Source organism: Dasypus novemcinctus, chromosome 12, assembly GCF_030445035.2.
Source record: "Dasypus novemcinctus isolate mDasNov1 chromosome 12, mDasNov1.1.hap2, whole genome shotgun sequence".
Lineage (NCBI taxonomy): Eukaryota > Metazoa > Chordata > Mammalia > Cingulata > Dasypodidae > Dasypus > Dasypus novemcinctus.
In genome coordinates, this window is record NC_080684.1 from 76,082,440 (window position 1) to 76,226,618 (window position 144,179).

The following is a 144,179-nucleotide window of genomic DNA, read 5'->3' on the forward strand; positions in this document are numbered from 1 at the left end:
TTTTCTGGTTGCCTGAAATGCTAGCTTGCAGTGTTGACTGAAAAGACACTTTGGCAGATAGGCCTTCCAGGACCACCTAATCTAAATTTTAAAACACCCATCACTTCCCATTCCTTCTCAGAGTGTTGCATTTGCCATTCCCTCTGCCTGAAACTGCCTTTTTTTAAACAGGGCTCACTTCCTTACTTCTAAATGTCACTTATCTACCCCTCCCTGAAAATCCCATTTAAACTACAACCATCCACTCCCCCTAACCCTGCAACACGCCCATCCCCTTCCAGCTTGATTTTCCTCCACAGAATTTGTCACTGCATAGAAAGCTCTAAAATTATTTGTTGAATAAACATACATTTTTATGTCCACCTTAATACATTTTTAGTATTAGAGATATTAATTGACCATTCTTTAATAAAACTATGAATCAACAATAAGATGACTCCTCAAAAGTTAAATACTTGGATACTAAGAACTAGTCTTCTAGGGAAGTGGACTTGGCCCAATGGATAGGGTGTCTGCTTACCACATGGGAGGTCCGCGATTCAAAACCCCAGGCCTCCTTGACCCGTGTGGAGCTGGCCCATGCACAGTGCTGATGTGCGCCAGGAATGCCATGCCACGAGGGGGTGTCCCCTATGTAAGGGAGGCCCACGCATAAGGAGTGCGCCCCGTAAGGAGAGTTGCCCAGCGCGAAAGAAAGTCCAGCCTGCCCAAGAATGGCGCTGCACACACAGAGAGCTGACATAGCAAGATGACCCAACAAAAAGAAACACATATTCCCAGTGCCACTGATAAGGATAGAAGCGGTCACAGAAGAACACACAGTAAATGGACACAGAGAGCAGACAACTGGAGGGGGGGGAGAAAAGGGGAGAGAAATAAAGAAAAAATAAATCTTTAAAAAAAAAAAAAAGAACTAGTCTTCTAAAGAGCCTTTGTCCCAGAAATGAAATAAAAATTGAAATTATAAATTATCTAGAAAAACTAGTAGAATTGTAAAGTTGTGTAAGAAGAAATTAATAGCCTTAAATGCTTTTATTATTATTTATTTTTAATTCATAAAGTATATACTTAATTAGAAAAATAACTCTAATTGAAAAATATTTTTTAAAGGTATTAGGAGGAAATTAATCAAGGCTGAAATTAATGAAATAGTGAGCAACCAATTGTAGTAAAAATAGTAAATAACTAACACTTGGATCCTTGAAAAAACAATTAATAAACCCCTAACCACCCTGATACTTTTAGATGAGAAAAAGATAGCTAGAGATAAGGAGAGAAATAATAATATACAACATCGGAATAGACGAAAGGACATGAATTTATTCAGAGAATTGTAACAGATTCTTTGGTTTCTGAACTCTTGTTTCTCACTGCCCAAGCATCAGAAACCAAATACCATCAAATATAGTGTATTTCCTCCATCTGCACTTTTGCTTTTGTAACTCAGGCACCAAATGGGTTTAAATGGTGAGGGAATATTTATAATTCTTAGTTTATCTATCTTGTTCAAAATATTCTGGACTCCCAAAGATAATTAAAACCTACCAAAACAGTCTTATTAAAGGAACTCTGAATTGACCCTCAGGCCCTGGGTTACGAAATGGCTCCTGGCAAAGTAGGAGCAGGAGGTGGACACCCTGTGCTGCTGATGCAATCAGCCTTGAGAAATGTCCCTTGGATTCACAGGAAATAGGACAAGAAAAGGGGCCTAAGGTCTGACCAATCAGTGTCCTTCTGCCCAGATGTTCCATTAAGTCCTAGAAAAGAACAGGCCTGGCAACACCCATTTCCTTTTATTTTTGGACTCTAAATTCCCAAGGCTCCCCAAATGCTTTGAAACTTCTACTTTAATTGGTGTTGTCCAATTTGCAAATTGCTATACTACTAAGAATGTGCTCCTCCATTTGTAGTAGTGGTTCTTTTGACAGTCAATTAAGCTAACACAAGAATATCCAAACTTAACAACAAAAAGTGTTGACTTATGAATATAAATGCAAATGTTCTAAATATTAGTATATTGAATACATCCATGCATTGAGTACTACAACATGACCAGTTAGATATATTTCAGAAAACCGTAATTATTATATTTCTTTGAAGAAATCTAATTAAATATGTTGAAGAGCTTTTACTGAAAACAATTATTTTATATATGAAATATATTTGAATATATATTTGAAAGTCATTATCATTGAAATCAGAATAAAATCAGGAATTCCTTTTATCACCACTATTTTTCAAAGTTATTTTGGAGGAGCTTAATAACACAATAAGATAACTAAACAGTATACATACAAAAAAGAATAAATTATGATTATTTGAATGCTTTATAAGCACACAGAGGAAAGAGAAGCAAGCCCTAAGAAGGGAGGAACCCAGGAGGCCTGAACTCTCACAGACATTGGCAGACATCTTGCTCCAACCATGAAAACAGACTTTGATGGAGGAAGTAACTTATGCTTTATGGCCTGGTATCTGTAAGCTCCTACCCCAAATAAATACCCTTTATAAAAACCAACCAATTTCTAATAATTTGCCTCAGCATCCCTTTGGTTAACTAATATAGAACTTAGTACAGAGAAGTGGGAAAGTGCTTTTGCAATTACCAAAATGCTGGAATGGTTTTATAAATGGGTAAGTGGTATTTTTTGGAGAAATTGTGAGATGCCTGGAAGAAAAGACCTACAGTACTTTCAAGAGACTGTTGATAACAATATGGATGCTAAAGAGACTTTTTATGATGCCTTAGAAGTAAAAGATGAAACTATTATTGGAAACTGGAGCAAAGGCAATCCGTGTTTTAAAGTTGCAGAGAACTTAGCAAGATTAACTCCTGGTGTTTTATGGAAGGCAGAATTTTTAAATGGTGAGCCTGGGCATTTAGCTGAAGAAATTTCCAAAGTAAACCTGGAGAATGCAGCTTGGGTTCTGCTTGCAGCTTATAGCAAAATGCTAGATGAGAGAGATATGCTGAGGACTGAACTATCCATCACAAAGAAAACAGAAACTGATTCTGGAAATTCCAAGCTTCGGAAAATCAAGCACCCAGATGAAAGTGCCCCATTGGAGGACTTAACTAAACTTGGAACTAGTAAATCAAGATTGAAAATGCAGCTATCTAGGAAAGACTTATGGAAAGTCTTACTGTATGATGGCTTGGACCCCTACTTCCTACATGCTAAATCAACAAGGTTTATGGAAGAGAGAGCTGTATGAACAAAACCACTGTCAGCCAGGAATAAAAAGGATATGGAAAGGAGAGATTAAAGGAGAAAGAGCTTTAAGAGGAAAACCACGGAAGTTGAGCTCTGGAATTAGGACATCACCTTGGGCCAAGAGAGGAACCCTACCCATGTGTATAGAGAGGGTGAGTTTGCCCAAGCAGTTGAAGAGGATGGATGTTCCTATCTGATGTTCTGGGAGAGTTTGCTGCCCCAGGGTACGGAGAGGGTGGAGCACATTCACCAAGGATTAGGGCGGTTAAGGTCAGCACCCCACAGGTCTGAGAGGGGTGGACCTGTCCCCCAAATGTTAGGGAAGGCCAGGTGGTCAACTCATTGCTCTAAGAGGATTGAGCCTGTATGCCAAAGGTTAGGGAGAATGTTGTCTTCACATCATTGTGCTAGGGGGGGTTAAGACTCTAACCCAAAGATTGGGTAAGGTGTGGCAATCACCCCAACACTCTTGGAGGGTGAGGTCTGGATCTTGACACCTAGATGCTTGATGAGGGTAGAACCAAGAAAACGGCTATTAGGCAAGCTGGTAGAAAGGGTGGGTCCCCATATGGCCCCAAGGAGAAAATACCATCTTCTTAAGAATGACTTTCAGACTTTTAAATCAAACAAAGGATTCCCTGCAGGTCTACTGAACTGTAGAAAAACCGAGACTCATGTTTCCCTCCCAGTTTCTCCTTATTGTAATGAAATGCTTATCCTTTTTCTGTCCATTTGTGTATTGAAAGCAGATGAATTGTTTTGTAAGTTTCAAAGGTCTATAGCAGATGGGTTTTGCCCTAAGACAAGCTGTATTTCTTTAAATTGATTGTGATATGATTTAGGACTTGCATTGTAACTTATTTAAAGTTTTTTTTTAACATTGTAATGTATTTTTGGAATTCAGAGGGTGGAGTGTAGCAGTTTGATATTATTGAATTCCAGAAAAAAATATTGGATTAGGTTTGTAAACTGATCTTTTCCTCAGGACATATTAGATTATATTGGATTCATAGGTTTACTTGATTAAGTAATTATGTAAACCTCTTGTATCAGTAGGGCACAAGGCACAAAAGGGTGGGGACTCACAGATAAAAGGCAAGGCAAAGGACAGAGGTAGGGGTTTTGATGTTGTTTTTCTGTTGGAGTTTGATGTTGAAGCCTTAAACTGGAGCCCCAGGAAGTAAGCTCACAGAGGAAAGAGAAGCAAGTCCCAGGAAGGGAGGAACCCAGAAAGCCTGAACCCTTGCAGACATGGGCAACCATCTTGCTCCAACACGTGAAAATAGACTTTGGTGAGTGAAGTAACTTATGTTTTATGGCCTGGTATCTGTAGGCTCCTACCCCAAATAAATATCCTTTATAAAAACCAATCAATTCCTGGTATTTTGCGTCAGCACCCCTTGGGCTGACTAATACAAACTGAAACTCCCATCTTTGAAGTATGAAAAGGTCTGCTCTCCCACATCCTCACCGGCACAAAATAAAGAGCTATAAATAATAATACAAGGAGCACCCAAGCTCCCACTACCCTGCCTAAAAAAAATAAAACATAACCAATGGAATTCAAGTCCACAGGGCACATTTCAGATCTCATTCCCCAAACCCTGGAAGTCGCCACTTTCCTGAATTTGGAGTTTATCGTTCTCTTCCACATCTTTATATTCTTATAACATATTATGTATTCCACATTGTTTTACAGGTTTTTAATTGATAACCTGTATACCTTCTTCTTCAGCTTGCTTGTTTTATTTTGGTTAGGATTATGTTTATAAGATGTTGCTACCATATTAAACCTTAGCTCGTTCTTTTCATCATTTCATCTTCAGGTACACAAATCCTCTCCCATTAGAACTCCTAATTTCTTTCATGACCTTCTTTTTCACTGCCTTCTGATGCCTACACCTCATTCTCTTACCCTTTTTCAGCATTGATTCTGCTCCTCTCTACTTCTAACACTGTTTTCATTTCAAAACTGATAATTTCCCTTTAGTTCCTCTCGTAAGCATGCCATTTCTCCTTTCCATTCACCATGACTTTAATTCCTTTGAGATATTAAAGCAAGTTAAGTACACTTTTATTTCTGGAAGCAATTGTTTTTCTAATGTGTGTTTCTCATCTTTTTACATCTATTTTACATATCACATTATACTTTTCATTAATTTTATATGATTTATAAGAAAGCCCCTTTTTTCCCGCTTCTGATTCATCTTTTATCAGGCACAGTTTCATCTGGTTCTGCTATTTGCCCAAGAAAAGCATTGGTGGACATCCTATCTGTTCGGTGTTTAACTGGGTCCCCTTGAATTGGCCCTTATAATTCAAGCTAGAGAGCTGGACATTAATGGATTATAATTACTATTTCAGTCATTCAGATAACGGAGGAGGGAACAGAAGATAGAGGTCAGTGGTGAGTAGCTAAAGCCTACAGGTATGGTTATGTTGCCTATAAGCACTTTCCCAACAAACTCTCTGATCCTTCACTCCAGGCAATCCCAGAACCCCTCCTAAATCTGGCCATTCTCTCTCTTCCTGGTGAAAAGGTAATTACAAGAAGCCAGGTCAGTGTGAGAGCTCTTGGCTCAAAGGCCTTTGTTGGTAGTTAGTTCTCACTTATCTCTGTTTAGTCAGCTTTTCTCTGTAGATGTTTGACTCCCAGGTATTCCCCCCACCCCATCCCCACCATTTTCTCCTAGGCTGCCTTTTTTAGGGGGTAGGCAAGGGAGTAGAATTTATTAAGAAACAAGAAAATGAGAAAAGTACTCAGTCTGAGGCATGGAGCAGGGGCATGCTGCAGAGATGCCCCTTTGTTTTTTTCTTAAGCAGGGTAATTAAAAATGGTCCTGGTTACGAAGGCTCTCCTCTCCTTCACCTTGTGGAAGTTGCTCAGAGCAGGAATCCTCCCTCCAGTTCCAACTCTTAAGAGTTATTGGATAGGCCTTTAAAACCGTATCATTCATTTCCCAATAGCCGCACCATTTGAAACGGGTCTAGACCTATGTTCACTCTGCATCTGTGCTGGAATTTTCACTGTTCAACTGGCAGATGTTCTTCTTCAGAATCTATTGTACAAAGCTGTGGCTGTTCCTTAGTTGATGGAGCATTAATATAAACATGAAGTGAGTTTTCATGGGGAAAATGGGAATCGTGTGCTCTAATGTGCACACAAATCATCCAGGGATCTTATTAAAATTGCAGGGTGGGGCCCGAGAATCCACATTCCTAATAAGCTCCCAGATGATGCCCATGCTGCTGACTGCAGAGCACAGAGTAGAAAGGCTCTAGTCATGCAAGCAGGAAGGTGCTAAACGGCTGGCCAAAATGAAAAACTACCAACAGTCCTGTGAGGAAAGCACTACTATTATTTCCATCCTCCAGAGGAGGAAATTGAGTCAAAGAGGGATTGGGTAACTTGTTTGAAATGAAACATCTAGCAAGTGGCATAACTGAGCAATCTGACTTCAGAGCCTCAATTTGAAGCACGATCTCCGGGTACAAGGCCAAGGACTTCTGTTATTCTGCTGTAGTATAGAGAGCAGGCGCCCCATCCATGTTTGCGTAACAGCTAGGTTTCTGCTTAAAGAATCTGAAGAGATGTTGGAGAAGACAAAGACTAGAGTTTTCTCTGAAATGTAAGACAGCATTGGTGCAGCTTACAAGGTCCAGGTTGAAAGAGAAGCCAAGGGAAACTGATGAATATCAATGAGAAGAGGTGGGAGAAAAAACCCAGAGATATCAATAAGAAAAGAAAATGCAGAACTTGCCTCCTTACCCTTCCATTTAGAGAGGGGAGAACTACTGCCTAGCAGAATCTTGAAATTAACTTGCTTAGAAAGCCCCAGAAAGGCTGTGTGTTTGTTATAAGTCCAAAGGACTATGGGAACTTGTATATTCTTTTTCTTTATTCCCATTGGACAAAGTACAGCATCTTCATGATTTGGACCCATGAAGCTTTCTAACCAATCCCTGATCACCACTCCAGTTAGGATTACTTGTTCAGTGTTAAGTACTTTGTGCTTAACTCAGAGCTCTGATCAAAATGAACTCAATCATTTACTTTATTTACATTAATTCCTCACTAGGCTGTGCAATTTTTTTAGAGCAAGGCTCTAGTTTGTACACATCCCTTGGACCCTCGGGGGACTAATACTCGCCATACACTTAGCAGGTTCTTGGCTTTACATTTCCTTCTCACCTTCAACCCCTCAGGGTTCTTCTAAATGACACTTTTCTTAGGAAACCTTCCCTGATCCCTTCTCCTTCTCTAAATTTATTTCACTGTGTACCTTTTTCATGACACAAAATATTCTGTCTTGTTTTTATATTTTGTAAACCTTTTTTCCTCATTTTCTGGTGGTTTTGACTATGTCTTCAACATGTTTGAATTCTCATTAGGGCTTAGGCAAGTCCTGCACATTGTTTGCCATTCATAAAAGAAGATTATCTATCTATCTATCTATCTATCTATCTATCTATCTATCTATCTATCTATCTACTTATATTTTTTTTAAGGAAGTACCTGGACCTCGTACATGGGAAGTGGGTACTCAATCACTTGAGCTACATCTGCTCCCTATAAAATAAGATATTGAATGCATATTTTAAAAGAAAGGAAAGGAAAAAGGTTTAGTCACAATGGATGTGTTAGATTGGCTAAAATGATCCACAATGGCTTAAAACCTTCAAAGGTCCCTCTCAAGAGATCTTCCAAATTAATTTCATATCTAGAATCTTTCCAGATCCTAACTTCTCCGTCTACAGAACAAGTCACTCAAGAATGAGCCCATTTCTCCTTGTTCTTTAGAAATGTATTATGCAAATGTTTTTCTTCTTTTGTCTTTAGGCAATTCGATTAATAGGGAAAAACTTTGCTACATAGAACCCAGAAAGCCATGACAATTAAGGAGGAAAAAAGTGTATTCTATAAAGAATTCATAGCAATTGTGGGCAAGACAAATTTGTTTCTTCGACCTTGACAGTAACTGTCAGCAAGAAATAACTTGTGGCTGAGTTTACAAAGTAAACAGAAAATTTTACTAAAACTTCAGGTCTTGGTATTCTGTTTGCGTCTCCTTTTCACTTAGAATGATTTATTTCACCCACTGTTACGATGTTTTAATGAAGACAACACAGAAATTCCAGCTGTAGACTAGGTTCTGAGGCTCCAAAAGCTCATCAGCAAAACAACACAACAAAACAAAAACAAAACAAAAAACTACCTAGAACAACTCAAAATATTTAATGGTATGCATACTCAGAAAATAAAGTCTACATTCAGCCATTTTGGGGGAACTGAAATGAATCCACTTTTGCTGCCAAATTTTTGTTTCATTTTTACTGGACATTAAACTGTCTTACAAGAGAAGGATGGATATTTTGATTTTATTATTAGCATGGGACAAAAGGTTTTGGATTTTTAATTTTCACCAGTCAAAGTCTTCCAGCCCAGTCCCATTTAGTCTTCCTCATACTCAGCCTCCTAAGTTTACATGCAGGAAAAAGAATTTTACCTCCCTCAGCCAATAGACCTTAGAATGGAAAAACACCAAACAAAATACCACTTTCCCCTGAAATGACCTCATATTTATAACCAGTTTTACGTCATGTGTGTTCATTTTCTATTTCGCCCACTTAGTTGTTCCTGTTGAGAAGTGCTTAGTACCTGGCCCCTGAGAAAATGTCCTGAGAGCTTTACTGAATTACTTTTTCACATTTAGCATCTTTTGACCATTAATCATCACTCTCAAAGAAAGCCTGTTACAAAAGCAAGGCTGGTCCTGTAGCCTCCAGAGGAATCAGCTCTCTGGTTCCCTGCATTAATGGGGGAAAGGGCATTTAATTGCGTTAGGGGGACATTTAGGGAGAAAGTGAGAAAAGACAGAGAGAGGAGAAAAAGAATGTTATTTTCCTATTTGGAAGACATCCAAAAAAGAAAATCAGAAACATCTTCAACACTCAAGACAGATACATCTAATCAGCAGCTATAAAATAAGCTGCACTGTAAACACATGCCCTATGTACTTCCTACAATGAAAAAAATTACAAAGTTTTGTAGCTCTTCCTGGAGATAGACACATACCAAACACATACTCATCCAAGACTCCAACATGCTGGTGGTAATAGCAGCCAACCATTTATTAAGTGGTTATTCAATGCCAGACTTTTCATTAATCCCCATACAGGTATTACCCCATTTAAGGCTCCCAAATACCCATGGAAGTGGATATCCTTATAAAAAAAAAAAAAATGAAAACAACAACACATGGGTCCACCAATTGGAATGACTATTTTAAAAAATACATAAAATGAATAAAATAACAAGGGTTGGCAACCATGCAGAGAAATAGCAACCCTGATACACTGTTGGTGGGAATGTTATAAAATGATGCATCTGTCTTGGAAAACAAGTTGGCAGTTCCTCAGAAAGTTAAATATAGAATTACTAAGTGGCCCCACAATCCCACTTCTAAGTATATACCCAGAAAAATTGAAAGTATAGACACAGATAAACATATACCAATATTCACAGCAGCATTATTCACAATAGCCAAGAGCAAAAGCATCCTAAGATGAATGGATAAACAAAATGTGGTATACAAATACACTATAGACTACTCAACCTCGAAGAAGGAAGTTCAGATACATGTTACAGCACGAGTGAAGCCTGAAGACATCATGTTGAATGAAATAAACCAGACAAAAAGGCCAGCTATTGTATGATTCCACTTACAGGAGATAACTAGAATATGCAAATTAATTGAGACAAAAAAATAGATTCCAGGGTGCCAGGGGAGGGGATGGGGGTGGGGAAAGGGGAGTTAATGCTTAATGGGTACACTGTTCCTGTGTGGGGTGATAGAAACATTTTGGAAATGGAGGTGGTAATGGTAGCATAACAATTACACTGTCAACGTAATAAACACCAATGAGTTATATACTTGAAAGTGGTTAAAATGGGAAATGTTTATGTTGTGTGTGTATATATATATATATAAAACCACGATTTTAAAAATTAAAAAACAAAACTGCTTGGGAGCAGTTGTGCTTCAGAATTCAGAAATTTTCTGATTTTATAAAGACAGTCTAGGGTATATACTATGTAGAATTAACCTCTTCACTGGGAGCCGGGTCCCAAACATGTTAACATTCCAACAGCAAAATATAAGTATAGACTATTAATAGTGTCATTCAGGGAAGGGGATTTGACCCAACGGATAGGGCGTCCACCTACCACATGGGAGGTCCAAGGTTCAAACCCCAGCCTCCTGACCCATGCGGTGAGCTGGCCCACCTGCAGTGCTGATGTGCGCAAGGAGTGCTCTGCCTTGCGGGGGTGTTCCCCGCGTAGGGGAGTCCCACGCACAAGGAGTGCGCCCCATAAGGAGAGCCACCCAGCCCGAAAAAAGTGCAGCCTGCCCAGGAATGGCGCCACACGGACGGAGAGCTGACACAACAAGATGATGCAAGAAAAAGAGACACAGATTCCAGGTGCCACTGACAAAAATATAAGCGGACACATAAGACCACACAGCTAATGGACACAGAGAGCAGACAATTGGGGGGGGGGGGGCAGGAAGGGGAGAGAAAATAAATTTAAAAAAAAAGAAATACTGTCTGCTGTAACAGTGTCTTAAAAAAAAAAAGTGTCATTCAGGACAGTCAGGTTTCACTGCCAAACGTGTTTTTGTCAAACCTAAATTTAAAAAAAAAATCTTTTTCCAGAGATTGAATTTCAGAAATGAGGATTGGAGGTTGTAAACATGTATCATTGACTCCATTTCACAGGCAAAGAAACTGGAACTCGAAAAAGAGGTGTGGCTTGCCTCTTGGCACTAGCAGTGTTGGGGAGCTGGGATTCAACCAGGAAATCTGATTAAAAGCTAAGAAGAAAGGGAAAGGGAGAGAAAGAGAGGGAAGAGGGAAGGAGGAAGGAAGAAAGAGGTAGGATGGGAAAGGGGCGGATAGAGGGAAATGGAAAGGGAGGGAGTGAGAGAGAGGAAAAGGGAGAGGGGGAGAAGATGGTAAGGGAGAGGAAAGGTAAAGGAGAGAGGAAGGACCTGGAACAGTAATGACGAAAGCGTTAAAGGATTCCCAGCAGTTCAAGGCGTCAGTCTTGCAGTGTACTTCTCTGTCTCTTACATCTTCGGTAAAGTAGGCTACTCAAAGAGATGCTTGGAGGAGTAGCATAATAAGGTGTTAAAACAGGGTAGGATCAAGGACAGTTCCCGAAGGCGGATGAGATGGTCACCAAGCAGAACAAATCCAGCAGAAGCAGGGAGAGGTTCCTGGCCAGAGTTCACCGGAAACCTCTGGCAATCTGCAAAAACGTGAGGATGACCTTGGACTTCAAGCCACAAGGATGGGGGTTTGTGGTCAATGTAGATCTCAAGGTACGAGTTGACCCTGTCTGAAATTGGGTCTACATTACGTATGGTTCACTTTTTACACACGGGCACAGAAATTAGACACTTCAGCACTGTTACTCTTACCCTCCTACATGCTAATCTGTTTTCTCCAGGAAGGAGCATAGTCACAGAGAAGGTACCAGGAATTATATATAACCTTGAAATGCCCTTCATTCGTGTGACTTTTAAATGTTTTTGTTGCCCCCTCAAAGCAGGAAAGGTGATGAGATGCATTGTTGGCGTTTTAAAATTAGAAATCCTAAGGGCTAAACTTGGGTATTGAGAGTCAAACTAAGGCTAGAAAACAAGCCCACATGAATCAGAATCCTGCGTGGGTTCCACCCACTACCCCAGATGCTGCTGTCATCTACCTATTGATCTTTTTTTTCTATCTTCTAAACATTTGAAAGAAGGTTGCACACACCATACTCTTGAACACGTAATAATTCCATTTACATGTCCTCAATACAAGGATAACCACTTATATCATCACCTAAAGTGTGGTTATCAAGTTCAAGAAATTTAACATTGATATAAAGTTTGCCTTACATATTCTAATTTTTTTTGTCACTATAATGTCTTTTGAGCCATTTCTCTTCCATCCTTAGAGTCCATTCAGTATTATCTATTTGTTTAGTTGCCATTTTCTCATTAATTTATCTTTGTGGGAACATATATACAATTTACATCTTCCATCCCAACCCTTCTTCAGTGGGATTAACCACATTCCCAGTTTTGCAGGACCCTCACTACGATCACATTACTAGAACTTCCGCTTTACTCTAAACAGGGATGCGACACTCATTTCACCTTAACTCCTGCTACCCTTGTGCCTGACCCATGGTAACCTGTGAGCTCCATGACTCCATCTCCATGAGCTTGCATACTGTCTGATATTTTCTTTGTGGTTACCTGGGACTTAAATTTAACATCCTAAATCTACAACAATTTCATTTGCTTTGATACCAACTTAACTTCCAGCTACTGTATGACAGAGCTTTCCTTGATTGCCAAGAGCTAACAAAAAAGGAGAAGAGAGAGGGAGGGACGGGAAGAGAGAGAGAAAGAGAGAGAGAGAAGAGGGAGGGAGGAAAGGAGGGAGGAAGGAAAGTAGCACCTTTCACAGTCTTAGCAAAATAGACCCACTCGGGGTGCTGTCTTTCAGGTAAAGAATTTAGAGAATAGCTCCAGGCCAAAGCTAGGGACCACGAAGGTCTTTTCTGTGCACGCTCTGGTTTGAGCCCTTAGAATTTCCCTTTACTAGGATATGAATGTCCCCTCTTCCCTAGGAAGCAGGTCCTCTCATTGTCTGTCCTACAGCAGCAATCCCCTGCCCCGGGCCGCACAACTAGACTGCTCTCCCACAGCGTTCAGTAGGAAAGCTCGGTGGGCTGCCTTCTACATTCAGGGCAAGTTCTGGGACAGCTAATCCCTCAGGCCACCACCAGACGGATGGGGCCAGACATAACATTTTCCTAGTATGTGCAGGAGGGTTACTCTGCTTCCTCTGCAACTGGGACCAGGGGTCACTGAGAGTGACGTGAGCGGTGGGGGAGAGGCCAGCCAGGGCGCTGGAGCTCCTACCACTCTTAAGTAGCCTTTTTCTTCATTAGGTGCACGCCCTGTTATTGCATTCCTTTAATGGTTTTCTGGAGCTTTGAGAAAGATGTTTTTGCCAGGTTTTGCTGGTTGTTCAAAGCTTCTGTGTGGGAACAGAGTCCTGAAGTTTCTTATTCTGTCATCTTGATGAGAAACAATTCTTTTTTTATTTCAGGACGGTATGGGGGATTGAACCCAGGACTTCATACATGGGAGGCAGTTGCTCAAACCTGAGCTACAAGAATTCCTTTTAAAAGGTGGATTTGGGGACTTGGTGCCACATTAAAACAGATTTGGGAGCGGATGTGGCTCAAGTAGGTGAGTTTCTGCTTCCCACATGGGAGATCCTGGGTTCGGTTCCTGGTGCCTCCTAAAATTAAATTTAAAAAAATTTTAAAGCCATGAAAAAATCAACTCAGGGGAGCTGGTGTTGCTCAGTGGTTGAGCTCCAGCTTCCCACATATGAGGTTCCGGGTCCAATCCCTAGACCAGGGTACCTCAAAACAAAACAAATAAACAAACAAATTTGAAATTCACCAGGCTGGGTGATAGGAGGGAAAGACAAGTCAGTTTTAGAAATTTGTTTGTTTCGATATAAATTCTTTTAATTAGAGAAGCTATAGGGTTATGGGTTTACTTTAATACTCCTAAATGAAGACTGGTTCAGTCTAGACAGAGCATTGGTTTTTAAATTTCTTTGCACCTTGGAATCTCCAATGGAGCTTTGAAAATTACCTATGCCTGAGTCCCATCTCCATAGTTTAATTTAATTGGTCTGAAATATGGCCTGGACACAGGATATCATGGATGCTAAATTTATACATGCATTTACTCCAGAACTAAATTTAAAGGCAGGATTTTAACCTCACCTCTTCTTTCCAGAATGTGAAGCTCACTTTGCAACTTCATCCTTTTTTTAACTTTGTAGCTTTTAGTACTTCACCAGGAAGTGCACCTGATACCTTGTTAACCACTTGGCTCACTTGTATTTGAGTCCAAAAGGAAGAGAACTTAATTCCAAAGAGAATCCCTGCACACAGTAGGCACTCCCTAAAGTTTGGTGATTTTAAAAAGCTAATGAAAAATCTACTCTAGTGGTTCATAAATTGTCATGTGTGTTAGTCTAAACCAAAAAGGATAAGGCTTTGCACTTAATGCACACAGGGGTATAATTTTCTGGTATGATGATGGAGAGTAATGCAGGAAATATTTTCTTTCCTCTCTTTCATCAAAACCAGTGGCCAGGTATCAGAAGAAACCACAGACCACCACCACCACCCCCTAAAAAAAAACAAAAACCAGAAAGTAACACCCCAAAGCAAAAACAAAAGCTTATCAGCACATTTCTTTCCCTGCACTACTTTAAGATGGGCCTATGGATACACGTGTGACCTAAATGGATATAGAGATCTTCCTTTTGCATCATTTCTTGAAGAATTTACTTACCCTCTCTTCTTCCCAATGCTAACCTTCTACCTGCTCTGATCAGCAGCAAACGCAGATCTAACAGATCCACACACACCAAGTCTGTGCTTTGTTCCCTTGGAATAAATTTCTAGTGAATGAATGTTTCCACACACACACACAATATACTATTCGCATTAGTCAGCCAAAGAGGTGCAGATGCAAAATGCCGGATATTGGTTGGTTTTTATAAAGGGTATTTATTTGGGGTAGGAGCTTACAGATACCAGGCCATAAAGAAAGATGGCTGCCAACATCTGTGAGGGTTCAGGCTTCCTGGGTTCCTCTGGACTCAGCTCCTCTGTTTTCTCCACAAGGTCAGCTATAGACTATGAGGCTTTCTAGGTTTTGCCTCTCTCCACAAGGTCAGCTGTAGATTATCAGGTGAATGGCTCTGTCGCTCTCCCAGGACTTCTGCCTAAGGAGCCGTCTCTATCCCTCTGTGTTCTTCTCCTGGGCTCAGAGCTCCTCTCTTCCTGGAGGTGGCTCTCCTTATGGGGTGCACTCCTTGCACATGGGGCTCCTCTACCCAGGGGACACCCCTGTGTGGCAGGGCACTCCTTGCGCGCATCAGCACTAAGCATGGGCCAGCTCACCATATGGGTCAGGAGGCCCTGGGTTTGAACCCTGGACCTCCCATGTGGTAGGCGGACACTCCATCAGTTGGGCCAAATCCACTTCCCCTTACCAATCTTTTTGCAGGCAGTTATCCACTGCACTCAGAACATGCTACATCAGAATAAAAATCATACTAAGTACACACTACACTGTATTTTATTTAATAAATATATCACACACACACCAACACATCCCCACAACAATAATGTTTTTTTTGAATTTTCAATTTAAGCTCACAGGCCCCCTGAAATACTTTTGGGGTCCATGGAATTAGTTCCCTAAGGGCAGGTACCACTCATGTTTGCATCCTCTGTGGCAGTGTGTATTAGGCAGCCAAAGTGGTGCTGATGCAAAATATCAGAAATTGGTTGGCTTTTATAAAGGGTATTTATTTGGGGTAGGAGCTTACAGATACCAGACCATAGAGCATAAGTTACTTCCCTCACCAAAGTCTATTTGCACATGTTGGAGCAAGATGGCTGCCAACATCTGCGAGGGTTCGGGCTTCCTGGGTTCCTCTCTTCCCAGGGCTTGCTTCTTTCCAGGCTTCGGGTTCCTCTCTTCCTGGGGCTCCAGCTTAAGACTTCAGCATCAAACTCCAACATCAAAACTCCAACATCAGAAACCCTCAAGTCTGTCCTTTGCCATGCCTTTTATCTGTTCCTACCCACCAAGGGGTGGGGACTCAAGACCCTAATGACGTGGCCCAGTCAAAGCCCCGATCATAACTTAATCATGCCCAGGTACAGACCAGTTTACAAACATAATCCAATACCTAATTTTGGAATTCATAACCATATGAAACTGCAACACTATCTTAGACCAAAGATTTGCACTCAGGAAGCTGAAATACAGATTTTCACTCTACTAATACCCTAGAACCTTTTAACTCTAAAATAGTAAACTAACTCCATTTCAATCAGCTTTATCATAACTTTATTGCCTAACACAAAGTGTTATACAAAATGACTATGTTTAAATATGTTTGTTCAACCATACATTTAGAGGTTTTTATTTTATTCTAAATAGCAGAATGTTTCCCTATCTAAGTTGATGAGTTCAGTGTGAGTAGGTGGAAGGGGAAAAAACAAAAACATAAACAAAGGGACACTCACTAAGAAATGAAGGCAGGACTTTTCTCATGAAAACAGAAGGGCAAAACATACCTTTCTTAGCTAGAGAATCAGAGCCAATATTTTGATAAGAGAATGCACTTTGATCCATACTGATGAATCTGAGAAATATTCTGGGAGAGATGCCATAGATGACTGCAACAAATATTACTAGCAGACTCACAAGGCTTTATTCAATATCGGTATCCATGGTACTGAGTTACAAATTAACAGTTACTTTGGTTGCATTCCCAAATTTAACATTGGGGAATTTTTGTTGTGGGCCTGTCGTCATAAGGCAAATACATATGTTGGTGTTAAAAAGCACTTTGAGATAATTAGACAATGCTGGATTAGTCAGCATTTACAAGAACAAGTTTGCGGAGCGGAGGTGGCCCAAGTGATTAGGTGCCTCCTTCCCACATGGAAATCCCTGGGTTGTGTTCCTAGTACCTCCTGAAAAAAATAGATGAACACACAACAGACACAGAGAGCGGACAGCAAGCACAAATAACGAGGAGGAGAAAAATAAATAAAAAATTAATTAATTAAAAAAAGAAAAGAACAAGTTTGGGGTTTTCAAAACAGTTCACTTAAATGACCCACTAGGTCTCCTGACACCTTTGGCAAAATTTTTAGTTCTGCATGAAATTCTACATAATGTAATGATTGCTTTTCAGAGTGTAGTTTCCTTTTTTTTTTTTTTCATTCCCTTCCCCTTTCCCCACAACCCCATCCTTTATCTATACCATTTTTAGCCAAATGACCAGAATTAACTAATTAATATTTATTTGGCAGTTGTGAGAGGAGGACTTTCTCAAAATCAGAAAGAGATTTCTACCCCTTATTTAGCTTTGCTTTCAGGCTATCAGAGTGGAGGAGAATCATATCTGATAGTGATTTGAATTCAGTAGGGAAATGCCAAAAGTGCTCTTTCAATTATTATACAGTCAAAGGAAGACAACCTAGTCTTGGATATAACAATTTATCTCATGGACTGAGGAGCATGGATGGAGTAGAATTCATGGTGACATATAGCTAAGAAAGTATATTTTCATCCGTCTTTGTAAGAAATGTAGACACAGAGAAATATCCATTTCAACATCTTAAACACCAGAGACTTTCTATAACTCAAGAATAGGCCAGATACATGTCAGCCCCTTGAAAAGAGCAAGAGTCTCATGATTTTTTGAATGAGTGTATAACAAAGGCAATGGACCTATTATTTATAACCAGTTTTATTATACACAAAAGGCCAAGGGCTCTAAATGATAACAGGTCTTTGTACTGAGATCACAGATTTTTTAAGGAACAGGTATATGGATAACTGAATTTTCCAGTTATTTAAATATCAGCAAGAAAACCCTTTTTTTGTTTTAAACGCTTATCTGTTACCTTGCCCAGCTATAGCGCCTAACAAAATATTGAGCATCTTGCTGAGTCTCTATCATTATAGTTATTAAATGTTAATTCTCATTTTTTATTTTAGATGCAAAGCTAAAAGAAATTGGACTGGTTTTCTTTCTTTCTTCCTTCCTCCCCCCTCCCTCCCCCCCCCTTCCCTCTCTCTCTCTCTCTCTCTCTCTCTCTCTCTCTCTCTCTCTCTCTCTCTCTCTCTCTCTTTCTTTCTTTCTTTCTTTCTTGTCTTCTTATCAGCCTGTTTAGGATTTGCCATTCTTTCTAAAGTAGAGGTGAGGAGAAAAAAATCCACCTGGATTTTCCAGTAATCAAAATTGTACTGATTTCTGAGAAGTGGATTTGGCTCAATGGATAGAGCATCCGCCTACCACATGGGAGGTTGAGGGTTCAAACCCAGGGTCTCCTGACCCATGTGGTGAGCTGGCCCACGCGCAATGCTGATGCACGCAAGGAGTGCAGTGCCATGCAGGGGTGTCCCCCGTGTAGGAGAGTGCCACACGCAAGGAGTGCGCCCCATAAGGAGAGCAGCCCAGCGTGAAAAAAAAGCACAGCCTGACCAGGAGTGGCACCACATCAAGATGACTCAACAAAAAGAGACACAGATTCTGGGTGCCGCTGACAAGAATACAAGCAGACACAGAAGAACACATGGCAAATGGACACAGAGAGCAGACCCCTTGGGGGGGGGGGATAAATAAATAACATAAATAAAAAATAAATTGTACTGATTTCTGAGGCATGCAATAACCAGAAACAAGTAAAATGCATTTGGGGAAAACAACTGCTGTAAACCAGATTAGCTGACATTCTACTAAAGAGTGTCAGAAATGCCAAATTAAAATCATCTATTTGGGGAAGGATGAGACTGGATTTTGGAATTCAGTTATTGGAATGGAATGTCCTTTCCCCAGATATCTCTTAAGCTTGTTCCCTCATCTCCTAAGTTTCTACTCAAGAGTTACTTTATCAGTGTGACCCTTCCTAAATATTTTTCTTAAAATAACAAGCTTGCCCTACCCCAGTACTCCTTATCTCCCTTTTCTGCTGGAGCACCAGGCTGTGTTGAACAATAGCTAGGGGCAATATTCACAGAACTAACACAGTCACCTGCTCCTTTGCACTTATCACCATCTGATACACCATACATTTTAACTGCTTGTTTACCTCCTTCCTAGGAGTAGGGACTTTTGTCTGTTTACTATTTTTCCATCTCTCCAACAGGCACATAGTAGGTGCTCAATAAATGTTTATGAAAGAACAGATTAATCGAAGCATCTTCTAAAGTTCTGATCTAAAAGCCCTGACTTTAATTTATCTCTAACAGGAAAATCAGACATTACCCAAACAATTATAATACAAAGATGTAAGAAATCAGTGGGAAGGCTGTATTGGTTAAGAGCTGGTGTCTGACCACAGACAAATGTGGGATTCTTCCCAAATTGGCCGTTATTGGTTGGCTGTTATGACTTTGGGTAAATTATCTAATGCCTCTATGCCTCAATTTTCTCAGGTAAAAGACAACTATAAAAACAAAGGTCTACTCTTAGAGGACAGGATGAGTCAGTGAGGGGGGCGGCATCGGTGCAAAGCACAGCCCTGCAGTCAATGCCTGCAGCTTCAGGACAATGTTACAGTGGGAGAGCAGCGGATGGAAAGCTGTTTGTGGCCCTGGGAAGGTTTGCCAGTGAGTTGACCCACCCAGGAAGGAAAAACAGTCCTCAGCATGCACGCAAGGAAAAGCCACATTGGCTTTTCCTGTGCTTTAAACACAAAACTCCTTTTTAAAAACGAGAAATGGATCTATAAGTAATATGAATATGTAATCAGAATAGGGGCTTCTCCAACTGGAAATAGGTTATTGAAAAGTTTTTCCACTGAACAAGTCTGGCTTTAACCCTCCTTACGTCTTCACTGATTTGCAATTATTTCTAAAATGGAGTGTAGACAAAAAAAGTACAGCTGATACTGAAATGAGGGATTACTGCATTGAGGGGCAAGAAATGTCCTCCATAAACCACCCACCATTACCGCCCTGATGCGGAACTACTGTTGCTGTGTTGTTTTGGCTGCAGAGCAGTTGCTAAGCAGAACCCCTTGTCCTTATCAAGAAAAAGGCCTAATTTAAGACCTGGACTGGAGGTTTTCAGGATTCAAATCAGAATCCTAAACCTAAATTTAAAAAGAAGCAAACCCTCTTCTTCAATCATGGTGAATTGCCTCCATTTCCATCTCTCTGCCGGTCCCAAACTCATTAAAAATAGTTTCTTTAGGACAAGTCTTTCCCTCTCTGCATTCAAGAGTCTTTAAAGAAAGTGACACATAGCTCTTGAGTTCAATCAATTTCACCACTAATTGTGCTGTGACTTAGGTCAATATTCTAACAGCTCTTTGGCAACTGGAGTTGAGAATTTTGCTCCAGGCTAGAACTCAGCTATACATGCAGGCCTGACAGTTGTCCCCTCCTATATGCAACACCTATTATAGTGACATAATCATTATGGCTAAAAGGTTAAAAAAAGGGAGGGGGAGGGGGAGTGGTAGTATGTAAATTTCCCATTATCACAATCTTTTTGGATTGATCGAGATTCTGAAGTTTAGACCTACTAATAAATACCAGGCAATTTTTGTATTTATGTTGTGAATCAGTAATGGGGATATGACTCATATTTTACTACTCACTTTAAGGAACGAGAAAGCCATAGCAAATTAGGTAGGGATGTTAGTAACCACTAAATCATAACTAGTTGAAAGGCAATGGTTTCTTCTGGAGACAATTTGTTTCATGTTTCAAGTAACCACTGCCGCATGTTTAGGAAGCAAATATAAGTTATAAAAAGAGAGGGAAAAAACAACTCAACTCTAATTTGAAGCCTAGCTCCACAACCATACTTCTTAGTCAAATTTTAAGTGCCCCAAAAGAAAATTTTCTGGAGTGGTAGAAATGGTCTATTTCTTTATTGGGGTGTGGATGGCATGGTGCGCAAAGTTCACCGAACTCTATGCATTTTCCTGTCTACAATTTTTACTGCAATTTAAAGAAGAAAAAATGTAAATGGCCCTCACCTGAAATTATGTTCAAGAGGAACTTACATTCAAAATGTAAGCCTAGAAGGAAACAATTTTTTAAACATATACTTAAATAAAAACTTTTCAAAAATGACAACTGCTAAAACAAAGAAAAATGTGGAAAATACTCAAAATATTTCAATTGTGCTATTTCATACATAATGAAAGTGATTCTAATCCAGTAGCATACTTTTTAAATTTATTTTTTAATTGTTTTTTTAAAATATACATAGATCACAAAAAATGTTACATTAAAAAATGAGGCTCCCATATACCCCACCCCTCACCCCCAGTAGCATATCTTAAAACCCAACTCTCCATACCAAACCTTTCAAACATCAAATGTTCATCAACAAGAGAAAAAGTTCTCCCCAGTCAAAAGAAGAAAAAAGAATACCCTAGTTCCATTTTTTTAAAAAAAGTCATTCATAACTATACAAGAACCTACAGTGTTCAGTTTATCTTTAAAAAAACATACCCTGAGTTGTTTGGGTTCGTTTTGGACTGGATAAGCTTCTAACTCCTTTACACAATCACTACGAAATTGACTCAATGCTGGTTACCAAATCCCTATTCACAGAGATAATACTCTTGACATGTCCTGTAAATGGGGTGACCATATGTCCTGTAAATGGGGTGACCATATGTCCTGGCTTATGCTTATAGTCTGGGTTTAATTATTAATAGCACCCACTTACTTTCAAGCATCAGTTTGGCTAATTCTTCAAATGATATGGCATTCTACCTATAAGGCCCAATGAAGTTTGGTCTCACTCCCACAATTCCTTCACTCCAGTCATATTGGGCTTCTTTCAATACCTCCCACTCAACCATGCACCCTCCAGCCAGATCTTGTTTTTACTGTTTCCTCTTTCTTGCTCTCTTCTTCCTGTAAACCCCTACTCGTCCTTCAGCAGTCAGCAAGTGACCCTTCCTCAAGGCAGCCTTTCTGTGGTAGTCATAACCCCCTACTGAAGCACTCACAGCACCACTTCACTTTTTTTCCCTTCATAGTATGTCTCAGGTCCATTTTTTTGCATGTTTGGCAACTCTCTCACTAAGCTCTAAGCCCTTTGAATGCAGAGACAGATTATTTTTGCCTGCCTTGCTATTAGCACAGTACTTGGTACATAAAGGGACTCATCATGTATTTGCTAAAATGAATGTTATCTGATACAGGATAAAACATCATTTGTATTTAACCATGTGAAATGAACCCAGGAGGCTTAAAGAGGAGGGTAGTAGGGAAAATGCAAGAATCAGGGAGATTTCTGGAAAAAAAAAAAGCTTGTATCCAATGTTCCATTACATCAACACTACATCTCTAACTCTGTAACCGTAACTACTGTCTCTAGGAATAAGGGTTCTGACAACACTGGCCACCTAAACCTGATTAGTTCCAATCTCTTATTCTTACACCACAAACTTAGAAATTAGAAGAGCAAAGTGAGAGATTTAAGGCTACACACAACTCCAAGCAGGGCCTGAAACACACAGGGGCTTTAAGACTTGTGAAAGGGTCAAAGGGAATTCTGCCAATAAGTCTCTTGAAGTTCATTTAAGAATGGGGCCCACTGTTTCTCATAATATTGCAAAATAAATTAGCATGAAGCTTCGCAGGCCTACTTCATTGACCTTTGTGGTAATGCTATATAACCCCATAGCAAGCTACTCAATGAGGATACCTTCACACAGGCTCGAATCTAAACCAAAAGAACCTGTGGTCACTGATTCACTGATTCATTTATGACTGACTAGAGGAAATTAATGACATCAGTGATTCTAGCAAGCATTGCATCAGATTACATCACAAGAAGGAACCAAAACCCAAACTGGTTCTAAAAAGACTGCTTTTCTTTGCAATAAAGTATCCACACCACTATAGATTGAGAAGAGCTTGAGAACCGCTAAATTGTAAACCAGTGTTTGACAATCTCTTGCAAACCCATGGCCAAATACAAATAGCTTGAAGGCCTGTAAACCCAGGGAGAAGTCAACCTACTTTATATAACAAGAAAGCTCTTGGGAGGATTAAAAAATGGATGCAAATATGTTTTGAACTGGACTACTTTGTTATACATGGTCAGTAGTAGCAGTAATACTCCATCTCTCAATTTAAAGTTTCTTCAGTATACACAAAGGATCTGAAGGATTACTTCTAGTTTGTCCCTTAAGGAGAAAATAGCTCTAAAAATCACAATCTTTTAAGGACGCAACTCAGGAAACTCTAAAAATAAAAATGAAAGGCTGGGTTATCAGTACCCTTAAAAAGGTGGCTGGGTAGGGGGATAGTTCATTTTCCTCCTACGTTTTTTAAAAAACACAAGCACATTCCAGGCTAAAGCAGACTTTGAAGAAACTCAAAATCAGGCATCAGATTTTCGAAAAACCAAGAAAACAATTCTGCTATATTTAGGAGGCTTCCATGATAGTGTCCAAATTCCAAAAATCCCACCATTCATTGCTAGATGTTTTCTTAGTTTTATTTGATCTTGACAGCAGACTTATACCCAACGTCAAAAGTACAGATCCGGATTCTAACTCATTCTTCTTTTGAGTCCAAACTTAGTATTATTTACACTAAATTCCAACTGTCTCTTAAAGAATAAGGTCTAGTTTTAAGAAAGCATGTTCTTTCTGGGAATGGAGAATGAAAAGGTTTCCAGGCTGAAAATAACCAGATGACCAACTAGCAATGAAAAATTAAAACATTCATGTTCTAATAATGTGAAACAAGGTAAAATCATATACTACAATATACCAACAGTTAAGAGTTTGGGTTCTAGGGGTAGAAAGGCTTGAGTTTGAATTATGGAATTAGCTATTACTAGTTGTTTAGTTTTGGGAGAAATTACTTAAAGCTATCTAAACCTCGGTGTTTTATCCATAAAATGAAGATTAGAAAATGCCTACCTGCAACCTCACTCAGTGGTTGGGAAACCAAATAAGGTATATTGTTAATCTGAAGGCTCATGTGCAATTTATAGGAAATACATCTCCATTTAGTCTATTGACTTGAAGGAACAAAGCTGTTATAAATAAAGACTAGAAAATGCATTCAATCCTGTTTTTAGTTCAATTGCGAAGTCTACTCATTTCAGGCCCATGTCCACTTACATAACCTTCTCAAATGAAGTCCAATTTATTAGTTAACCTTCCCTTCGAAAAATTAAGGTATGGCTCAGAACAAAGATGGGGAGAAGACACAGGTAACTTCTGGTTTAATTAATCTTACAAATGTTAACTCAGTTTCTTGGACAACCATCCATAATAAAATGAATTTCAACACATAGCAATACATAATTGAATATATAGGTGCATAGAGATTTCAAATTGCTATACTAAATTTCGGATATCTTTTGCTGCAAAAGATGCCCTTATTTTACAAATAGGGACTTATGCAGAAAAATTAAAATTAGACATGACAACCTTCTTTGGATTATTACAGTAGTTTCAAGATTTATCACCTAAAGAACATAAAATATCATTAGTTATTTTTGGGATAATGTAAAAGTCTTTATTTCTGATCATGCACTCTTATCAATAAACTTTTGAGTGTATCCTGTATTTATACATATAATTTATAAATTGTACTACATGCTCTCGCGTATTAACGTGAAAATGTATGTGAAAATATTTAAAGATAATGTAACCTCGGAGATGACCCATCTAGAGAATTATTAAAAAGTAAATCCACCCATGGAAGAATGTTTTCTAATCATTTGGAAATGGTAGTGTTTGATATAATATTCTCCAAATCCAGGAATCCAGTTGACTCAGCTGTTTTTCCTGCCTTGTGGTCCCCATTGTGATGTTAAGTGTTTGGCCAGTACTTATTCATCCTTCTACCACCAGGAATGGAGTCACGTAAGGCCTTCACCACTTAAAAGTAAGAGGAAAGAAACACTATTAATTGTCAACTGGTTTATAACAGACAGCGTAAAAAAAAAACCTTTTATAAAAAAATACCGCGACAAAACATAACCACTATTATTTGAACTTCTTTAAAAACATCTTCAGGAGTATGCTTTATTTATGCTTCCCATCCACTCTTCCCCCAAGTCCAGTTTCCACTTAGTCCATTAACCTGTACTACCACTCTGACCCGCATATTCATTGAAACAAATTGATTGCAGACTTTGTCCCAGATTCATGGAAGTGCAGAATCCCTAACTGGAGTGATTACCACTCTCTCTGCCAAAAAGTTGTGCTGGCAGAAATACCTTTTGGTTTACACCTATTATCACAGCGAAACAGTTTTTCTTTATCATCAGACCTTTCCCACTTTTCATTTACCCCATCCTTTCTTTTTTTAATCCAACCTTAGTTGAATTATTTCATCCTTTAGCATCAGTAACTCTCTATAGTTACACAAAATTCCCAGAACACTGCATTTTTCAACATTAAATTAAGTATGATGAAAAGGCTCGTATAAAAGCCAATAGTTATACTCCAAAATGTTCCTTGTATGATTATTCAACCATCAGTGACAAGCACTAAAAAAAAAGTAATTTTATAATTTTACGAATGGAAACCTTATCATTTTGCCATTTGACACAATATATAATGCCAAAAGAAATTGGTAACTAGTAAAATTGCAGTTAATTTGGCTAGATTGTATGGTATGTGAATACATCTCAATAAAACTGCTTTAAAAAACTGCAGTCAACAAAACTCGTGTCAATTATACTACATAAACTGTTGAGGAAATGGTGTCAGTGCTTATTAATGCAATTTAAAGCTTACTTGCTCAGATGGCATTGCAAAGCTGCCAAATTTAACATCCTGCTTAACTATGTTCCTTTTACCTTATGCTATTCTCAGATGAAAATGCTATAGAATAACATACAAATATAAATTCCTCTGTTCTACCTGCAGCCCCATTTATTCATGTGAATGATTTAAGTATGCAGCTAAAAGGTTGGTTTGGTTAGTAGTACAAACTACTTTACTACAAAACACTTTTTTCACGCTGTTATGTTACCTATTGTTCCAAACACCAAAAAGAAATTGTTATATTGTGACAGCAGCCATCCACTAAAAGGTTCAATTGCAGAGACTGAGGTGAGCCAAACTAGTGTAGTCTGTACACCTTCAGTTAAAGACAGTTCAGTTAAAGATTTAGACAATCCGAAGTGCACTTTTTGAAGTCTCCTGTGCATATACACAACTATTCAGTTTCTCCCCCCATTTTGTCAATAGCAGCTTATTTCAACAACTAAAATAGGGATGAAAAGGGGAGAGGAAATATTTATAAATTTCAATATGCAAAATACCTTTTCATACCTTTCGTAAAGGGGAAGGTGAGGGAGTATTGGAAATATTAAAATTCAGAGGGAAGTGTCTAAGGGCAGATTTGTTCCCAACATTAAAGGAAGCCTGAAAAACTTTGCAACACTAGGTATCAGGAATACTAACTATTCTCTTATTTGAAGGTTAATTCCAAGATCTGTAACACCCACACAAAATAAAATTACTTGTAACTTAAGGGTGTTAACAGTGATTTAAAAAAACCATTTGTGCAAATGTACCAAAAAGCAATCATCTTGCTGCCTTTCCAGTTTACAGTTGCAGAAATATTGCAAATTAAGGTAAGGCCCTACGACTCCAATTCCAGATATGAGAGGGAAACAGCTATATTATCCCATACGAAGTCCAATTAACTCCTTCTATGCAACCCACTTTAAGCCTTAAAGTAAGAGACTCTACTTACATTTGGCAAAAACGGAAATAATTTGAGCTTTCTGAAATTAACATTCCTCGGAAACTTATTGCCAATAACTATGATTACTGATGCCCATGGCAGCTAATAATTTTTAAATGATTAAGAAACTATTTTTTAACGCAGACTTTTCAAATCACCTATTAAAATAAAAATATACAATTGGCGTAAATGAACACATGGCACACATCTGCATGTGCAGACAACAGACACTCCAATGTTTTTGTTGAAATAGCAAAGCAAAACATTCCTCAAAAGCAATGAACAAGAAATATCGAACAGCTACTGTACTGCAGTCTTAAGCTCAGCTCTATTGTCTGGGGGACCGAAAGGTTAGTCACAGGAAACAGCTGGATGCTAGGTCTGAGATTTCATGTTTGCAAGCCCTTTAAAGAGGAACTTAGCAAGCATCTCCTCACATACCAGACATCACCTGAATTCTAAAATAAACCTTTTCAATTAAGAGTTCTCTTCCTACTGAATTTGTAAAAGTAACAGACTGATGTCAAATCTTCAAAAACAATTCTCCATTTGATAACAGGTTTTATGACAAAATTTTTATTAACTAAAATATAATACTTAACTGTCTGGAAATTATTCTCACTTTGCCTTAGATCTGCAAAACTTCTTTACCAACCTAGCTTCAAAGGAATTACTAGAAAACAGTTGGCAAACAACAGCACCTGAGTAAGTCCACATAGAGACTAGAATACCAGGATGTATTTACTGCAAATTCAAGTTTCAAAGTCTGGGAGTGGGGTGCTTTTCAAAAATGGATTGAAAACTGAAACTAATATTTTGCAAGGCTAGTCCATGTGTTGTATGCAGTTAAGAGAAATTCACCCCAGGATGGCCTGCCAATAGAGTGTACAGATACCATTTGTAATCTAAATACTTTTTTGTGTTACTGTGTATTCCTGTGTAGTCTACAAAACTAGAACATAATCTTAAATGTTTGAAGTAATTTAGATTGTACAATACTTCCAGTGTGAACCTATTTACATGTATTAAAATTTAAAAAGCCAAGATACAGTAAGTTATTTAACTGTGTAGGCAGCAAAATTCCAATATTCCACTGGAAAACCATTTGTAATCTTGTACAACCAGAGAATTACCAAAATGTCTTTATCATAGGGGTAGCGGAGTAAGAGACCCCATCAGCATTCCCAGTGTTCATGTTTTCAGAATCTTTCTGATATAAAAGTCTGAAAATGATTCAAGTCAGCATTTCAATTTTTGAGAATAAAAAGTTCATAAACATACCTTTTGTTGAATTCCAGCTTAGTGATTTTTATGTTTATCTTGCAGTTGATGAAAAGCAACAACCAACCAATCTCCCTCTGCAGTGATTTGCCTGTTCATTAAGACTATGGGTCATCTGCCCCAGGACTTTCTAATTGAACAAGGAATCCATCAGGGCAAAAGAATTGGTTTTCAAAGGAGAATGGAATAGACATTTATATCTTCACTTCAACAGGGAAGCAATAAAATGTAATCCTTTTGAGTATCTTTTTTGGTAGATGTTACCTTTGTCTCTTATCCTCATTTCATGAGATTAGCCTGTGCATGTGTCCATGTTTTGACATTACTTTTAAAAAATGTTACCCTTTTGTTTCCTTTAACACCTAAATACACACAAATCTTGTTTTTCCAGCATGACCAGTGTGCAACTGACATGTTCACATAGCTTATAGAACCTATCTTAAGTATTTCAGCTGAACCTCTATAATCATGACAAGAGATTGATTAAAATGCCAAGATAAGAAACAATTTATTATAGAGAGAAGAAAATTTTCTCATCCAAAATATAGAAATCTGTACAACTTTGCCACAATCAATATACATGAACTGTACAAATTTACACCAGTTCATAATTTACCAAATAAAAGATGACTAACAAAGTTCACAAAATAGATGGTTTGTGGAAAAGACTTTTACCCAATTAAGTACAAGGAAAGTTACAAACCAGACCTCCACTTTCTAAAAATAAGAAGTTTACTCAGTCTTAGAAAACTACAAGCTAGCAAATGTACAGAGAGCTGGCTGGTGCTAACACCACAGTTGAGACAGTGTCTTTTTAAGGGTCTTTTTTAAAGCCTGTTGCCATGGCAGATTCTGGTCACTTGATACTTTCAAGGCCAAAAACACAATACAAGATCTGACCATTTTCCCCAGGTCATGCTTACTAGTTTTGTCTTATGTACATTTATACATATTTAAGTGCTAGGTAAAAGTCTTGTCATAAAATTTCCAGTACTACCATGTTTAAAACATTTAAGTTTTCCTATTGAGCTGCCAAAAAGTTTAACGATAACAATTTTCAAGTGTGATAGTGCAAAATTCCTCTGCAAGATCTACCGCAGAGAAAGATTCTTTGAAATACAGATTTGCATTGAAGGGACTGATGTAAAAATTAGGTATAACGTCTGGGAGAAACTGAACCCACCCTAGAACTTCACTCCCTAGCAAATAAAGTGATCATTTACTTGGACTCACAGGCTATTATTGAAAGGTACTGTCCAAACTATGGCACTGTCACTTAAAAATTTTTTTTTACCATTCTATCTTGTGCCAGATCTTCACAGCTGTGACATGGTTTAAATTCCATAATCCATCCCCAAGAGGAGCCCACCCAAATCAAAAATCAAATTTATCCATCCATTATAAGATGATCCATCCATAGACTATATCTTAACCTGATACAGTCATCATATTGTAGTTTTTGGAAGGGCTTGTTCTGCCCAAGAGAAGTTCCTCCTTACAGCTGATTCTGCTGTCTACCATTTGCACGTTGGTGCTGTTTTGAGTGCTACCTCCTGCTGGTGAGGCTTCATACAGCACACAGATGGAGCCATCCTCTCCAATTCTGTAGGACACTTCATAGGGGTCAACCCAAAGTGTGAGTTCGCTTGGGAGAAGCCTGAACAGCTCCTGACTGCTCAGTCCAATCCGCTGTGCTGCCTGTCCAATCAGAGGATCCATTTTATGGTTGATGCGAATACAACGGTAACCTGATCCTTTGCACGGCTTTTCTGGGAACCAGTGATGTTTATAATGTTCTATGAAAGAAGAAAAAAAAAAGAGAAACAAAGCTTAGGTGGTTACTCTTAGTTCCCACTGCAGTTTTTTCCTCCTACTGGCTAGTTTCAGGAGTGGAAATGAAAACTACCAACTTTTAAAAATGTTCAAGATTGCATCCGCTGCTGCTCGTGTGCGGGAATAGGGAAAGATGGGGCAGGGTTTGAGAAATAACACAGTACGGGACACAAAACAATCTCCTGGAACAAACCCGCTGAGCCGACAGAACAGGTATCTCACGCACAGCCTCAGCCAGCCGGGAAACCGGATGGCATCGGCGGCCAGGCGGGAACCTGTTTACTTTCTCCACCCCACCCCGGTCTCACACAGTGGAGTTTATAGCTTCGGAGGAGAGGAGCATTACCGAACTGTTAACCCCGAAGGGAAGAAAAACAAGCAACCCTAAACCACACTCTGGGCAGGGCTGTAATTGTACCGGTGACAAATCCGATGATTAATGGGCAGGGAGAAGAGGCGCGGGGAGACTGCACGTCCGTCCCGCGCTGGCTCCATACCCCCGGGACTGGCCGCCGACCCGGCAACGGCTGGAGGGAGCTGGGGGAGGGGGCGTCGAACCCACCCCAGCCCCGCGGCTCCTTTGTCCCCAAATCCGCACACAGTCCTCGGGCCGCGGCTCCCGCCTCGACGGCTTTTGGTTTCTTTGTTGTGCGTCTGTTTTCCTCTCCCCTCCTTTTACCAGCGGGGACGGGGGGCGCCCTCGGCTAAGTCCCCACAACACTCTCCGGGACGCGCCGTTAGTGGCTCCCAAGCGCGCCGCACCCGGCCCGGGTGTAGGGGGCCCGAGTTTCCCCCGACACCCCTGGGTCCCCGCCTGCCGCGGCCCGCTCACCTGCCAGCAGCTCCTGCAGGCTCTGGCTGAAGGTCTGCAGCTGTCGCTCGCTCGTGAGCCCCTTGGTACGGAGGAACTTGGAGATGAAGGACACCGCGGCGGCGATCTCGCCTATCATGGTGGCAGCCCGGGTGTAGAAGGGATGCATGGGGGCGGCGGGAAGGGGCGGCCCGGGGCGGCCGGGGCTCGGCGGAGCGGCCCCGACAGCGGAGCGGCCACCCCGGGCTCCCGCACAGGACAGAGGACAGAGAGGAAGAGAGGGCGTGAGGGGAGGACGACTACTTTTTTTTTTCTTCTTTCTTTATAGTAAAAAAAAGTTATTTTCGGGACAGGAGGCGGCAAGAGAGAGAGACGCGAGCGACAACGGCCTGGTCACATCGCTCGGACCTCCCCAGCCGCCTCCGCCTCCAGCTCCGTAGCCTCCGAAGTTCCCAACAGTTGCATTTCCAGCTCCGAGGGGCGAAGAGATACTAGCGCCGTGCAGCACTTTTTATAGCGACGCGCGAGAGAGGAAGTGCGTAGCTGGAGCGTGACGGCCGTCGCTAGCCAATCCGGAGATCGCACCATTGTGACGCAAGCAGATTCGGAGCAGGAGCGGACTGAAAGGGACTAGGGGGCGGGTCCTGAGACCGGGAAGAGAGGGAGGAGCTGACGTAATCCGCTTGTAAACAAATAAACCCCGAGAGGCGGCTGGAGACCAGTTGTGTGAACGAGCAGAGGAAACCGAGGGTGCGCGTGTGAAAGCTCCGCCTCCCGCTCTAGCTCCTCCTTCCTGCTTTCAACTCCAGGCCCTGGGCCAGGATAGTGTTTTGCAGGAGTGCGCTTGCGCACAGCGTTGTTGCTGTGCGGAAGAAGTCCTTGCTCGGGCTGTGGCTCCACGCGCCCCGGCTGTTTGGAAGGTGTTGCACGTTTGCGGCGCTGGCTCCCTTGCTCCTCGGTGTTTACGTCTCATCCCCACTGCTCGGTCTACGTGGCTGGCTCAGCAGCAGGCGGAGCGTGCGGCGGGGCAAGAGTGGGCGCCCGTGTTGTAGATGCACGGGGCGCGCCGCGGGTGGCGGAGCCGAGTGGAGGGAACGGGCCTCGCGGGGCGTTCTGCCCACAGACCCGGCTTCAGGTTTCGGCACTCGGGTCCCCTAGCAGTTGTGCTGCCAACTCCAGGGAACCGTTTCTGCTCAACGCTGGGGCTGGAGTGGGGGAGTGTCTTTCTAGACGTTTAATTGCAAAACATGAATACATGAAAGGTTAGTAGAGCTTTTGTAGTTGTAGTAACTTGGGAGTGAAGAGAGGAATGGCAACCTTAACTGAATTCAGGTTAATGCCTATAGGAAAGCCAGGTACTGACGATAAATATAAGGCAGGTCTTGTAAAGCTTGACCTGTGCTGAAAAAAAAAAAAAAGGTATCTGTATGATACATCTTAGAGCGAGTCTACCCAAGACCAAATACTGTTTTTCTTTTTTGTGGTCCAAACAAATAGTCTGAGCCTTAGCGTTCTACTGCTCTCTATAGTAAAAAAAGAGAAAATATGTATGTGCAGCTTATGGAATGAATATATTGGATGTAGATATTTAAATTTACTTGGAACCCTGCTTGTAAAAGTTTTGGGGGGAAAAAATACTGGAACAAAGGCGTGAGCCTGCTAAAACGATTAGGCTTAAGAGAGTAACTCCAACTCCATTAAGGAAACCGACCCCACCCCATCCCCCCACCTCCACAAAACAGATGAAGAGGTATGCAGATGGAGAGAGCGAATAAGCAGCAGAAGGTGAACTCTACCAGATGGAAATAAATATCCTGAGCTTAGGTGGTCATCAATATTGCAAAAGACACCTTTGAGTTTGTTGTGTGTATTCATGAATACAAATAATTAAGTAGGGTAAAAATGAAATAAATATATAGTGTTAAAAACGTTTGTCTTTGGAAGCATTTCCTTTGAATAAATTGCATCTAAAATAGTGGTAAATAGGCTTTTTTTTCCCCTTTAAAGCACTTTTCAAATAGAATGTGCTTAAAGGTCTTTATGAATTCCTTCACTAGGGCAGTGAAACGCTTCTTTTCAAAAAGATAAAAGCACAACATTGTGAATGTAATTAACAGCAATGAACTGAATGTTTGAAAGTGGTTAAAAAGGGAAATTTTAGTTTTATGTATGTTACCAGCATAAAAACTAAAAACAAAAATGATGTACAGGTGATATCACCCTAGAGCAAGTTCTCCCCTTCCCCATCCACCCTTAATTATGTACTTATTTCCCTTACATTATCAGTCATTTGAATGTTGGATTAGAAATCAGGTGAAAGGTTTTCTCTTCCAAGCCTGGTCACTAACTTGGATCCCCAGTAATTCTGAGTGGAATTGACTCATCTTCAAAACAGAAACAATGAAATTAATAAAAATCCATTCTCCCTACTAATCATTTAACTGCCTTCCCAAGCGGCAGCTGGACTGTTTCTGAAAGCTTTATAAAATCATTTAAGTAGAGTTAACTCACATATTTGTGAGTTTTGCTTTTTTTCCCCCCATTGAGATTTTTATTATGTGTGTTTCTCACCTTAAATCATTCCTTTAAGAGACAAATGTATTTAAGAAATTAAGAAGTTCTTTTGCCTGAGGGAACTAGCTGGGAGGAGGAACACTCAGAAAAATGGAAATAAATACTAGTCCAAAATGCAAACCTTACCATGTTAGTTGCTAATAGTTTTCAATTTTGGACATACATGTGTTTAACGTTTTCCAAAAATGTATTCAGGCTATTCAGAACGAGAAGTCAAGTCACTATTTCTCCATAGCTTTTTAATTATGAAGACACTTTCTTATGTTGTTTTGTCAAATTACAGGACTCTTCTCCTGGCTCTGTGTCCTTGGATAAGTTAGTCAACCTCCTCAGTAATAGAAGAGTAGTACATATTTCCCAAAATGTTTGAGGATGAAATAGGGTAATCCACAGAGACTATGTAGCCATGGTCAGCACTAAATATTCAAATATATATTAGTTGTTGGTATTAGTACCAGAAAATTTGATATTATCAAATTCATTTCCAAAACCTAGAACATTTCTTCTCACCACATTATCATCTTAGGAAATCTGTCAAAACAAATACAGAGAATGAACCTGTGTTTCAAAAGATGTTTGCCAATAAAAGCACGTATGCCAGGTCTTTGGAAATAGGCCTGAACAATTCAGAAAGTACTTATTTATAGAGGGAACTGTTAGACAGCTAACTAGAATTTCAGAAGACTGGGGTTTATGTTCTTCTCCCACAGCTCAAATGTTACTGGAACAATTTACTCTGGATTAACAAATCAGAGTTCCCTCTAGACTTTGAGTGTTGTGAGTTTTGTTTTGTTTTTAAATATATATATATATATATCTTTAAGGAAGTTGTGAGCTTACAAAACAATTACACTTATGGTGGAGTTCCCATACATCACCCCTCCACCTTGCATTGTTGTGGAACATTTGTTACAGATTAGTCAAAAAAGAAAAAAACTCCCATATCCCCCATCAATGACCCTTAGCATTGATACAGTATCTTCTTTGACAATGATGCAAGAATATTACAATATTGCTGTTAACTATAGTCAAAGTTACATTAATTGTATTTTCCCGTGCATCACCACATTCTTACACCTTGTAATAGAGACATACATTTGTTCTAGTTCATAGACGAACATTCTTGTGTTTGTATTGTTAATCACAGTCCACATCCACCACCAGGTTCACTGTGCTATTCATCTCTAGATTATTCTCTAGCTTTCTTTCAGTTGACATTAACACCCCTAAACTACCCCTTTCAGTCATAATCCCATTTATAAACCAACTATTAGTTATTGAGTATTGTGTTTTTAAACACAAAAAGAAAGAAAAATCCTCTATTTCATGGACTTGTAAAATTTAGAGATTAACACAGGGTTGAAAACCTTTTATTTGCCAAAGACATTTTTTAAAAATAACATTACCATCTGCTATTACTGTCATTTTTGGAAAAAGATAACCGTCTACCATGCCAAAAGTAGGAAAGGCATTAATACTAGAATAAAGCTTGGTCTTTTTAATTGAATAAATTTAAAGTCTCTGAATGCCACTTTTGCATTTCACCATGGCCCCTCATTTGGGAACTCATCTAAAATAATAAACTATGCATAATATAGCAATGAATCAATCTATTCTATTATTTATTTCATAAGCTATTCCCACTGCCTGGGATATCTTCTTCCTTTCCCCTTTTTTCCTGGCTAATTTCTGCTCATTATTCCTGAACAAATATTTCTTTCTCCAAGAAGCCATACCATACCCTTTATACTTGAGTAAATATTTATAGTCTTCTGCTTTCCCTTGCCCTGGCTCTGGTACATATCATATTAAATTTACTATGCTTACTAGACTCTCTTCTTTTTTAGTTTGTAAGTCTTTATGGGAAGGCAGGTTTATCATTCACTATAACATAGCCCACCCACCCCAAGGCCTAACAAAGAAAGAGTTCAGACACAGTAAATGCTCAATAAGTATTTTTTGGATGATGTTGAATAAAGAAGAAGATAAAAACATATGAACTGAAGACATCATGTTGAGTGAAATAAGCCAGACACACAAGGACAAATACTGTATGACCTCACTTACACGAAATAAACATGCAAATTCAAAGAGACAGAAAGTGGATAATAGGGTACTAGAGACATGGGTGGGAAGGGGAATTTTCAGTTTCTGTTTGGGGCGATGGAAAAGTTTTTGTGTTGGGTAGTGGTAATGGTAGCACAGCAAGTGAATGTAATTAACACCACTGAATTGTATAGTTAAATGGGAAATATACTGTATATATGTTACCAGAATAAAACACAAAAACACATACGAATGAATCAAATCAAATGCATTGCAGTTTGCCAGGGGAAAAAAAAAAGAATTATTTACTCCTTAAAATTGGACAGTCAATATTTGAGGGGAGAAAATAAGTACTCGACTGTATGGCACTTTTTTCCTGACTATTCTAACTGTTAGATTACTGCATAAGTTGCTTTTGTAGATAAATGTTGTTTCAGGATAGACTGCATTTCCAAAGCAAATGAAATGCAGACCAAAGTGATTTGGACATATTGCTTAGAAATAATTGTGGTAACGTCCACAAGCCCCTATGTAGGTTTTCTGCTTCACTTCCCCTTAAACAGATACATTTTAGTTTTCTTATATCAGATGTCATTTTGCCCGTGTGCAGCTCTCATTCTCTCATATTGTCATTCTATCCTGAAGTTGGTGACAAATCACCCTTACTAAGTTCTAAGTCTCTCTCGCCACGTCTTTATGATCCAGGATTCCTGAGTTATTGTTGGGGAAACTCGCAGAATTTTTTTTTTGACCATTTCTAAGTTTACAGAAAAATCATACAGATAGTACAGAATTCTCATGTACCAAACCCCTCCCTAACAACACACAAAGTTTTCCCTATTACTAGCAATTTGCGCTAATGTGGTACTTTGTCATAATTGATGAATATTATAATAATTACATTATTAAAAAAATCCATAGTTTATATTAGGATTAATTCCTTTATTGTAGAGTTATTTTTTCATTTTTATTTTGGTAACATACATACAACCTAAAATTTCCCCTTTAATCACTTTCAAGTATATGATTCAAAAGTGTTAATTGCATTCATAATGTTGTGCTGCCATCACTACCTTCCATACTACCTTCACTACTAAAACGTTTTCAACACCCAGATGAAATTCTGTACTCCTGAAGCATTCACTCCCCGTTGCTCACCCCGACTCCCGACCCTGGTAACCTGTATTCTAATTTCTGACTCTATGACTTTGCACACTTTATTTCATATAAGTGAAGTCATACAATATTTGTCCTTTTGTGTCTGGCTTATTTCACTCAGCACGATGTCTTCCAGGTACGTGTGTGTTGTAGCATATGTGAGAACTTCATTCTTTTTTTGTTTTTTACACAGTCTGTGTATTCTTTTTTTTTTCCTTTTAATATCCTTGGGAGCATACCCCTTTATTTTATTTTATTTTTTTCTTTCCCCTCTCCTTCCCCCTCCCCCACCCTGCTGTTTTTGCTGTCAGTGTCCCTCTGCTGTGTGATCTTCTGTATCTCTCTTTTTGTCTCCTCTCCTCCTCTGTCTCCTCTAGGATTCACTGGGATTCAATCCTGGGGATCTCTGATGCAGAGAGAGGTTCCCCGTCAATTGCGCCACCTCAGTTCCTGGTCTCTGCTGTGCTTCACCTTGACTCTCCCCTTCATCTCTCTTTTGTTGCATCATCATCTTGCTGCATGACTCACTTGGCGCAGGCACTGGCTCACCGTGTGGACACTCGGCTCACTGCACAGGCACTTGGCTCACCACGTGGGCACTGGCTTGCCATGCGGGCACTTACATGGGCACTTGGCTTACCACATGGGCACTCGGCTTGCCACACAGCACTGGCTCACCATGCAGGCATGCTTTCTCTTCTTCTTTCTCGCCAGGAGGCCCCAGGGATTGAACCTGGGTCTTCACCTATTGTAAGCAGAGGCCATATCACTTGAGCCATATCTGCTTTCCAGAACTTCATTCTTTTTACGGCTGAATGGATAAACAAAATGTGGTAAGTGTACAAAATGGGACATTATTCCAAAATTTTTAAATGGTTGTGCTACAGTTAATATATTTATATCCTTGCTCACCTAGGCCCTCCCCACCCCTGAAGGTTCATTCAGAGGCCACAGACTTCCAGGCTGAGCAGGAGCTTCTAGGCTAGCGGGCTCACTGCACTCACTAAAGATATATTTATTGTGAACCTTCTCCCAGATACCAGCTCAGTGCTCTGATGCTTGTCCTCAGCTTAACCAACATGCACGGTGAGAGTCTGAGTGGGAGAGTTCTTTGCAGAGTGTTACTGGTAATAGAGACAAGGCATTTATTTTTGTGTTTTTTGGGGGTAGAGGAGTATAAGGGAGCCCCCCAAATGAATGGTCTCTGTTGAGTCAGTGAAGTTCATCCATGCTAAGGTCTCCTTGGAAGGAAAAAAAGGGGGAGCCTAATCTTGGTGTACTTTAGAAGGTTAAACCAAGGGGGTTACATTTTGTGGAAAAAAAACTTGTGGATGGGGAGGGCATGTGCTGCTTTAGAGTATTTTGGGCAGAAAAGTGATATGAGCAGATTCATATTTTGGAAAGATTACTTTGACCGCCTGGAGGATGATGGGTTATAAAGGGGTAACATTGAAGTGACTTCTAGTTTTGCTTCCAACTTTTATTTAAATCTTTAAATAATTTAGCTTTACATGTGGGATTATTGCTTCCACTAGAACCCTATGCCTTTTATTTAGTCTTTTTTTTTTTTTTTTTTTTTGGTTACTTTCAGGAAGGAGGAGACCACCACTGGCCACTTCCCTCCTTGACACCCTGCCTTGCACTGCTTAGGGATGAACCCAGGAGCACAAAATTAAGACATTTGCCCTTTGTTTAGATCTCCTGGTGTTCAGAAAACACACAAGAACTGGAAATTAGAAGGTGATAGAGATTTGGGGCAAAATTAATGATGTTCTTCTGTTAAAGCAATTCAGATTGTTTGGAGAGAATGGGAAGAAAAAAGGATTAAAGCACTGCCTAACAACGACAATAAAAATGCAGGTTAACATTATTTGCAATACATGGAATACTGTGCTAAATGCTTCAGATACATTCTCATTTAATTCTCCAAAAATCCCATAAAGTAAGTATTGCCCACATTATTTAACATATGAGAAAACAGGCTTAAAGAAGATAAGTAATCCGCCCAAATTCTTGCAACCAGATTTGACCTCTCAAGTCAAGGACCCCAGACTGGAGCTTTGAACACCCAGTAGAGGTTACAGGTGTCCTTTTCTAAAAGGGACTGTGAAAAATAAAACCTTATAAAATTAGGGGACCATTTGGAAATAAATAGATATAGTGAGAGCAAAATAAAATAAAAAACCTGATGCAGCTGAGGACACATCTCATGGCTGACACACCCTGGAATCTACAGCTGCTTTTATTAAAGGGCTCATTGGAAAATGAATCAAAGAACATATTAAAATGCTAATCTGCCAAATAAAATAATTTCACTGGCATAAAAATTATCCCTAGAGACAGATCAGAGAAAATAGTAAAAACAAACAAACAAACAAACAAAACCGCCAAATCACTTCTACTTTGACCTAAATGGGTGAGAGGGGTGGTGGTGAGCTCCACACTGCCTCTTCCCAGCAGTGGGGACCCTGTGACTGCTGGGCGGTCGGATGGTGGAGGGTTGTTTTCCTGTAGCTCACGCTGTACTACTGGTCTCCTGTCCTCCAGGAATTCTCCCCGGACCTTTCTATTATTAAGCCCTAGGGCCACTTCTCCAAGCGAGGCCTCCTCCCTAGACCTCCTTGCCTTCCTCTTAGCAGAACCCAGTGCCTTGGCCTACTTTCCTCTTTTTAAGCTCTCACCATCCTCTGTCCCCTGAGGCTTCTCTCTCTCTCTCATACAAAGTTCTTACAAGTTATGAGTGGCCTATACTACTTATGACTTTCTGAATATGGGGTGCATGGGTTTTCTGTTCCCTTCAAGCTAATTGAGAGGGGTTTGGGGCCTCTCGTTCTCAAAATGTGTGCAACTTACTTGGTCCTACGCCAGATCTACGGAATCAGAAACTCTGGGGGTTGAACTAAGTAAGCACTAAAGCTAAGGACAATTACATTGATAAAGTAATGGCAGAAGTCTGTTATTTTTTTAAAAAATCAACTTTTTCTCCTATGTATTCACTATCTCATATAGAATTCTCTAACCTTAAAAAAAAATTAACACACTGATTTAATTTACAAAATCTGCCTAAGTTTTAAGTGAGCTGTAATTTGCTTCCCTGAGGTTCTAAGGTCTGGGTGCAATCCATTCTTCTGGGGCTCTGAGACAGTAGGCAAACTAGGTCTCCCACTAAGTAATCAATGTCCACAGGTTGTTCTCAAGAAAGAGGCTTAGTCTCAAGAAACCTGATAAAATAAACATCTAACTCAAACATTTTCATTTTCATGTTCTCATTTTCACTTCTGAGAAAAACAGCAACTTGCCCTTTTTTATAGAAACTTGAATTTGAAGTCCTGAAGGAGATGGCATTTAGATACATCAAGATGACTTTTCATCATTCCTTTGACCTTAGGTAGTTCCTAATACAAAAGAACATTCATGTTGCAAAAAATAAGTACAATAAACAAATAAGCATAAAGGTCCTATATGTAGTTATTAAAAACAATTATGGAAAAGTGTGAATTAGCATGTATTTGTGTATACTTCAGCTGGAATTCAAGGGTGGAAATCCCATAGGATAATGCAAGTTAGGATGTAATCACTTTTGGGTCATGGCAACTTAGACTGATCCAAATTCCTGAAAAGACTATATTCTAGCCATGGAGAGAAGTTTTCTTTTTAAAAAAGAAATGAAAGGTTATCATTAGTTTACCAAATTGCATTTATTTTCTGAAGAGGGTAACATGACAAACTTTCTATTATCTTGTGTTTTTGTGTTTTTATCCATTTGCTTAGTAAATACTGGTTTTCTCTAAATGAAGCAGAGGCTATCTTCAGCCTAGCTGAATAATAGTCACAATATGATTTGGTTTTTGTTGTTCCTTTTGAGATACTGGGGATCCCTTGTACATGGGAGGCAGTTGCTCAACCACTGAGCTAGACCCACTCCTTCCTGTATTTTTTTTTTAGTAGAAGCTTTTTCTTTAAATCTTTTCATCAAGATAAATGTGGAAAATATTCTCATCTTCTGTAAACCTATTCAAACTTTGTGATACTGAACTTCAAATTCAAGGAACGGTCTCCTTTTTTTTCCCACCTCGTTCTTAAGAGGGCTGTATGCTTACAGAAACATCATGCAGCAACTACAGATATCCCATATACCTCTCCACACAGTTTCCCCTATTAACATTTTGCATTAGTGGGGTATACTTGTTGCAACTGATGAAACAATATTATTAAAAATATATTATTAACTAAAATCCAAAGTTTACATTAGGGTTCACTCTTTGTTTTACAGATATATATACACACACACATACATACACACATACATACATATATAAATACATTTAATTGTGATAATTTGCATACAACATTTCCCATTTGAATCATTTCAAGTGTGCAATTCAATGATGTTAATTACATTCACAATGTTGTGGTACCATCAACACCAAAACTTTTCCATCACACCAAACAGAAATTACCATTTTGTTTTTAATGCCTGATCCTGCTGGTTATTTTATAAATAGATTTCAAACCGTAATAAGAGGTGCATTATTAGAGTATCCAAGGAATACTTTTTAAAATAGTCCCATGGTTTTCTCTCTTGTTGAAGCAAAGCTGTCCATAATATTTAGATGATAACAGGCTATGATAGTTAAGCATAAGTCTATCTTTATGTTCTTAAAACTCAATGCTTAGTCCCTTTAAACAGGTGATATTCTCACTGCTTTTATGATAGTCTCACTGCTTGTTTTTTAACACTTTATTGAGAGATTTTACTTATCATAAAATTCACCCATTTCAAATATACAAATCAATTTTGGGGAGAAATTTACTAAGTTGTGCAGCCATCACCATAAATCAGTTTCAGAGTATTTTCATCTCCCCAGTGAAACCCCACTTGCCCATCTATAGTTAATTCCCAATCCTACTACCCTAGGCCCAGGAAATCACTCATTTTACTCTCTGCCTCTATAAATTTGCCTATTTATGGATATTTCATATAATACAATATTCAGAAACAATACATATCCATTCACACATAATATGTAGTCTCTTGTGTTGACTTTTTTCATTTAGCATAATGTGTTTTTTTTTTTTTTTTTTTTTGAGGTATTGAACCTGGGACCTCATCTGTGGGAACCTGGCACTCAACCACTGAGCCACATCATCTCCCTGAGTTGGTTTTTTGTCCGTTTGCTTGTTGTTTGTTTGTTTTTGTTCTTTTTAAGGAGCATCCAGGAACCAAACCCAGGACTTCCCATGTGGGAAGAAGGCACTCAACCTCTTGAGCCACATCCGCTCCCCTCAGTAATTCTTTTATTTATTTATTTAATTTTAGTTATTTCCCCTGCTGTATCCTCCCAGAATTTCCTCTTAAGGGAAACTCCTCATTAGAAAAGCTTAATTTCATAGTTGCATGCCAGGCTGATTTAGGCCAACTTCTGGGGGCTACTTCTCCCTCCTCTTTCCATGCCCTTTCCCCTTCACTCTTCTACCATGTCTAATACCTTCAAGATGCCATTTCCCCATGGCTGGACCTAGCTGCTCTGCTCCTATCTCTTACCTGCTGCAGAATTAATCATTTGCCTAGCATATTCCACATATCGACACCCCAACATCTAACTGCACAGGAAAGAAGCCAACTGATGAGAGGAAAAACTCCTTTCTCAAGACAGTCACTTCAGAGTAGCCCTCAGGAGAGGCACGAATTTCAGTTTGGAAAGAGGGTAAAAAGAGCACTTTAGTTACATAGTCCAACTAAGAACAAAAATCTGCCTGATAATGTAGCCAAGAGGATTTAACTGAACATTTATTAACAGAAGTTCTATTTAGACTCATTCTAACAAACATGATCAGCAGACAAGTCCTTTTAAAAGAAGGTTCTCTTTCATCTGGCTAAAAAGAGGGAACACATTTAAACCAAAACAGGAACTACTCTGGCAATATATGTGTATAAAAATAAGCACCCTATGGGGCTCTTTTAAAATTGGAGTGCACAGAGAAGTCTTTGAAAAAGAAAACTCCAGGGGAAAAACATTTTTCTTGATTTCATAAACAATCATTGTTTAATCATCTGAAGAAACGATTTAATCATCTGATTTATGATTAAACCCCCTCACGTCCTAAACTGATACACTCTTTTAACTCACCACCCCCCCAAGTCGCCTGCTCAATGTACTTAGGGAAGCAGGAGAAGTAACTTGAAAGCCAGCCTACCAGAGAAGGAAGACCTGACCTAGGAGGTCCTAGATCTCAGATTGGATACAGCGTGCCCTGCAGTCCTGGAACAGGAAGCAGACTTTTGCCTTGTTGCTGCCACAGAGTATTAATATGTTGCTCACATTTCATGAGCAGTGGATAACATATTCCGGTTTATTTTTGCTGCCCCCTTCCCTGCCCCCCCTTTTTTAATGACTTCAAGGACCACCACTCTTTCCCCCTCCTACTCCCCTTGCCCGAGGCAATCATATAATTTCATCTGGACGTTTAACCTCCTGAGTTCAGATGCAGTTTCCATTCTTACCAAATGTTTAGATATGCCCCAAGAGGTGCTATTTATGTACTTTTCTGGACTCATTCCAATGAGAATAGTTTTTGAGACTTAAACAGGACCAAAAGTATGCAAAAATCGAGGCAACTTCAAAGAAAGTAAGTATTTAACAGATTTAAAAATAAATTAATACACAAACCTAAGAAATCACGTAGAGAAAATAGAAATCTTGCCAGGAATCTGTGTTTGGATAGTATTGCTGTAAATAAGCACCAGACTTACTTTATTATTTTTTTTCAGGAGGAACTGGGGATTGAACCTGGGACCTTATACATGGGGAACAGGCACTCAAAACCACAGAGCTACACTGCTTCCCAACAGATTGCCTTTTAAGCTTCCTGGCAATCCAAAAAGAAACACACACACAATGACGCGTATAGCTCTTGCTACCTAAAAAAAAAAAAAAAAAGAAAGAAAGAGAAAAAGAAGTTCACCAGAAGAAAAACATTTTCTTAGCTTTCAAATCGGGTCCATTTATAGTATAGATATTTATATAGTGAATAATATCACATAATTTTATAAAATGCTCAGGGAAACATACTTCAAGTGGCTTGCTCTTCAGTGAGAGCTGAGAACAAGCTCACTGGTGTCTGATGTATAAGTATTCCATAATATTCATAGACTCATTCCACAAATTTGATTGCCTACTATGTATCAGGTATTGACTAAGCGCTGACAATACATCCACAACAGACTAGACCTGCCCCTCATCCTATGGAAGCTAGAAGGAAGAATGACATTAAGCAAAGAGCAAAAATAAATGCATATTTGCCCTTCTGAAAACTGCTATGAAATAAATACTAATGTTAAGAGAGTCTAACTTACATGCAACGTGGGAGAAGGAGGGACAGTGAAGTCTTTCCTACAGTGATATTAGGGCAGAGATCTCAAAGGAGTAGAAATTAACCTGATTGAAGTGTGGGGGTGGGAGGATGAGAGGAGCTCTCCAAGCTAAGGAAAAGAATTTACAAAGGCACCAGGACAGAAGGACATAGGTGTTTCCTGTGGCCCTAGCAAGGGGAAAAAAGGACAGTGGTTCAAAGATCAGGGTGGGGAAGTATAGAAGGTCAGATCCTGGTGCACTTCCACAGCAGTGTTTAGGATGTTAACCGTTTCCACAGAAGAAAGCGGAAGTCACCTGAGAGGGTTAATCGAAGGAATGAGAAGATCCATCCATTAAGCCCCAGAGCAATGGGGCTATCTCCCTCCAGTATTATTATAAAAATCAGAGATTGACCAGATAAAGATCCAGCTCTTTGGTGTTTTGTGGGAGAGCTAGGTCAATATCTGTAGGCAAGACCAGCTTGTCCGAAGAAGCAACTTTAGATCTGCTCAAATGTTCCATAATACTAACTTTGAAGCCCCAGAAATCAAGATCAGGGATGTGCAAACTTTTGCTGTAAAGGCAGGATAGTTCAAATTTAGAACACGACTACTCAGCCTGTGGTGTGAAAGCATAGTCATTATGGTCATAACTGTATTCCAATACAACTTTATTCACCGAAACAGTAGGTAGCCAGATTTAGCCCCATGCAATAATTTACCTACCTCTGATGTAGATCAAGTAGCATCTAGGATGATAAGACAGAATATTGTGAAGCAACAATCCCCATCCATGCACACAGATTTTAATGGGATAATTCTACTCCTCTTAGGGTCTTTGATTTTGGGAAGGATTGCATTGAGATGGGACTGCCAGGATGAATTAGGGACAAAATGTACCCTCAGAAGAAACTGACCCTGTGAACAGAACGATCAACCAAGTAGATTCTGAAAACTATATGCTCCTTAGAGGCAGGGGGTTTTGTCTGTGTTGTTCAGATTTCTGTTTGTTTTTTAATTCTAGCTGAATTAATCAATTCCCAAGTTTTGTGGATAGAATCATGCACTATAAAAGACTTATCACACAACATGGATGTTCAGTTAATTATTTTTCAGGAATACAGCTCTTGAAAATCACTTTTGGGGAAACTCCTTTCTTTATAAAATGTTTTTTACCCCCCAAACACACTTCATACATATAATACAAGAAATTGGTTCAGTGTTATTTTAGATAAAGATGCATTCACCAATTTACCCAACAGAGTTTCTAGTCAGAGTATCATAAGGAACAAATTTAAATCACACGCCATGTTTAGATGAACTCAAACATGTTTGCATTGCCTGTGGACACCAAGCAAAAGATGAAGATGTCTTCATCTCTCACAACCCTTCGTTCTGTATGGGTGTGCTCCATCTCTACCTGGTTTGAATTGCTCATGTTTTGCTTTTATTTTTGCCCTAAAGAGAAAATTTCAAGTTTATTTCAGGTGAAATCTGACTGCAATAAGTTAATTGGTTTTCTTTGCAATCCAATAAATTTTAATGTATGCAATGTAGTTTTTTTTAGAATGTACTGGTGATTGAAACCAAGACCTTGTATGTGAGAGGCAGGTGCTCAACCACTGAACTACATCTGCTGCTCCCCACAATATATTTTAATTTATGTATTTATAAATATACGATTCTGAGAAGAGGTTCATAGACTTTAGACTGTTAAAGAAGTCCATGACAAAAAAAAGATACCCACGACCTAGAACATTGAAGGGCTTGTTAAATATTTGTTGACTGCCAAATGGCTTTCAACCCTCAGCAGCAATATTGGTTTTGTTAAAAAAGATGCTAATCTATTTGGACAAAAATTATCCAAAAGGTTTCATGATGATGTCTAAGGCATATAATACCTTGTTTTCTAGATAAGGAACAATGCTGAGCTTGTTTTCTTTGGCAGGAAGGTAAACGGGAGGCTAAAAGCTATACCCAATACCTGAAGACAAAGAATGTTTCTAATTACATGTAGGGTTAGAAGTGGCTCAAAAAAGCCCATATCTACCTGGCATTGTTACTATATTGTTCACTAAGTACATCCACAGCACTTAACATAGTGTTTGGCAAATAGTGGGCATCAATAAATATTTAAGGAATGCATGAAACCTAATTGACATGCTAGGGCAGTAAAAGCTCTGAGAGAAAATTAAAAATCTTGAATCAATAACAAAATCATACAGCTTGGCTAAGTGGTATGTGTCTATGGAATCAATGATTGATGAGAGATCAATATATATTATAAAAGGACTCTGGTTATTTTTAACTGCATCTTCTCCACCCAGTAGATGAAAAGTATAGAAAGTTCAGAAGTATAATAGTGATGCTTTAAATGCTCCTTTTTCATGCAGAATATTAAATGGAGAAAACAGACCTGCAACTACTAAAAAGCAAGCTAGTCGAGAGTGTTGAGCGATTATAGAGTTGACTGAAGGTGGCACCATGGAAGGTTGCCCATTTTGAAGGTGGATGCAAATACCGTGACTCCTTCTAGAAGGAATTGAATAAAGAACTTTGAAGAGATTTGGGATTACTATTGAGAGCAAAATTTGGAGAGCTCAAGCAGCAGAGAATTTTACCTTGGTTATTTCTTTAGCTGAGACCAGTTGATTGGCTATACATTGAGTCAGGTTTGTCAATTTTTTTTTTTAAAGATTTTTATTTAATTCTCCTCCCTTCCTTTGTTGTTTGTGCTCTCTGTTTGCTTCTGTTTCTGTTCATTGTGTGCTTTCTGTGTCTGCTGGTCTTTTTTATTTTTTTTTTAGGAGGCATCAGAAACTGAACCCAGGACCTCCCAGGTGGTAGGTGGGTACCCAACTGCTTGAGCCACATCCACGTCACTATTTTGTTGATTCTTAAAATGGTAAGCTATTAAGACTTTTAAAAGAAGGAGGCAGAGCTATACTACTGATTGTCATTCCTTCCCAGCATTTTAAGCAAAGAGGGCAAAAAATAAATAAAATGAAAACAGATCATGCCATACATACTGTGTTTATTTACTTGCATGTGTGAGTGTATATATGTATGTCACTCAAGTATCAAAGGATTATATGTGCATAGGAAAAAAAGTCTAAGTTTACACATCAAGTTGGTACCCCTCTAAATGGTGTATATGAAGAGGTGGAAGTTATTTACATTATATAGTCTTAAAATGAAAGAAAGTTAGACTGCTATATTATACATTATACAAAAATTTCATCTGGATTAACTGCTGGAAAAAAAAAAAGTGTAGATCCACAAGGGTGGGATAGGTGAGGAGACTTTCATAAGTAGATCAGAAAGACATTAACTGACTATGAATCCATAAAGGAAAAGAATAAACACATCTGAAAAAAGAAGAGATGTTTCTATGTGATAAGCATCATAAACAAAGGCAAAATACAAATGATAGGTAAAAAAAAATCCAAAACATTTGGGACATATGTTACAAACAAGGAATTAACATTAATACTAAATGTATAATAAGTTTAATAAACTAAATTAGCATCTTCATGCACAGACCTACAAATTGTAAAAATGATGAAAACAAGAGAAAAATAGTCAAAATATAAGAATAGGCAGTTTATTAGAGAACAAAGGAAAAATGGACAATAAACAAAGTAAAAGAGGGAAGCGGATGTGGCTCAAGAGATATAGCTCCTGCTTACCACATGGAAGGTCCGTGGTTTGGTTCCCGGTACCTCCTAAAGAAGGCAGTGAGCTGGCATGACAGGCAGGTGCAACAAGCTGACACAACAAGATGATGCAACAAGAGATACAAGAAGAAAAACATAATGAGAGACTCAATGGAGCAGGGACTGGAGGTTGCCAATGCCTTCTAAGGAAGACAAGCTAGACAACGAGTTGATGCAACAGGCAGGCATGGCAAGCTGATGCAACAAGATGGTGCAACAAGAGACACAGGAGGAAAAGCATAAGAGAACGGAGGTGGCTCAAGCAATTAGGCACCTCCCTCCCACATCAGAGGTCCCGGGTTCAGTTCTTGGTGCCTCCTAAAGAAACAAAGATGAATGTACACAGCAAGTGCATACAATGAGGGGGTAGGGAGAAATAAATAAATAAAGTAAAAGATATACAATCTTAATACTAGTCATGAAAATACAAAACAAAACAAGATTCCATTTATTGTCTATAAAGTTGACAAATATTAATAGATTATTAGGGGAATGGAGGTGACTCAAGTGATTAGGTGCCTCCCTCCCATATCGGAGGTCCTGGGTTCAGTTCTTGGTGCCTCCTAAAGACACAGCACACAGCAAAGTACAAACAACAAGGTATGGGGAGAAATACACACATAAATAAATAAATAATTAAAAATTAAAAGCAACAACAAAAGATTAATATCCTGTGCTCACATGGTTATAGGGAAATGTCAACTCTCATTCTTTGTTATGGAAGCATGATAAGCTCCAAACTTTTTGGGAAGTAAAACAAACCAAAACCATAGAACTGAGGGGGATACTGAACATAGGAATTCTCTATTTTTGAATAATTTTTCCGTAATCTTCAACTACTCTAAAAAACAAAGATACAAAATGTACTGGCCTAGACATTTTACTTTTTTATTTCAGATTCAAAAGATAAAATAACATTCAAGGGAAGAGTTGACCCAACAGAGAGAGCATTCACCTACCACATGGGAAGTCTAGGGTTCAAACCCAGGGCCTCCTGACCCGTGTGATGATCTGGCCCGTGTGCAGTGCTGATGCGTGCAAGGAGTGCCATGCCACGCAGGGGTGTCCCCCACGTGGGAAAGCCCCCTGTGCAAGGAGTGCGCCCCATAAGGAGAGCCCCCCAGCCTGAAAAAAGTGCAGCCTGCCCAAGAGTGGCACCGCACACAGAGAGCTGACGCAGCAAGATGTACACACAGTTCTGGCAGGGAAAGTCGAGATCAAGGAAGCTGTTTTCTTTAAGAAACAATTCTACTAGAAAACAATATAGCAATAGAAGTAATTTAAAATGTTTAAGACATTAAATGCATGTCTATGATTCCAAATTGCCATTCAGTATGTGTTTTATTATGCAATATAAACACTGCCTGCCCCACTTCCTATGCAGTGTTAAATTGGAATCCAAGGAAATAAAAAAATTTCCCATAGTTCAATGTCCCACTATTTTCTGGCTGTAAACAACTAACAAATAATTTCAACAATTAGTCAAAAAGCATTCACACTTTAATGCAGGTAAATCTTTAGTTTCTTGGTTAGCCACTTTGGCCTGGTTTTCCTTTGCTTCCCTTTCCCCTTCTCATTGCACTTCTTTGCCTGAAGACTTATCCTTTCCTGCTGCTTTTTTTTTTTTTTGGCTCTGTTTCCACTTTTGCAAGAGCAGGTTTAGCTGACAACCTCTCTGGCTCCTCCTTCACTGCCCCTTCCGCTCGCTGACCTTCCTTGGGCATCTTGGCAGAGGGGAAGGCGCATGCCAGGTGCTGCGGGTGCCGAGAGCCTTTGTGAAGCTGGACTGAGGGCCACTGCCTCTTCTCCTGTCAGAGCTGCTGGGACCCTCAAAAGGTGAACCCAAGTATGGCGATGTGGAGCTATGGACCCCAGGAAAAACATGCTCTTGAATTTAATCCATTCCGCTGGGTGTGAACCCATTGTGAGTGGGACTTTGACGAGGTTACTTCAGGTAAGGCGTGACCCACCTCAACCAGGATGGGCTTTACCCTATCACTGGGGTCCTGTATGAGAAGAATGAAATTCAGAGAGAAAGTCCCAGGACACCAGGCTTTGGAAAGAAAGCATTGCCTGGATGACACCTTGTTTTTGCACTTCTAGCCTCCAAACTGTGAGCTAGTAAATTCCCATTTTTTAAGCCAATCCATTCCTTGGTGATTTTTTAGTGATGAGGAAACAAAGATACCAATGAAACTTGTTTTTCAGTGTTTTGTTGTTGTTTGTTTGTTTTTGTGGGGCCAGGGATTGAATTTAGGGCCTCAGTTGTGAGAAGCTGGAACTCAGTCCCTGAGCCACACATCAGCTCCCCTGGGTTGGTTTTGTTTTTTGTTTGTTTGTTTTTGTTTTTTTTAGGAAGCACTGGAACAAAATCTAGGATCTTCCATGCGGGAAGCAGGTGCTCAACTGCTTGAGCCATGTCCACTCCCTACAGTATTTTTTTTTAAAGATTTATTTATTTCTCTCCCCCTCCTGTTGTCTGCTCTCTGTGTCCATTTGCTGTGTGTTGTTCTTCTGTGTTCGTTTGTATTCTCATCAGCTGGCACTAGGGATCTGTATCTCTTTTTATTGCGTCATCTTGCTGCGTCAGCTCTCCGTGTGTGGCACCACTCCTGGGTGGGCTGCGGTTTTGTGTGGGGCAGCTCTCCTAGCACAGGAGCCACTCCTTGTGCAGGGGGCACCCTTATGGGGGGGCATCCCTGAGTAGGCCAGCACTCCTTGCACACAGCAGCATGGGCCAGCTCACCACACGAGCCAGGAAGCCCTGGATATCAAACCCTTGGACTTCCTATATGGTAGGTGGATGCTCTATCTGTTGAGCCGTATCTGCTTCCCTACAGTATTTTTAATGGCCCCAAACTGGAAAAAACTTATATCAGTAAGACAATATTTATGCAAATTATAAAATATCCGTACTGAAGAGTGGATGTTTCATAATTCCATATTAGATCTAGTCTTGGAGAATAAATATGATATGTTTTAGTTAAAAAAAGCAAGTTGAAGAGGTATGAATGCTATAACCTGATTAAATAAATAATAGAAGGGAAAAAATCCCTACACAGGAGTAAAGAGATATAAAAAGGTATATATTAAAGTATGAAATATAGGTATATTGGGAGACTTTGAGCAATTGGTAGATGTTAGTGCAATTTTCACTGCAAAAAATTGTGATTCGAAAGAAAATTTTGATAAAGTAATATGTATATTTTCATACACGTGTACATGTGCATGTGCATGACAAAAATTATATACCTGTATATAGTTGGTCACTAATTCACTCACCAGTTAGCAAGAAACTTGAGAAGCTTTAAAGAATGGCAAGTATAACAAAATATGTTGGTTGGGTGTAACAAAATATGTTAGAGTCTGGAACTCTAACATCCCCTAGCTATTAAGAGGAATTTGTCCTTCTTTAATTTTCTCATGGAGAACAGACATCATTAGTAGTAGGTCCCCAAGTAGCAATCATAGGTCATAATTTCTGGATAGTTTGAAACTTTGCAGAAAAGTCATGTTCTATGTATATGAACCTATTGTGAATAGGGTTTTTTGTTTTTTTGTTTTTGAAGTACCAGGACTGGGGATTGAACCTGGAACCTCATATGAATGAAGCCGACACTCCCCTGAGTTGGTTTTAGGGCCTTTTGATTAGGTTACTTCAACTAAAATGTGGCCCATGAAAGGTCTTAATCCTCTTACTGAAGTCCTTTATAAATGGGATGAATCTGGAGAGAGAGACAGAGAGACAGCCACAGAAGCAGAGAGAAAACCATGGAATCCAGAAGAGAAACTAGCAGATGCCACCATGTGCCTTGACATGTGATGGAGGAGTCCAGGATTGCCAGCAGCCTGTTTCTGGGAAGAAAGCATAGCTTGATGGTGCCTTGATTTGGACATTTTTCTCAGCTTCAAAACTGTAAACCTGTAAGCCAGTAAATGCCCATTGTAAAAGCCAACCAATTTCTGGTATATTGCTTTCAGCAGCTTAGCCAGAGCAAAATAATTGCTAAGTTCAAGGGCTTTCATAGTCATCTTGGCCTTTTTTCAAAGATCCTTTATAAAAGTTCTTTAATTTAGTAAATGTCTGTGTTGTTAGAAAGTCATATCAACTGGTAAACTCTTTTTTTCCAAAAGATTTATTTATTTATTTGTTTTCCTCCCTCCCTCTCCTCCTCCCCCCCCCCCAACCCTGCTGTTTTTTTGTCTTCTTCTTTTTTACCAGGAGGCCCCAGGGATCAAACCCAGGTCCTCTAATATGGTAGGCGGAAGCCCTAGTGCTTGAGCCATATCCACTTTCCAACTGGTAAACTCTTGAACATTATTATTGTCTCATAGCACTCCTTAGCAAATTAAAAAGTGTCCTGTTTCTTGCTTATTCATATTTTGGGCAGCTCTTTTCTAGAAAGCTGCTGAAAGAGTAGAGAGTAATAAACTCCATGTAACACAGAGAACAAAATACCCACTGAGAAGCTCTCCCTTCATGTCAAAGTCAATGCTGCTCTTCTGAACTTGTCATCAGAGTTGAGTGTAGAACCATTTGTGGAAAGAGTGTTAAATTGGAATAAATTTAAAGCAGAACTGATAACCTATACTTCCAATATACCTGTCTCAGAGATGGGAATAAGTTGAGAAGGTCTATATAACAAATACTTATATGTTGTATACTTAACACCTCTGTTCTGAGAAATCCCTAAATACTCTCTCACTCCCTATCACCTTTTTTTCATCTCTGGTGGCTGGAGCAGCCATGACTCTCACCCACACTTGGTCAGTGAGTCCATTCCCTGGGATCTTTGGACTTAGAAACACCGAAGAGCAAGGTTCTCTCTCCTGTAGCTATGTGTGTTGTAAATAAAATCTTGAAGTCATTGCAAGTTTTTTCTTTTTTTTTTTTCTGCCATGTGAAGAATACCATGAGAGAGGGAGGGGGAAAAAAGGCAAAGCAAAACAAATCACAAAGAGAAATAGTGTTGGAAGGCTCAGAGAACATCATTCTGGGGACATTTGAACTCCTGATTTGAATTGTTCCAGAGGGTTCTGCCGTGTCCTGACTCTTCTTTTGTCTTGATTATTCATCTTCTCGTTGGATATGCTGAAGTCCTAACCCTCGGCACCCCAGAATATGACCTTATTTGGAAATAGGGTCATTGCAGATGGAATTAGTTTGGATGATATCATACTGGATTAATTTAATATGGCCAGGGTCCTTATAAGAAGGGAAGAAGAGACACATACTCATGAGGGGAGAATGCCATGTAATGACAGAAGCAGAGATTGAAGCGCTGCAGCTATAAGCCAAGGAACACCAAGAATTTTCAGTAAACCACCAGAAGCTAGGAAGAGGCAAGGAAGGACTCTCCTCTACAGGTTCCATGGCTTTACCATTATTTCAGACTTCTAGCTTCCATAACTGCGAGACAATAAATTTCTGTGTGGTACTTTATACAGCAGCCCTAGGAAATGAATACACCCTTGAACTAACAACGACAAGCATTCAGTGAAAGTACATACATGACCTCCTCACCCTGGGCTCTGACATCCCCTCTGGAATCCTCCAACTCCTCTGACCCCACAACCCTGAATGGAGCTAATGCCTACCTAGTTCAACTCTACTTCATTTCTTTATGACTAAATATTTCAGGAAAGGAAGAGGAAGAGAAGAAGGAACATTTTGAAAGTTTCCTATGAGGCATCAAATGAGCATGGTTAGCACATAGTAGAGATCAACAGATTTCTGACTGTTACTCCATTTATCATACTGCTAAACACCACTGAACTCTGCAGTGGTTTGGGGCCATGACTGCTATTTTAAACTTTTTTATGCTTGGTTGTATATTTTAAAATTTCTATTCATAATGGATTGTTTTTAAAGGAGAAAGAGTTAGAAACTCTGATGTGGAAATACAGATTAAGGAGCACAGATTGGACTGTATGAAAATTTAAAACTTCTGATCATCAAAAACCATAATGAACAAAAGGAAAAGGTTAAAGACAAATTAGGGGAAAATAGTTTTAAAAATCTAACAGAAGGAAGCAGAATTGGCTCAAGTGATAGAGCTTCTGCCTACCATATGGGAGGACCTGGGTTCGATCCCTGGGGCCTCCTGGTGAAAAAGAAGAAAAGAAAGCATGCCTGCAAGGCAAGCCAGTGCCAGCACAAGTGCCTGTGTGGTGAGCCAGTGCCCTGTGCAAATGAGTCAAGCAGCAAGATGATGATGCATCAAAAGAGAGACAAGGGGAGAGTCAAGGTAAAGCATGGCAGAGACTGACTGAGGTGGTCCAATTAACAGGGAACCTCTCTCCCCATCAGAGGTCTTCAGGATCAAATCCCAGTGAATCCTAGAGGAGAGACAATGAGAAGAGAAGACAACACAGACAGCAAAAAACAAGAAACAAACAGCATCAAAAAAAACCCCAGTTGGATGGAGGAAAGGAAGGGGAGAAATAGATAAATAAATATTTTTTTAAAAAAGTCTAACAGTTAACATCCTTAGTGGATTGGTTGAGACAGAATAAACAAGCAGCTGATATCCTTTAGATGTCCCATAATGTCAAGGCAAACATATCTCCTTTGATATTATATAGACAAAGTAGCAAGACGAGGTAAATAATAGATGATCATTCTAAAAAATATTCCTTCTAGAGCATGTCCTCTGATTGAAGGGATCAATTGGGAAGCCAGTGTTATATCTTAACATGATAACCATGTTAAATGTTAAAACCCATTTAACATGGGTTTTAAATGGAAAACCCAGTTAAAACACATGCAGGGAGTAGATGTGGCTCAAGCGGTTCAGTGCCTGCTTCCCACATAGGAGTTCCTGGGTTCAGTTCCCAGTGCCTCCTAAAAACAAAGAAAAACTAGCAACAAGCAAACAGATGAAAAAACCAATTCAAGGGAGCCAATGTGGCTCAATGGTTCAATTCCCTACCCCAGTACCTCAAACAAACAAACCCAACAATACATGCATACACATTCATGTACCGCCAAATAGGAAAATGGGCAAAGGATATGAAGAGATAATTCAAAGTGTACTCAAATGACTAGGGAGGTAGGAGGGGAGAGGCAGAAAGGGAAGATTAGCAGGGCCAGAGATACTGCTGAAGACTAGCCTTTGATCCAGGAGCAGCCTCTGGAGTCTCTGTTCTGACAATTTCCAGTGACTTCAAGGCTATTTGCATTTGTTTTCTAAGAAGTATTTTAGTCTATGGTCTTCCTAGAACCGGGATGATTGCTTTTTAACATAGCTCTTTGAATTTTCTTCAAGGCCTGACAAGAAGAGATGATAATTTGAAGTACAGGAAGGAACATAGCAGAGCTACCTCTGGGGTGGACTCTGTCCTTTTCCCAATTGTTAAAAGTGAATTATTGAAGGAGGGACATGGAAACTCTGTACTTCTACATGATTTTTCTGTAAACATACAACTTCTCTAATAATAATAATAATAACTATAAAGGGAGATTAAAATAAGTTAAAAAATTAATTAGCAAAGTAATGAGACCATCAGAACCCACAGACAAATTTTAAAAAATCATTTATTCCTCTATCAGGAATAAATTTAATCAAGTAGGTAAAAGACTTTACACTGAAAACCATAAAACATTGCTAAAAGAAATTAAAGACCTAAATAAATGGAAAAGACATCCCATGTTTATGGATTTGAAGAATTAATATTGTTAAGATGTCAATTCTTCCTAAAGCTATCTAAAAATGTAATGCATCCTCTATCAAAATTCCAGTAGACTTTTTTTTTAAGATTTATTTATTTATTTCTCTCCCCTTCCTCCTCCCCCACCCTGGTTGCCTGTTCTCTGTGACTATTTGCTGCGTCTTCTTTGTCTGCTTCTGTTGTTGTCAGCGGCATGGGAATCTGTGTTTCTTTTTGTTGCGTCATCTTGTTGTGTCAGCTCTCTGTGTGTACGGCACCATTCCTGGGCAGGGTGCACTTTCTTTTGTGCTGAGCGGCTCTCCTTACGGGGTGCACTCCTTGCACGTGGGGCTCCCCTACGCAGGGACACCCCTGCGTGGCATGGCATCCTTGCGCGCATCAGCACTGGGCATGGGCCAGCTGCACACGGGTCAAGGAGGTCCGGGGTTTGAACCGCAGACCTCCCATGTGGTAGACGGACGCTTTAACTGCTGGGCCTAGTCCACTTCCCTCCAGTAGACTTTTTGTGGAAGTGGAAAACTGATCCTCAAATTCATATGCAATTGTAAAGGGCTCTGAATAGGGAAAACAATCTTGAAAAACAAGAACAGAGTTGGAGAACTCACACTTCCTGATTTCAAAACTTACCACAAAGCTACAGTAATTAAAATAGTGTGATACTTGCATAAGGATAGACATATAGATCAGTAGAATGGAACTGAGAATCCAGAGGTTAGTCCACATATCTATGGGAAGTTGATTTTTTTTTCTTTTTTTAAACATTTATTTTATTTATTCTCCCTTGCCTCCTACTTTGTTGTTCTGTGCTCGTTGTCTGCTCTCTGTGTCTATTCATTGTGTACTTGCTTCTTTTTAGGAGGCACCAAGAACCAAACCCAGGACCTCCCATGTTGGGGGGAGGTGCCCAATGGCTTGAGCCCCCTCCACTCCCACTTCTTGTGTCTCTCATTGTATTTCCTTGTGTTTTTTTGTTGTGTTATATTGCAGTGCCTGCTCATCACATCAGCTTGCTGTCTTGCTGGTCGTCTTTAGGAGGCACCAGAAACTGAACCCAGGACCTCCCATGTAGTAGGTGGGTGCCCAACTACTTGAGCCACATTTGCTTCCCCAGGACAGGCTTCTGATGTCTTTTATCTGAGATCACATTGGAATGCTCTCTCTCTCTCTAGCAGCAAACTACAGGTACATATGAAATATCTTTTCCCATGGAAATCCATTTGAATCTCACATCTGTGGCTTTTATGGGGGGCTGCTCACATAGGCATATATTGTTATGCATTTAGCCATGGCAAAAATCAGGGTCCCAACAATGAAACCAAGGTATACACATCATCAACCTTGATTGTGCAGAGCAACCTGACAAGCCAGAGTGGCATGGTCCATTGTTCTAGGCGTGTGTAACAAAATCATCATCACTAACATATAGAACACTACAAAGGCCATATTCCCAGGGGCTGGCCAAGGGTCAAAGTTCTCTTAGGGACATGCAAGTACTAAGCAAACTGACATGCTGTGTTAATTAACTATTTCCTCACAGGGTCTGTATATTCTTGCTATCACTGATTACTAATTCCTAGCTTACTAACAGGAATAATACAATGCTAATTAAGTTCTGATATTTCCTCTAGTCTCTCTACTTTTCCCAACATACTAAAATTTCCGTATCTGGCTTACCGATACAGGCTTCCCATAGGCTACCTATGGGAAGCAGTGGTTTATGCTGTTCAGAAGAGAAGGCCTAAAATGGTCACAGCCCAAAGATGTAAAAACTACAGGGTTTATAATCCTTGTATGATTTAAATTTGTATCTTTTGTCCACAAACCTGTTTTGCCTCCTGGACTCTATATTTCACATTAGTCTTGCCATGATGTACCTGTAGTCCAAGCCAAAAACCTAGATGACTTCTCTTCTTCAGCCCCTAAATACAATCATTCACAAACCCAGATGATATTACCTCCTAAAAATTTCCTGAATCCATTTCCTTCTTTCCGTATGACCTCATTTCCCTGTTAACTGCTCCTTTTTTGCGTTTCCTTCCTTCTTCTCCCAGGCCATTATTCATTGCAGCAGAGTTGTCACTCTCATTCTTTCCTAAAAAGCAATACACCACACACTGAAGAACAATTTTCTGAATAAGATCGTATATAATGAGATATTGTAATAACTCAGGTCACCATTTTCTATTGTTTTCCTTTATGTTATAGATTCACTAATTTCTATTTTGTTGGGAAATAAATCAGTCTCTCAAGTTGAAAAATAATTTTCCATCCATTCTTCAAATTCAACAGAAATAGCAACAGAAATAATAAGAGCTGCTTCCTGTGCCTCATGTTTTTTCTTCCCCATCTCCCCCGCCCTGCTGTTTTTGCTGTATCCCCTCACTGCATGTTCTTCTATTTCTCTTTTTGTCTTCATTTCTCATATTTCTCCTCTAGGATTCACTGGGATTCAATCCTAGGGACCTCTGATGTGGAGAGAGGTTCCCTGTCAATTGCTCCACCTCAGTTCCTGGTCTCTGCTGCGTTTCACCTTAATTCTCCCCTTTGTCTCTCTTTTGTTGCATCATCATCTTGCTGCATGACTCACTTGTGTGGGTACTGGCTTACCACATGGGCACTTGGCTTTCTGCATGGGCCCTCGGCTCGCTGTGTGGGCACTGGCTCACCATGCAGACACTCAAACGGGCACTCGGCTCGCCATGCGGGTACTCGGCTCACCACATGGGCACTCGGCTTGCCACGCAGGCTCCCACACGGGCACTTGGCTCACCACTAGGGCACTGACTCACCATGCTGGCATGCTTTCCCTTCTTTTTCACCAGAAGGCCCCAGGGATTGAACCCAGGTCCTCCCATGGAGTAGGCAGAGGTCTTATCACTTGAGCACATCTGCTTCCTCTGTGCCTCAATTTTCAGTTGCTTTCTGACATCTGGACTCTGCTCTGTCTTTTTCCTTTCTCAACTGCTATGTTTCGATTGCTCTTCTTTAGATACTTCTGATAAATTTTCTCTCTCCCGATTAGCCCAGATTGCTCGGTTAGCCCAAGGGCCAGGGTGAGAGGAGAATGCTGAGCAGTGCAGAGGCTACTGCCCCTTGATGGGCACCAGAGCGACGGGCAGCTGGGGTGGGAGCCCAGCCGGCTTGCATGCCAGGACCTGCCCCACTACACCCAGGGCCCTGTAGTTTCCGCAGGCCTCACTCCAGGTTGTAGCAAAAAAACCAATCACCTGCTGCTCCTTTCAAGGCTCCAGAGGGACCCTCGAGATCCACCTGATGGGAAGAGAGTTGGTAACCGGTCAAATGAGCTGGGCCAAGTTTTCCTCTTCCTGTGGGAAGGATGGAAGGGAGAAGTCAGCCACTTGGCCTCTCAGGTCTCATTCTGGGCAGTTGATTTTTGATAAATGTACCAAGTCCATTCAATGGAAAAAGAATTGTCTTTTCTACAAACGGTGCTGGGACAACTGGAAATCCACATGCAAAAGAATGCATATGAAGCATTAATCCTCACCAAATACAAAAATTAATTCAAAGTGGACCACAGACCTAATATAAGAACTAATACCATAAAACGTTTATAGGAAAACATAGGGGAATATCTTCAGAATGTAATCATAGGCATTTTAGATTTACACTGAAGGCATGAGCTTTTTTAGGTAAGTGGGACTTCATAAAGAGCAAAAATTTTTGTGCAACAAAGGACATTAGAAGAAAGTGAAAAGACAACCTACAGAATGGGAGAAAATATTTGGAAACCATATATTTGATAAGGATTTAATATCCAGTATATATAAAGAAATCCTATAACTCAACAACAGAAAAGACAAACAATCCAATTAATGAATGAACATTTCTCCAAAGATGATGGCCAAAAAATACATTAAAAGATGCTCAAAGTCATCAGACATTAGAGAAATGCAAATTAAAACTATAGTGAGATACTACTTCATACACGCTAGGATGGTTACTATTTAAAAAACTAAAATAACAAGTGTTGGTGAGGATGTGGAGAAATAGGAATGCCTGTACATTCTTGGTAGAAATGTAAAATGGAACAGCCACCATGGAAAAAAGTTGGGTGGTTCTTTAGAAGATTAAACGTGGAATTATCATATGACCTAGCAATTCCACTCCTAGGTATATATCCAAAAGAACTGAATGCAGGGATTTGGACAGATATTTGTATATCAGTGTTCACTGTGACATTATTCACAATAGCTAAAAAAGGTGGAAGCAATCCAAGTGTCCATGAATAAATAAATAAACAAATAAATCAATGAATAAACAAAATGTGCTGTATTCATACAATAGAGCATTCAGCTGTAGAAAGAAGTGAGGTGCTAAAACATGAATGAACCTTGAAAATATCATGTTGAGTGGTATAAACCAAATACAAAAGGGCAAATATTATACGATTTCTCTTATATGAAATACTTAGAATAAGCAAATTCATAGAAGCAGAAAGCAGAATGGTTAACAGGGGTGGCAGGAGGAGAGAATGGGGATTTATTGCCAAATGAGTTTTGGTTGAGGGTGATAAAAGTAGTCTGAAAATAGATAGTAGTGAAAATTATACAGTATTGTCAATGTACTTAATTTCAGATAATTGTCCACTTAACATGGTTAAAATTATTTTTCGGTTATGTATATTTTACACTTAAATACATTTAAAAAAAACATAAAGCTTCTAATGTGGGAAAGATATAGCTCAAATATAGCAGGTTGAGTGCCTGCTTCCTATGCATGACATTCCAGGTTCGATTCCCTGTAACTCCTAAAAACAAAACAAACAAATGAAAAAACCAACTCTCATTAGGGAGCAGATGTAGCTCAGTGGTTGAGCACCTATTTCCCATGTACAAGGTCCTGCATTCAATCTCTGGTACCTCCAAAAAACAAAAAAAAAAACAAAAAACCCCACAAAACTCTAACAGGACAGATCCATCACAAAAGTCCATTAAAGCTTAAATCAGAAATAATTAAAAACAATGCAACTTGTCCTGACTGTATTCATGGCTGGGATATTTCTAAACCAGGGCTTACACAGGAAGTTCCTTGAGGTCTCAAATGTCTGGGCTGAGAAATCACCCTCTGACTACCCAAGGGCTTATGTAATTTGATTTACCTACTAGCCTGAACAGGCCCACCAGCTGCTTGCAAAGAATTCTCTATATTCTCCCCAGACCTCAAAAAAATCACATGCAGATTTCAGAATGGGGTTAGCACACAATAGAACAAATATCCCTTCTATTTAGATTGTCCCTAAACATTATTCACTGGTCATGCATCCAAATGCCAGATCTATAAATGGTTTCTTTATTGACAGAACAGGTGGGTTTCATGGCTCTTTTTTTTAAGGTACCAGAAGTGGGGATTGAATCCAGGACCTCACATGTGGGAAGCCAGTACTCAACTATGGAGCCACATCAATTCCCTTGAGTTTGTTTTTCCATTTTTTGGTTACTGTTGTTTGTATTCCTTCTTAGGAGGCATCGGGACTGAACCCAGGACCTCCCATGTGGGAAGCAGGTGATCAACTGCTTGAGCTGCATATGTTCCCCATGGAATTTTCATTGTCTATTAACTTCTCTCAGAGATGACCGTTCATACTAGAAATATTTCCATTTTTTCTGAGGTCAACTTTTCTTTAGAATGTTACAGAAAATCAGTTTGCTACAATGGGAGATAATCTCATTAAAGTTATGACAAGAAAAAATGGGAAGTGGATGTGGCACAAGCAGTTGGGCACCCACCTACCACATGGGACATCCTGGATTTGGTTCCTGGTACTTCCTAAAGAAGATAAGCAAGACAGCAAGCTGATGCAATGGCTGGTGCGGTAAGCTGACGCAGTGGGATGACACAAGGAAGAGGCACAATGAGAGACCTAATAAGGAGGGTGTGGAGGTGGGTCAAGTGATTGGTTACCTTCCTCCCACATGGGAGGTCTCAGGTTTGGTTCCTAGTGCCTCCTTAAAAAAAAAAAAAATAGGGAGACGAGCACATAACAAACAGACACAGAGAGCAGACAGCTAGAACAAATAATGGGGGAGGGAGAGGGGGCAGAAATAAATAAATAAATAAAATGTTTTTTAAAAAAAAGGAATAAATGGTGTCCTGGAAGACAGCCTCCTTTGAATATTGGATCTAACATTTTGCTAATCTGAAGGCACATTTAAAGCAGCTGCATATTAAACTACTTAGAAATTGCTGATTTTAAAGATATTAGTGATAACATTTCAATTACAGTTGAATTTAGAATAAAAAATATCAGTTGGCATAACAGTATACTTTTAAAAGACTTGCACCAAATAAATTACACACTTGGGGTTAAATGTGGTAACTGTTGAAATGAAAATGGCGGTATAGACATTCAGTACCGTCAACTCTCGGTCAGAGAGGAACTAATCTATCTACATCATCCTCATTTGGTTTCTTGGTAGAAATAAAAGACAAATTTAGATCCCAAAAGGTGACAGATGAAATAGATCTGTAGGGTTTAAAATGATTTTTTTTTTATTAGAACAATTGTAGGTTTACAGAAAAGTCATGCAGAAAGAACTGTAGGGTTTAGTTTCATTGAAAAACAAAATAAAAGTTCGAATCCATGAGAAAGGAGGAAAAAAAAATCCCACATGTGGGAGTAGCAATAGCTAACATGTCCCATTCAGCTAAAAAATCCCACATTATGTGGGAGTAGTGATGGCTAACATATCCCATTCAGCCAGTGTCAGAGGCAAGAAATAAATGCTACACAGCAGGAAGTGGTTTCCTATGGAGGCTTTAGTGTTTTTTTCCCCTGTGACCAGGACTATAGAATAAAGAAAATGCTCTTTGAATCTGTGGCTGTCACTAAGTTTGAAGGCTATGAGATAAGGTGGGAAGGGGTACGGTTGCCAGATAAAATACAGAATGCTCAGTTAAATTCAAATCAAACAAGGTTCTTTGTTGTTATTGTTGCTGTTTTTATTTTTCTTTACCCAGTATAAGTATATCCCATGCCATATTTAAGACATGCTTGTACTAAAAAATTATTCATTGTTTACTGGAAATTCAAATTTAACAGAGTGTTCTGTATTTTTATTTGCTAAATCTGTTAACCCTACATGGAGAAATTATGGAGGAAGAGAGACTAAACAGTCACGGAAAATTGTATGAAATTCAGAGCAGTAAGCACCTTTTTTTAGAATTCAAACTGATCCCATAGGGCTGGAGATATATTCAGACTACAATACAGTGAAATTGGATGAGAGAAGAATGGAAGGTAAAAAGGTAGGAAAGCAGTGAAATTTCTGGTTGTGAGCTCCTAAAAAGCATTTTAACAAAATTCACTTAGGTATTTCCAGTCCTCAACTTTTCACTTTCTGTAGGTTAGCAATACGTGATTTTTGAATGAATGAATCCTTTCTTTAAAGATATTCCCCATTCCCAGTCCCCTTCCTAGGTTCTTAAAAATTACTGGTTTTATTTTGTAGGGTGTTCATGACTTCCTATTTATCTATTTCTTAGGAAAAAGATGAGTGAATCTTTTCATAGCTAACTAAGTGAGAAAATACCCAATTTTAAGGTGGGACCAGAGCCACTAAATAGTGGTCTAAAAGTGTTCAGGGTTGCAAATTACCTACTCGCTGTAAATCTACTTCCAGAAAATGTTTCCAAAAACACTTCTTTATTCCTAGAAAGGGAAAAGATTTCAACGGAAGAGTTAATCAGAAGAGATCTATCTTGCATGAAAACCTTAGAGCAGCCTTCCCAGGAGGCTTTCCCATAACCTTCTCAGCAAGAACCTTTTAAGAGTTAAGCTTTGTAATTGTCCTATAGTTATTTTTGGCATCCCTCTACTGTTTAGAGGTTTGACAGACAATAAGGATCAGTGGGTCTGTCCGCAGAGAGTGAGGGCGTGGAAGTAAGACTTCTCCCTAGCATAGGGAGAAGAGGAACTGTCATTCCTGTCCCCCCCCCCCCTCCCGATTTCAACCCCAGAGAGGGTGAGTCTAAAGAGGATAGAGGATAGAGAACTGGCACAGTCCTGGGGAAAGGGGAGTAGGGAAAGAGGATGTGAATCCACTGAAAATGTTTGCCAATTGTATTTGTGTGTTGGGGGAGGAGGGGGAGAAAGGGAAAGTCCATATCTTTTATCATGCCCATCTTGAAGACAGCTTTGACTCAAACTTGGATAGATAAAACTGGGCTTTGAAGAACAATGAAAGAGCAAGTACTTGCTCTTGTAAGCAGTATCACATCAATGTTGGGGTTTTTTTTTTTTTTTCATGGCAGCTTTATCAGTACCATGCCATTTTCTGATTCTTAAAAGAACAAAACATTAACTTAAATTTTAAATATATGAAGGATTATTAAACCTGCTTCTAAAATCTTTGTTTTCTCTTTGCTTATTCAGACCTTCACTATAGAGCAAAGGGGGGTAAGAGGATAATGGAAAATTATACAAAATTCATAATTTTACTAAAGGTAAAGGCTAAAAAATGTTCTTGGTAGATACCAGGGCCTTCTGAAAGCAGACACACCTTCAGTGCAGCTTCTGCACCTACCTCTGGGGTGACTTGTAACTTAAACCAGCACCTGCCAGCAAAACTAGCTGTTGTAGAAATAGGATAGACTCTTTCCAACATCCCGTGCATGTGTGATTTTCTGTCTGAGGACAAAGCCTCTATCACAGAAAACATAACGCTTACACTCACCAAGAAGCTAGGTGGAATGGGGAGAGGTGGAGGTTAACTTTGCAAAGTCTAGCAATAACACATTTGACACATTCCAAGTACTGAAAATAAGTGTTCTTGCACTTCCGAAGGTATTCTCACAAAACAAGGTGCAATGACAAGTTAACATCTAGGTTTCACTTACCACTTAGCTGCAGGGGCACCTTTAAAATTATTACATTTATGAAATTAGATTTATATTTTCAAAATCCCTTTAAAAGAAATATAACTTTAAAGAGAGCTTAAATGTCATCATTTATCATGGACAATCTGTAATTAATTAAACAAATAATTAAAAAATCTGACATTGTTGCAGGGAGTTGATAATTTAAGCTATGTATTTTTTCGATACATTAACCCCCAATTTAAATAAAATATATATTTCCCATAGATGACAAGAGATAAATAATTTTTAATTGTAGATTACAATGTATTCGATTGAGTGTATCACTTCCCGTTTGACAAATGAAGACACTGAGGTTGAGACAGTTTAAATAACTGGTGTCAAAAAGTATGGTATAATATTTGAGTGCTTTCTATATGTTAGACATTGTGTGCCAGACTCTTTACATAAATTATTTTATTTTATCCTTCCAGCAAACTGAAAAGGTAGGCACTTGTATATTTCCCACTATTTTTACAAAGGAAGAAACTTAGGCACAGAGTATAAATTACATATCCCAAATCTCTAGCACCTGGCAAAGGCAGGATTTGAACCCAAGTAGTGAGATTCTGAAGCCCAGGTTGCTAAGAAACACATGATGTTGCATGTGAATACTGTGTGTTCATATGTCTGCCCTTTGTGTCTGACTCCCATGTACCTACTTAACTGTCTGTTAGCATTCTGTGCATGGGATTACATTAACTTTGCCACTTTTTAGCAGGATGCTTTTTAAAACTCTTTTAACCAGAACTCACAGCCCTTTAATCTAGCAGGAAAGCTTGCTTATTTTCTCTGACTTTAAAGCTGATTTTAACCAAATGTTTTTGATATTTGAAGAAGTCTAATGGTCAAAACACAACATAATCTTCCACAATTTGTTCTATTTTGAATCTTATGACACAGCAAAGCCGCTCGATTTTGCCTGCATTGTTTGAGCACAATGTTCTGCTCTTATGGGTGTAGAGCATTCTGAAGGGACCATTTTATTTGTCACAATTATGTAACTGTAGCTTGATAAATGCTCATCAGACTGGAGCAACAACTGATCTTAATATAGCCTGTGTATAAATTCAAACTTCTTTTATATCCAAATACGCCTAGAAAGCCAACTGAGGAGTATAAACTCTATAGGCTTTGGATATTCAGGGAGGATGGAAGCCAAATGTGTCAAGCTCACCTGGAATGTGGGGGATATGTGTTAATTCAAGCTTACCCGGAGGAAATAACCTATCTAATACTCAGATAAAATCCTTGAAGAAACTAACAAAAAGTCTTTTTGCATACAAGCACCGTTTGACTCCTCACTTATATCCTCTGTATAAAAGGGACCAAAAACTTCTATTTGGGGCTTGGGTTTTATTAGGACAAGAGTCTGCCAAGTCCGGTCAGTCAAAATAAATCATCTTCCTTCTCAGAATTCTTGCGTCCTGGCCTTCGATACCAGGTACACCTGACTTCTCTCTGCTACTACAATCTTAGTTCCCCTCCCTGCCTGGAGGCCCAAGGGAGTTATTTCATCATGGGGATGAGAAACTTCAATTGGCCCTACATGTCAAACTATCTCCTTTCTGAATAGTCAAGATCGTCAATATCTATTACTTTCTACTTCTTGGCAGAATCTTGTACAAATCTTTGGTTTCATGTGATGCACTTCTTGGGTAGAAAAACTTTATCGAAACCTAACCTTTTTCTATATTTCCTTGGAGTGGTAGTATATCTTCATTTCACCTTATCAGTAATTCAAATCATAAAAAGGAAAGGCCAAAAATGAATAAAATATTGAAAATAACAAACCTACCTACCTTCTCCCTGACTTCATGATTACTACCAAAACTATATTAGCAAGCTTGATGTAATCACAATCTTCCTCACACATGTCCTTCCCCTTGCCAGATGATTGGGTCAGAGGCGGGTCTCTGACCCAAGATCAGCTAATCAGATATTTTCCTTTGGAGTTCTGGAAAAGTAATTTAAAAAAGGACATTTACTTCCCTCTGCATGGCATAAACTGAGGGCAGGAAAACTTAGGAGCAGTTGGTGTACTTGGACATCAAGGAGCCAGCAAAGTAGACTGGCAATGAGAGAGATGCCTGAGAAGACTCTCAAAGGAAAAGAGAATCAAGTAATGGGAAAAACCTTTTGTGGATTCCCCCAGTGCTCCTCCAGTCTGTTGCTGACTGTACTAGTTATGTATTGCTGTATAACAGGTTACCTCAAATGTAATTGGCTTAAAACAACATGTACTAACCCATAGTTTCTGTGGATCAAGAATATAAGCATAACTTACCTGGTTCCTCTTTCTCAGAGTCTCCCACAAGTCTGTAGTCAAGGTGTTGGCTGCAGCTGTGATTTCATCTGCAGGCTCAATTGGGGAAGGATCCACTTCCATGCTCTCTCACATGGTTGTTGGTAAGTTTCAGCTCCTTGCAGACATTGGACTAAGGGCCTCCATTTCTCACTGGCTGTTGGCCCAAGGCTTGCCTTGGTTCCTTGCCATGTAGGTCTATTCATAGAGCAGCTCACAGTGTGGCACCCGGCTTCATCAGAGTGGGAAAAGCCAGAGGGAAAAATCATCTATGAAAAAAGCCATGGTCTTATGACCCAATCCTGAAAGAGACATCCCATCACTTTTGTGGTATTCTATTTGCTAGAAAACAAGTCACTAGATCCAGCCCACTCAAGGGGGTGAGGTGGTGTGTGGGGAGGGGAGACTGCACAAATTGCAATGCTAGGATGAGGGATCATTGGGAGCTATTTTAGAAGCAACCCAACACACTGACACAGCTCAGTCCTTACGTCCTGTGTAATAGCCCAAGTATTTCTCAATAAATCTTAATTTCTGCCTAAACTAGCCATAATTGTTTTCTATTATTTATAGTCAAAACTTCTAACATGTATCCTCCAATTGGAAAAAATACACACTTATAATCCAGAGGTAATTGCATTATGAGAAAATATATTATTCTAAATTCCTTAGACATACACACACACACCCCTAACAAACTATTTAATAGTGAAAAAGGGCTAAGATATGAGAAAACAAAATATTAAGGAGACTTACCAACAGAAAAATCAATCCAAAAATAAAAATCTTGAAATCTTCAGGTAGTCAGTGAATATGCTTATTTGTGACCTTTCCCATTCTTTTTTACCCCTAAAAACCATGGAGGAAATTTGTTTTTCTATACTGTTAGTTTTCTAAACAATTTTAGTTTTCTGTTCATATTGTGAAGTGGAATAAGTAAGCAAAAAAGAGACTACTTTAGTATTGTAACTGGTATCTAACTTAGACTAATTTCTTATTCAGATTATAAGATACATTTCTGTGATCATTATAAAAATTGGGGGAAAAAAATCAGTGAAAACCCATTCTCTTGGGCTACTATATCAGTCTGTAGGAAGCAGAGTAGCTTTTCAAAAAAAAAAAAAAAACCTTTAACAAAAAGTCCCCTCCCTAGTTTTTCTTGCAAATATTAACCTCAAGCATTTACTTCCTTCCATATTATTTACACATTTAACCTCAAAATTTCAATTAAGTCACAAGCAGATATGAGAAAGGGTCTAAATGTCAGCCATCTGTAGAGCCGACCTGACAAGCTTGGTGGGGGAAGTGAAAAAGGCCTATTGTACACAATCTGGAGCTAGAGTGTGGCTCTTCCAAGTTACCACCCAATCAGGAATTCTATAAATATGCACCTCAACCACATAAACGATTTCTTTTCAGTTTCTAGATTGAAGTTTATCTTTGCTGTGCAGAATCAATTTAGCCTTGGACAGAAAAATATGCAAGAAATCAAAAAAGCAGGTTTAAAAACCAAACAAAGAGACATAATGGCTGTCATTTCCCATACATGCCAGGCCATGTGTTGAATTTTACTTAAGAAAACAAAGAAATTCCCAAAGGATTGCCTCGAGTTGATTTCTCGTTTGGTAAAGATTCTTGTGTCTATTGGTTCTGTCAAATAAAATAGACACCTCAGGATAAATGGTATCACAAACCAGGCCCCAAAGCTCTCCAAAATTAGAAAAGGAAATTTGGTGCCACCCACGATGAATGAAAGAGGCAGGAGAGCATGGTGATTATAGACCACCCTTTCTAGATGTCTTCTAGATTTTGACAGTTACAGAGCAGGAACAAAAAAAAACAAACAAAGCAGTCATTTAAGGCTTTTTCAATTGAAAATGACATGCTTTTTATTTCTATTTATTCTCAGTTGATGAGCCCCTAAATCAGCATACATATAGTAAAAACCCTTCCTACAATCAGCAGTTTTCTATACTGCTGGCTTCACCAAAATTTATAAATGTTGATTGGGACCCAAATGGTCAATCTTATGAATTTTATCCCCCAATGGTGCATCCAGTGATTAGTTCTGATTGGCACTTCTGCTTCCCATCTTCAAATATGTGATGTCTTGTCTCATTGACAGCACTAGGACAATAATTCTCAATCTTGACTGCACATTAGAATGACCTGGGAAAACATTAAAAAAAAAAAAGAATCCCAATGCCCAGCCTGCTGCCAGAGGAATCAAATCATAATCTCCAAGCGACGGCCTGTATGCTCTTCAGTATTCACAATGTGTAGTCAAGGCTGAAAACTGTGACTAGATACCATTTTGGTATATTATCTATAATCTTAACTGATTAAAGTTACTGAACTGCTGGGGAACTTCATTAAGAAATGTTGTTCCAGGAAGCCGATATGGCTCAAGTGATAGAGCTTCCACCTACCATATGGGAGGAAATGGGTTCTATCCCTGGGGCCTCCTGGTGAAAAAGAAGAAAGAGAAAGTGTGCCTGTGCAGCAAGCCAGTGCCCACATAAGTGCCTGCATGGTGAACCAGTGTCTGCACAAGTGCCCGTGTGGTAAGCTAGTGCCCCGTGCAAGTGAGTCACGTAGCAAGATGATGATGCATCAAAAGAGAGACAAGGGGAGAGTCAAGGTGAAATGCAGCAGAAACCAGGAACTGAGGTGGTGCAACTGACAGGGAACCTCTCTCCCCATCAGAGGTCTCCAGGATTGAATCCCATGAATCCTAGAGCAGAGAAAATGAGAAGAGAAGACAACACAGACAGCCAAAATATCAGGACAGGAGGAGGGGAAGAGGGAAAATAAATAAATAAATCTTGACCAAAAAAAAAAGGAGTTCCCCTTGGAAATACAGTGACTACCCACTAATTTAAGGCAGGAACACAAAGTCTAAGGACCCTCACTAATCTCCTTAAGGCAACGCATTCTGCAACATTCCACAGATTGTGGAAGATACTTTACTTTTACTTATGGAAGTATATCACCAATTTTGTTGGCAAAAGACAATGGTGCTGCTTTTGATAAGCTGCCAAAGAGAGCATTATAAAGAAAGGATCAGTTTATAATTAGGGTAAAAGTGCTTATTATATAATAAACCATAAATGTGAGAAGTTTCCTTTTTACTATTAAGATGACCCTGACAAAGTAATAATATAATATTGAAGTCTGGAAAGGATGCTTTAAGATGCATTACCATATCACTCTACCCCTGAAGAAAATCAGGGTCAGAGATGGAATGACTGCTGTAATGTTCTATGGCTCATCAAGGGTGTTGTAAGGACTATCACTTTTCTCCTCATTCTTAGCTCAGGAATTGACTTTTTTAATGCGTGCAAAAATGTTTCACCTCATGTCTGGCCATGAGTAAATGCTCAACTAATGTTAGGGATTGGTAGAAGCAATGGTGGTAGAAGGAGTAGTAATTCTATCAGTAATAATGTTGTCTATGTGGGTTTCTCCAGTAGTATGATCACTGTCTGAAAACACTTCACAAATGAGAATAGACTATTTCTTTTGTGATAATACCTCACCTCTTTGAAACACAGGAAGTTTAGGAGTAAAATAATAAAAGGGATGAAGGAAGACCTTTATTGATAGCTGCATTGAAATCTTAGAATAACCTTTTACTATTTAATGGCTCATCAGTTGAATATTTCATGTGATTAATTATAAATACATATATATAATTTGGTCTGACTTTATCTAGATTTCAGAGTATCATTTACTGATGAAAATACTATATATATATATATCTTTTTTAGTAAAAGGTACTTTAATATGTTCATTTCATTCTCACAGTCAGAAAATGCAGTTATTATTACCTCTTCTTCACAGTTGAAAAACATAAGCTCAGAGAATGAAAAGGGCCTAGCATAGATGACTCAGAAATAAGGGACTAGTATTTTATTGCAGGTTTTCTAATTTTGAATCCTTCTTTCAGTTACATACTTGGACCAAGTCTCTCTACTCTTTTGAATAACTAATTTTATACAGCAGCAGTGGAATGCTGGCCTTGCCTTTCATAAGCAAAATGTGAAGTACCCCTATTTTAAAGCTTGTTTTTGAGAACACAACACCTCATTAAGTTATTTAGTATTTCTTATTTGAAGGTCTTGGAGACAAATTCTTCTCTGAGTTCAGAGACAGGAAATATCTGTATCACTTGACAAGTTGGTAGCTTCCTTTTGTTAAATCAGTAGAGTTACATGATCCATTAAATATCTATCCTTGCCTTGACTTCTAGGAAATTCAGAGCAAAGTATTATACTTGATCACTCTAGCTTTTCTCAGCTCAGGTTTCTATAACTTATAATCCCCACTCTACTCTTTTTTAACACATGGCTTTTGCTTTTTAATCTTTATCAATGATGTATTTTTATTATACTATGCTTGTGGTAGACATGGTTGTGTTCCATTAACCAGAAGGTATCACCCTTTCTTCTGGTAATAGCCAATATTCCTTGAGGAACATCCTATCCCCTGTTCTCAGTTCATTTTGATAGGATTAGGTCCAGTCTTCTAGAGCCAAGGGTGGACGTGACCCAGTTCAGGCCAATCAATGTGTCTGTTCCCCTGCCCATTGTAATTGGTTCAACTATGAGTCCAGGACAAAGCACAAGTGAGTCCTATCAGAGCATAGTCAAATACTTTTACTGACATGACTGTGAAGTGGTTATTCCTTTTCCATTAGAATTACCAAAAAGATACATGGAAAACCTAGAGCTTCTGGCTACCATCTTGCCACTACAAGGAGATAATGCTTGAGAATGGAGTCAAACCAAAGGACAGCAGATCTGAGAGATGAAGAAAGGAGCCCAAGTTCTGTTGACCTCTTTGAACTCCTGGATCTACTTGTGTATGGTGTGGAGTCATTTCTGTGCTTTAATTATGTGGGCCAATAAATTCCCTTTCGTCCTTAAGCTAGTGTGTTTGGACTTTCTGTTCTTGTGTTGACTGATAGGTTGATTTTATTTTCTTCTACTATAAATCCTCTTTGAAAGTGGGCAGAAAAAAACAAAAGAACGTAGGCAAGATACAAATCAAAATAGATACACTTCAAGTACAGGTTCTTCTCCTTAATACCACAGCTAATCAAGACAAGCTTTTGATTATATGGTGGTTCCATTGGTCACTAGTCATCCACTCATCTCTGACAAGGCCTGAAGTATAACTTAACATTACAATATATCCCTTTTTTGTTTTTTTTTTTTTTCTGACTTGAAAAAATGTGCTCATTTTCTAACACTTTGGTAATCAATCTGAAGCCATTGTTAATAGAAGAGTTTTAAATATCAGATAAAACGGCGGTGGACTTGGCCTGGTGGTTAGGGCCTCCGTCTACCACATGGGAGGTCCGCAGTTCAAACCCCAGGCCTCCTTGACCCGTGTGGAGCTGGCCCATGCTCAGTGCTGATGCATGCAAGGAGTGCCGTGCCACGCAGGGGTGTCCCCCGCATAGGGGAGCATCCCATAAGGAGTGCATCCCATAAGGAGAGTCACCCAGCACGAAAGAAAATGCAGCCTGCCCAGGAATGGTGCCACACACACAGAGAGCTGACACAACAAGATGTGACAACAACACAAAGAAGAAGACACAGCAAATAGACACAGAGAACAGACAACCGGGGTGCGGGGGCGGGGGGGGAGGGGAGATAAATAAATAAATAAATCTTTAAAAGAATATATCAGATAAATGGATTATATGAACATTTTACCCTTTTAAAACAAGAACGTTCTTACAGCATGAAGATGCTCGAATTAAATTCAAGAGACTCATCAAGACCAGTTATATCATTATTTAACTTTCTTGCTGTTTTATTTGCCTCAAGGTATTTCTGATTTCTTTACTAATAATTTTAATGGATGGACTACTTCTGTTAAACTTTATTTGTTCTTCCTTTGTAGACTTTAATTGTTACTCTAGTTTCCACGATTCAGATTTAGTATCTCAAGATGGGAACAACCTCATCCATGGTCCTCTAGTCAAATGTCCAAAGTGTGGTGTAAAAGCTATTCTTTGTTTTTGTGTGGTATGGAATTGGTTTTATTTCTGAGACATACCTCCTATGGGTGCTTCCAGAATGTCTGGCCTCAAATAAGTTACAGCATCTTTTACATACTAAATATAGTAGCTTAGAAAAAAGCACTAAAATTAAGAATAAATACCCTAGTTTGTGAAGTTATACTTTATTTTTATGATGGAATGCAGATTTCCCATTAAAAGGCAAGTCTTCCCTTTCAAAAGTTTAAATAGGAGAGTTCTTTTAAAAGAATTAAATCTGGTTAAATATATGTTGCTTGAAATTCAAAAATCCAAGAACAGTTTTGGTTTTTATCCCATAGCATTTTCATATGAGGATGAACTGGATAAACTTAATTAAGGCATGGACCTGAAATTTCCTCCTCATTACCTCCACCCCCTCCCCTTTATTGATAGGCAACAAGTACATACTGTCTATTGGTTTAACCAGTGTTATTTCCATTGTTCACATGAACTATTTTTTTCTGGAGGCAGTGTGTTTTGTTTGAAAAACACTGGTCTCAGTGTTCAAAGACCTGTATTACAGACCTGTTTTCCTAACTTAGCGAATTTGAACAAATCAATTAAACTTTTTCTCAAAGTTTTCCTAATGGTAAAATGAGAATGCTACTACTTGGCAAGTACAGTTCACGGAATTTTTGTGAGACCTGGATAAGTAATTCAGGCAACTGTAATTTTACTCAACAAACATAACAAATATTTATTTATTAAGTGTGTTCCATGTTACACACACTGTGAAAGTTGCTGAGAATAGAGAGATAAAAAATAACAATTTTTAAAAATAGCACATTTCTCTGTCAAGAATGTCTTATTATCAAGAATGTCTGATAATAGAAGCAGACAAACAAACATGTAGTATGGGGCACTATAACGTGCTCACTTGGAGCACTTTGTTTTTATAGCTTTATTATAGCTTGTAACTCCGATATTATCTATATCCTTCTTCTGCCTCTTTTCCTTACAAGGTCATGGACTTCATGAGGGCAGTTTCTGGTTTGCTAACTGCTCTATCCACAGTGCCCTCAGCATTAATTTCCTAGGAACTGGCAGAAAAGTAAGTCTGGGAAGGCACTTGAGAAATTCAGTGTGATAGTATTTCTAAAGCCATTAGATATTAAGGGATAGTTGCAGGGTAACCCAAAAAGGAGAGAAGAAAACCCAGTCTTCCATCTTTGCACAGCCTGAGAGTTTTTACTTCTTAAAATTCCCATCAAATGAGTCAACTATATATAATACCTATCACTGGATCTAATTTTTTCTCAGCTCTGATTTCACATTAGTGAATCATAAAGTCAGGTACCAGGTTTTCATCCTCTCAGACTAAATTACTTTAAACTAACAACAACAATGACAAAGAAAACAAAAATGTGATGGCCGCTATTTCCCATGTATGCCGGATGTTGAGTTTAAACAATAGTCTTAAGTGTTTCATGGTTAGGCTCTTTCCACACACTTCTGGTTTCAAGCTGCATCTATGCCTGCGTTTTCTTTGCAGTAAATAAATCAACAAGGAACATAATCCTGTTCTGTAACCTCCCACAAATCCCAGGGATATGCACAAGTCATCAGCTTCAAGATATGTGAGGTTAGAACTTGAAGAAAAAAATCCTTCCCCTCTTATAATTCCAGTGCCAAATATATTGAAGGACTGCCTTTAGCAAGGATTTTAACTGATAGGTCGCCTTCAGCTTTGGTGATATGTATATGTGTTTGATTCTTTTACCAAGAAGAGTTTAGAAACTGAAATCCTGAAGGAATGCTGGGTTTTGACTGGTATCTGCCATTAATTTATATTGCTTTCTAAAAACTGACTCCCAGAAAAATAGATGCATTTGAAATGATAATTGAAACCAGTTAATTCTGGTTAGGTTGATATTAAATTTTAAAAAGATGTGCATTTATAATTTATTTTGTGTCTGTAAATTAGAAAAGGAAACCAGAATGATTCAGAGATTTACTAGGTGTTTTTCTTTTCTTTTCTTTCCTTTCAAGAATGAAGGGAGGGAGACGGAGTATATTGGTATAGAGCAAATAAGCCCTTTGGCTCTGAAAACCAGCTCAATAGTAAATAGCTGAGATTTTCTAGCCATTCTGACCCTATTTGAGAAGATTATATTGCTTTGTCAGGTCAGAACTTGTGTCAGAAAGAGCCAAGTGTCAACTTTCCATTTATAGATGAGGCAGGGAGGAGCCATTAAGTCTAGTTACACAGGGCACAATCTGTCCTGGGCCTGCAGCTTCGCACTTGTTCTTTGCTACCGAAACAGTTTCCAAGAGTTCTCAGAATGGCGCTGATGTGTAGGAAAGAAAACTTCACCTCATTATTGCTTTCCAAGCAGCAGATGCCTCTATAATAATAAGAAAATAAGAATATTATTGAATTTTCCTAATGGTGTCAACTGAATATACTCAAGTCTGGTATTTTACAAATCCTATTAAAGGCAGGAATCCACAGCTTTTATAGAAACCTTTTCCCCTTCTCTACAAACACAAAGAAGATTCTACTATTGCATACACTAGAATAATGCATCTTTAAAAGGCTTGAATAATCATTTATTATTGAAGAATAACCTAATTTTATCACATGATAACTTTACTTAAGAGCAATTTATGCTGTCTAGGAAAGAGAGAAAGACAAGAGAGAGACAGAGGGAGAGAGAGTAGGATGGGAAAATTACTAAAATCTCTCATACTGTCTAAGTTTGTTGGAGTAATTTGATCTCTTCCTCTGGGGCACACAGTGAAGAGTATTTACTGAGACTAATGTTACTAAGATGGTGAAAATTCACCCTAGATATATAGGTTTTCAAATGCTGAAGAGGTAAATATAAATAGGTAATGCTAACCTTTGTTTCTCAGTTATTGAGAAAAGATAACTAGAACCCTTGCTTCTTCCTCTACAACTCTTCTTTGTCAGTATATATCTTCTGCCACACAAAGAATTTTCAAAGTTTACAATCAAATTAGCCGATTGAAGTAAATACTTTTCCTTAAGTCATGTTTTTGATCTGCAAATGTTGAAAAGCAAGTGCTAAACTTTAATTTTTAATGACAAATCACCAGCGAAAACTTTTAATTCAGGAAGAACACATTTAAGCCCAAACCCTAAGCTTGGCATGCTGATTTGGCTATATTTTTGTGAAGATCCATTTTATTTACCACTCAACTCAATTCAAAGGATGAATTTACTCAACTTAATTCATAGGATGAGAATTGGAATAATTAAAACCTAATTTCAATGGAAGTGTTCTCGAAATGCTTACAAATTGGATATTACTCCTTATTTTCACTTTTTTAAGAGAAAATTGAAAAGGCTCAGAAATGTTGGTATGAATTTGATTTGCCATATGCCATATGTCCATTTAACGCTTATTTGGAAACACAAGGACCAGACTTTCTATAGGCAACTCTCTGTATTACTAGAAATCTTCAAAGCACAGACTTACAATACAATTTGTTTTGAGCTTGAGAAAGAAGCTGACCCCAAAGAGACTAGTAAATGAATTTAACTGATTCTTTGGATGATTACCCAGAAAGACCTTTATTCAAATACATACAATGAATTACATCCTTTTATATTCAATGCCAATATCCACTCTATTAGAAGACTTGGAGGGAAAGGGATTAAAATGGCCCATAGAAGCGAGAGAATCTATTGTGTAAAATTTGTGCCACGCCAAAATGACCCTGAAGATAAAAGATCTGGACTCAGATTTGACCAATTATTCTATAAGTTTTAGAATCCTCAACTCTAATGTAGTGAAACAAAAGCTATTTCTATTGATTCTTGTGAGAATTTAAGCAGATAATGCATGAAAAAGGTGATTTATAAAATTTAAAGTACAATGTAAATGGAATACATTACTGTTATTTTAATTATGTAACACAAAAGGCTTGAGACATCAATTTATGGATATTGCCAGTGGTGAGCCAGAACTGGCTTATACTGGGTTGTACTGACTTAAGGGAGCTGATGGCTAAATTTTCAGGAATTATGAAAGCTGGTTGACATTTATGCTGGTAACTTGAAATTCGCCATGGTGGGAGACTTTACACCATGGAAACAGGCAAATCCTACAAATCAGTGTTTGTTCCTACCCTCTCCCCACTGGTTTTACCTGCTCATTTCCTTCCTTTCCCCAATAAAACAGTTGACTATCACACCATTGGCTAACTCATTCTATGTGCTTGTACACTGTTCCATAATCTATTGCTATATAATGAACTTATCTCTCACATTCTTTGCATTGATTGGTCTCAGCAGGATGGTTCTTCTGCTTCTTGGAGTGTCAGTTAGGGCTGCCATCAAGCAGAGGCTCAATTGAGCTGGACTGTGCAAGGTGGCTTACTAGCATGGCTAGCAGTGGCATTGACTGTTGGATGAGAGCTCAGCTGGGGCTGTCTGTAGGAACACCTAGGCTCTCCTCTACGTCATTCCTCCATACTACTGGAGCTTCTTACATTATTAAGGTTAGGTTTTGAAGTGGAAGCATTCCAGGGGTGAAGAGAGAAGATACAGATCTCTCTCACTTTCTCTCTTTTTTAATTAGAGAAGTTGTGGGTTACAGAAAAATCAGGCAGAAAATACAGAGTTCCCATATACCTCCACTCCCACATACAGTTTTTCTGTATATTAATAGTTTATATTATCATGGTACTTTTGTTATTAATTGATGAAACAATGTAATATTAACTATGGCCCATAGTTTACATTATGGTATACTGTTTGTGTTGTATAGTTTAATGAATATTTTTAAAATTTTCATTCTGGTAACATATATATATAACCTAAAATTTCCCATTTTAAATACTTTCAAATATGTAATTCAGTGGTGTTAATTCCATTTACACTATTGTGCTACCATCACCATAATCCATTACCAAAACTTTCCATCACCCCAAACAAATTCTATAGCAGTTAAGCATTAACTCCCCATTCCCTACCACCACACTGACCCCTTGTAACCTGTTTTCTAGTTCCTGACTCTATGAATTTACTTATATTAATGATTTCATATCAGTGAGATCATACAATATTCGTCCTTTTTGGACTGGCTTATTTCACTCAATACGATGTCTTCAAGGTTCATCTATGTGGTAGCATGTATCAGGACTTCCTTCTTACAGTTGAATAATATTCCATTTTATGTATGTACTACACTCTGTAGTGTATTGATGGACATTTGGACTGCTTCCATCTTTTGGCACTTATGAATGATGTTGCCATGGATATTGATGTGAAAATCTCTGAAAGAGTCTTTGTTTTCAATTTTGGGGGGTATATAGAAGTGGGATGGCTGGGAAATATAGTAATTCTATACTTAACTTTCTGAGGAAACGCTAAACTGTTTTTCACAGTGACTGCACCATTTTACATTCCCACCAACACTTGTTTTTCATTTTAAAATAATAGCCATTGTAGTGGATGTGAGTTGGTACCTTACTGTGGGCTTGATTTGCATTTCCATAATGGCTAATGATGTTGAACATCATTTCCTGTGCTTTGTGGCCTGTGTATATTTTTGGAGAATTGTCTATTCAAATCTTTTGTCCACTTTTCCATTGGATTACTTGTCTTTTTTTGGTTTATGTTCATTTAAATTTTTAAAATATATATATTTTTAAAAAGATTTATTTATTCCCCTCCCCCTCCCTGTTTGTACTCACTGTCTGCTCTCTGTGTCCATTTACTGTGTGCTCTCTGTGTCTACTCATCTTCTCTTTAGGAGGCAGAGGGAACTAAACCTGGGACCTTCTATGTGGAAGAGAGGCACTCAATCGCTTGAGCCACCTCTACTCCCTGCTTTGTTGTTGTCTCTCTCATTGTGTTGCCTCTTTGTGTCTCCTTCTTGCATCATCTTGTTGCATCAGTTCATCACACTAGCCTGTCACACCAGCTCTCCATCTTGCTTGTCTTCTCTAGGAGGCACCAGGAACCAAACCCAGGACCTCCTATGTGGTAAATGGAACATCAATCACTTAAGCCACATCCGCTTCCCTTTTTCTTGCCAAGTTGCAGAATTTCTTTATATACTCCGGATATATCAGATATATGGTTTTCAAATATTTTCTCTCATTGTAGGTTGTCTTTTTAATTTCATGGTTAAACTCTTTTATGTGCAAGCATTTTTAATTTTGATAGAGTTCCATTTATCTTTTTGATGTTTTTGTTGTTGCTTGTGATTTTGGTGTAAAGCCTAAGAAATTATTCCCTCACAAATGTCCTATAGCTATTTCTCTATATTTTCTCTAGGAGTTTTATAATTTTACTTCCTACATTTAAGTCTTTGATCCATTTTGAGTTAATCTTTGTGCACGGTGTGAAGTAGGGGTCCACCTTCCTTCTTTTGCATAATGGGATCCAGTTTTTCCCAATAACATTTTTTGAAAAGACCATCTTTCCCCCAATGAGTGGACTTGGAACCTTTGTAAAAATCAATTGGCCATAGATGTGAGCGTTTATTTCTGAACTCTCACTTCAATTTCATTGGTCTATATATCTGTCCTTGTGCCAGTACTGTCTTGTTTTGATTACTGTATCTTTGTAATAAATTATAAAATTGGGAAGTATGAGTTTTCCAATTTCATTTTTCTTTTTTCAAGATGGTTATGGCTATTCAGGTCTTCTTATGCTTCCATACAAATTTGATGGTTGCCTTTTCCATTTCTGGAAAATAAAACTTGGGATTTTTATGGAACTTGTGTTTAATTTGTAAATCACTTTGGGTAGAATTGTCATCTTAACAATATTTAGTCTTCCAATCCATGGGCACAGAATGTTCTTCCTTTATTTAGTTCTTTGATTTCTTTCAGCAATATTTGGTACTTTTCCATGTACAAGTCCTTTAATCAATGGTTAAATTTATTCCTAGATATTTGATGCTTTTAATTGCTAATAATAAATAGATTTTTTTCCTTCATTTCCTCTTTAGCTTGTTCATTACTAACATATGTAACCTATCACTTAGATGAGTTTATTAGCTCTAAGGGCTTTATCAAGAGGATTTTTCAGGATTTTCTATATATAGGATCATGTCATCTGCAAATAGGGAAAGTTCTTCCTTTCTAACCTGGATGTTTTTTATTTCTTTTTCTTCCCTAATTGCTCTGGCTAGAACTTCCAGTACAATGTTGAATAACAGTGATGACAGTGAGAATCCTTGTCTTATTCCTGATCTTAGGGGGAAAGCTTTCAGTCCTTCACCATTGAAAATGATGTTAGCTGTGGGTTTTTTCATATATGCTCTTTATCATGTTGAGGAAGTTTTCTTTTATTCCTATTTTACTGATTTTTTTTTTTATAAAGAAGGGGTGCTTGCTTGATTTTGTTAAATGCCTTTTCTGCATCAAATGAAATGATCATGTGTTTTTTCCCTTAATTTTATTAATGTGGTACATTATATTCACTGATTTTCTCATGTTCAAATACCTTTGCATACCTGGGATATGTCCCACTAGATGAGCATATAATTCATTTAATATGCTGTTGGATTTGGTTTGCTAGTGTTTTAGTTTGCCAAAGGCTGCTGATACAAAGTACCAGAAATGGGTTGGCTTTTATAATGAGAAATGTATTTGGGGTAAAGCTCACAGTTCCAAGGTCATTAAATGTCCAAATCAAGTCATCATCTGAGATGCTTTCTCATCAAAGTCAGGCACTACGTGGTAAAGCAGGATGGCCACCCATCTCTGCCCAGGTCTCAGCCTTCCCCTCCAGGCTCACTGTCACTCAGAGCCCAGCTCCTGGAGTTCAGCTGTGAAACAACCAGGCTTGTCTCTTACAGTCTTCCTCTGGAAGAAAGCAGAACTGTTCTGCTTTCTGATTTTTTTTTCAGTCAAAAGCATCTCACTCCCACAGGAATGGATTAGTTCACAAACATAATCTTTTTCTTTTTGGAATTCATAAAAGAATTTCAAACTGCAACAGCTAGTATATTGTTAAGGATTTTTGCATCTACATTCATAAGGGATATTTGTTTGAAATTTTCTTTGCTTGTGGTATCTTTATCGGGCTTTGATGTCAGGCTGATGCTGGCCTCATAGAATGAGTTAAGAAGAATTCCCTTTTCTCCAGTTTTTCAGAAAGTTTTGAGCAGGGTTGGTGTTAATTCTTGGAGTATTTGTTAAACCCACCATCAGAGCCATGTTTTCCTAGGCTTTGATTTGTTGGGAGCTTTTGTTTGCCAATTCAATAGTTTTACTTGTTATTGGTCTGTTGAGATGTGGCAGTTTGGAATTATTTTATGAATCCCCAAAAGAGAAAGATTATGTTTGGGGGCTGGTCCACTCCTGTGGATGTGAGACCTTTTTACAATTGGACTACATCACTGAGTCATGAGTCAGGTTGAGTCTCTGCCCTTTTGCTGGGTCCCCCCAAAAATGGAGACACACTGGAAAACAGAGCTCTGTCGTATTTGATGCTGCCTTGTAACAGAAAGGCAAAGTTCAAGGGGCTGAGGCCCTGGGAAAGGATGAGCCATTTGCTTGATAGTTTGCCCCGAACTCCAGAAGAAACCTGAGCCTGAGAGAAGAGGCCCTGTAAAGAGAAGCCCTATGTCTGGTTGCCCTCAGCTGAGCTCTGGGAGAAGATAGAGCCCGCAGGGAAAAGCAGAGACCAGGCAAAGATTTCCTGCCATCTTGCTTCGACATGTGCAGTTGACTTGGGTGAGAAAGCACCTCTTATGGTGCCTTGAGTTAGACTTCTCATAGCCTTTTACCCCAAAGATAACCCTTTATAAAAGCCAACACACTTCTGGTACTTTGCTTTGGCAACCCTTTGGCACACTAAAACACGGGATGTTCTGTTTCTTCTTGAGTCAGTGTAAGTAGTTTGTGTGTTTTAAAGAATTTTCCCTTTTCATCTAGGTTGTCTAATTTTTTGGTGTACAATTGTTACTAGAATCCTCTTGTAATCCTTTTTTATTTCTGTGGGATTGGTAGTTATGTCACCCTTTTATTTCTGATTTCATTTATTTGTGTCCTCTGTCTTTTATTCTTCATCAGGCTAAGTAAAGGTTTTACTGGTCTTGTCAAAGAACCACCTTTTGGTTTTGTTGATCCTCTCTATTGCTTTTTTTTTTTAAATAACCCCACTTTTTTCCCTCTCCCCTTCCCCGGCCCCCCGTGCCCCCGTTGTCTGCTATGTGTCCATTTGCTGTGTGCTCTTCAGCGTCCACTTATGTTATCTGGCAGCACTGGGAAACTGTGTCTCATTTTGTTATGTCATCTTGCTGTGTCAGCTCTCTGTATGTGTGGCACCACTTCTGGGCAGGCTGTGCTTTTTTCACACAGGGCAGCTCTCCTTGAGGGGTGCACCCCTTGCGTGTGAGGCCCCCCTACGTGGCATAGCACTCCTTGTATGCTGCAGCACTGCAAGTGGGCCAGCTCACCACATGAGTCAGGAGGCCTTGGAGATCGAACCCTGGACCTCCTATATGGTAGATGGACGCTTTATCAGTTGAGCCACATCCGCTTCCTTCTATTGTATTTTTATTCTCAATTTCATTTAGCTTCATCCTAATCTTTGTTATTTCCTTTCTTCTGCTTCCTTTGGGTTTCATTGGCTCTTCTTTTTCTAGTTCTTCCAGTTGTGAGGTTAGGTCTCTGATATGAGATCTTTCTTTTCTTTTAATGTAAGTATTTAGAGTTTAAATTTCCCTTTCATTATAGCATTTGCTGCATGATGTAAGTTTTTTTATGTTGTGTTTTTGCTTTCATTTACCTCAAGATATTTCCTAATATCCTTTTTTATTTATTTATTGACTCATTGGTTGTTAATAGTCTGTTGTTTAATTCCCATGTATCTGTGCATTTTCTAGTTCTCCTTCTGTTATTGATTTCTAGTGTCATTCCACTGTGGTTGGATAAGATACATTATATGATTTCAATAGTTTTACATTTATGGAGATTTGTTTTGTAACTTAACAAACATATGGTCTGTTGGGGAGAATGACTCATGTGCGCTAGAGAAGAACATATATTCTGATGTTGTTGGCTGAAGTGTTCTATATATGCCTGTCAAGTCTTTTGAGTTTCTGGTATCATCTATCTTGATGTTTTATACATTATTGAAAGTGGTGTATTGAAGTCTCCTACCATTAATGTAGACCTCTCTATTCTCCTTTAAATTCTGTCAGTATTTGCTTCATATATTTTAGGGTTTTGCTATTTGGTGCACATGTATTTATAATTTGTATGTCTTCTTGTTTAATTGATCCCCTTATCAGTATATCATGTTGCTCTTGTCCCTTGTAACAGTTTTTGGCTTAAAATCTATTTTACCTGATATTAGTTTAGCCACCCCACTTCATTTTTATTTGCTTTTTTCATGGAATTTTTCCCCCATCCTTTCACTTTCAACCTATTTATGTCTTTGAATTTAAGGGGTGTCTCTTATAAATAGCACATAACTATGTCATGCTTTATTTATTTATTTTTAATCCATTCTGACATCTCTGCCTTTTGACTCACTATAATCCATTTACATTTAAAGTCACTATTGATAATGCAGGACTTCTACCATTTTGTTATATGATCTTTGTAAATCTTATGTTTTTTTTGTCCATCAATTTTTCCATTAATGCTGTTTTTCATATTTATTTTATTTTTCGTAGTGTACCATTTTGAGTAATTTCTCCTTTCCTTCTGTATATTTTTCAGATATTTTCATTGTGGTTACTGTGAGGGTTAAACTTAACATCCTAAATAGATAACAATAGTGTCTGATTTGATACCAACTTAACTGAAATTGTATATATAAACTCTGTTCCTAAAGCCCTACCCAGCCTCCCTACCTTTTTGTTGTAATTATTACAAATTATGTCTTTTGTACATTGTATGTACAAAACACATGGGTTTGTAATTTTTTAAAAGACTTATTTTATTTATTTATTTATTTCTTCCCACCCCCTTGTTGTTTGCACTTGCTGTGTCTGTTCGTCTTCCTTGTCTCTTTGGGAGGCACTAGGAGCCGAATCCAGGACCTCTGATGTGGGAGGGAGTTGTCTAACCACTTGAGCCACCTTTGCTCCCTGCTTTGTTGTGTATCTGATTATGTTTTTTCCTCCCTGTGCCTCTTGTTGCATCATCTTTTTGCATCAGTTCACCGTGCCTTCCCATTGTGTCAGCTCGTTTTCTTCATTAGGAGGCACTGGGAACCTGCTTTGTTGTGTCTCTCATTTACGTTTTTTTTTATCTTGCGTCTCTTGTTGCATCAGCTCACTGCACCTGCCTGTTGTGCCAGCTCATTGTCTTCTTTAGGAAGCATTGGGATCCGAACCAGTTACTTCCCATGTGGTAGGTGGGAGCCCAGTCACCTGAGCCACATCCACTTTCCATCATTTTTTTTTTATGCATTTGCATTTTAAAACAAGTAAGAAGTAAAAAGTGGATTTCTATACCAAAAAATACAACATAATTGTACTGGCATTTATAGTTACTCATATGGCTGCATTTATTAGAGATTTTTATGCCTTTATGTTACTTTGTTCCACTGTCTTATATCCTTTCCTTTTAGTTCAAAGAACTCCTTTTTAGCATTGCTTGTAGGGCAGGCCTAGTGGAGATGAACCACTCCAGTTATCATATGTGGGAATGTCTTAATCTTTCCTTCATTTTTCAAAGGCCTCATTTCATATAAAATTCTTGGTTGGCTCTATTTTCCTTGTGTGCTTTAATTATTACATCACCTGCTTTCTTGTATCCAGGGTTTCTGATGGGAAAGAAGTATTTCATCTTATTGGAGGTCAATTGAACATAACACATTGTTTTTTTCTTGTAGTTTTCAAAACTTTCGACTTCCTCTTGGCATTTGACAGTTTGACTACAAAGTGACTGGCTGTGATTCTTTTTGAGTTTATTCTGTTTGGGATTCATTGAGATTCTTGAAGGAGTATATTCATATCTTTCATTAAATATGAGAAGTTTCTTCCATTATGTTTTAAAATATTCCTTCTGTCCCTTTCTCTTTCTTCTTCTGGGATTTTCATAATACTTATATTGGTATGGTTGATTGTGTACCACAGATCTCATAGGATTTGTCCACTTTTTTCATTCTTTCTTCCTGCTCATCCTCCTGTATCATATCAATTGCTTTACCTTGAATTCACCGTTGCTCTTTTCTGTCAGCTTCAATCTGCTATTGAAACCCTCTAGGGAGTTTTCACTTCAGTTATTATGGTCTTCAACTCTAGTATTCTGTATCGTTCCTTTTTGAAACATCTATTTCTTTATTGAGATTTTTATATTGTTTATTCATCATTTTCTTGATATCCTTCAGTTCTTTCTCCATGTTTTCCTTTACCTCTTTGAGCATATTGAAGATCATTTTTTAAGGTCTGATCTTATTCATTGATGTTTCCTGAAGTTTATCTTGTTCTTTTTGATGTGCCATCTTTCTTGTTCCTTTGTTTATTTAATCTTTTGTTGCACACTGTACATTTTAACATGTTCAGTCTAGGTCCTAGTCCTGAGCAGTCTGTTCCTTAAGTTTGTATCCAGTTAGTGATATGACAGTGATGTATAGGAGCTAAAAATAACAAACAAACTAAGCAAATTGTCTTTCACAATCTATGAAAAGTGACTCTTCATTGGTTGGCACTCTCCTTCAAAAGTTTAGTCCTCCTTTCAAGAAAATCAGCTGAAGGAAAAGGGAAGTTCATGGTTCTCTCCATCTTTTCTGAGCCTGTGTTATACTGGAGTTGAGCTCAAGACCTTAGTAATTCCCCTCTTTATAGGAATTCATCTTCTACCTCTATTCTTTATGAGATAGGCTTTCTCCCTTACCAGCTGGTCAACTGTATTTCTTAAAGTTGGAAATCCTTTACTTCAGGCTGTTTTAACCTAATTGTTTCTTATACTGCTTTATCTCTTTGCAAACTGACAATTTCTGGAAGAGTGAACTAGTGTTAAGTGTTCTGGGCTAGTCTTTCATGTCGCCTCTAGATATAATGGCACTGACATACAAACACTACAGTATGCACACAGGATATTCTGCTCTCTCCAAAACAGGGCCAGGAATCCACAATGGGTTTGCAGACTGTCTCCACACCAATCCAGGAAGGGGGTCATGGAGATGCCAGCAAGAGCATCACAAACTTCTCCTACTGTTACTATGTTGCATTTTCTTGATTTGGTACTTGCCCAGCCTTGCAACTCTTTACACTAGTTTTGAGCAAGATGACTCTGCCATTTTTGCTAGTTTTTCAAAATTCTGTGGGGGAATGGATCTGGAATATCTTACACCACCACCTTTGTCAACAGGAAGTCTTACTTCTAATCTCTTCAGGGTCAGCCTTGGAAATTACACAATATCACACCCATTCCATTTTACTGAGTAAAATCAATTCAGATTCCAAGCTTTTAAATGATTCCTTAACTTCTTCCTTAGCCAGAGGTAAATTTTTACTGCTTTCTGCAGTAAAGTTGCCTTTAGCTTTGGTGTTCCTATGCAACAAGCCAAACATATCAGACTCTTGAACTGTTGAAAACTGAATACATTTTCCCCCTATATATCCTCTAAGACAAAATGGATGTTTAAAGAATAGTATAAATTTTTTTTTTTAACTGACAGAAAACTAGTCATAAGCCTGATAAGAAATTGGTTAAGTAGTTGGGTAATTCAAGTTGTCTTTGTAAGGCTGTGGAAGACATTCTCACAAGCATCTTCACATAGACAAGAAATATACATGGGCTATATGCAAACTGGAAAGGTACACCGTCAAGCCTAGGGGGACCCTGTTAGTCAATGAACTCATAGGAAGAACATAGGATATGAGGTAGGTGTAATTAGGATACTTTCTGCTGCAAGAAACAGAAACTCTAATTAAATGTAATTTATAATCTCACATAATAAAATTTATTGAGTTGGTGGTTGCAGAGTTCCTTAACTTAATAGCTCAGCTATGCCAGGATTGTGGTCTTTCATCTTAATTTTTCTCTGGGCATTCACCTCACTGTGGGTTGTGATAAATGGGTGTGTGTTGACCAGATCTGAACACCTCATCCTCACAAACTCCAATGGCAGAGTAGAAGATCAGGTGAGGAGAGGAGAGACAGTGACTGTGTTTCTTCTCTCTCTCTCTCTTTCCAGGAGGGAATGTCTTTCCCACATACTATTTACTAGATTTCCTCTTACATTTTATTGGTGAGAACCAGGCCCCATTTCCACCCTGCAATTATTCTCCAGCAAAAGGGAATGAACTAACCATGATCCAGCTGAACTAACCCTTTGGGACAGAGGGGAAGGGTCTATCATTCCTGGAAATATTATTTTCTAATATATAAACAAAATTAGACTTATACCAACCAGATGGAAGGGAAAAATATTTATTGTGCGGCAGCCGGCAAATGGCATCATGGTGTTATGAGACTGATCCACCTAGAGTAGCACCTCTTCAGGAGCTACAAGTGTAAGGAAATGGCACATACCCACAGGCTAGTTGTGGGACTCTAGACAAATAGTCTGGGGTGCAGTACAGTCTCAGAAGAGAATTGAATAATGACAGGAAGAAACAGAGACTTAATGGGCATGCTAGGCACCCTGATTGAACATCATATCTAATACTCAAAAAAGGAAGGTATTATTGGTTCCATTTTAGAAAGGAGGCTGAGAGAGAAAATTTGTAGAGCTAGAAATTGAAATTCATTTATTTTTTTTAACTCCAAGAAAGGTCTGTTTTTCAGTGCACATGACAGTTTGACAGGTTTCGTGAATCCCAGAAAAGAAAGATCATGTTCTTGGAGCTAATCCAGTCTTATGGACCTGGGACCCTTTGATTAGACTGGATTCAGTGAGGTGTGACCCAGGGTGGGTCTTGGTCCTCTTGCTGGAGGCCTTTATAAATGGGGGACTGAAAACGTAGAGAAGAAGTGTCAGAAACAGAGAAACCCTGAAAGGCTGAGAGAGAGGTCCCAGAGGCCAGGGACTGGAATTAGCAGAGCACAGAGGCACAGCAAGAGGCCCCCTAGAGGCTGAAAGAGAGGAAGCCCAGAAGAGAGGGGAGAGATGAGTCATATTCCTGATCACCCACAGCTGAGCTCGAGGAGGAACTAAGCCTGGACTAGAAGCCTGGAGTAGAGATCCAGACCAGAGAGCAGCCATTGTGTCTTGCCACAGAGAAGGAGTCCAGGATTGCCAGCAGCTGGCCCTCTGTGAGACAGCATCTGATGATGCCTTGATTTGGACATTTTCAGAACTGTAAGCATTTAACCTAATAAATTTCCATTGTAAAAGCCAACCCATTTCTGGTATATTGCTCTCAGCAGTTTTTAAAAAAAAATATTTAATTGAATTTTAAAAAGATAGGTAGACTTCATTTCTACTTCAAAAAAGAAAATAACAGACAGAAGGCAGCTTAAGAAATTATGGAAGCATCACTCCAAAAAATTCTGACCAGGCACATTTATCTCACCTAATCCTAAAAACAAACTCAATTGTTCCTCCCATGTTCAGAAAGATACACAGATGAGCACATATTGGTAAAATGACATGACCAAGATCTCCTTGTTAATGAAGAAAATGAAGGGGAAATAAAAGCTTTTAGCAAACTGAAACATGCACCATGATGATATCTTTCTATTAAGCAGCCATTTCATGTTCTACCTTATACCCAGCCCTCCCCCTTTACTACTCCAATAACTTCATGTGTCCCATTGCCCCCGCCCCACTGTTGCAAAGGAGGAAAAGAATGAGCCTTGAGATCCAGAAGCTTCCAAATTTTCTAATCTATCCCAGTCTGTTGTCTCAAACTTCTGTAGCAAAGGAATAATGAGGAAAGCCAAAGACAGTCATGCATGCAAACAATGGTGACAGTACATCACAGTCTTTTATTTAATGTCACTGACCTCATCAATTTGACCAATTGACAGTGGACTGATGGTTGGATGCATCACTGTCAGGGGCGAATACCCTGTACACTCAGATTAAAGCTCAAATTGGTTTTGAGATTCAGAATTATTTTGATATTGGATATTTTTCACTGTTAATGGTACTGAAAGGCCTCACTGCATAAATGCTCTGACCTCAGAAATTTGGTGAGATATAGAAGGAGATTATCTGTATGTCCTTATTCTTTCTAGCTGTCTGATGGAGAAAGTGGATGATTGACCTCTGCTATAGAGGACATTTCAGCAAGAAAACAGTCATTAGAGTCCTCATATAGCTTTCTCGACAAGGCAGCCAAGACTATCAAAGATTATTATGTTTTCCTCTGAATCTTCAGAAGGCCAGCAAATACAGGCTCCTCTCTTTGGGAAATATTTTCAAGAGGAGCTTATTCTAGGAGGTGTTCTCATAGGGTAGAGGTAGCCAGGGGTCAATTTGGCAGAATATTCTCAGTCCATAGATTAGGTTGTTTATGAGCCCACAAAACCATTCTCCTCTCTTAAATGGAGGGAAACAAACTTACCTCACTCCCCATAACATTTTAAAATATATAATGTTTCTTTCTTTGGCACACAAGCTATTTTGTAGCATGGCAAATATCCAGAAGGAATTGTAAAATTTAAGCAATTACTTAGATCCCCTAAGCCCTAAATGTTCCGATATTCTTTTTATGAAAATATTTTGCAAATGGCCCAATAATTATCTAGGTTTTGCAGCTTTCATTCTAAATACAATGCCAATTAGACTGTGCTTCAAATTTAGGCCTTCGTAAGTGGTATCATACTTAAGTGTTTTCATTTTCAGTAAGAGAGGTCAGAAATTTGCTAATAATGGATGGTGAAACAAAGGAACAGCAACTAGAAAAACTACCTAGTAGTCCTTTTCTCCTAGTTTCTCTTGACTCAAAACATCCCTAAACATGGTAGGCATTTCCCCAGGGAGATCATCCAACCAATAGCTTGAAAACCTATTAGAAGGTTTTGGCTGGGAAAATGAAATGAAGTGATTACCAGAATGTTTACCAGAGTGTTTATTTCGTTAGAGTCTTTGTTCCATTAGTAAAATGGCAGCAACAGAACACAGGAGGGGGGAAACAAAACTTTTTTAAGAAAAGAAAAGCAAGACTAAAACAAACACACCTTGATCTGACCATAGTGGACCTTAGGTTCTGGTAAAGTAGGGAAATTGTTCTGAGTGCCCCTGGGAGGGGGGGGGGAGGGGTGTGTGGCACAGGTGTGTGTTGGGGAGAGGAAAGGGCCAGATTGCAGCCTGGTATTTGGAGGAGAAAATCCCTCCAGCTGTTGCTGAACAAAGGTTGACTCTAATTCATACATAATGCAAGCAGGCAATTATGCATGCCTGTGCATATTATCAGACATATATATGCAACAGAGGGAACAAATAGCCATTTTCCACCACAAGTCCTTTTAGGGAGGGTAAAAGAAAGGCCCTTTTGTCCTTTTGTGTATCTTAAAGGTGGGTCTGGAATGAGGTCTGGCTCCACCTGGGAGTCCTACTTTGATGGGTCTGGAGGGGAAACGTTTTGAAGCATATGTTAATAAAGTATAGGTCTGATTATTAACTCACTTTCCCAGGAAGCATACACCCTCTGCTTAATTTCTCTTAGGATTTCATGAACACTGTCATCGGAAAAATGTATCTTAAGCTTTTTCATCACCTTCTCTTTCTATTCAATCTCCTCCAGCCATCAAGATCAGGAAGAAATTAATTTCCTGTTTGGTTAGGAAAGTTTTTTTTTCATAAAGGGACCAGACTTTACTTCCTGCTCTATCTTTCAACCCCTTTTTTCTCTACCTTTCAAACCCTACAAGGAAGAAATTCTGTGATGATAAAAGTACAAGTTTAGAACTGCTTTCCAAGGTAAGCCTTGCTTGTCATCTTTCACTGAAGTACCAAATTATATGGTACTACATTCAAGAGATATCCAATGGAAATCAGAAAGCTTCACAGTGTAGAAATCTATGGAGCTCAAACATTGTGAATATGTATGGGGAATCTATATGGTAGTATTTTTTATTATCCCTGCCTCTCTCTTTTAGAAAATTCTATTCACCTAGTATAGTAGGAACAAGCATGGTACATTGTAACTCTCACGGCTGGCCCGGGGGGTTGGCTCAGGGTTGGCTAATTTTTGGGTTTTCTTTTTTTTTCTTGGGACCAAGAAAATAGGCCAATCTTTCTATTCAGAGTTATAAAGTTCCAAAGATGTTGGCTGTAATGTTTTCCAGATGTCTGGTCTATGCTGAACAAAAGAGCGAGTCCTGACAGTTTTGGTGTCCTTGGTTGCAAATTTTCTGAGACTGAAGAGTATTCTTTTCTTGTGTTCCGTGAAACATCCTAGTATCCTCACAGTAAATTATCTTTCACAGTTAGGCTAGTTTGAGTTGAATTTCTGTCAAATGTTGGAAAGGGAGTCCCAAATAATGTAGCAGCTATCTTTCAAAAGAAAATACAAATTTTACTCCTGGTGTGGGTCCGTGTTCTTGACTCTTCCCACTAGACAGAGATTTGGCTTAGTGAAATGGCAACAGGATTAAGTGCCAAAGTTTGTTGTAAAGTCCTGCATTGTCATTTCCTAGTTCTTTACCCTTGAATAAGTCACTGAACCTCCCTGATAGCGTCATCTCCCTTGCAGTATTGTTTTTAGTTTTAGAAGTAGCACTTGTGAAGTAGTGAGAACGTAACAGCTACTCCATGAATGGGAACGATACTCTTAAATAACCACTGCAATTACTTAAAAGAACCCTTAAAGGTGTAAAATTGCAAAACAGAGTTCTAGCTTATTTGGGTTATTTCTTCCTCTTTCCTCCTTTACTCCACCCTCCTTTCCTTCTAACCTCTCTCCATCTTTCCTCCTTCCTTTCTTTTTAGTTTATTTCCCTTTTAGGGAACCAGATATTGTGGGGAGTTCAAGTATTCACTTATTTGATCACTGGGAAGCCAGATTCAGGGTTAGTGCAGAACTCTGGACACAGGTTTTTGTCAGGACAATTTTCTCAGCTATTTAAGGTCCACTGCTTCTGGGTTCAGTATTCTCAAAATGGTCATCTGCTCCATTTTGGGCTCCTTGGGGACTCAGGAGGGGAGATGTGCATGGAGGTGTTTTACTTGGGAATCCTTTTGGGAACAATATCTGTATGGATGTGTTAGCAGAGGGAGAAGTTGACCTGTGATAAATTTGCAACTGGAGCCTCAGCCCATCCCACTCACAGGGAACTCTAGAGCTGGGATGGCCCTTCAAAGTTATACCAAATTGAGTCAGACTATCCCAAGAGAGGGAGTAACCAAATAAATGCAGATCCCTTCAGCCAGGGGCACTTCAACTGTGCACACTCATTAGCCGATACTACAACCGGGCTGAAAGATGAATTCCAAGGCCTGAAGGAGGCTGGTACATCACCATATCCACCACTTTGATACAGAAGTGTGTCTTTTAATCCATTATTGTAGCAACTAAATGTTGAGCAAATTAAAGGAATCAAAGGTGTAAAATATCTTCTATCTTACCATTTTAAAAACATTACTCCTTACTCCCTTCATCTCAGAATATCTGCCAATTTCTGTGGTTTGGGAAAAATATTGTTCAGTCACAGTCTACTACAAGGAAAATATTCTTTGTGACAAAAAGCAAGGGTGAGAGGTTACCCATTACAGCCTCACTTCTGTGGAAACGAGGTGCCAAATTCCATGGGTTGAGGCCATCACCTTGATTATAGGATGGCTCATTATAAATCCCTAGACTGACTGATTCTAGGAAATGTATCCACTAATCTCTGTAATCCAATAGGGAAAAGACACAAAAGCCCTGCATTGTCAGCACAGGCTAGGAAAGGATCTGATGGACTAAACCTGATGAGGCATGCAATTCAGGGCCTTTAAGGGCTAGGTGTAATGGATTAATAAAAAAGAGGGAACTAAATAGAGGAGAATTAAAACGTCAGCTCTGTCACTTTGCATCTCATTCAAAACATGATGACAATATACTTGATCGTTTTAATCATGTTGGAAATAGTTCTTTTTTGAAGACCTTTGCATAACTCATTACCGGCTTTATTTGCATCCCAAAGCTGGGGCATTTACCCTAAAAAAATTCTTTTTGTGGGATCTCCCAACTCAACACTTTGCTGAGGCCTTAAGTATTCATTTATTTCTTGGACTCTTACTATCCTGAAGTCATTAGGTGACTGTATTTATGCTTTCTAAGAATTTTTTTTCTACCACTGTTCCCATCAAACATCTGGTCCAGTTATTAAGTTTATATGTGTTCAATTGTTTTGCATCATGTTTTCAAAAATATGTACTGATAAGAAAAATAGACTTTTAAAATTAATTGTGTTATATTACATACCATGGTAGATATTTGTGGGTTTGGAATCTGAGAACTCTTTCTATTGGCTTTCATATCCCCAATCATAGATTTTTTCCCCCTCTTTCTTTCTCTTTTCTTTTTAAAGAAGGTTTAGATTACATAAATGTTACATCAAGGGGGTGTGGATGTGGCTCAAGTGGTTGAGCTCCTACCTCCCACATGGGAGGTCTTAGGTTTGGTTCCCAGTGCCTCCTGAAAAAAACAAAAATGAAGCCAGTATAGCTTAGTAGTTGAGCATCAGCTTTCCACACATGAGGTCCCAGGTTCAATCCCCAGCCCCCAGTACCTAAAAATAAATAAATAAATAGGGGATTCCCATATACCCCACATTCTTCCCCTCCCACACTTTCTATTATTAACAACATCTTTCATTAGTGTAGTAGATTTGTTACAATTGATGAACACATATTGAAGCATTCCTACTAAGCATGGTCTATAGTTTACATTACAGTTTGTGCTTTGCACTGTATAATTGTATAGGGTTTGATAAAATGTATAATGGTCTGTACCTGCCACTGGAATGTCATGCAGGACAATTACAATGCTCCAAAAATGCTCCATGTTATGCCTCTTCTTCCCTCTCCCCTCAGAACCTCTGGTGGCCAATGCTTTTATATCAATGATACAAGTTCTTCCATTGCTAGAATAATAATAAATCTACTTTAGTCCATAGTTGCATTGCCCCCTTATGTGTGTTCATTCCTCAATCTTGGGGATTTGGGGATGGTGAGGCCCACACTATTTCTGATTGAGAGGGGGCTTAGATCCCATGGAGAAGACAAATGGAACTGTTTTGCTTGCAGTTGTAGATGCTCTGTTTTTTGGAATGGGCGTTATCCATCACATATGATTGTATTAAGGAATACAATGTTTTTACATGATTGTGCTCTGCCCTTGCCACAGTGATTTGTTATAGGGGTAAGCACCTGACCAAGGCTGGGTCAATTTCTTTTCCCAGAAGTTTAAAACTGGAACGAGGACAGAGAAGTCAGGCTTCTCATTGATAGTAGGACCATCTAGATGCAAACCATGGGAACTGTAGGTGGACTTGATCCCTGGTGTGTGGAACATACATTATACAGAGAAGCAGAAATGAGAGAAAATGCTAGATGAAGAGAGACAGGGAGAGAAGTAGGGAGGGCGAGAGAGAATGAGAGCGCGATATTTACTTACTTTTGATTTTATTCTAAAGCCTAAATGAATCTCTAATCCTCCCAAAATTTGATGGATCAGCCCTTATTTGATTACATCAAATACTCAGTATCTTTCCCCCTTTCACTGCATAAAGCTAGAAGCTACCTTTGACCCCCAATTAAGACTATTCTCAGGGTCGGAATTTTTCCTCTGTTCAAACCATTGCAGGTAGAATAATGTGTTTAATGAAAATCTGAGATATTTTGGCAGATCCTTTTTGTTTTTTCTATAAAGGGTAAAAGGAAAAGAAGAGTGATATTTATATCATCAAATTTTCAGTCATAGAAAGATTCTCATTGCTTTTGTTTAAGTAATTGAGGCCCTGAATATACATACAAACTATTTTGGCTGAAATTCACTCAAAGAAGAAGACATGGTTGTGTTTGGTTTTGATTTGTATAGTTTATTGTTCCTTTTTAGTACAAGATTTGGTCTCTTGGCCGATTCCCCCTTTTCCCCCGACAAACACCCACTTTTTAGCACCTTGTTAAATTGTAAGTTTCTTTTTCTTTCTTCCATATCTGGGGCCTCTGCTTCTATCACATACTATAGGCACAGTAATAGTAATGTTTTGAAGTAGAAGTGGAAAGATGACAGGGGCCAAAATTTTGAAAGAGCAGAGATAGGGGAGTAGGTAGAGCTCAGTGGTATATGAGGTCCCAGGTTCAATTGCTGGAAATGCCGAAAAAAAAAAAAAAAAAAAAAAAAAGTGATGATAGCTTGAGCAAGAAATTAGTATTGCATTTGAGTTTTTTTTTTTTTTAATAATGAAAACTCAAATCTGAATAAAATAGCAAAACTCAATTTCCTTCCAATCTGAGTCTGATCATCATGTGAAAAGTTTGATGTTATGGGTTGCATTGTGACCCCTCAAAAGACACATTCAAGTCCTAACCCCTGTTCTGTTCTTGTGAATTTGACGTAATTTGGAAATAGGCCTTTGGAGAGGTTATCAGTTAAGAAGAGATCAAACTGGATAAGGGTGGGCCCTAATCAAATATGACTGACATCCTTATGGATAGGGGAGAATGGACACAGACAAAAGAGAGAATACCATGTGATGACCAAGGCAGCAAATGCTATGGATTGCTGGCCAGCCACCAGCAGAAGCCTGGAGAAAGGCATGAAACATTCTTCTCTGTGCACTTCAGAGGAAGCATGGTGCTGCTGACATCTCGATTCAGATTTCCAGCCTCAACCCGTGAAGCGATGAATTGCTGTTGTTTTAAGCCACCCAGCTTGTGGTACTTTGCTACAGCAGCCCTGGGATACTAAGGTACTAAGCCCTAGGAAAATTAGACCTATCATAACATAACAATGCTACCATTCATTGATTACTTTTGCCAGGCTTTCATGCTAAGCAATTCATTCACTCGGTCATTCACCTTTTCATTGATTCAAAAAGAAATTTATTGAACCCCTGTTTTAGGCACTGTTTTTAGTATTGGAGGGTGCAGAATTGGGATAAAACAAAGTTCTTCTGCCCATGGGAGATGATATTCTAACCTTGGAAGAGAGATACAAAGCAAAGAAACAAATATGTAATATGTGCTATAAAAAAAGAGATGAAAAGTGAGAATGATAAGGGTACCATTTAGATGGGCTATCCAAGGAAGACCTCTTTGATTAGCTGGTGTTTGGACATATACCTGAAGGAACTAAGAGAATAATCCCTGAGAATATCCAGGGAGAAGGGTGTTCCGGGCAAAGGGAAGAGCAGATGCAAAAGTCCTGTGTCAGAATTGTGCTTGATTTATTAGAGGAATAACAGGACAGCCAGTGTGGCTGTGGTGGAATAAGTAAGCAAGAGAATGCCCATTGATCAAGAGTAAGAGCCATACTTCTTTGGTGTTAAACCACTGAGAAATTCCGAATCAGAATTTACCATTACCTTAACCAAGAAGCGATGAGTAATTCTTCCTTGGACTGAGGTGCTAGAGGTGAAGATGATGAGGAGCGGTCAGACTCTAGATATACTTAACAAAGAAACAGGGTTTTCTGACAATTTGAATGGGGAATGAGAGTAAGAGAGGAAGCAAGAATGATCCGAATGTTTTTGCCTTGAAAATTTGGAGGAAGGAGTTGCTGCTTACTGAGATGCGAAGGTTGGAGGAGAAGCAATTCTATAGGGTAGAAAATCAAGAGTAAAATTGTGGATATGTTAAGATCGAGATGCTTGCTGTAATCCTTGTAATCAACCTATCGTATAAATATTATTATCTAAATTTTTGAGATGAACAAATAGATGTTTAGAGAGATGATATGATTTGTTCAAGGGAATGAGTGTTAGGGCAGGAATTTGAACCCAGGCCTTTGTGACTCAGCCCCTGAGCCCTCTCACTCAGTCTAGCACACTGTCTTTTCCCAGAATTATATCAGGAGAGCAAATGTACCAAAATATACTAAATACATATAGCAAATAAAAAACTTCACAATGAGAAGAATTGTCCTATTTAGCTCATTTAAAGAAGAGTATACTTCTAGAGTATAATGAGGATGCCTCTTCCACCACTTAGACTGAATTGTAGGCTTAGTGACCAAAGTGCAAGGAGACATGATGGGGAAATCCATGGCATTAACATGAATAAGCACAAAGCTTGTCCCTCCTACTCAGTGGTGTATGGGAGGAGTGAAAATAGAGTGTAAAGAAACCAGATACCTAAAAATAAAAATAAAAATAAAAAATATAAAAATCCAAAAAAAAAAAAAAAAGAAACCAGATACCTGTATCTAAGTCCTAGAGACAACTTCTTCCTTTTGGCATGGTAAGTACATCTTGATACTTTGAGTGTGGTAAGTCCATCTTGACATGTAAGCCCTTCCTCAGAGCATCTATATTGCTGGTCTACTTCTCCAGGATAACCTGAGGGGGGATGCAAGTTTCTAGAGATATCCCATCTTGTGGTATGCTGCTGTGTCCAACATGGCATAGGAGCAATAACACAGTCTTGACAAAGGGAAGAAACTCAGTAGATTGAGCCTGAAAAAATTCCCCTGCTTCTTGGTAGTCTTAGTTGCTGTGCAAGGACTACAAATCTTTCCAACTTCCCTGTTGAGGCAATGGAGAGATGCTGAGAGGGTGGTGCCAATTCAGCTGCAGAATGTCTTTGCTTCTGGACACAAAGGGTCAGGGCCAGCACCAGGGTATTGGGATGTGGGTTCTTATAAGTTACAGGCCAGGAGAAACAGGCACATCTCAGTTGATTACAGTCCAGAAACCAGACCAGTTAAGTAACTTCATGGCAGAAACCAGTGAAGTCTGCAGATCAGAAGTCCCTCACTAAATCGCTATCAAATTGTGAAGCGGCCAGTTCCTTATACACAGATGGTATGTTGAGGATGACCGAGGAGAAGGAAAGAAAAACTAAAAGACTGAGAAATCACCTGAAATATGGTGAGTTATTGAAAAGAGAGTCTTTAAATGGAAACATATTGAGACACCATTATTTCGTATATTTAATATCTGTCTCCTCCTCTCCCAGTGGGGTTAGGGTTCATGAGGAAGATTTGAACAGTTATAGAAAGGTAAAGAAGCTTTTTTCTTCATTGTCCACTTGATTTGCTATGAATGGTAAATTTGTGCTCTAATTCCATCACTGAGCTTTTTTCAAATGTTATTTTTCCTCTCTAAGAGTATAAAGACAAGTTTGTAAATAGATATCATTCTTTGCTATACTTTATTTTTCAAAGAAATTTGAATTATTATTTTTTGGTTGGGTTTTTGTTTTTTGTTTCAATTTTGTTTTATTTTTACTTGAATAAGGCAGGGAATTAGGGGCTTTTAAATAAACTCATGAAATTCAAACACTCTTGTGAGCAAACTATACAGAGAAAAGACTACAAATCACAAAGCTCTCGATATTGCCTCTTTCCAGTAACGCATTGATGATTATAGTTACTCAGACTCTTCTCTTTCTGGATTTTCTTGTCTTTGCTCCTGCAGCCCTGAAAGGAACTGTTTGCTGTCTGTTTAATTTACAGATCTGCTGTCAGCTATTTGGTAGCAATTCCACTCTCATTGCTTCCTATTCTTAGGGAAGATAGGACTTGAGATTGTCTTTTAGGTTCTCTGGAAGAACTGAGTGAGAAGTGACCTGTCCCACAGATTTAGCCTCAAAACCATGGTCTGGAGCTATGGTGAGGTCTTTCCAGAAACAGCCTGTGGAGGAGACTTTTAAGTCCCATGATGACATTGGTTAGGTCCTGGGGGCTCCCTTTTCACAGGAGTAGCAGCAGCAACAATAATAAAACTGGCACTAGAAACAAGTAGAAAAATGAAAGCTGACCAAAGTACAAGACCCAACTTTCAAAGGAAAATCAAAGCAAAAGAACTTCCATCCAAGAACTGGAAATAAGCATCGGACTCCTGAATTTCTTAATATTTGGAAATAATCCTATTTATCTGATCTCTGCAGCAAATGACTTGTGGGTGTTAACTCCTTTTGTTGTTAAACATCAAGTCTCTATCCGGTTCTCCTCTTCCAATGTTTTGCTTTGTTTTTTCTTTTTCTATGGAGAAGTAAAACACCTGAGCAGGAGCAACAAACTGGAGCTAATGCTGCAGTCGTGCATTCCCTATGTAGCTCCTCCGTATGGGGACAATTAGCTAGGGCATTCTGGGATTCTAGAAGAATTTCATTTCTTTCCCCTCAACCCTTCTTTGGGAATAAAAATTTCAACCAAATTCTGAGAGTCTGTGTTTCAGATGTGCTGACTCTGTGGCATTATAATGTATTTTGGGGGAACTGAGCCACTCGAAATATTCCTTTAAGTGAACTCATTATCTTGCTTTTTTTTAACTAACCTGCTTATAACAACAGCTGACATTTCTTGGAAACATACTGCTTGCTAGGAACTGTTATGAGTTCTTTAAGGTGGGTTTTCCAATTTAATCCTCATCTCAGCCTTATGAAGTGGGTTTTATTATTAGCTCCATTTTGTGGATGAAAAATTGAGACAAGAAGTGGTTGATTGCCTTAACCAAGATTTCAAACCTACAGCAAATGGCAGAGCTGTGTGTTAAACCCAGGCAAGCTGATTCCAGACATAATGCCATTCGTTTCCTATACATAAAAGCACTTGGCTTCACACTTAATAGAAAACCAATAATAATTAACAAATAACTGGTCTACTTGCTTTAACAACTTGTTTCTGACATTTCTTTTTCCTTGCTATCCCAACTACAATAGTCTTGTTGGTGAGCAATCTAAGTTCTCAAAAATAGGATACTGACTAGTTTCTAGGATGGTCTTGTAATATTAGTACACAATATATTGATGGGCTCCAAAGGGGTTATATTTTTGTCCTTGAAGTCTTTCTAAATCTTAGCATTAATTTGAGTCCAGAGAAAACCCTAAGCTATAATTTTCAAACATTAATAGAGTTTGAGTAATTCCTAATGAAAATGAATAATTAATTGATGGGACCCTTCAAAAGGTGAAGAAGCTGGTTATACTTGGAGCATGGATTGCCATCCATATGCTGTTTCATATGTGCAGGTTGCTCTGGTTTCAGTTCTATAAAAATGTTCCATATTTCTTAGCATTGATGGTAGCAATACAGACCTTTACTTCACCAAATAGATTTTTGTGATCTCAGTGATGAGAGGTCTTTCACTGGGGAGACAATGATGAATAAATGTAGTTTTTCACTCCAATTTATAAGAGGCAAGTCAGGAAGAATGACAGGCAAATAGAGTACAATATAAAAAGGGCTATAGAGAAGCAGATGTGGCTCAAGTGATTGAGCTCCCACCTATCACATGGGAGGTCCCAGATTCAGTTCACAGTGCCTCTTTTTTTTTTTTTTAACATTTATTTTATTTATTTATTTCTTGCCTCCCCCACCCCCCAACATTGTCTGCTCTCTGTGTCCATTCGCTGTGTGTTCTTCTGTGTCCGCTTGTATTCTCATCAGGTGGCACTGGGGATTTGTGTGTCTTTTGATGCATCGTTTTGCGGGGTCAGCTCTCTGTGTGTGTGGCACCACTCCTGGGCGAGCTGCGGTTTCACACGGGGTGGCTCTCCTTGTGCAGGGGCCACTCCTTGTGTGGGGGACACCCTTATGCAGGGGCATCCCTGTGTGGGCCGGCACTCCTTGGGCACAGCAGCACTATGTGTGGGCCAGCTCACCACACTAGCCAGGAGGCCCTGAATTTGAACCCTGGACCCCCTATGTGGTAGGCAGATGCTCTATCTGTTGAGCCACATCTGCTTCCCCCAGTACCTCTTAAAGAAGACAAGCAAGACAGTGAGTTGATGTGATGGGCTGGTGCAACCAGCTGACACAACAGGGTGATGCAACAAGATGATGCAATAAGAGACACAAGGAGGAAAACATAATGAGAGACACAACAAAGCAGGGACAGAGGTGGTTCAAATGATTAGGTGCCTCCCTCCCACACAGGAGTCCTGGATTTGGTTCCTGGTGCCTCCTAAAAAAAATGAAGATGAGTGCACAATGAACAGACACAGCAAATGCAAAACAATGAGGGGGTGGAGAGAAATAAATAAATCTTAAAAAAATAAAAATAAAAAGGGCTATAACAGAGATGTATATAAATGTCTAATACACTAGGGTATCACAAAGGAGAAAGGGAAGAGAAAGACATAATCTGTTTTAAGGGTTGAAGAATCAGGAAAAGATTCAGAGAAGAGGTGTCTTCCCTTACAGGTAGAAACTGCTCTTCACTTGGGCTGCTCAGAACCCAAATCACCACATACTTTCTGTATGTATTCACTAACTGTATGGATTTCTCTGCAAGTGATAAAGGAGAATTGGGCAGATTTATTCATGAAAAGCACTTGAAATAAAAGAATAAAACAAGCATGAAAAGCTTTATGCAAAACTTTATCTTATTGTTAGTAACTCCATTAAAGCAGTATCTTAGGCTATCAGAGATTATAATTTCAATTTTGTGACACATCAAAATCATATAACAGTCTGAATACAGTATATAACATTAAACTCTGCCTTAAATGATGACATTCATGTGTCATATGATAATATTAAACAGCATCCTTTGAAATACCCTTATCATTTTTCTCAAAAGCTATTTACCTCTCTAAAAGAAGCCACTGGTCCCATTGTTAAAGGAAGAAAATAAATGGACTTTCATCTGAGAAAAATTTCCATCCTTATTCTAAATCTTAGCCAAGGAAGCCCATGAATAATGCCAAAAGACTGCTTCCCATTTCATCTTTTATCTGCATACTAAATATTCATAGATTTAACTGTAAGCCCTCAGTTATTTCTTACCACCAGCTTTTTAACTGAAAAATTCATGGCTAGAAGCATTGTGTAACAATTTCAAGGTCCAGTTCTATGGGTAAGAAAAAAAAGTTTTTCTATTTGGAACAACTGAAATGTGCTTATGGAAAACTAAACAAGAAATAATCATATATCATACAGAAGATTAAGAAATGTGGTTTTGTGTCAAGATTGGGAATTGTGAGATCAGAACACAAAAAGAATGAAAAAAGCTTAGACATCTGCTGTAGGAAGCACTGTGCTTATTCCTGTTACATTTCCCATAGTGCCTCGATAGTGGTGTTTGCACTGAAACAAGGTTATCCTACAGGGGGCAAAGTAAGAAAGGAACAATTAGAGGGACAGTGGGGAGAGGGGCAGGATGAGGAAGGATAGGGCTGTAAGAGGTCTTAGCTGGAAGTACAGATGGGCACAGCAGGGTTAGAAGAAGCTGTAAATTTGGAGGCAAGGTCCCCTGGAAAAAGAGGAGAAAGGAGTGGGTAGGTCTCCTTGGAGAAAGGATTAAACAGGATGGAAATGCAAATTCATACCCAAATACACCCAGGCAGATGAGGGCATGTATGTGGACAAAGCCAATTTACACCTTCCTTTCAGAGATACTGCCAAAAGTCAAACAAGGAGCTTTCTGGAGGATGGCCATCAAAGGATTTAGATTGAGATTGAAATTCAACTAACATTTATTCGGGGCCAGACAGCTTGCAAAGGGTTTTCAAATCACTTAATTATTATAAATAATCAAGTCTTTGCAAGAACTCCATGAAGAACATGTTAGTTAAATCCACTGTTAGAGACTAGGAAATTGAGTCTCAGAAAGGTTAAGTGACTTACCTAAAATCAAAGAGATGGTAGGCAGAAGAGTCTGGATTCAAACTCAAGAAACTCTCCCAGTGGAGAAAGGTGGCTCTCAGGGCCCTCCTCTGCGGGTACTCTCTCCCTCTTCCATTCCTGCCCGTGAGTCAATGAAAACAAAAGCAACAAAACGTACATGTTCAGGATGACTGGCAATGACAGCGCTCCATTTGCCAAGTCTCAGGAAGCAAGTCAGATCCGGAAGGTGACTCCCCACAGGGCCAGATTGGTAGCACTCAGGTGGATTAAGAGATGAGTCAGAATTCAGAGGGTGTTCAGCATGCAGCTTGGAATGAAAGTATTGTTGGCTCTGCTCTGCTCCCACCTGCGCTGCTCTTAGGATTTAGGTAACAACACAGGTGTAGCTACTAAAGCTCTACCTGGCACCCTGGAGTCCAGAAACCGGATATTCAGCAAGAGAGTTAGTTCGACAAGTATTTGTCATTTATGAGTTAGCAGAATCAAGGGTTCCTAATAACGGTATTAGTAATAGCACTGGCTTATGCGTGTATAGGACACGATTGGAGGCACTGTTCTGGGTGCTGTGTGTATACTAATATAATCCTCACAACAACCCTGTGAGGAGGGGACTGTTATTATCCACTTTTCATAAATAAGAATAGGGGAGAGAATTGGGATTCAATGACCGCCTAAGTCACTAGTTGACGGCAGTGTCAGGCGTCACGCGATAACAAGAATAATTTTTAAAAAAATCTTACACTGTTAAACTCTTAAGTTTCAGGTACTGTGCTTTACACAGAACATTTGTTTACTCCTCACAATAATCCTCAGAGGTAGCTATGAATACAATCTTCATTTAAACCACGAGTTCTTGACAAGGGTCCATGAGCTTGAATGGAAATTCAAAAAAACATTTCCTTATAGGGACGTGTTGGTGCAAGTGTGTTATATTTATTAAATAATACACAGTATAGTGTGGCCTTAGCAATGGGCCATGGTTTTCACACTATTGGCAAAGGAGTCTGTGGAACAAAAAAGGTTAAACTGGTTTTTGACAAACCTCCCAAGTCCATGTTAATGGGACAAAACAGTCTCTTCAACCAGTGGTGCTGGGGAACTGGAAATCTATAACCTAAAGAAAGAAAGAGGACCCCTATCTCACTCCCTATACAAGAATCAACTCAAAATAGGCCAAAGACCTGAATATAAAAGCCAGGACCATAAAACTACCAGAAGAAAACCATCTTAAAGACCTTGTGGTAGCTGCCATGTGCAGCTTGGCCCAAGATGGTGGGGCTCGCGAGCGCCAGGGCTCCAGGACCGTGTCCTTGCCGCGGCCTTGAGCTGCTGTGCATCCGCCGTGCCCTGCATGTCTCCCCAGCCTGGCACCAAGAACCGGGCAGCCAGCATCTGTATGGGAAAGGGGGACAAGCCCGTGACCTACGAGGAGGCATACGCGCCGCACTACATCGCCCACTGCAAGGGCTGACTGTCACTGCACACGGGTAACCTGGGTCTGGAGGAACAGGCTGCGGATGAACGGTGGAGAATGTTTTCCTGCTCAAGTTCACGCTGGGTACCTTCCCAGGCTGCCTGCTGACCAGGTGGTCCCAAAGCGCCAGGCTAACCTGGTGGAGATCTGTGCCTTGATGCTGAGACAGCACCCTCCCCACAAGTTCTACTGCCTTGTGGGCTACAGTGAAACGCTACTGTCCCACTTCTTCAGGTGTCCTGTGTGACTGCACCTCCAAATTGTACCCTCAAATGCTGTGTATAAGTACTATAGGGCTCTGTACTCCCTCCCCTTTGGCAACCAGCTCTAGCCTGCAAAGGACAGAAATGTGTGGGAAAGGAATGAAATAGACCAGGGGGAAATACATCCCCTCAGGACTGAGGCACTGTTTTTTTTTTTTTTAGATTAAAAAAAAATGTTCTCTCCCTTTCCCCCCTGCCCACCCAGTTGTCTACTCTCTGTCCACTCACTGTGTGTTCTTGTGTCCGCTTATATCCTTGTCAGCGGCACCGGGAATCTGTGTCTCTTTTTGTTGTGTCATCTTGCTGCATCAGCTTTCCGTGTATGCGGCGCCACTCCTGGGCTGGCTGCACTCTTCTTGTGCTGGGTGCCTTTTCTTATGGGGTGCACTCTTTGCACATGGGGCTCCCCTATGCGGGTGACACCCCTCTGTGGCATGGCACTCCTTGTGTGCATCAGTACTGCGTGTGGGCCAGCTCGTCACACTGGTCAGGAGGCCCTGGGTTTGAATCCTGGACCTCCCATGTGGTAGGCGGACACCCTATCCATTGAGCCAAATCTGCTTCTGAGGCACTGTTTTTGAAACTGCTTTCCTCACAGTATGTCTCTACTGTTTAGATGTGTGAGCTAGAGCAGGGTTTCTCTGAAGATACTCCTGTATTCCCAGGAAGGCCTCTAGTTGTCTCAAGTTTCAGCTATAGCTATTCTTCATTGGGTACCTTGTGCCAGTCAGTTTCAGGTACTTATCCAAGTTCTTTTATTCTCTCAAAGTGGAAAGATATATTTTTCAGTGACTATAAATAATCATTGTTAATTTTAAACAAATGAGAACAGTGTGAAAACATATGAAAAAGACCACCATCCTCCCTGAATTTTGCGTCTAGATATTTCATATGAACAAGATCATGTAAAAAAAAAAAAAAAGATCTTGTGGTAGGTGGTCTTTGGACCTTATACCTAAAGCACATGCAATAAAGGAAAAAATAGATAAATGGGCCTTTCTCAAAATTAAACACTTTTGCACCTCATAGAACTTTGTCAAAAGGGTGAAAAGGCAGCCAACTCAATGGGAGAAGATGTTTGGAAATCACATGTCCAATAAGGCATTAATAGCCATGCTATATAAAGAGATTTTACAACTCAACAATAAAAAGACAAATGACCCAATTAAAAAAAAGGGCAAAAGACTTGAATAGACATTTGTCCAAAGAAGAACTACAAATAGCAAAAAAATGCATGAAAAGATGTTCAACATCACTAATGATTAGGGAATTGCAAATCAAAACTACAGTGGGATATCATTTTGTACCTATCAGAATGGCCACTATTAAGACAGAGAACTTCAAGTGTTGGAGAGGATGCGGAGAGATAGGAACACTTATTTACTGTTGGTAGGAATGTAGAATGGTACAGCCATTGTGGAGGATTGTTTGGCAATTCCTAAAGAAGCTGAATATAGATTTGCCATGTGACCCTGCAATACCACTATTGGATATACACCCAGAAGAACTGAGAGCAGTGACATGAACAGACATCTGCACACCTATGTTCAAAGCAGCATTACTCATAATTGCCACAACTTGGACAACCCAGCTGTCCATCAAACGATGAATGGATAAACAAACTGTAGTGTATTAACATGATAGAATATTATGCAGCTGTAAAAAGAAATGATGTCATAAAGCACATGACAACATGGATGAACCTGGAGGACATTATGTTGAGTGAAGCAAGCCAGATATAAAAGGACAAATACTGTATGATTGTGTTACCATGAACTAAATATATTGTGTAACATATTATAAGATTCCATTTACATAAAATGTAAATATGAATCTATTTATAAAGCTGAAATTTGATTAGTGGTCATAGGGCTAGGGAAGGCATGCTAAAAAGGGGGTGGAGTTTTTCTTTTTGAATAATGAAATAATTCTAAAATTTTTTGTGATGATGAATGCACAACATTGTGATTATACTAAAAGCTATTCATTGTACACTTTAGATAGATCGTATGGTATGTGAGTCTATCTCAATAAAACTGCCTAATAGATAAATAAATAGTTATGCAAGAATAGCCAGGAATAACAGCTATGTACAGCAGGGGAAACAGAGAGATTGAGAGTTGAAGAATTTTGTTTGTTTGTTTTTTTTGTTTATTATTATTGAAATAATGAAAATGCTCTACTAATGATTGAAGTGATGAATGCACAACTATGTGATTATACCAAATACCATTGATTGCACACTTTGGATGAATTGAATGCTTTATTAATATGTATCAATAAAATTGATTTGTTTAAAAAAATGGTAAGAATCCCTGATTTAAACAAATGAGGAAACTAAAACTTAAATAAGAAACTTGGTGTAAAGCTTTAAGGAGGAGAGGTAGGATTTGAACCTTAGAGTTTAAATCTAGAGCATGACCCTTAAATATGCCTATTGTACTCATAAGCTTTTTTTTTTTTAAGATTTATTTATTTGTTCTCCCCCCCTGCCCCATTATCTTCTCTCTGTTTTCATTTACTGTGTGTCCTTCAGTGTCTGCTTGTCTTCTCTTTAGGCAGCACTGGGAACCAATCCTGGGACCTTCCAGAGTGAGAGGGAGGCACTCAATCTCTTGTGCCACCTCAGCTCCCTGGTCTGCTGTGTCTCTCATTATCTCTCCTCTGTGTCTCTTTTGTTGCATCATCTTGCTGTATCAGCTCTCTGCATGGGCCTGTACTCCACGTGGGCCTGCACTCCGTGTGGGCCAGCTCTCCACTAGGGCCAGCTTGCCTTCATCAGGAAGTCCTAGGAATCGAACCCTGGACCTTCTATATGATAGATGGGAGCCCAATTGCTTGAGCCATACCCACTTCCCACCCATAAGCTTTTTGATAATATGCTTTATTACTTGAGTAATAATCATAGGATGCTGTCTTCTACCTATTGTATGTTGTTTATCATCAATTCTGTGAAAGACATGAAATACAATACATAGTGTTTTAATCTGTTTCGAAAGACTCCTTAAGTAACAGCAAACAATGAAAGACTGGGCAACAAGAAGCCATACAGTCATACTAACAGTACATCCTACAGGAGGTGAGAAAAAGGTAATGACTGAGGGCTAGTTGGGATCTCCACGGCAGAGGAGCCAGTCTGCATTCTTTTTCTATTGGTACATTCTTCAACTGGATTGCCCCCCAAATTGAGTCAATAAGCCTGTTATTTTTACAGCTATTGTCAGAAAGACAGCTGGCCAATAGGTTTAGTTTAGCTTTCTCCGTGGTAGATTCCAATTGCTCAGCTGGATGCAAAATGGAATCTTCAGTCGTTGTTAAACCACTGTGAATAGGCAGCTGGGCCAAAGATGCTAGACTGCTTACTCCTGTGAGCCACACAGCTCAAGTCTCCGTCCAGCTAGGTCAGTGAGTCTCAAACTCTGACGTGCACAGGAACCACAGGAACCATCTGGGGAACTCATTAAGAGTGTGGTTTGCAGGCCTGAGAGAGTCTTTCTTAGTAGGTTTGGAATGGCCTAAAGAATCTTATATTTAGGACACAAACGTTTCTGAATCAGATCATCCCTAGGGCACACATTGAGGAAAATTCAAATTCTCCACTTCACAAACTGACAGGGAAGAAAACACTTCTGTTAAGGGCTTAGATTCCCCCTCCATACAGAAGAGGAGGGTGAGCCCCAAACCAGGGGCTCAAACCCTGCAGGGATGAGTTGGGATCTCTCGATGAGTTTCTGTAAGAATACTCTCTAATTGTATCTTCTCTTGCGGCCTCACTTCCATTTAGCTATCCAGAGTTTCAACTTCTGAGACTGCAAAGTCTGTTCTGATGAGTTATGAAACATGTTTGTCCTTCATTGACAGAGTGGAAGGAACAAGGATTTCCAGTCAGAAGACAGAAGTCTAAATTTTGCTTTTGTCCATTATTTCCTGTGGGACCTTGGGAAAATGTGACTTGAACTCATTTAATCATCAGATCTTTTTTGAGTACTTCTTCTGTGCTAGGCCTTGAAACTTAGTGATGAACAAAAGAGACAAGGTCCCAGCTCTCAGGAAGTTCAAAATCGAGTCAGGAAAACTGACATTATTACTTAATTATGACTGTGGTAAGTGCTGTGAGGGAAAAGTTCAGGGCCTATTAGAACTTTTCAAGGAGACGTCACCCAGTGTGGAGAAGAACAAAACTCTCCGTGTCTTTCTTCCTTCATTTAAAATGTGGGAATGATATTTCTTGCCTCACATAATTGTTGTGGGAATAAAATGAGGGACTATATCAGAAAATGCTATGTAAAAATCTAAATACAATTTTAAAAATTAGCATGGTGAATTTCTAGGACATGCTAATGTCTCTGATAATCTGCTTCAAACCTGATTTAAGTGCACACCAATAATCTGTAAAGACTTCAGATATGTTCTAGATATTAAAAATCTTATAGGTGGCTGGTAATAGCTGCCAGGTCTCCCTCATAGAAGAAGCCAAGGAAAGGAAGGGTATTGGGAAGATAGCTTTTCTCCCTCCATTCTTGTAGGTGTTTTGCTTGAAAAAACAAAACATGCATTTTATAAACTTCAGTATTTTCATGTCATCTAACTATATTTCATAAGTCATTCAACTGCATATTTATATGTCATTCAATTTACTTCACCTTTTGAGACAGTTTTGTGATCAGATTTGAATTTTTAAATTATACACATACATACACATGCAGATGAAACATTTTTGATTATTATTTTGAGTCCAGAATTTAAGCATGCCTGGCAGTCAGAAATGTCCCAGAAGGCAGTGAGATTCATGTCCCTATATTTTATAACCTCACGTTCGAATTCTGCAGACAACCTCAGTATTTTTTTAATGTATAATTAAATATTTCAGAGGCTACTTCTGATTGAAATAATTTCTTAGTCTTTTAATTCATTACTATTTATCTAGAGACAGTGTCCAAGGTCTTATACTTCCAATCATGAAATTAAAAAAATACTTTGTACTTTTAAACAGAATAGGCTTGATTTTTCAAATTGCAGAATACTTTTTTAAAAAAAGATTTATTTATTTATTTATTTCTCCCCCAGCCCACACCCCTCATCGGCTCTCTGTGTCCATTCACTATGTGTTCTTCTGTGTCTGCTTGTATTTTCATTAAGTGGCTCTGGGAACTGATCCTAGGATCTGCTGGAGTGGGAGAGAGGCAATCATTCTCTTGCACCACCTCAGCTCCCTAGTCTGCTGCTTCTCTTGTTGTCTCTCCTCTGTCTCTTTTGTTGCGTCATCTTGCAGCATCAACCCTCTGCATGGGCCAGCACTCCTGCATGGGGCAGCACTCTGCGTGGGCCAACTTGCCTTTCACCAGGAGACCCTGAGTTTCTAACTCTAGATCACCTATATGGTAGATGGGAGCCCAACTGCTTGAACTGGATCCGCTTCCCCAGAGTACTTTTTTATTACTATTTATTTCAGCATTTTGCTGAAACCTACCTTTGTTACAGGACCTAGCTTATGGTTAGAGATAATAGACAACATAAGATAGAAAACTAGAGAGGCAGTCCCCCAGGTGCAACGGTAAGGACCTGGAAGGAATGAGGGTCCAACGGTGAGCCCCTGATACTAATGACTATGCTTGTGAGCCTATACGCCTGAAATAGGAATGAGGCCTGGAGCAGCACTGTGCCTAGGAGTTTCCTCCTGACAGCCTTCATGTTACTCAAATGTGGCCAGTCTCGAAGCCAAACTCAGCATGTAAATGCAATTCATTCCCCCCAGTGTGGGATATGACACCCGGGGATGAGCCTCCCTGGCACCAAGGGATCACTACCAAGTACTGGCTGATGATGCAACTAGAAAATGACCTTGAATTAAAGGTTCAATGCAGACGAGCAGAATATCCCTGTCTACATATAATAACAGGAGTTTAAAATGCTGTTTGACCTAATGTAAGGGGGAAATGGAAAAGAGAAATGAGTTTATATGGCTATGGGTCTCTAAGGAAGAGTCTGGAGGTTGTCGGAAGGATTGCCCTTATGCACGCCTGAGCAGAGTCTCAAAGACAGATAGAGTAGACGCAACCCCAGGTATTGGTTCTTTTGAGGGCTAGAGAGACCCACAGGTTTTGTGGTCATGGCAGATGGGGTTCACTGCCATGTCAGTTGGCCTTTCTTTGGAGCTGGTGTTTCTGCGTGATGGAGCTGGACACAGATGGAATCTCTTTTCATAAGACTTTCATGCTGCTTTGCTGGAATTGTAGTTGGTGCTGGGGTTTGGGATATGTCTGGGGGATTTGAGTCTCTGGACTGACAATATGATAGCCAGGCCCTGAGCCTTGACAGACTACGACTCCTACACTCTGATTTGTTGGACTTGCCCCACTCAGCTGACATGGAGTTGAAGAGTGTCAGCCACCACACCATGGATCCTAGAGTGCCTACGGCTGAGAGTGGGAGGATTGCATCCAGTATCCATGTGGAATCTGGGCCTCCTCTTGACATAGATGTGCAATGGACACAATCAATCCAAGGTCCACAGAGAAAATGTGGCATTGGTGTGGGAAGGGTGGCCATGGTAGCTGCTGGGTGCGGGGAATGGGAGGAAGAGATGAGATGCGTGGCATTTTCGGGACTTGGAGTTGTCCTGGGTGGTGCTTCAGGGACAATTACCGGACATTGTAGATCCTCCCAGGGCCCACTGGATGGAACATGGGAGAGAGTGGGCTATGATGTGGACCGTTGACCATGAGGTGCAGCGATGCCCAGAGATATACTTACCAAATGCAATGGATGTGTCATGGTGATGGGAGAGAGTGTTGCTGTGGGGGGAGTGGTGGGGTGGGGGCGGTGGGGTTGAATGGGACCTCATATTTTTTGAATGTAATATTTTTAAAAAATGAATAAAAAAATTAAAAAAAAAAAAGAAAGAAAACTAGAGAGGGAGACTGTTTCTAATAGAAGGAGTTAATGCTAAGATTTAGATTGCTGTGATGATCTTCCACTTTGTGTTTATTAAATGAAGTTATTTATCCAGGCTCTGTTGCTGATATTCATCAATATCAATATCAATATCAATTTCTATATTGAGCTATTGCTATAATGCTAGAGCTTTATCAACGAGATCTTTCTTAGGTTTCTATTCAGTTGTAGTCTTTTAAAATTTATGTATACTGCCAAAATCATTGTTATACATTCCCTGTATTATTTTCCAGTTCTCTTCCAACTAATATTAATCTCCCTAGACTACTGGTTTCAGCCACAATCACATCCATAAACAAACAGTTTGTTACATTCATTATAATGTATTACCATCAAGTCCAACCATGGCCATATGTTTACATTTGATCTTCTTAAGTATTCTACATACATCCAGCATTGCCTCCCCACTTCTCATCCCAAATTCCATCTCCCACCAGCCTACATTTCATAGTCCAACTCTATAAGTCTAATTATTGTATTTAGTTCAGATCGGTGAGACCATACAAGATTTGTCCTTTTGTGTCTGGCTGATTTCACACAACATAATATCCTCAAGCTTCCTCCATGTTGTCATGTGCTTCCCCAGTTGATTTCTTCTTACAGCAGAACAGTGTTCCGTCGTATGAGGTCACTTTTTGTTTTTTTGGATGTACTAGGGATTCCACTGTATGAATATACCACATCTTTTTTATGCATTCATCGGTTGATGGACTCTTAGGTTGTTTCCATCTTTTAGCAATTTTGAATAATGCCTCTATGAACATGGGTGTCCAAGTATCGGTTCACATCCTTGCTTTCAGTTCTTCTGAATATATTTCTAGCGGTGGAATTGCTAGAGCATATGGTAATTCTATATTTAGCTTTCTGAGGAACTGCCAAATCGATATCCTTTCTGTACATATTCCTCCTAGGAGTGTTCCTATTTCTTCACATCCTTTCCAGCACTTGTAGTTTTCTGGTTGTTGTTGTTTTTGTTTTTTAAATGGTCATTCTTTATGGTATAAGATGATAGCTCATTGTAGTTTTGATCTGCATTTCCCTAATATCCAGTGATGTTGAAAATCTTTTCATGTGTCTTTTGGCCATTTGTATTTCCACTTGGGAAAAACATCTATTCAATTCTCTTGCCTATTTTAAATTGGATAACTTGTCATTTTGTTGTTAAGTTGTGTAATCTATATAACATGGAGATCAATCCCTTGCCATATATATGGTTTCCAAAGATTTTTTTTTTCCTGTTGATTTAGCTGTCTTTTTACCTTTTAACAAATCATTTGAAATACGGAAGTATTTAATTTTGAGGCAGTCCCATTTATCTATTTTTTCTGTTGTTGCTTGTGCTTTGGGTTTAAGGTCCAAGAAATCACCACCAACCACAAGATCTTGAAGATGTTGCTTTAGCATTTTCTTCTAAGAGTTTTGGTTCTAATTTTTATTTTTAGGTCCTTGATCCATTTTGAATTAACTTTTGTGTAAGATGTGTGATAAGGGTGCTCTTTCTTTTAGATAAGATATGCAGTTTTTCCAGTACCATTTGTTGAATAGGCCGTTTTGACCCAACTGAGTGGGCTTGACAGCTTGTCAAAAATCACTTGACCACAGATATGAGGGTCTCTTTCCAAACTCTCAATTTGATTCCATTGGTGAATCTGTCTGTCTTTACACCAGTACCACACTTGTGTACCACTGTAGCTAGATAATATGCTTCAAAATGTGGAAGAGAGAATCCTCCAACTGCATTCTTCCTTTTAAAGATATTTTTGGCTATTTGGGGACTCTTACACTTCCAGATAAATTTGATAATTGGCTTTTCCAATTCTGCAAAGAAGGATATTGGAAAATTTATTGGGATTGTTTTAAATCTGTAAATCAGTATGGGTACAATTGACATCTTAATGACATTTAGTCTTCCAACCCCATGAACATGGAATATCCATCCATTTATTTAGATATCAACTTTGGTTTCTTTTAGCAATGTTTTATTGTTTTCTGATTGTGAGGATTGTGGTTAATAATATAAGTACAGAAATGTTCTACTACTTGTGGTAATATATGGAAAAAACATAACTAATGTAATTTATAGACTATGGTTAATGACAACATTGTAATGTTTTTGTAGCAAAAATAAAGTTGGTACTATATTAATGCTAAAGGTCAAAAAAAAGAATAGCAGCTTTGGTTTTATGAGCTATGACTATAATTAAGCATTTTTTTCTCTTCATTTTTTCATTAATAAGGGGACTTGGACTATGTCATTTAACTAATCTGTATTCATCTGTGTATCTTTCTGAACACTAGAGGAACAAAAGAGTTAATAGTTGGAATTAGATGAGATGGAAGTGCCTGGATAGAACTTTTTAGGAGTAATGCTTCCATAACTTCTTGAGCTGTCTTTTTCTGTTATTTTAATTTTTTGAATTGGAAATAAAAATATAAAAAAATATATGTATTTACTCAATCCCAGATTTCTGGGTGTCAGTTCACAAAGAAAAAGTTTGAGTTTTCCGAGTTTCCTTTTGAGAGAATACTACCTACACCGTCTAATCCTCTCGTTGGATCCCAGTTCAGCTACTGGGATCCTTTGATACCAAGTAAGAAAAGGAAGTGCTTAAAAATGCAAAAGTTTCTCCTTTTCTTTTTAGCCCACTTCCATCTCTGGTGATGGTTGATTCAGGGGAAAGATGATGTCGAGCTGCTATCAAGTCAGTTGCAGGAAAAAGAAGAATTAGCATGTTCTCTCTTCAAAATGACTGATTCCTCATCTGGTTCGTTGTTACCGACTCTTCTAAGCGCAGTGCAGGGTGACCTCGTTCGCGCTGCCGGTGTCCTTCCCGGAGGCCCTGCGAGGGAGGTGCGGGTTCATCAGGGGCTGAGTCACCGAGTTGGGCCCTCACCTCTCCCGCGTCAGGCTGCAAGTGCTGGAGAAAGGCAGAGCGCCCGCACCAGCCACACCACCACTGACTAACGCGGGACGTCCTCGCTTTTCGGTTAGGTCATCCCTGCGGCCTGTGCTCAGTAACTGTCAGACGGTCAAAGGCCCTGGGCCTGTGGTCAATTCACATCCTACCTGCGGGTCTGTTTTTCATCGGACGGCCTGCTTTGCAGACTGCAGCCTTGCCGCGCCAGGTAGCAAGTTACAGGAGATGGTCGCCCCAGGATAAAACAGGGCGTGTTTTACTGAAATGTGAGACTTAAGACCTTTTATAGTAAAATTAATGGCCATGTTTGGTGTCGTGCAACACATGAGTACATTTTATAGGTGAAATAAAGATGCTTAAAAAGACTTTTGCATTTGAGGCTGGCCCTCAGATTCCCTCTCTCAACCCTCCCCACTATTACCCCTCTCTCTCCCCCCACAATGTTTTCCCTCTCCCCTGAGGCTCCTGGAATTTCAGTGGGAAAGTTAGAATAGAGTATCCTAAAGGGGTCAAGATGCATCAGTGGGTTGTGGAAAAAAAAAAGTATATCTGGGTTGCAATGGAACACATGCATTCCTTACTGGGAATCCTGAAAAAAAAAATTCAAGCCCTGGGCCCTATGTGATAAATTTTGGTAGCTTCTTCCTCTATATAAACAACCATAAAAAAATCTTGAAGATGATTAAAACAAAACATTTATAATGTCTGACAGTAGCTATATTGATGATTAACAGAAATGATAAGAATTAACTGGCTTTCTCTAACCCTGGCCCTGCTACCTCATTATTTTTCCTTGAAGCAAGCTCCAAATTTTCCATGGTGGAGAATGTAAGTAATTCTGGGCATGGTGTGTGTGTGTGTGCGCGCGCGCGCGTATGTGTGTGAGAAAGCAAGAGAGAGCAAGGGAGAAAATTTAATGTGGTTCCTAAGGAGAATACATTTCTAAACAATCAAATCTCTTGACATTAAGCTCTTTATTTCAAGGCCTTTCCATACCTGGCTTCTTTTAAAAATTTAACCCATAAAGTTGTTTGGATATTGATATACAAATTGTCATAGAATTCCTCCTTTTAGATATCCTTTGTATATGTTTCTTTTTCTTTCTTTCTTTCTTTCTTTCTTTCTTTTCCCTAGCCTGTTATATAACCTCACTGCTTGGGAACACTGCTTTATGTTCAAATCTTTTTTCTATGACCTTTGCCTTTATTGATTTGTTGCCTTTTTCCCTACTTTCAATGTTTCCTTTGAGATTAAAGTCATTTTTCTTCTGCAATATGAGGTGAACAATGACTTTGCTTTTAAGAAATAGAATTTCGATAAGAAAAAAATTGATGAGTAGCTCCCTAAAGTATTTTCTTTTCAGTGAACCTATTCAGAGAACAATGATACATAAACACTGTCTTCCTTTTTTCATGTATTATAAAAAAAGACTGTATAGCTGAAACCAAAAAAAAATGATCTAAATAATAGCTAAAATTTATTGAACAGTTACTATGTACCTGGCACTATTTTAAGTGCTTTAGAGGCATTCTCTCATTTAATCCTCACAATAACCTTGAGGAAGAAGCATTAATATTATCTCTGTTTTTCAGAAGCAGCAACTGAGACTCACAGGATATTAGTAACTTGTCCAAAGGGCTATTGGTGGTAAGCAGTGGAGCAAGATTTTAGGGAGATAGTCTGACTCCACTGGCCCTGTCCCCAACTACTGAGTACTCTCTAAGGCTCTTAATCACCATACTCTGCTGCCGCCTTTGCACAGTAAGTAGGTGAACACAGCAGATACTATTTCTCATGTTCATGCAAACATTTATGGTTCAGTTTGGACATTTATTGACTACCTACCATGGCCAGGGTCTCAGCTAGGTGCTAGGTGCTAGGGATATGCCGATCAGCTGAGCCAGAAGGCAAATCTACAGAGTAAAATATTTAAAGCGATCTGTTTCCTGGGTTCAATTCTAATCAGAATTCTGTGTGAATTACATAAGGGGTTGGTGGGAGGAATGGAGAAAAGAGGAATATTCTGTGAAGTCCACTTAAGAACTTTAACAGCACCTTAAGAGTGTGGCATAAATTGATTTTGCCACCGGCATTCAGTTATTCCCTGACATTATCACCAAAAGGATTATGATTGTGATGGAAGTTTACAGTCTGTTTGCTTAGCTTCATCATTATATTGAAGTGATCAATAAACCGACTAATTTTTATATAATAGGCCATTCATTCCATTGTCTGGGGGACTTGGAATGCAGTAGCAGCAGCAGTGAGGACTCTCATGCTTAAGGAGGAGAGGGTCTTTGGTGAGCTACTTTTTTTTTAATCATTCCTTTAAGTAGAATGGATTCTTTGTCATAAAATACACCCCTATTGGTTTCTTCTTCTCCACTTCACTGCTCTTCAATGGCATGCTGTCATAGGGAGACACCCAATCAACTCCTTCACTCCCAGATAAACTGGGTTTTTCCCAGGAAGTCTATTTGTCAAGCTACTGCTAAATGTAAGGCAGAGGCTATAGTGTGTGGCCTCTGGTGTCATCAGACCTGGAGTCGAATCAAGTTCCAATTCCATCAACTTACCATCCCTCTTTTTTTTCCCTTATAAAATATTTCAGTCAAACAAACATGTGTGGAGAATGATAAGATGACCCATATACTCTCCGCCCTGCTTAAAAATAAAACATACGAATAGCACAGATGCCTCAAAGTGTACTTCTTCTGACCCCATTTCCCTCCCCACTGCCTTCCAACCAAAAACAATCATTCTGAATTTGGTGTTTCCTGCACATATCCTTAAACTTTTCCTACATTTAGTTCTGCCTGGGCAATGTACACTGTGGTTTGACATGTTTTGAAAAGAAAGATGTAAGTTATATTATACTGTGTATACCCTCTGCAACTTGAATTTTCATTCAGCATTCCATTTGGGAGATTTATTCATCACATAACTTCTTTAAGTCTTAGCTTCTTTATTTGTAAAATAAGTACAGTAATACATATTGAATAAAGTTGCTGTAAAGAGCTTAAATTAAATAATTTATAGAATTGTATACTTGAAAGTGCTTAAAATGAGGAAATTTTAGCTTGTATTTATGTTATTAGAATAAAAAAAATTTAAAAACCCATAGACCTGTAAAACACAAAGGGTGAACCCTAAACTAGACTAAGGACTATAGTTAATAATATATTATTGTTTCAATTTTAGCAATAGTACCACACTGACGCAAAATATTATATAGAGAAAACTCTGTTGCAGGGGAGAGGGTGATGTATGGGAACTCTGTCTGCATGATTTTTCTGTAAACCTACAACAGCTCTAATAAAAAAATAATACTAATGTACAGAAAGTGTGTAGCCTATTTGGCACATTGTAGGTACTTAAGAGAATGTCATTCCCTTTTTTTTTTTTAAAGATTTATTTTATTTATTTTTCTTCCCGTTCCCCTCCCCGCCCCCCCCATTGTCTGCTCTCTGGGTCCATTTGCTGTGTGTTCCTCTGTGTCTGCTTGACACATTAGGCAGCTCTGGGAACCAATCCTGGGACCTTCTGGAGAGGGAGAGTGGTGATTACTCTCTTGCGCCACCTCAGTTCCCCTGTTCTGCTACATCTTCTTATTTTCTCTCCTTTGTGTCTCTTGTGTTATCTTGCTGTGCCACCTCTCCATATTGGCTGGCACTCCTGTGCGAGGCAGCTTTCTCGTGCAAGGCATCATTCCCATGCAGGACACAGGGCGGCTCTCTGTGCAGGGCCACATTCCTGCATGCGCCGGCACTCCACGTGGGTCAGCTGGCTGCGCAGGCCAGCTCGCCCTCACCAGGAGGCCTTGGGCATTGGACCCTGGTCCTCCTATATGGTAGACAGGAGCCCAATTGGTTGAGCCACATCCTTTTCCCATCATTTCCTTTCTATCCTGTATTATAATAAAGACATTGGCCAGTCCTTTTACCTAGCTCCTGGGAGATAATCTCTCGACCTTTGGAATTTCCAGTGCAGTTTCAGTCTTTTGTTATTCATAGTGAGCCCTCAGGACACGCAGACTCAGAGCAGGGCCAGTTTCACTGTAGTCGTAAAGTAGCAGTTGGCCAAGTGAGAGAGACCAGCATTGTCATTAGGAGGTTGAGGCTTTGAGTCACTTCATGACAGCCACACCTCCCTTGGGATTGACTTCCGCCACCTTCGGGATTGACTTCAACCACGTGGGCATGGATCCCATCAGTCATGCCTACTTAATCAAATCCCCCCAAAATTCTAGACACTCGAAGTTTGGGTGAGCGTCTATGACTGAAAGTGAGATCACTGTGCCAAGAGGATGACTCATCCTGACTCCGTGCGGAGAGCACGGGGAAGCTTGCATTTGAGACCCTCACATACCTCGCCCTGGGCATCTCTTCTTTTGGCTTCTTCTTGGTTATAGTCTTGTACTATAATAAAACTATAATCATAAGTATAGTTCTTTTCAGTGAGTTTCTGTGAGTCACTCCAGCGAATTATTAACCTCTCGTAGGTAGTTGAGAATCTCCCCAATTTTAGCCAGTTGGTCACAAGTGTGGGTGGTCTGGATCTCTGAACTTGAATAGAACCCAAAGGGTAATCATGTAGGGGATTGCTCTTTTTTTTGAACCTGGGACCTTGTTTGTGGGAAGCTGAAGCTCAACCACTGAGGAATTCGGTGCCCCTGAGTTGGTGTTTTTGTTTGTTTGCTTGTTGTTTGTTTTTGTTTTTTCAGGCACCGATGTTGTAGAATTTGAGAGAAGTTCAATTATTTGAGTATAGAGAGGCCAGGACTCAGGAATGATTTTGAGAAGGAAAAATGGTTTATTGACGGCTGGCCGGACTCGGGAGCTTTCTGTTTGAATCCCGAGCCCTGAACAAGATTTTCAAATGTCTTTTATACCACGAGGAAAGGCCAAATGGTCCCTTTGTTTCAGTTCTCAATAGGCTTCAATTAGCATATATATCTTCCACATCTTAGGTAAGCTTTTAGCATGGACTCCAGATATTCTAGATAAGCTTTTAGCATATTTGGTTTTTGCGTTTCTCCTAAATACTTAAAGTTTATAGCCCTTGCATTGTTAAACTGTTTCCTGGGACTGGAGCCTGTTGCCATTGTCCCTAAGGGCAGGACTGCAGCCTCTTACCGTTCCACACCCACAAGTCAAACAGCTTAAGTTATCTCTGAAGAGACAAGAGCCTTCCACCCATAGCTCACATCAGCCGAAACCCAACCCCAGACCTCCTATGTGGGAAGCAGGCGCTCAACCGCTGGAGCCACGTCTGCTCCCTGAGGGGATTGCTCTTAATCTGTGGAATCTGGCCTAACTCCGGGCAATAAAAGTCAGAATTGAATTGAATTGAGTTGCTGCTGGAAAAGTTTGAAGTTACTGCAGTCATCTGCAGTTGATGTTAGGAATTACTGATCTTTTTATACCCATCCCATAGTCATCCAACAGTGTTCTACGTATTGTAACTGGAAGCAGCCGCTCAGCTTGCTTAAATGCGATGTGTGCATTACAATTTGCCATTACACATTCCCGTAGGTATCAGAATGGCCCCACATAGGACAGGCAGACTCATTATGCCACATTAGCATCTAATGTTCCCTGAGAGGACCCGGCCTAAGTATGCTGCTTTACATAGTTATAGTCATAATTTCCTTCTGGTTCTTCAAAATCAGGGTTAGATTTCTGAACATGGAAAATATGAGTGCTATACAAGGGTACTTTATGCATGAAACACGCTGAAAATATTATGTTAATGCTTTCTGATTAAAATGTTACACAAACATACATAAATGGCAGTGTAATTTAATATACTCCACTTCTATTTTTCCTCAATCTATTCTTTCCACACTCTTGTGTACAATTCCCTATTTTTCTTATTTTGTATTTAATTGCTTCTGCCAAAGCAAACATATTGCAGAATTGCCAATTACCTTATAAATATTCAAATCATGCCTTGCTTTCATGGAAATGGTTTTAGTTTTTCTGGAATCCCAACAAATTTCAATCAATCATTTACACTATAAAAATGTGATGGTTTAGGAACCTTTGAATAATTTGCCTGAATTTTAGGTTTCTTATAATATTTGACCTAATGTTGTTTGAGCGCATCTCTATACTATGTCAAAACATTTGATAATTAAATCACTTTAGTGTATATTGCCATCGATTTCTAAGAGAGGAAAATGGGGGAGGAAATAAAAGCAATTTTTGAATTTTGGATTGGGTAATAACAGTTTATTAATGAAATCTTTTGCTTTTCAGCAGATAGCTTGTTAGTGTGTAAATGTAGGCACAATTATATAGAACACAAACATTTACTTAAAATAAGCAACGTTAAAAGAGAAAGTCTCTCAACCTTAAAGTAGTGAAATATGTTGAATCACTCACTAACAGTAAATGTTCAGTGAGAGGAATAGAGCTTACACTCCAAAGGTTTATTTATTTTTTTAATTGAACTTGACTTCCATGTAAAAGCCAGCAACAAGCCTTCAATGTGAAATACAGAATTGCAGTTGTGTGTAAATTTGATTAATAATCTATCTGAAATTCTTACACTAGTGATTAAAGGAAATACAGGTTCAGTCATCTGATTAAATGGAACTATTGTGTCTCTGAATTACGTATTTAGATATTCAAAGGAGCTAATGCTTAAGCAGATAATACTTAAAGCACCATTAGCTGGTCCTTTCCTTGAGACAAGCTCAGTTCAAGGTAGATATTGTAATGCTTTCCAAAACATCCATAAAGAATTATCATCCCAAAGCTATTAGCTTTGCATAATTTTTATTACCATATAGTATCCAATTACTAAGGAGATGTTTAAAATATCTTCCTTATTTACATCAGATATTATTCTTCAGAGCTGGTAAGAACTAGCCACAAATTGTACATGCATCACTAAAATATTGGTTGAACTAAATATTCTTAATTAAAAATTTTAGTTAACTTTAAATTTAGCTTCAAGACCTCAAACAGCTAATAGGACAGAATTCTTTTCAATACTGGGAAACTTTCCACACACCCCTGCACTGTCCTGCTCTCCTATCACAATAATTGATTGCCCTAGAGGAGTTCAAATGGTATCAGAATTCCTGTATAATGGGATAGCGCAGTTATTTTTTAAATGAGGAATTATACCAAAATGAGGTCAGTGACTTGGATGGATTTTCTTGGTATTAGGCAAAATGCAATTACCCAGTTGTCTAAAAAAATTAACATCTTCTCATCATATTTATCATTATTGTTGATAGCCTAGAGATAACTATAAATTAACATTTTCTACATTTCCAAAAGCACTCTTTGCTTTGCACGGTAGTGTGAAATCATAAAAATGGCCATGCAAGCTGAAATTGTGCAAAATGACCTTAACAATCAATAGGAAAACTACTATTGTTCTATAACATTTAAAATTGTTTTTTAAAACAATAAAAACACTGTTGCTGTCAGTTACATATATGTATAGGAAAATAAAAAGTAAAACTAATGTTTATTTAGTACGCTGCAATTTATAACAATTAGAATCATTAAGGACTAAAGGTTTTTATTTCTTTGTAAGAAATCTATTGTCTTAGTTTGCCAAAGGGCTGACAATGCAAAGTACCAGGAATGGCTTGACTTTTATAATGGGAATTTTATTTTGAGTTAAAGCTTACAGTTCCCAGGTCATGAAATATTCATATCAAGACACTATCAGAGATGCTTTCTCACCAAAGTCAGCTACTGGTGATCCTGGTCCTGCCATGTTGTGATCAGGCATATGGCAGGGCTCATTTTCTCATTCTTGAGCTGCTCCTCAGGCCCAGCCCCACTGTTGCCTCTTTCCATGTCTCTGTGCTCTACTGGTTCCAGACTCCTGGACCTCTCTCAGCTTCTCAGGGCTTCTCTGCCTTTTGCAGTGGTAGGCGAACCTGCAGTCCTCTCTCTAACATGACCAGGTGAAAATGACAGAGCTCCCTTTTCCTGGGGGAGGGGAATAAAACTCATTTTTGATCTTTATTCAAAACAACACAGAGGAAGCTCTGTGTCTGTGTTTACGTGGAAACCCAACCTGTGTCACACCTCACTGACTAGTCCAATCAAAAGGACCCCACAACCACAGGAATGGATTAGTTAAAAAACAATCTATTTCTTTTTGAGATTCATGAAATAACTTCAACAATTTCAACAGTGCTGGTCTTATTATGCTTTTGTACAGCTTACAGTGTGGAGCAAGCATCATTTCTATGCCTCAGTTTATTGTAAGAAATTGTTCTAAGTTTGAATACAACAGTTTTCCTTTGTACTTTCCAAGTCATGATATCTCCAAAGAGTTCCTTTAATGTGAAGAGTTTTACTGATGGCACTTCCTCTGTGTCATCTTCATCTTTTTTGTCACAACCACTTTGCTTATTTGTGCTGTTACTTTCACTCACCTCCTTTGCCTGGATATCTAGAGTTTCTCCAATAGCAGTGGTGTCAACTGTCCCAAGGTGAACTATTTCTTCTAAAACTCCATATATGTTGCATCATATTTCACTTCCAGCATTATCACTTTTCATTTCTCTTCCTCATATTCATACTTCTTGGCCATTTCCCTCTTTCATTTACCCTTTTTTGTAAAACATCCCTTCGTTTATGACCGGGATATGAGGAGGATAGGCAGCTGTTGTAGAATTTGAGAGAAGTTCAATTATTTGAGTATAGAGAGGCCAGGACTCAGGAATGATTTTGAGAAGGAAAAATGGTTTATTAATGGCCGGCTGGACTCGGGAACTTCTGTTTGAATCCCGAGCCCTGAACAAGATTTTCAAATGTCTTTTATACCACGAGGAAAGGCCAAATGGTCCCTTTGTTTCAGTTCTCAATAGGCTTCAATTAGCATATATATCTTCCACATCTTAGGTAAGCTTTTAGCATGGACTCCAGATATTCTAGATAAGCTTTTAGCATATTTACTTTTTGCATTTCCCCTAAATACTTAAAGTTTATAGCCCTTGCATTGTTAAACTGTTTCCTGGGACTGGAGCCTGTTGCCATTGTCCCTAAGGGCAGGACTGCAGCCTCTTACCGTTCCACACCCACAGCCTTCAGTTTAGGTTATCTCTGAAGAGACAAAGAGCCTTCCACCCATAGCCCACATCACAGCTACATGCTTTACTGACTGTGCATGAATCTAATAACAGAAGTTTGGTGACCAATCACAGGTAGGCTTTGAAAGAAGTGATGTGATAGACACTGGTCATAATGTGTATATGCTATTTATGCAGTAAATAAATGTGGACTAAAGAGCTAGCAATGACATTTTTACTTTATGTAATTACAACTAATATACCATGGTTACAAAAAATTGGCCTGTTTTTTAAGGGACTGGCTCTATTTAACTAAACCACATTGTAATTGAAATCTGTGCATATCAGAACTATGAAAAAGCAAGGGCCTCTTATATTTGATCCTCAAAACGGTTTCTGGGAAAAAAATAAAACTGGCATGATGGGTGTCACAATAACAGAACATGGAAACATTTACTTTTGTATATCAGGAAAGCTTATGTCTCAATTTCAAATGATTTCACCCCAAGTTCTTATCCAGTATGGAAGATTTAAATGACAAAACCAAACCAATCTAATTGTGAGTCACCCGTTAGAATTAATAAATGTAGATGTTGATCAATAGACAATAGAAATGTTTGGATTGGCATACAAACTAATTTTCCTATGATCATATTTGTATAATGTACCATTACTCCTAATAGGATATATCCTGCATTAGCATAAACACACACATACAACGCACTGTCTCTTACTCATCCATCCATGTTTAATGTTATATATAAGACAATGACATTGATCTCACAGGATGTACAAAGAACAGTGCTCTGGTGTAGGAATAATGCTTATATATGGAATTTATACACAATAACATTATACACAAATACAAACAGAGTCATATCTGCTCTAATGCTTGTCTGAGAATGTGAATTTGTTCCATTAGGGAATAATTCAAGAAAAATACAAATTTTGTATCTCTGCACAATTTTGCCTGACAATCACTAGGTAAACGCAGAAAACGGCACCTCGATGAACCAAGCCATATAGGAATACACAAAGTGCAAACACGCACACTCCTCAAGGGTCTACCAGGGACGTTAGTTCACCGCATGTGTCATTAGGGACATTCATCCACTCCAGTGTTAAAAACTTTATGTACAATTTCCAATACCCTCTCCTCCATCATTTCATAATAACTCACAAGCTCATTCCTTCTGGTAGCCACTTCCAAGAAGCATGCCTCAGGTTTTTTTTCAATGCCAACCACCATACTTTTTATTGTATTTTTGCATTTCTTAACCATTTAACATGAGTAAAAGTGTTACTGTTTTTATGAGGTTCCTATCTCTTCTTTTATGTATCACTGACACTGTGGTCGAATATTGTACCCCCACCCTTATAAGGCCTGTGCTTTTTATTGCATGATTTTGCATAGTGCAGTGATTTTTTACAAACAAATGTATCATGTTATAGCACAACAGACTGCAGTTAGGATGTATATGACACTTTCTCTCCCAAGATAAAATTCACTAGTACAAAACTACTGAAGCTAGTAAAAGCATTGAGTGGTTGGGGGTATGGTGTTGCCTTTAAGGCTTTAAACATCTGCTATGTGATACAGCCAAGTCCAGAAAACAGTCAAAAGGTTGATCTGACCTCTAAAAATAGACCTGTGACAGTGGAGGTCAAATATGTATCCTGTCAGTAAAATCTGGAGTTGATAAGAAGGGTTATTTTCATTGGTACATTTTTTTAATTGAATATTTTTTAAAGCAGTTTCAGATTTACAGAAAAATTGTACAGAAATTACTGAGAGTTCACACGTACCTCTTTACCTCACCCTCCCCCCGACAGTTTTCCCTATTACTAACATCTTATATTAGTGTGGTATATTTATTATAATTAATGAGCCAATATTGATAAATTATTATTAACTAAAGTCCACAATTTACATTAGGGTTCACTCTGTGAGTGTATAACACTCTGTGTTACACAGTTCTATAGTTTTTGTTTATGTTTTTAAGATTTATTATTCATTTACTTCCCCCCTCTCCCCTGTTGTCTGCTCTCTGTGTCCATTCTCTGTGCATTCTTCTGTGACTGCTTGTTTTCTATTTAGGTGGCACTGGGAACCAATCCTGGGACCTTCCGGAATGGGAGAAAGGTGCTCAATCTCTTGTGCCATCTCGGCTCCCTGGTCTGCTGCATCTCTTATTGCCTCTCTTCTGTGTCTCTTTTTGTTGCATCATCTTGCTCTGCCAGCTCTCTGCTTGGGCCAGCTTGCTGCGTGGGCCAGTGCTCCTGCACAGGCCAGCACTCGACTCAGGCCAGCACTCTGTGTGGGCCAGCTCTCTGCTTGGGCCAGCTTGCCTTTTCCAGCAGGCCCCAGGAATTGAACCCTGGACCTCCTGTATGGTAGATGTGAGCCCAATCGCTTGAGCCACATCTGCTTCCTAGTTCTATGGGTTTTGACAAATGTATAATGACATGTTTCTTTTTTTTCTTTTTTAAGATTTATTTTATTTATTTCTCTCCCCTTCCTCCCTTGTCTGCTCTCTGTGTCCATTCGCTGTGTGTTCTGTGTCCACTTGCTTTATCCAGCGGCACTTGAAAACTGCGTCTCTTTTTTGTTGTGTCATCTTGCTGCGTCAGCTCTCCATGTGTGCAGTGCCACTCCTGTGTGGGCTATACTTTTTTCATGCAGGGCTGCTCTCCTTGTGGGGTGCAGGCCTTGTGCGTGAGGCTCCCCTACGTGGGGGACACCCCTGTGTGGCAGGGCACTCCTTGTGTGCATCAGCACTGCATGTGGGCCAGCTCCACATGGGCCAGGAGGCCCTGGGATTGAACCCTGGACATATGGTAGGCTGACACTCTATCAGCTGAGCCACGTCTGCTTCCCATGACATGTTTCTATTGCATCTATTTCTATAAACATCTGTGTATAGAATTTTGTGGGGATATAAGTTTTCAACTCGTTTGGGTAAGTACCTAAAAGCATGATTGCTGAATTATATAGTAAACCTATATTCAGTTTTGTAAGGAACTGCCCAGCTGTCTTACAAAGTGGCTGTACCATTTTGCAATCCCACTAGCTATTGCTCCACATTCTCACTAGCATTAGATATTGTCAGGATTTTGGATTTTAGCTATTCAAATAGGTGTGTAGTAGTACGTCATGTTGGAGAAGGACAATTATTAGCTTTTGTAGAGTAGCATTTTACCTATCTAGCTTTCAATTCTCCCAGTTTTCAAACTTGAGTGTGCTTTGGAATCACCTGGAAGTCTTGTTAAAACACGTTTCTGGGCCCTACCCCCAGTTTCTGATTCACCAAGTCTGGAGCAGCATCCAAAAATTTGCATTCCCAAAAAATTCCCAGGCCTGACTCAATGATCAGGCACAGTGACTCTGTCCCATTTTACTTTTACGGGCCCAGGAACGTGGTTCAATTTTAGTTTTTATTAAAATCAGAAGGAAAAATATATAATGATGATAAATATATAATAACAAATACAACCTAGATTTTATTTGTCTTTATATCAACATAGCCAAAAATACAACTTTTACTTTTTTATAGAAGAAGGGATAAATAAAGGCAAAAGTGCCCCCAGCCCAGGAAAATCATGATGTGGCCCTGGTGCTGCTGCTGCTGCTGTGGGAAACACTCCAAGAAGACGGTTCCAAACTTACTGACCTTTGGGACTTGTTAGTGTTCTGCTTTTGATTCTGAACTGTCTTGACACTATGCCATTTTCACTTAGAAACAAAGTTTTAGGTCCTCTCTACAACACAAAGGAAATCAGTTGAACGACATGCTACTTTTAGATCTTAAGAAGATGTGGCAAACAGAGAATGGTCTGCGATGTGTATCAGATTTTGGTCATTCTCTTCCTTGCTCAGATGTAAGTTGTGCTTCCATGATCACAAAAAGGTCAGCTTAATAAAAATTCAACCAATGAAGAATTTGGATTACAAGAAATCACTTAATAACTCTGTTTATATGGATCTGTACCATCCAAAAACTACTTTCCCATACAAGATCCTTTTGTTTTTCACAACTACCTGCTTGCTAGGTGCTGCATTGTATTGAGTGACAATATTATCATGTTTGGTAGTAATACAAATAAACAAAAATCACCCCCACCACACAAATCAACCAACGGATAATCAGGTGGAAACAAAACAGCCTTCTATTACCATGGGGCAACTCTTGTTTTCTTTAACAATACAGTTCTCCTTCCAAAATCATTCTAGCAAGAACCTTCAAAATGCAAATGATAAAAAGAAAGTATTAATATTGCACTATAACAGTTAGGCATTCTCAATACTCTTTCCTACTTAACTGGGCAGTGATGAGCCTCTTCAATAAAACAAAACAAACAAAACAAAACTTGCATTGTATTTTTTTTTTTAAAGATTTATTTATTTTATATTTGTTTATCTCCCGTGCCCTGCCCCCACCCCAGTCGTCTGCTCTCTGTGTCCATTTGCTGTGTGTTCTTCTGTGTCTGCTTGTATTCTTGTCATTGGCCTGGGAATCCATGTCTTTTTTTGTTGCATCACCTTGCTGCATCAGCTCTCAGCGTGTGCGGCGCCACTCCTGGGCAGGCTGGACTTTCTTTTGCGCTGGGCGGCTCTCCTTACGGGGCACACTCCTTGCGTGTGGGGCTCCCCTATGAGGGGGGCACCCCTGCATGGCAGGGCACTCCTTGCGCGCATCAGCACTGTGCATGGGCCAGCTCCACACGGGTTAAGGAGGCCCTGGGTTTGAACTGAGGACCTCCCATGTGGTTGGCAGATGCTCTATCCATTGAGCTAAGTCCGCTTCCCTCATTGTATTTTGATATTAAAAAATTTGTAGATTCATTTTGGAAAATATAGAATCTATAGATGAAAAGAAGAAAATGAAAATAAACCCCCCTTCAGATATAATCTTTGGTGATTTTAAAAATTATTTACAGATTTGATTGTCTCATATACAGTATTTATAAAATAGATAATAGTTTCTATTGCTTGTAATTTTATTTAAAATCTTAGCATATTGCAAACATAATAAATCATCAGGTTAAAGTTTCTATCTGGTACTCAGGACAGAGTCTTCGTTTTTATAAAACCAATTCCTTATTGTTGCAGACTGTGTTCTTATTTTCTTTGTTACAAACAATGCTCCAATGAACATTCTTTGTGTGTTTAAATATATCTTTAATTTATAGAAGTGGAATCACTAGGTAAAAAAAGGTATCATTTTAAAGCTTCTGACTCACATTTTAGACTCCTTCAATTCACACTGAAGAGGAGGTATTATGTAGCAAAACTAATTCCGTCACACAATATAAAAAAGACCAGAGAACTTCGGAGGTACATTTAGCTAAAACTGGAATTTGGGGTAAAATACACAAAATGTAGTCTTGCATTAACAGAAATGAGTGTGCCTGGGATGTTGTGGGACAGGGTGGAGGAAACAAAAGAGGGAGACCCACAGGCAATCTGCTCTTGACCTCTGCTCTCTGGCTGCACCCATACTCATCAGCTCAAGAGTCTACTTCTGGCCAGGGGAATCTCTGCCCTACAGCTGGAGATGCAGTGGTGGTGGGAAAAATCATAGAACCTTTAAATTTACAAAAAAATTTTTGCCCTTTAAATTTTGTATCTTGAGCCAAAGCGCTGACCAGCACATCCAAATTACAGCTGAGCAAATTCTTTAGGACTTAGGAGATTTATTGTTTCTGTCTTTACCTTGTGGTCCTGGAGAAGCAGAATATCTCAGTTTCAATGACAGGCTCTAGAAGAGATGCCCCGAAGAATGACAATGAATAAGTTTCAGGCTTAATGCAAATGAATGGTAGTGGTTCCTTGGAGTGCTGTGTTGAGAAGGATCCTGAAGCTGCGGCCAGACTATGTGGGGCAGAGGGTGTGCTTGGCTGGCAATGTCTGCTACGGAGAACGGCAACGCAGAGGCCCTACATTTATCATCCCTCTTCTAAAGGTTCTCTTTTCATTAATGCCTTATGGTTGGTCTCTGTAACAGTGCTCCACTGATCTACCTACAATCCAGTCCTTGTACAGACTGCACCTTGACCTCAATATAATGAAGTAATCCACCTGAGTATGGCTGCATATTGGTGTTTTTTCAATATGTAAGAAGCACTTTGTATGTGTGATTACATGTTTGTGTTTTTAAAAAATTTTTGTTTCTTTTCTTTTTAAAGAAAGAAAGTGAGACAGTATTAAGTCTGTTAAAATATATTTCAGGTTCATGTGATGAACATTTACTATCAACTGGAAAAAGAAATCAGAGAGTTACACAGAAGAGAGACCAGTTGGAATGTGAAGAAGAGAGGAAAACGTACAACGTGCTGCAGAAGAAAACAGTGCGAGTAAAGGTGGCTGTGAGCTGAGGAAGAAAGGGGGGAAAAAAAGAAGGAAGTAAGGGGAGAAAGAAGAGAGAGTTCCCAGACTTCTCATAGTTCCTTGAAAAGACTAATTCTAGTAAAAATGAGTGAACACAGACAAAAAAATCTCAACTTAATCTAGTGAAGTCAGTTGAGATAAACTCTGAGATGTCTCAGGGGTAGTCCAGAAGGATGTTAGTTGAATTTGGAATTTCATGTAGAATGAAGACTCTAACAAATTAAATTGGCCAATTTCTTCTAACAACTGCTTCAGGGCATCCTTTGTTTTCAATAAAGTTAATCATTTGTTTAAGGACAATGAATCACAATTGTGATATTTCATAATATTCCTGTATACAAATTACCTAAATGCAATAGAAGTAAATGCTAATCTGTTGTCAGAGGCAATAGTATCTGGCAAGATCTGGGATGAAAAAAATTGGTGAGAGGCTATTATTATTATACTGGGCATTTAAAATAGAACTGATCATGTACAGTTAATAGTTCAATTATGAAAATGTGCTTCCATTGATTGTCACAAATGCAACACACCAATGAAGGGTGGTATATAGGAATTCCACATTTTTTGCACGATTGTTCTGTGAACTCCCAATTTCTCTAATTAAAAAAAAAAAAGGAACTGATAGTGCACTGAGACCATTTTGATAATTGTTTCCCTTAGAATAATCCTGCAATGTCAATGTGTATTTTGATCCAAAATTTCTCATCATTAACTGAAAATGCAGGTGCTTTTGGAAAGTTATGTTAAATTTCTTGGCAAGTACTAGGCTAGACTTCTTGTGATACTTTTTTCTCTGATTCATCTTTGATAAACCAACTGTTTTAATAATTTTAAATACATCTATTTTAACATTCAAACAATACATCATTGAATAAAAACTGAATTTTTCTTCAAAATGAACGGATATTTATTCTCCATTCCCCAGGAGAAATTACTGCTAAAATTTTGGTGAGCATCTTTCTAGAGTTTTAAATCTTTATACAAACTAATTTAAGTAAATATCTCTCCAAGTTCTTCTCATATGACTTTCATCCTCACCCACTCTGCTCTAGGCACACTTCCACTCTTGAAACTCCTTCAATGAATCAGGCGCTTTTAGCCCCAGGGCCTTTGCACTTACTTATCTTCTATGTAGAATGTCCTTTCACTAGATATGCTCATGGCTGGCCCCCTTGTCTTCTTCAGGTCTTTTCTCAGATATCATTGTCTAACGTCATACCTCCCTGTCTAACATGCTCTACCCCTTCTCTGCATATTTCACCTCCTAACATACTATATATTTGACTTATTTCATTTATTGCCTGCCTCCCCTCAATGGGATACATAAGGGGAGGGATTTTTGTCTGTTTTATCTGTTGCTGAATGCCCAGAGCCTAGACCACTGCTGTCCAGAGCCTAGGACAGTGCCTGGCATATAGTAAGTATTCAAAAATACATTTGTTGAATAAGCGGAATTCATATTTGTTTTTAGAAAAATAGGAATAGAAAAGTTTGGCAAGTTTTTTCCTCCCACCCAAAAGCATATCATAGGGAAGCAGCTGTAGCTCAACCACTTGGGTACACTCTACACGTGGGAGGTCCCAGGTTTGGGTCCTGGTGCCACCTAAAGAAGACAAGCAGATGCTGCACCCACTGCAACGAGTTAGATGCAATGAGTTAGATGCCACACTGCCACAAACCTAAGTGAGCAGATGCCACAAGCCAGCAGATGCCACAATCCATGGGGAGAGACTGTGGCTAGGCTGTTGGGCACTCACCTCCCATGTGGGAGGTCCCAGGTTCAGTTCCTGGTACCTCCTGGAGAAAGTGAGCAAGCAATGAGCAGACAGACAAGATAAACGTCTGGGGGAGAGGGGAAATAAAAATAAATTAATAAGTCTTTTTTTTTAAAAAGCATGCCATAGATACCTTTCCATTTTGGTATTTTAAGATATTCCTCCTTCATTTTAATGGCTAAATAAGTTTCCTTACAAAGCAAGTACTATGATATAACCAGTCCTCTTCTGATGGGCATATGGTTTTTCTCCTGTTTTTTTTTCAACATGGAAAATACTGTTGCAATGACACTGCTCTTATAGTGTCCTTTTAATATCAAAATTAAGTCCAAGTCACCAGGCATTGATTCTTGGCAAAGCTTTCATGCACTTCATGCACACAATTTGCAACTTGTTGCATTATGACTAAGAATATGCATTTCTTTGTTAAATATATTTTTAGTATCTTATAATACTCTTTCTTTAAATTCACCAAATAGTTTATCCATCAGAGTACATAGCAGGAATCATATGGAATATTCAAAAAATGTGGGAAAAGATAGTTTAGTGAAGGAATTATTTAGGAAAGTGTGGAAAGGGTTAAGGCAAACCAGAAAGTCAGTGAAAGACCCTAGGGTTGGCAACAGTAGGAAGCTGTTGACATTCCTACCTCAAGAGGAAAGAACCACAGCAGTAACTGGAACCTAGTGTAATAGTTAGGGTTCTCCAGGGAAACAGAATCAATAGGATATAATATAAATATTATGCAATTTATTATAGGAATTGGCTCATGAGACTGTGAGGATTGGCAAGTCCAAATTTCATAGGGCAGGTTGCAAGCTGGGAACTCCAATGAAGAGTTCAATGAATTCCCCAGAAGAAACTGGCTGGCTGAAGTAGAGAAGAACTTCTCCCTTCTGACTGCTGAAATCATCAGTTCTCCTGATAATGCTTTCAATTGATTGGATCAGACTTTCTCATGGCTGAAGGCAATCTTCTTTGTTGATTGTAGATGGAATCAGCCACAGAGGCAATCAAGTGACTAATGATTTAAAACCATGAGTATCCCCACAGCAGCTATCAGGCCAGTGCTTGCTTGACCAAACAACTGGACACCATAACCTGGCCAAGCTGACACATGAACTTAACTATCACACCTGGTGAGACCTGCAACTGGGGAGTGAGCCACTCACTAAGATAAGATGACTTAGCCATGGTCAACCCATGGCCCAGTGGGGGAGAGCTGGAGGAATAAAGACTTGAACATCTTTGTTTTAGTTTGTGCCACGGGGGTGCCTATGCAAAATACCAGAAATGGCTTGGCTTTTATATAATGGGCATTCTATTTAGGGTAAAAGCTTACAGTTCTGAGGCTGTGAAACGACCAGATCAAGACACCATTAGAGATGTTTTCTCACCAAAGTCAGCTGCCACATGGTGAAGCAGGATGGTGGGTGATCTCTGCCTTCCCCTCCAGGCTCACCATCTCTCGGAGCCCAGCTCACAGAACTCAGCTGGGGTAACCCATCATAGGGCTTGTCTCTTTCCAGCCTCTTCTCTGAGTCTTGGCTGCTGGGCTTTCTTCCTGTGCTCAGTTGTGAGCTATTGGGCATATGGCAGGAATCCTCAGCCTTGAGCTGCTCTGTTGGCCCAGTCCTCTGCGGGCCTCCTGCAGTCCTCTCTCTCACATGGCAGGAATAATATAATATGCAACTTTCTTTCTCTCTGTGTCTTCATTTATATCAGACCCAGGAAGAGGGCAGAGACTCAACCTGAGTCATGCCTCACTGACATAGTCCAATTAAAAGGGTCTCAGATTCACAGGAATGGATTAGTTTAAAAACAATCTTACTTGGGGAAGGGGCGGATTCATGAAAGAACTTCAAACTGTCACACTCCTTTTCCTATTATCCCTGAAGTTCCAATCAGAACCTTCTATTGGCCATTGGCCAGACCCAGTCAAGAAGCACAGAAGCCCTATTAAGCAGTGCGTAGATTGTCAGCTTCCTAAGACCAGAGCAGGGTGAAGAGTAGAGACTAGATATAGAGAAACAAACAGAAAACATCCTGTACTAGTAGGTTTCTCCATTGATTTTTCTTCCTACCTCCACATTCGGTTTGCTTGGTGGGCATACCATGGACTTCTAATGCCGAAACGTCCATAGCAGGTGCTATAATATCTTCATTGGCAGATTTCTCAGGGCATCAGCATTTAGCGCTCTTCTAGGCTCAGAGAAAGGAACATAACTGCAAACACTACCTGAAATGCTGTAATGATGGAAACATAAAAACTTTGCTTAAAATGCCCCAACTAGCATTAATATTTACAACATGATTTTGGAGCCAGATAAATTTCTGGTATTTATTAGCCTTATGAACTTAGGTTAGAACTCTGCTGTCCAATACAGTAGTCACTAGCCTGCATGGCTATTTAAATTTATATATTTACATAAATTGAAAGTAAATAAAATTTTAAAAATTCAGTTCTTCATTTGCTCTTGTCACATTTTGAGAGCTCAGTAACTAATATGACTAGTGTTATCACACTGGAAATCTCAGATACAGAGCATTTCTTTCATTGTAGAAAGTTTTGTTGGACTTTGGAAAGTTATGTTAAATTTAGCCCTGGACTAGATATTAAACTCTTTGAACTCTTTGTGCAATAGCGCTTAACTCATGAGTTTGCTCTGACAATTATACATAAAGTTCCTGGTAAATTGCAGGGCACAAAGTAGGTGCTCAATTAAAGGTAGCTTTAGTAATGACAACAGCTACAGCAAAAGAAGCAGCTACATAATTGTATATCACATGCCTGGTAGGTTCTTCTGGTGATATTTTTACACCAGGCTCTTTGCCAGAGCTGTTGAGGCTGCCAAGGTCAACAGTGATCACACAGCTGTTGTGATGAAAGCTGTGTGTCTCTGAGCTGAGAGGCTCCTTGTTGTGGAATAGGATTATTATATATATGATTCTTAATTTTTCCCAATGATTTTGAGGGAATGCCATTCTATGTCAACATATTTCTTTTTACAGCATCTGATTTTGTTTTCCTTGATCTGCAAACAAGATGTAGTTCTAGTCTTCCGTAGGACTTCTATCTGCCTAAGCATATATATCCAGCCATTCTATTGCCTCTCTGGTTCATACCAACTAAACAGTTTAATTCACATTTTAATAGCATTGTTTAGGTATCATGTTGTCTAAACCATAGAATATATTAGTGTTTTTTTGGGGGGGTGGGTTTTATTGTCTCTACAATTTAGATGTTCTTTTCCTGAAAGGGAATGAGGAAACTATTGATCAGTAATCAAACAACTCATTTCTACTTTTCTCCATTTCCATTGTCCATTTCTCTAGATCTACATTGCCAAACGCCACTATCCATTGTCCCTCTATAATCAATTTTCCACCCTGCTTAAAATGTCCAATAGCTTCACTTAGAAAAGAATCCAAACCCTTGTCCATGGTCTTTTATTTTCTTCACGGAACTTAAACCTGTTTATAAATGCTTTATGTATTTTTTCTATCTTCTTCCTCTACCCAGCCCCCATACCCCTCCGTGAATGCAGGGACCTTGTCTGCTCATTGAACATTGTCTTCTCAACATCAGGAAGAGTGCCTAGTACAGAGTAGAAGCTTTCAAAATACTTTAAGGCCATCTTTAGACAGGATGCAAATAGTAAACTGCAAACCTCTAAATACAATCTTGCTCCATGTTTGCTACATTCCAGTTATCTTTTTCCAATACTTGAAGGGATTTTAACCTGAAATGTGTGCCATAGTTCCTTTTGTCAGTCTTATGGACTCCTTTTCTAAATAATGTTTATAAACATATAAAATTTAAAAGCATAGGATTACAAAAGAAAGCAATCATATTGAAATACTGTTACCAAAGGACTTTAAAAGGCTCCAATTTTTGATATAGTAGTAGATATGCTTCTATAATGCTATCTTAACTAGTTCTAATGAAGGGTCTAAAATTCACTGTTATTCTGAGATGTCTGCAACTATTGTAATGGACATGAAAATGTGATTCTTAATGGCAACAAAGACACATACACTGGCAGCACTTGGTGACTTGTTATCTATAATCATAATTTTAGAAAATGCTAAATTTCAAAGAGAGGTTAGTGAAAGAGAAGATGCAATTTTTTCCTGTCCAAGTTCATGAGGTCCTGAAATATATACACAGATCTCTGGGGAACCATGGTCCCTACATGAATGTAGTGTATGCAGGTATATATATATACCTTGGCTATAAATGCATTCTCAGCTTTGCATTTGACCTATCACCTTTACTCACCTTTGATATCATCTATGGCTTAAAATCAGATGCTGGGACTTTTTTTAAGCAACTGGTTTTACTTTTTTGGATTTAAAAATACTGAAAAGCACACACACAAAAACACAAAATTCAACATTTATCCCATTTTAAAATCATGTAATACAAGAAGTGAGAGTCACGCTCTTTGCCACACAACCCAATCTCCCAAAGTTAATCACTGCTAAGAAATAAATAAACATAGTGTGTGATTTATAAAAATATAGACATGTGTATGTGTGCACCAAACATGTCTAGTTACAAGGATGGAAGGGGGGAAGCGGACTTGGCCTAGTGCTTAGGGTGTCTGTCTACCACATGGGAGTTCTGCGGTTCAAACGCCAAGCCTCCTTGACCCGTGTGGAGCTGGCCATGCGCAGTGCTGATGCACGCAAGGAATGGCTGTGCCGCGTAGGGAAGCCCCATGCGCAAGGAGTGCGCCCTGTAAGGAGAGCCGCCCAGCGTGAAAGAAAGTGCAGCCTGCCCAGGAATGGTGCCGCACACACGGAGAGCTGACACAACAAGATGACGCAACAAAAAGAAACACAGATTCCTGTGCCTCTGACAACAACAGAAGCGGACAAAGAAGAACATGCAGCAAATAGACACAGGGAACAGACAGCTGGGGTGGGAGGAGGGGAGAGAAATAAAATAAATCTTAAAAAAAAAGAATGAAAGGGTATTGAACAAATTTACCTGCTTCTTACTTTTTATACATAATATGATAATTCAGACATTTTTGTCAGATCATGTTCATTTTTCTTGATGACTAGGAGGTATTCCATTGTATGAATGTATCACAATTTATTCAAATTTTATAGTATGCTTACTTTTTGCCATTATAAATAAGGTTACAATGAACACCCTTGCACACATATTTTTATGTATCCTTGTGAGTATTTTATAAAATAGATTCTTAGATGTGGGATTAAGTTAAAGAGTGTGCATATTTTAGATTTTAATATTTATTAGAATTTACTTAGCAAAAAGGAACATAATTTACATTCCAATGAGAGTGCCCATTTCCTCACAAAATACTCAATTAAAAAATGGGCAAAAGACTTAAATAGACATTTCTCCAAAGAAGATATACAAATGGTCAAAAAAGCATGTGAAAAGATTCTCAACATCATTGGGCATTAGGGATATGCAAACCAAAATCACGGTGAGATACCATTTCACATCCACTAGAATGGCTACAATTAAAAAACCCAGAAATTGAGAAACATTGGGGAGGATGTGGAGAAACAAAAACACTTGTTCATTTTTGGTGGGAATGTAAAATGGTGCAGCCACTTTGGAAAACAGTATGACATTTTCTGAGAAGGTTAAGTAAAGAATTACCCTATGACCTGGCAATTGAAAGTAGGGACTCAAATAGATATTTGCACACTGATATACATAGCAGCTTTATTCACAGTTACCTAAATATGGAAGCCATCCAAGGATCCATCAACACTTAAAAATAAATTTAATTAATTAATTAATATTAAAATCTTTAAAATGGATAAACAAAATGTGGTATGTGCATACAATGCAATATTATTCAGCCATAAAAAAGAATGAAGTTCTTATACATGTGATAACATGGATGAGCCTTAAAGACTTCATATTGAATGAAATAAGCCAGACACAAAAGGATGGATATATATGACAGTGCTGAAATGAAATAATTAGAATAAGCAAATTCAAAGAATCAGAAACTAGAATACAGGTCTCCAAGTGCCACAGGGTGAGTAGAAAATGGGGAATTAATACTTAAATTGTGCAGAGTTCTGTTTGGGATGATGGAAACATTATAGTAATGGATGGTGGTGATGGCAACCCAACATTGTGAATAGAATTAATAATACTGAATTATATACGTGATTGTGGTTCAAAGGTGAAATTTTACATTGTTTATATATTATTAGAATAAAAATTAAAAAATAAACACAGACCTCTAAAACACAAACCCTAATATAAACCATGGACTATAGTTAATAGTACAATTATAATAATATTATTTTATCAATTGTACCAAATATGCCACATTAATGAAAAATGTTGATATTATGGGGCCCATTATGGGAACTCTGTATTTTCTGAATGATCTTCCTCTAAACCTATAAATTCGCTATTAAAAAAAAAGAAAATCTGAGAATTTTTTAAGGTCTAAGAATGTATATGTAAATCTAAGAAACTACTTAAATTATATGCATTAAAATAAGTGAAGCTAATATACACTTTAATGAAAATACCTGTTTGTTTCCTAGGGTGTTCAAGCAAATACCATGCAATAGATTGGCTTAAACAATGGGAATTTATTAACTTACAGTTTTGAGGCTAATAGTAAATGCAAATCAGTGTGTCAAGGAGATGCATTCTCACTGAAGACTGGTATTCTGGGGCTGGCTGCTGGCCATCCTTGGCTCCTCTGTCACATGGCAAGGTACATGGTGGTATCTCCTACTCTCTCCCTTCTCTTCTGGTTCCATTGATATCCAACCTCTTGCTTCCTGTGGCTTTCTCTCTATATATCTGAATTTCATTTGGCTTATACAGGACTCCAGTAACAGGATTAAAAACCATCCTGATTGAGGTAGGCCACACCTTAACTGAAAAACCACATCAAAAAGTTCTACTTACAATAGGTTCACACCCACAGGAATGGATTAAATTTAAGAACATATTTTTCAGCATACATATAGCTTCAAACTACTACACTGCCCATTTCCTCACATCCTTACCCAAACTGGATATTACGCATTTTAGTATATAATAATACATAACATACAATATATATTTTAATGTTTGCCATTTTGATGCATAAAACTGCTTGCTTATTACTTTAATTGTTTTCTTTTCCTAGATTACTAGTGAAGTTAGGCATCTTTCCATAGCTTTATTAGCCATTTTTATTTCTTCTAAGAATTGTCTCTGAATTTGTAATCTTTATTAGTATTTATACTAGGTTTTCATCTTTTATTTGTTAATTTGTCAATGATTATTATATATTGAGGATAATAACCTTTATCAGTTATGGTACTCGTTAGTCATTCAAAGGGGTGCAAAGTACTAGAACTCTGTTGGGTTTTATAAAGGGTATTTATTTGGAGTAGATGCTTACAGTCACAGGGCCCTAAGCAGTCCAACTCTAGGTACCATAAGAGGTACTTGTTCACTCACAGTCATTGGCCATGTGTTGGAAACAAGATGGTAGGCAATGTCTGAGGGTTCAGCCTTCCTTCTTCCTTTTAAGGTTCTGTGGTCCCAGCTTCTTCCAATATCACTTGTAGACTGGGATAAGTCTTGTCTCTCTCCTGGGGCTCATTCTGCTCCAGGCTCTGCTGCTCAGGGCTCTGGTCATTGCAGCTGTAAACTGTCTCTCTTCCTCGGGTCTCAGTTTCCTGTCTAATGAACTGTCTTCCTCCATGTTCTTCTTCTCCATGCATTTACTTCCCAGGGCTCCAGCATCAAAACTCCAACTCTCTCCTCCTCCCTGTCATTTTCTCTGAGTCCCCACCCACCTTCGTCTTGGAATCAATGTCCTACTGAAGTGGTCCAGTCAAAGCGCAATCATAATTTAATCAAGTAGAAGTGAAACTTTTGAAGTTAATACAAACTAATATGCCCAGAGAAACAGACCAGATAACAAACATAATCTAATATGTATTTTTGGAATTCATAAACAATACCAAACTGCTACAGTATTACAAATACTTTCTCCTAGTCTTTGTTTAGTTTCCTCTTTTTTTTTGTCTTATAGAAGTTTGTGAACTTCTATATCCAAGTTAAATCCAATTGTCCACATATGTGATATAAAAAGCAACTAATTTGAGTCCACTTTCAAAATGGACCAAAATATTGTAGTAAATAAATTTTAAAAATAGTTGACTGAGTCTTTGTCTTGTACAATAATGAAAATAAGTAATTAAATTGATTTTTATTTTATATTCAGTTTAATTCTTAAAAATTTGTTAATTCTTAAAGGAAGAAAATGCTACTTTTTTTTTACATTGGTTACAGTGTAACTCAAATTCGTATTATAGCATTTTTAAAACCCCTCCATGGGAAGCAGACTTGGCCCAGTGGTTAGGGCGTCTATCTACCACATGGGAGGTCCGCGGTTCAAACCCCGGTCCTCCTTGACCCGTGTGGAGCTGGCCCACGCTCAGTGCTGATGTGCGCACGGAGTGCCCTGTCACGCAGGGGTGTCCCCCGCATAGGGGAGCCCCATGCGCAAGGAGTGCGCTCCCTAAGGAGAGCCGCCCAGTGGGAAAGAAAGTTGCAGCCTGCCCTGGAATGGCGCCGCACACACGGAGAGCTGACACAACAAGATGACGCAACAAAAAGAGACACAGATTCCCATGCTGCTGAGAACAACAGAAGCGGACAAAGAACACGCAGTAAATGGACACAGACAACAGAGAACAGACAACTGGGGGGGGGGGGGGCGGTGGGGAGAAAGGAGAGAAATAAATAATAAAATAAATCTTTAAAAAAAGGATAGAAATAGATATAAGTATTAATCATAGAAGGAGTGGAAGAGTTACTGTTCATTAGTGGGTATATTTGTGTTATGACAACTTAGACTTTCACTGAAATCTTATGCAGCTATGATAATGAATACTTTGGGAAGTGGGACCCCTAGGGCCAAATCTGTTCCTTTGTAATATTTTCCTCCATTATTGCTTCTAGGTTTCCCGTCTTGCCTAGAAGTTTCCTTAGACTGATGATAATAGTATTTCCCTGTTTATTTTTTTCTGTTATTTTTATTGCTCTGCTTTTTACACTTAGATATTTATTCACTTTAGGATCTATCTGTGAGAGGTAGTCATCTAACTTTGTTTCCTTCCAAAGAAGAATTTTCTCAACACATTTTTAAATAAGATTTTTGAAGTACTTCTTCTTAGTCTTTTGGATTGTTTAGACCAACAAAGTTTAAATAATTGTGGAACTAATATTGTTGTCAACCCTTTATTTATCTATGTAAGGACTTTATAATCAAGAGATTACCATCTACTATGCCCATCATTTGATAAAATGACACAAAAACTAGAACCTCAAAATTGAAACAAAATAACTTAGCTTTATTAAAACCTCCCTATATTAATCTTATTTTTCCTCATTTCAGAGTGGATTGGTTGAGAATTTGATCACAGAGTGGTCTCAGTGAGGGCAATACTTGGGATCAACTGCTTTAAATAATAACGGCATTCTTCTATGTGATTTAAACACGCAAACACTAATCCTTGGCTAGGGAGGCCATTCTACCCCCTGCATCTCATGCAAACATATCCTCATCCAGTTGAAACGTGTTCTTATATATGATAATGGTAACACTCCATCCTTGTTCACACTGTTAAGATTCTGACGCTCTGAGCATGGTCACATTATTGGAAGAAATGAAAAGTTGAAATGGATGGGACTCAAGGGGAATCACGTAGAAGACTCTTTCAATAAAAAGCACCTAATACTGAGCACACTTCACAAAACCCAATTATAAAGAATTGGTTGTGCTGAATGAGGTAAGTCTCACCACGGTCTGATGAGATGAGCAGGTCATTAGAGTTCTCTAGTTGCTCAAACAAAGGAGACGCGTGAAACGTTGCAAGAAGAATCAGGTATTGTTAGCTTTATTGTCCAATATTATATTGTTGGATGATAAATTGTTGAAAATTTGTATTTGGTGGTTTATTTTCCTCTTCCTCTGTATGCATTTATATGAATTATTTTGCCCCATACCCGGGAAGATTACATTAATCTAATAATAAGATTTGAATGTCAAGTGACACGTTCTTTTGTTTATCCCTGTGTCTGGCTGTGTAAGCTTCTTTACATGGTAGTTCTTCTGAATAGCACTTGTACAGCTATCATTTTATTCATCTTGAGTTCTCTGCCATACAAATAAAAACGAATCTCCTCAGGCATCAGTTTGGGCTTGTTGCCTTTGAAATATAATAGTAAATTGGCTGCCTCAGCATCTGTGAGCTTAGCTTATTCAATCACCTTCCAGATTTATAATTCCCCATTTGGAATCATAGAAACGTAGTGATGGGAGAAAAAGGCAAAAAAAAAAAAAAAAAAGGGAGAGAGACTGCACGGTGCTACAACATGGATTTGTTTATTTTTGCTTCTTGTTTTCTTTCGATCTGAACAGGTATTGCATTTGCAGAAGAGTTATGCTTTCTAAAAAGTTGCCTATATGGTAAATTCCTAGGTAGAAAATCATAATAGTCTACTGATGTTTTTAAAATTAAAGGTATGTTTTTCAGGAGAAAATATTGATTGCCATATATCAAAATTTACACTTGCATCCCAAGTGCATTTTAAATGTAAAAACTAGAATTTTTAAATAAAACATGAGGAATAAATCCATGAATAAATTACGAACCGAAAATACAAAGCAGCTTAGGTCACTTTTGCATTTGGAACAAGAAGCCTGAAGATTTTAAAGAAAAATAACAACAGCAGTGCACTGAACAGAACACGCCAGGGGCAGAACTGAATGACTGTCTTATGAGAGACATTTTTCATTTTTAAACAGAGTCTGCCTGTTTGTACAAGATGACAAAATAATCAGGTGAAGAGTGAATAATTCACCTCATCAACAAGTTGTTTTGTGTTGAATGCATGCAATGCCAAGTGGTTGGTTTGAACATCTTTCCTCTTAATATATTTGTCTGAACAAATACTCTAAAAGAATGAAAGCAGCTGAGTTAAAGTAAAATAAACCTTGAATGTGGAGCTTGGAAATCTGGATTCTTTTGTCGCTCTGGTCAAATTAAGGTTTCTTCATCTCCATTCCCTGATCTGGAAACAGAGGACATTTCTGCCTCAAATGGTTAATGCACATAAAAGTACCTGGGAAATAGTATGCACAATAGAAGCCTTGGGATCTCCAGGCACTCATCATTCACATTTCCTGTGTATTTTGTAAACTTTTCTTCCACACTTCTATTTCTACATTAAGCTAATAATTTATGTATGATATAAAAGGATACCCATCATATTTATGGAGCCTCAGCCTTCCTACTGATGAGCCAGAAGTGTGTCCTCAGACAAAAAGAAAGATTGGACACAACTAGTATAAATTTCACTATCATATGCTTTTCAGTCATTCAATAATTCAGTCAATAAAATATTTATTTGGTGCCTACCATGTACCACGTGGATGCTAGGGCTGACTACACAGACTTCTGCCCTCTATGGCCTTATTAATCTAATTGGGAAGACAGATGATATGCAGCAAGCTATAATAAAATGTCACAAATACTAAAGCAGAGGTTGGAACAAAGTACGGAAGGAAGAGCTCTGTAACATCCCTGAAAAGTGTCATATAGAGGCAAATGTTTCATAAATGTTTATGGTAAAGATAGGAAAAAAATGGATTCAGCCAACATAGAAACCTCTTTATCTCCTTACGTGTGTGCACGTGTGTGTGTGTGTGCATGTGTATAAAATCTGCTCCATTTTTCTGGATAATTCAGAAAGTCTTTCTTGGAGTTTGGTGTTCACTGACTTAATTGCTACATGAACACTGACACTAGACTTCCTACCAGACACAAAAAACAGCAAAGCAGCTAATGGATTCCTTTCTTTCAAATGCTATATATATATATATGTGTGTGTGTGTATATTTTAGATACTGGGGAGATGATTGAACCTGAGACCTTGTATATGGGAAGCCGGCACTCAACCACTGAACAACACCAGCTCCCCTGAGTTGGTTTTTTGTTTGTTTGTGATCGAACCTAGGACCTCATTTATGGGATGCAGGCACGCAACCTCTGGAGCCACATCTTCTCCCCTCAAATGCTATTTTGATGTGGCTACTGCTGTTTGGACAAATAACGAAGTTCTGTGCTAACTGTAATATTTAACTTATAATTTTTAGATAACTGTCTTTCAATTTAAAGAAAAACTTTTAAAAAAGAAATCAGTTGCTGTGCATAATCTACAAAATATCTGTATTCTTACATTTTTACTACTTGACATTCAGTATTAACTGCAAACATCAACTCTCCAGCTCCTCAGATCATAATTACCTGGAATATTTGATTCTCTGAAAGATGTGAGAATTTCTAAGCCTATCTGCTCCTATACAAATTTACTTGCTATGGAGATTTCATAAAAAGCAATTTAACTTTGGGCCTCTTAAGGATATATAAAATGAAATAAAAGGCTTTAGATTTTCAATTTTTCTCTCTCCATTGACTTCACTCTTTTCTGGTTTTACTATTTTATCCACAGAGGTTCTACAGATTGTTCTATATAAATAATTTTATTGTGCCACTGTATTGTTTGCATCTGCCCTGGTCCTAACGCCCGTGTTTAAGATCATGTGTGGAGTAAAGGGCAGCAGACAAATAGAAAAATAAGGGGGTGACTGAATATTGGAATTACCAGGAAGGGTTTTTTTTTTAAGATTTATTTTTTATTTATTTCTCTTCCCTTCCCCCCCCCCCCAAGTTGTCTTCTCTCTGTGTCCATTTGCTGCGTGTTCTTCTGTGGCTGCTTCTATCCTTATCAGCGGTACCTGAAATCTGTTTCTTTTTGTTGCATCATCTTGTTGTGTCAGCTCTCTGTGTGTGAGGCGCCATTCTTGGGCAGGCTGCACTTTCTTTCACGCTGGGCGGCTCTCCTTATGGGGTACACTCCTTGAGTGTGGGGCTCCCCTATGTGGGGTACACCCCTGCGTGGCACAGCACTCTTTGCGCGCATCAGCACTGCGCATGGGCCAGCTCCACATGGGTCAAGGAGGCCCGGGGTTTGAACCGCGGACCTCCCATGTGGTAGGCGGATGCCTTAACCATTGGGCCAAGTCCGCTTCCCACCAGGAAGGGTTTTAAAGTATGTGTCCCTGCTTTCCTTCTCTTTTACCCCAATTAGTTGTAGTGGTCAAATGAACTAAAATAGCTAGTGTGAGAGAGCATAGGGCTTACCCCTTTAGGTATAGAGGTTACACCTTATTAAGGATAATGTTTACTGGGGACACAAAGGAAGTTCAGGACTGTGAAAGATTAATTGTAAATTTTCTAGTATTGATTTTTATCATTAATTATGAGTTTGGGTTACCATTTCTCTCAGGACCATAGCAGCCAGTCAGGAATTTTCTGTACTACTTTGTATCATCTTACTTAGCAGTTAGTTGGAGTTCCCTTATGAATGTAAAACCAAGAAGCTTCATATAATTATGTTGGTAATACATTTCATTGGGTATCTGCTCAAATGATTA

At 39.0% G+C, this 144,179-nt stretch overlaps 1 protein-coding gene and 1 long non-coding RNA gene across 2 annotated transcripts; both read right to left on the reverse strand.

Moving 5' to 3' along the window:
• Positions 1–28,363: 28,363 nt before the first annotated feature.
• On the reverse strand, positions 28,364–31,011 carry BTG1 (BTG anti-proliferation factor 1). Its single transcript, XM_004459821.4, has 2 exons — positions 30,546–31,011; positions 28,364–29,676 (listed from the first exon to the last, which is right to left on the reverse strand). The coding sequence occupies exons 1-2, from the start codon at positions 30,691–30,693 to the stop codon at positions 29,309–29,311; spliced, it is 516 nt and encodes a 171-aa protein (XP_004459878.2). The 5' UTR covers positions 30,694–31,011; the 3' UTR covers positions 28,364–29,308.
• A 24,067-nt stretch (positions 31,012–55,078) lies between these two features.
• On the reverse strand, positions 55,079–101,999 carry LOC101444255 (uncharacterized). The gene is made up of 4 exons (XR_188234.4): positions 101,839–101,999; positions 66,208–66,457; positions 58,271–58,369; positions 55,079–57,135 (listed from the first exon to the last, which is right to left on the reverse strand). It is a non-coding gene; the product is annotated as an uncharacterized lncRNA (long non-coding RNA).
• Positions 102,000–144,179: the final 42,180 nt, after the last annotated feature.

Excerpts from the sequence above, each read along its gene's own strand:
- BTG1 (XM_004459821.4), bottom strand. The coding sequence starts at position 30,693 with ATGCATCCCTTCTACACCCGGGCTGCCACCATGATAGGCGAGATCGCC. Across the intron at positions 29,677-30,545 it reads CCTGCAGGAGCTGCTGGCAG|AACATTATAAACATCACTGG; the intron begins GTGAGCGGGCCG and ends CTTCTTTCATAG.